The sequence below is a fragment of the Mauremys reevesii genome, linkage group 2 (assembly GCF_016161935.1).
Source record: "Mauremys reevesii isolate NIE-2019 linkage group 2, ASM1616193v1, whole genome shotgun sequence".
Lineage (NCBI taxonomy): Eukaryota > Metazoa > Chordata > Testudines > Geoemydidae > Mauremys > Mauremys reevesii.
The window spans coordinates 125,680,097-125,824,275 of NC_052624.1; the positions used below are offsets into that span (position 1 = coordinate 125,680,097).

At 45.4% G+C, this 144,179-nt stretch overlaps 2 protein-coding genes across 5 annotated transcripts; one reads left to right on the forward strand and one right to left on the reverse strand.

Moving 5' to 3' along the window:
• Positions 1–20,320: 20,320 nt before the first annotated feature.
• On the reverse strand, positions 20,321–72,394 carry NSUN2 (NOP2/Sun RNA methyltransferase 2). 3 transcript variants are annotated; one of them, XM_039522565.1, is made up of 19 exons: positions 72,219–72,394; positions 71,524–71,681; positions 70,606–70,710; positions 66,875–66,980; positions 64,896–64,967; positions 61,881–61,965; positions 60,732–60,924; positions 54,933–55,007; positions 52,993–53,123; positions 51,326–51,399; positions 45,493–45,623; positions 44,682–44,778; positions 41,486–41,661; positions 40,145–40,237; positions 39,518–39,653; positions 26,588–26,668; positions 25,142–25,280; positions 23,639–23,678; positions 20,321–20,887 (listed from the first exon to the last, which is right to left on the reverse strand). In XM_039522565.1, exons 2-19 carry the CDS (start codon positions 71,577–71,579, stop codon positions 20,503–20,505), a joined length of 2,175 nt encoding a protein of 724 aa, XP_039378499.1. In that variant the 5' UTR covers positions 71,580–71,681; positions 72,219–72,394; the 3' UTR covers positions 20,321–20,502. The 3 variants fall into 3 exon arrangements, with proteins under 3 accessions (XP_039378499.1, XP_039378498.1, XP_039378497.1); XM_039522564.1 differs by lacking the exon at positions 72,219–72,394 and adding an exon at positions 71,938–72,130 and having other exon boundaries at positions 66,893–66,980; XM_039522563.1 differs by lacking the exon at positions 72,219–72,394 and adding an exon at positions 71,938–72,129.
• Positions 72,395–72,474: 80 nt separating this feature from the next.
• Positions 72,475–119,054, forward strand: SRD5A1 (steroid 5 alpha-reductase 1). 2 transcript variants are annotated; one of them, XM_039522567.1, is made up of 6 exons: positions 72,475–73,145; positions 82,124–82,216; positions 88,439–88,605; positions 105,456–105,557; positions 114,077–114,227; positions 118,733–119,054. In XM_039522567.1, exons 1-6 carry the CDS (start codon positions 72,832–72,834, stop codon positions 118,797–118,799), a joined length of 894 nt encoding a protein of 297 aa, XP_039378501.1. In that variant the 5' UTR covers positions 72,475–72,831; the 3' UTR covers positions 118,800–119,054. The 2 variants fall into 2 exon arrangements, with proteins under 2 accessions (XP_039378501.1, XP_039378500.1); XM_039522566.1 differs by lacking the exon at positions 82,124–82,216.
• Positions 119,055–144,179: the final 25,125 nt, after the last annotated feature.

Consider the following 144,179-nt stretch of genomic DNA (forward strand, 5'->3'; position numbering starts at 1 on the left):
CCCCACACCTGCAGAATATCTGACCCAGAGAAGGAGAAGAAAAGATCCTGTAAGCCCGTGCTGCATCGGTCCATGAACAGAGGGCCTGGAGGATGAACAGTTGAGATAGCCTAGAGAAAGAAAGCGGAGTGGAGAACAGTGCAGGAAAAAGAGAGGAAGATGCACCAAGACATAATGGGGCTTCTCAGGCAGCAAACACATATGCTGCAGGCTTTGGGGGATTTGCAGTTTCAACTACCCCAGGTTCGCCTCCTTCTGCAGCTCATTGAGAACTCAAATATTGAGACCTCCCTATAGCCCCTCCCCTCAACATTCCATGTGGTATCCGGTGCTGCTGCACTGCACCTACCACTCCATCCCAGAGGACATTAAAAACAATCACAACTTTGCCTACACTGACCTGTGAAAAGCACGGTTGGTGCAGGTGTAGCTGAAATAGACATGAATGTTCTTTCCCTTCATAAGTTCTGGTTCCCTTAATTTATTAAGTTACAGTAAGTTTCAAATATATTTGTTTTAAAGTTTCACACATTTTTGCACTGAATTCTGTTACAAAATAAGTGTCTATTATTTAAAACTTAATTCATCTTTAATAGTTTGCAACATCTGCTACCAAGTGCTTAGCAAGTCTGAAAGGAATCAATTACTTGTTACCAGTAGTGTGACAACTCATAGGCTAAACCACAAACAAAATAATATTTGTATTGACAATGGGATATTCCTACATGTGCAGCAATCACCACGCAATTCCCAACAGGCCACAAAAGAGCTGGGCCAGGTAGAGCATACAATACCACCACGCACTTCTCTGGTTGAGAGCTAGTAGTTGAATCATTCCTTGGTGCTGTCGAGGGGGCCAACATATGGCTTCGTAAATCAGGGTAGGCGGTCACCCGTGACCACTACTGGCATTTCAACATTCCCAGTGCTAATCTGTTGCTCGGGAAAGAAAGTCCCTGCTTGCAACTTTCTGAAAGATGTAAGTGTCGTGGACCTTCCCTGACCAGCCTATGCTGATGTTGGTGAAGCATTCCTGGTGGTCCACCAATGTTTGCATAACCATAGAAAAGTAGCTCTTTCTGTTGATGTACTCTGTGGCAAGGTGCTGCAAAATAGGGATATGCGTGGTATCTATTGCTCCACCCCAGTTCGGGAACCCATTGCTGCAAATCAATCCACTATGTCCTGCACATAGCCAAGAATCACAGTCCTGCATAGCAGGAGGTGATTAATGGATCTGCACTTTTGCATAACCAACCCCTTGTGAGGGGTTCGATCACAGAAACCCCCTTGGGACTGTCACCTGATGTACTGAGACTACCTCTGAGCCCATTTTCTCTGCCAGTTTGGGCCACCAGAACCCTGCCTTGTTGAACCAGACATGCCAGTCTGCTCCAACACAGACCTGGGGTCTGAACCACGCACCCCAAAGCTGCAGATTTAACTGAAAACAGCTTAAGAAGTGCTCCTATCTCCAGCACCCTGACACCCAGCTCCCAATGGGATACAAACCTCAAATGAATCCGTTTTAATCTACATAAAGCTTATACGAGGTGTCGAAGAAAAACTCAGTTCTCACTTTTTGTTTGGGTGCAGCAAAATCAAATTCTTTATTATTTCTCCAGTAATTACCATGGAGGGAGAGAGTGCCATAGGACACAGGGTCCTGGACAGGTCTCTCAACCGGTAAACAATCACAGCAAGCTTTTATACCTTTTACAGACAATTTCTAACAATAATACAGACAGTAAAAAGCAACAACTACATTTTGTTTATACATAGCAAAAAGGCTTATCTTATTTGTCTCAATCCTAAGAAAAGCAAGCCTGCATTTTGGTTAGTGATTGCAAGGTCATAATAACTTTGTACACAGTTCCTGTCCTGTCGCCTCGCACTATCTTTGCTCCTACAAGTCTTACGTCATTAAGGTTACAGTATGGCCTGACTCTTGCTAACTAACATTCATTAAGATCTCTTCAAATCCTTGTTAATTATTTACTGGCTTCCACACTCCCCCCTTTTGTACTTCCAGTACAACAAACAATTTCAAATCTCAATTCGCATGAAACCATGGACTTCAGATTCTACAGCAAACATGTCAACCGTCATGGGACATAATGACAATGCATGATTAGCATGAACATGAAAGGTATTGCTATTCTTACGTTATTTACAACAACAACAACAATATAATCCTAAATTAACTAACAACACTACAAACAATAACAATCCCATAGAAATAATATAATGGGGCTGTTGTACAATTGCGAACACAAAGCACAAAACATCATAGCTAGTACATAAAGTAAACACTCTATAAGCTGTATGAAAGGCATTCCTTCCAGCTTGATATATATTCTAAAGCATGGGAATTTGCCCTTGCAATTCAGAGATTCTTTGAACCTTTGGTAACAATGAAAGCAAATTTTGAAACCAATCAGGCACTACTCTAGTTCAAGGAAAAATATACCTGAAATCTAAAAGCTACTGACAACATTCTATCTGCAGGCCAGGAAATGATAGGATTGCCTGCAGCAGTGGTAAAATCAATATGTATATCTTGTAAAGTGGTGGCATTAACGCACACACAGCTATCATTAGCTGAAAAAAAATGGGTGTCCCGTCAGGGTAGTTCCTTGACCTCAACAAATATTGTCATAAACAGTGACAACTTCCCCTAGCTTCAGTTTATAGATACACTGAGCTGTGGTGGTTCTAACGGCCAAAATGTCCATTGACTGTCTATTCTTATCCAAAATGTCAGGTGTCATTCTAGGGGTACTGTCTAGAAATCAGTTGGAGATACCAGGTGGTCTAATTTCCCCAGATGTCTCGGTAAACAATTACAGTCCCACAGGACTACAGTCCCTACAGTCCTCCCCATGGACCCAACAGGATTCGGTATGTGGGAGCCCACACCCACCCTAACCGGTCCATATGCTTGGAAGGAGCACTGTGAATGTCCACACTTCCATCCAGAAAGTGTCCAAGTATGTCTTCATGACCACAGATCAGATGGTACTCCTGACGTGTCTGGAAGGGCAGTGGGCCAAGTCTAGTCCAGATCTCACTGCAATGCCTTCCCAGCCTCAGTGATATTCAATACCATCTCTGTCAGCAACTTCTGGGTCATAGAACTAAGGGTGGAAATGACATGTAACTCACCAACTCCAGCCTGTACTGAAGATAGCTGAATTTCAAGAACAAGGCTAGTAGCCTTTTCTAGTTGGCCCAATTTCTTATCATGTTCCTGGCTTGTAAGAATAGTCCAAATGGCTACTACACTATTGGCTCCAGCCCACAGGGATCTGGTCAATTCCCTTTTGTCCAGAGGAAATAACCCAGGCCTTTTGTTGTGCTAATCTAATGGTAGCCCCCTGTGAGCAATCTGGGTATGTAGAAAACTGGATAAGGGCAATGTCAGGTAAAATCCAATTAGGGAGGGCAATACATACTGAAGGATTTATCCAGAACACAGGGCGCAGCCTGTAGAATAAACCCCAAAATCCAATTAATACCACAGTCCCAAGCATGGGTCCCACAAATTTCTTCCTGCCAGTATGTAATTCTTTGTTTCTTCACCAGGGTCAGTTCTCAGTGTCCTTTTCAGTCAGGAATTCCTGGACTTTGGCAATGTCAGTGGAATGAGTGTTTCTTCTTCTTTCCCAAAACAATCAAGGTTTAGCATCCTACAGGGGAGAGGTTTCCAGCACATATCACCCTGTAATAGCTGTGCTTTTTCTAGAAAAGTCTAAAGGCACAGTTGGTCTGTCAGTGGACAAGGGAGCTTTTTCCCTGCTGTCCAGAAGCACAGTAGAACTAGAAGAAAGAATAGGCTAATCATCAATAGGAAAATTCTTCTGATGTGGAGGGGTCTTTTTGCAGTGAGAATCCTGGGTCCAAGCAGTCAGTCTGTGGCACTTCACAGCGGTGTCGGTAGTCAGCAGGACTTGGAAAGGGCCTTTCCAGCATGGAGCCAAGGCAGTCTTTCGCTGATGGATCTTTATGTAGACCCAGGCTCCTGGTTCCAACGAGTGGCAAGGTTGCACAGGATCCTTTGGTAGTGCTTCCATCACCTGTGTATAAAAAGACTTAACACATTTCATTAGTGCCTGACAATATTTAAGCATTATGTTATCCAGCAAATGAATGTCCATCTGAGCTGGGGTTAGTGGGGGTGCAGTTGGTAGTCAGCATTGGGTGTTCTGTCAAATTTCATGAGGGCTGAGTCCAGTCGTTCGATTGGGAATGGTTCTCATACACATCAGTGTCAAAGGAAGGGCATCTGGTCACTTTAAGTGTGTCTCAGCACAAATCCTGGCCAGTTTATTTTTTTAAGTCCCGTTCTGGCGTTCCACTGTCCCAGCAGATTCTGGGTGGTGAGGGCAGTGAGTTGCACATAACTCCTTTACAACCTGTCCAGTAAAGTGAGTTCCATGACCACTGTTGATAGTCACAGGGATGCCAAAACGTGGTACAAAATCTGTAAGCAAAATGTCACAACAGTCCTGACACCTGCTTTCCTGCAGGGAAAAGCTTCAACCCAAGTGGTAAATACATCAACTAAAACTAATACATATCCATAACCACAACATGTAGACATTTAAATAAAATCAATCTGAATATTTACAAAAGGTCCCCAAGGAGGAGAGTGGGCTGGCCGCTGCACACCAATCTCGTGTAACTGCAGTAACCATTCCCCCCCCCCTTCCCTTGGTAAGCAGCCAAGCGGTGTCCTTGACTGGGGCCAGCGCATGTTAGCCATTCTCTGGTTGTTTTTTCCATTTAACCTACAAAGGAAACTTTTACTCTTCAATTATACACCTTTTTCATACCATGAACACATAAACAGTACTGTTATACAGTACAGAAGTATTATCATTCAATGTATGCCACATATACCCTTTCACTAAAATAACCTTATTACAGAACTTTGGAAGAACAAGCCAGGACAAGCACACCCACTTTGAGAAGTTCACTTAATATAACTTCTAGTCCAATAGCTATCCACCATCCCCAGCCCTCTGGCTAAAAGTCTGAGGTAGCCAGAAGGATCCCTCGTACAATATGGGGAGTGGGTTAACTTTTCATGTCCTTGCTTCCAAAGACTGTCAGTATGATTTTAACAACAATTCTCAATTAAAAGATTTGGCCAATGTAGTTTCTTTCCCTTACTTAAGAAAATGTATTAGACTTTAGTATATCACATTTTCTGATGTAACCAAACACTTTGTATTCTAAATTGAACAAAACAAGTATCTGCATTGCAATGCAACATTTTCGCTTGATGTCAAATCAGACCATCTCATGAAAATATTAAACACAACAATTTTTTTTTGCACGAGCCAAAACACCACAAAACAGAACATAGAACACACAACATAATTTTTTACTGTGCCAGTAAATCAAGGTACGTTGAATGCTGTGCAGCTGGCATTAATGTTCTTTGATTATCTGAAAGACAAAAACAGAGTCCACGTTAAATACTTAAAATATACAAATACTCTTGTTGATTCTAGGCAAAACAGAGGAATTACCCCATATTTTCTCGTATGTGCTTCTTAGACAGCCTTGGTTTCAGCGGCCTTTACCTTATCAGTTAGTTAATTTGCATTAACACAGATGCTCTCCGGCTTGCTTTTTTTTTTTTTTACTGTTAACTCCTGCTTTTAAACACTGAAAGAATACCATCCCCACGTATAGTGCCTGTAGGGCCTAATAAAATTTCATTACATAGCACTGTATACATTCTTCAACTGATTTAACAAAATTGTTCATAGCCAAATGAGTGCAATCTAATAATTTCTTTGCCTGAATTCATTCACAAACATGTCAAAGACACCAAAAACTGTTCTCTTTAGCATCTTCACAAAGTTCAACTGCTATTCCCCCCAGCAAACACAGAGTCAATTTTTCATTTTCCCTTAAAAATCAATTGCTTTTCCTTCCAACAGCCACTTTACCAATGCAAATCACCATTCCAAATATCCTCTTGAGTATGTGAAATCCTCATGCTTATTTTCACTTACTCCTTCTTTCCACTACACCCTCAAAAATTTCCAACCTGTTTTCCAATCTCTCTGTCTGTTGCCCTCCCGCTTGGGCCCAATCCTTTTTTCCTCACTGAATCGTCCCGTCCATGGACACTAGCTTGTTCCACAACCAGTTCTTAGCTAGGAGGGTGGGCTACTCAACTAGCCCCCACCCTTCTGGTCTTGTCCCCAAAACATTTCTACTCACAAGACTACCTGAGTTCTCCCTAGTAAGGCTTGCCACCTGGGCAAAAATACATGGCCATTCACTTAACACATAATCCAAACCCCTTTGGGGTCTACCCAGAGACCCACCCATTTGTCTGCTGACACTTAAACAGAAAAGAAAATTACACAAAGAGCAAAGAAAATTACAGTCTAAGCCAAACTTTTTCTACTTCTATTACATTGTCCGCTACGGGGGGGGGCAGGACTGTAAAATCTCAGGACAACCTCAGAGCTTCATCGCACACATGGCTTCCACCCTGAGGAATTACGAACGAGAAGTTCAGTTCTGCTCACACACCCAACGCCCAAATGAACAGAGCAGAAAAACATCAGTAACCAGTTAAACAAAACAGAGCCAAAGCTAAATAGTGCACCAAAACCAAATAGTGTTTCCTTATTCTATTAGAGCCCACCTTTAATCATGCAATCCTTATCATATAACACCAACAATACCAAACAAAGCAAACACAAAATAACAAGGGTAAAACAGATAGATGGTGTAAATTCTGCAGGGTTCCCCCATTCATAATTGCTCACCAAACTGTGACAAATTTCTGTTACCAATTTTTCCCTCGTGTCAGGTGATCAAACTGACAGAGCATATAATCAAATTTTAAAGCTTCATTAAAAATAATAAAACAACAATGGAGAGTATTGGGAACACTCCCACATCACTCAGGAAAAATATGAATGCCCCAAGCCTTAAACCACTTTAATACTCACACATGTCTCACTGGGAAGTTAAGCTTTGCAAATATAATTCCAATTCTGTAACTCCTGCTGTTGTTTGCCTCAGTTTCTATTTTCCACAAGCAGCTGGGGCTGAAAGCAGTTTTTCTTTGCACTTAGCATAGTCCGCACTAATTCATGACCTTGAAGACAAAACAACTTCTCCTTTATCTCAGGGCTAAGCCGAATTTCAAATTAACCCGTTCCTAGACAAATTGCTCACACTGTGACAGAGGTTTTTCTTTGTGATTAAAGCTCCACTGAGATATATGATCTTATCTAGATTGAAGGTACCTTCTAATGGGCATTGTTTAAATGAATTTTCACGCGTGTACAGATTCCAATCATTTAAATACCTGCAGGTTTTAGGACCATAATGTACGTACATGTAATATGCTGGGGCACCCTTAGGGGGTGAGGTGGAATATTTAGACAGTCCCTTACCCATTTTCCACTCACACAGGAGAGAGTCACAAGGAAAGGGAGGGAAGATGGGTTCACACACTCCTAGACCCAGGCAGCTTCCTCGCCGACTATGCCAGGCTGAGTCAGCCCACCGTGGGTCGGATCTCCTAAAGATCCACTAGTTACCGGGCTAGCCCGTAACAGCCACTCACACTGGTGTACACACACACACACCAAGGCCTCTTTTTCTTCCTTAACCCTTTTTATCTCTCTTTTTTTTTTTTAACCATGATGCATCTTTACCTGGTCGGACCAATACCATGAGGCGGTATGACAACCCCTCTTGAGGCGGTAAAACCCCTCAGCACCGGTGCATTCTAATGCATTTACCTATGCATTACCTTATGCATTACCTTATGCATTTCAACTCAGCAGTTCCCAGTACTGCTATAAACTAACCTTATTGGGGCCTCTCCCCAATACCACTTTGCATCTGATCCTGCTGCACCGACAATAAGTTCAGATGGCGTGAGCCCAACAGAGAGACAGACGTCCTCAGGGACAGTCCTCCTCCGATACCCCCATAGAGATTTCAAAGGTCTCATACCTCTCATGTGGCGCCATGGGGTTCAAAGGAATGATCCGTAGTAGTTGTCTGTGGGTCCGTCCCAAATTGTCGAAGAAAAACTCAGTTCTCACTTTTTGTTTGGGTGCAGCAAAATCAAATTCTTTATTATTTCTCCAGTAATTACCATGGAGGGAGAGAGTGCCATAGGACACAGGGTCCTGGACAGGTCTCTCAACCGGTAAACAATCACAGCAAGCCTTTATACCTTTTACAGACAATTTCTAACAATAATACAGACAGTAAAAAGCAACAACTACATTTTGTTTATACATAGCAAAAAGGCTTATCTTATTTGTCTCAATCCTAAGAAAAGCAAGCCTGCATTTTGGTTAGTGATTGCAAGGTCATAATAACTTTGTACACAGTTCCTGTCCTGTCGCCTCGCACTATCTTTGCTCCTACAAGTCTTACGTCATTAAGGTTACAGTATGGCCTGACTCTTGCTAACTAACATTCATTAAGATCTCTTCAAATCCTTGTTAATTATTTACTGGCTTCCACAGAGGTAAACTCAAATTGTCCACCCTCTATAACAATGATAGAGAGATATGCACAGCTGTTTGCTCCCCCAGGTATTACTTATTTACTCTGGGTTAATTATTAAGCAAAAGTGATTTTATTAAGTATAAAACGTAGGATTTAAATGGTTCCAAGTAATAACTGACAGAACAAAGTAAGTTATCAAGCAAAATAAAACAAAACACGCAAGTCTACACCTAATACATTAAGAAACTGATTACAGATAAAATCTCACCCTCAGAGACGTTCCAATAAGCTTCTTTCACAGACTGGACGCCTTCCTAGTCTGGGCCCAATCCTTTCCCTGGTACAGTTCTTGTTAGTTCCAGTTCAGGTGGTAACTAGGGGATTTCTCATGCCTGGAACCTCCTTTGTTCTGTTCCACCCCCTTATATAGTTTTGGCACGAGGCCAGGGCCGGTGGAAGGATGTTTCGCACCCTAGGCGAAACTTCCACCTTGTGCCCCCCCCCCGTCCCTGCCCTGAGGTGCCCCCCTTGCGGCAGCTCCCCACCGCCCCTCCGCCCTGAGGCACCCGCCCCGCCCCAGCTCACCCCTGCTCCGCGCACGAGCACCCTGTCGCTGCTTCACTTCTCCCGCCTCCCAGGCTTGCGGCGCCTAAGCTGATTGGCGCTGCAAGCCTGGGAGGCAGGAGAAGTGAAGCAGCCACAGCGTGCTCGGGGAGGAGGCGGGGCAGGGGTGAGCTGGGGCGGGGAGTTCCCCTGCGTGCTGCCCCCCCCTACTTGGTGCAGGCGGCCCTCCCCACGCCCCCCTGCCCCAGCTCCCTCCGCCTAAATGCCGGCGGTGACCGGGTCGGCCAAAGATCCAGCCGCTGCGGTCGCTGCCAAAGAAAATGGCGCCCCCTAAATCCTAGTGCCCTAGGTGACTGCCTAGGTCACCTAAATGGTTGCACTGGCCCTGCACAAGGCAGGAATCTTTTGTCTCTCTGGATCCACACTCCTTCTAAATGGAAAAGCACCAGATTTAAGATGGATTCCAGTACCAGGTGACAGGGTCACATGTCCTGTGAGACAGCAAATCTTAATTCTTCCTGGCCTGACTCACAGGAAGGCTTGCAAGTAAACGGAGCCATTTACAACCACTTTTCCTAATTGATGGGAGCCATCAAGATTCCAAACCACCATTAATGGACCACAGTTTGTATAATTACAATAGGACCTCAGAGTTATATTTCATATTTATAGTTTCAGATACAAGAATGATACATTTATACAAATAGGATGACCACACTCAGTAGATTATAAGCTTTGTAATGCAAGAGACCTTTTGCATGAAGCATATTCCAGTTACATCACATTCACACTCATTAGCATATTTTCATAAAATCATATGGAGTGCAATGTCACACTCCCCATGGTGGATTTCCCCAACTCCAAATTGATTTGTGACTGACTGGTAGGAATGTGGTGTTGCAAGTTTCCATAATGCAATCATCACTCGCTTTTCCACGGTCAATGCATCTCTCATTTTGGTGTCCCTGGACTGGAGGGCTGGGACTAGCTCAGCGCACAGATCAAAGACTGTGGCCTTGTGCATCTGAAAGTTCTTCAGCACTGCTCATCATCCCAAGGCTGCATTACGAACCAATCCCATCAGTCAGTGCTTGTTTCTCAGGCCCAGAAGTGGCACTGAACTGCCTGCAGCTGCTCTATGAATACCACCACCAACTTTGAATTGGTTCTCGCTGTGCCCCACAGCAATCTGTCTTCCAAGGAATCTTCATGTTCCCTACTAATTTGGTTCTTTTTATGGCTTTTCAGAATTGTGCGCCCTGTGCTTGACAATAGTGCAGAGCTGTGCAGGCTCCATGCTTCTGTCAGAGATGGTGGACAGCCCATTTACTTGTTTCAGACCTGTTCTAAACTACGAAGTTAGGTCAACCTACATGTGCACACACAAATTTGTCTCCGGCCAACATAGACACCCTGTTATGGTGATGCAGTAACACCATCTCCCCAAAAGGTGTTGAGTTATGGTTGACCTACTGATGTCAATACAGTGTAAGTGTAGACACTGCCTGACTTATGGCAACCCTGACATTCACCCAGCAGCTGTCCCACAATGCACAACGGTGACCATTCTGCAGGGGTTACACAAACCAGAAGCCACCCGTTCCCCCATTTAAAGCACTAGTGTATTTTTGAAATGTCTTTTCCTTATTGCCCAGCTTGGTGAACACACCTAGCCCCTCTCCTTTATTTGGTGAAACTGCCCAACATACTGGTTCCCCACATTAGATGCACTCCTGCCTGGAGTAGACAGGAGGCATTGGATCTCCTGGGCCTGTGGGGAGAAAGTGCTGTGCATATACCACTACAGCTCAGTCATAGAAACATGGACATGTATGAACAGTTTTCACAGTGGAGGCAGGTAAAAGGATATGATAGGGATCAGCAGCTGCATCATGTGAAAGTGAAGGAACTGCAGCAGGCATCCCACAAGGCCACAGAGGCAATCAATCAAGCTGGCGCCAACTCTCAGTCCTGCTAGTTTTACAACGAGCTGCATGCCATCATTTGTGGAGACCTCACCAGCATCCCATTGACTGCCATGGATACTTCCAAGGAGCCCAAGACAGATACCCCTGCTGTGAACAATGAAGAGGAGGAGGAACACAGAGCAGGAGAGTCCAGCTATGCCAATAGGCAGGATCTTTTCGAGACTCCAATGCAGTCTAGCTAGTCATGCCAGCTGAACACAGATGAGCCCAATCCAAGAAAAGGCACCTCAGCTAAATGTGGATGCCTTTTTCCTTACAATGTTTAAATGTAAAGATGGCACCCAGCCCAACTCCAAGTTAGCAAAAGTCAGGTATCAACTTTTCGTTGTTTTAGAGTATGGAGAGGCACAACAAACAAAAGGTAGAGTTATTTGCTTTTCATTCCCATGTAAGGTTAAGGTGGGGAGGGGAGAAAGGTGTATGAGCAGTTTATGTACATTGGGATGTCCCTTGTATCCTTCTGAGAGATCCCAATGAAACTTTCATGAAGGCATTCTGCAATCCTCTCCTGAAAGTTTCTAGGGATGGCAGCTTTTTTTCCTTCCACAGTCGGACACTCCCATGCCACTCTGCAATGACTTCGGCAGGTACCTTACAATAAACTGGCTAGTGCCATCTGAATCCAGGCACCTTCAGGATGCAAGCAGCAGTTGTGGTGGTGTCTCTGCCTTTATTACCCTCTGGAGTGAGATATCAGCCAAAATCACAACTTGTGGAAAATAGTTCCAGTGTTCCATGCTACTGCCCTGTACTCATAGTCATAGAAAAAGGGGCCAAAACGTTATTGTTTCATGCAACCGAACAATTCCCCCTTTACTTTGCCCACCCCCACCTAGCCCTGATGGGCCATACTCATGTAGATTGCCACGTACATGCAGGGGCGAAGGAAAATGCAGGCCTGTTATTTACCAGGCTGCACATGGCAATAGACTATATTGTTAAGGGATGCAAGGAGAATATGGGTCACAATGCAAACTGCAGACACACACACACACAACTAAAGTTAATCAATTTAAAGTTTTATTGGGGATAATTACAAGGGGTAAGGGAGCAGCGTATGATTAGCTAATAGAGTTAATGAAACTTAAAACACACTGACTAAAATATCTACTAACAATATTTATAAACAAAGATGCAGCATTTAGTAATAACTGATACTTACAAATACAAACCAACGCATAACGACCGGCAAATGTAGAAACTGTTTGAAACACGTGAGCTGAGAGAGAGGCTTCGAGGTGATCAGGCTCGGTTACGGGTGTACACAGGATACACAGGATTCGTTTTTCTTTCTCCTCTCCCTGCCTGCACATGGCAGGCAGGCCTAAAGTACCAACTATGACATCATAGAAGTGTCATAGGGGATGGGGCCCAAAACCTGTTTGTGTTCATTTCTGATTGGCACAAGCGAAGTTAACACCAAGTAGGGGAGCAGGTGCCTTAAAGTCTGGCTTCGCCCCCAAAAGGTGAGGAAATGCATATTGTTTTAGAATGCGTTCAACACTGAATGACAAAAGAAGAGGTCAGGGCAAGTTTTACAGGATGCAGACAGTGCAGTGCAGAGGCACTCCATAGCTGAAGTGTCAATAAGCATGTCATTTATAACTTCTATAGAAATAAGGGAATGAGTTCTGAAACTTACTTCTCACTTTCCATTGTGACTGTAAATACAGTGATACACCCATCTGTTTTATCTGTAGCTGCTACCATTCAGGCCTTGAGGGGCACTCCCTCCACACCTGTGGAATGCCTGATATTCATGAGGAGAAAAAGAAAGAAAATGACTAGGGAGGACATGTTCAGTGAGATTCTACAAGTCAGTGTACCATCACCCTGTGAACAGAGGGCCTGGAGGGTGGATATGGCAGACAGCATAAAGGAAAGAGTGGAGAAAGGCCCAGGAAAAGGAGAGGGAGATACAGCAAGACATAATGGGTATGCTCAGGCAGCAAAACACAAATGCTACAGATGCTCGTTGACCTGCAGAACCAACATTCAGGGCCTGTTTCCCTATGCAGTCACTGGAGAACTCCATTTCAGCACCTCCCTATACACCCCAACGTTCCACGTGGCATCATAGGGCAGCCCCGGAATCTGAAGCAAATACTCACCAGCAACTACACACCACACCACAGAAACACTAACCCAGGAATCAATCCTTGTAGCAAACCTTGTTGCCTACTCTGTCCCCATATCTACTCTAGTGACACCATCAGAGGACCCAGCCACATCAGCCACACCATCAGGGGCTCATTCACTTGTACATCTACTAATGTTATATATGCCATCATGTGCCACCTTCCCTGAGTCCCCTCATATGCCCTGCACCCCTCCTCTGCCCCAATCCCCTTCCTGCACACCATGCCCCCTCCCACACCCCACTCCCTCCTGCACCCCAACACCCTGCATACAATTTCCCCACCCAGATGTGGCCCTTGCCCAAAAAGTTTGCCCACCCCTGCTATAGGATGTCCAGGAGTTTGTGCTGAGGTCCACCTGGGCCTCTTCCAAGTGGATTTAGAGCTCTTCTATTCTCCAAAGTAGTTCTTGGAACTGTCTGTCATCCAGAGGAGATAGCAAGGATGGAGCAATAACCTCTTTGGGTGAAGAAAAGGAAATCTCTCTGCACAGGTGGATCCAGTTTGTCTTCCTCCTCCTCCATAGGCTCAAGAGGATCTGGGTGACCTGTTAGAGGGTTGCGGGTGATCCCTATTGGATTGCATGATGCTGGATGCCATGTGTAGGTATCCTATGGCCCCCAGTAAGGCCAATATGGTCAAAAGTAGGTTGTGGTGGAGGGGAGGATGGTTCCACCAGTACATCATATCCTCCTGATGAAGTCTGGTCTGGTCCCATCGGTAGCACAATCAGTACCAATGTTGGGAAGCCATAGCTAGTGGATGGAATGTGAGATGGGGTTCCTCCTGGTGCTAGAATCAACCTGATGCGGACAAGTCCCAACTACAGGAGAGATTGCAGGTTCAGGAGGATGAAGATATCCTGTTGAGCAGTGTAGGATACCTAATCCTTAGTAGTCTGTGTCTTCTTGTGTCACACTGCCGGACATAGGCACCAACTCCGTGGGTGCTCCGGTGCTAGAGCACCCACAGGGAAAAAGTGGTGTGTTAAGCACTCACTGGCAGGCCCCATCAGTACTTCCTCCTCCCCCAGTGCCTCCCACCCATGGGGAGAGGGGGGAAAGAGTGAGGACCTAGCATGGTCAGGCGAGGGGGCGGAACTGGATGGGAAGAGGCCAGGCAGGGATGAAATGGGGCAGGAAAAGAGAGGGTAGGGGTGAGGTCTTGGGGGAAGGGGTGGAGTGGAGGCAGGGACTGGGGCAGAGCCGGGGGGGGGGGCTGACCACACCCCCGACACTTTGGAAAGTCGGCACCTGTGCTACCAGATTCAGTGTAAGTGGACTCTTCGTAATCGGTGGTTCCTCATGTCCCCGACACAGAACATGAGAAAAGCAAGGGAGCAGGTGTGGACCAAAAGATACTACTTGCTAGAATTCGCCAATCTGAGGTGCATGCAGCACATGCGTATCCCACAGTGAAATAAAAGCAGGAATCAGTACTTGAATTACTACATTATATCCAAAAACAATACAGTGTATAGTCAGCTCAGCTGTGGTATCCTATCTTCTTTTGTCAGATTTACCAATTCCTATACATTTATCCTATCCAATAAAAATTGCTGAACATTTGATGTTTAAGTAATAATTACAGATCTTGCAATATGAGTGATACATATAGATCAATTAGATCTATTCTACTGTTCTATTTTGAAGAAAGATTCAATATTTACATTCTTTATTACACCACAGGTGACAAGTGTTCGGAACACAAACAAATGATTTATAAAACAATTATGGGCGACTAAATTAGATAGACTACATATGGTCATCTTAAATGTAATTTGAAGGAAAAAGTACACTGAACTTGGATGTGGATTTTTATTTTCTTCTAGTTACAGCAGAAGTGGATACATTAATAAAAGAAATGGACATAGAACTGTAGATCTGCAAAGCCTAAAAATGGGCTAAACTGCAAGATCAAAATTCACCAAGCAGAAGTAATCTTCAGAAATTTTCTTTAAAAAAACCACTGCATGACTTAACCATAATCTAATTACAGTCTTGGTACCAAGGATTAACATAGGCATTTCAAATTAACTTGAACCTAAACAGGCCCAAACACTTAAAATACCCAGAAATAAATGCAGAACATTCCATTTGTTCATAACTTTGCGCTGCCCCCTGCTGTGCCCAGTGTTTCTCTGCACTTAAGCAGTGGGATCCTTTGATAACTGCAACATTAGAAAGCGACAGAGTCCTGTGGCATCTTATAGACTAACAGAAGTACCGGTATTAGAGCATAAGCTTTTGTGGGTGAATACTCACTTCGTCGGACGCATGACACTAGAGTGGATCTACTTCGGAGGGGGCGGGGGGGAGAAAGAGGCAATCACCTCATTTTGGAAACAAACATTTGGCAGTGTAAGATGCAGAAGACATCTCACAGATGTGTAGTGGGATTTTGCAGGTATCCCTCTGCAACTTGTGTAAATGCAGCAATGAATGCCACTACTTTACGTACCTTTTAAGGTACATTTAAGTCAACGCTAACAACTACACCACCTTTAGGATTTTCCTTCTTTGACTTTTATACATTGATTACATTGTACATTATGATTAACCACATACACCAATTGTTTTTAGGAGAACAAGGATTTAATTTGGAGACCACTCTTTTTTAACTGAATTTCATCTATTAGTAGTAGATTCATGCTTACACTGAGTAAGTTGTGCTCTGGAAAAAAATCAAGCGTACAAATTGGTTACAATATACTACTGAGACTAACACATTTATTTGGGCATAAGCTTTCGTGGGCTAAAACCCACTTCATCCATTTCCAGTCTTTATTCAGGCCTAATTTGATGGTGTCCGGTTCTAGATCCTTGATGATGCACTGGAGAGGTTTTACTTGGGGGCTGAAGGTGATGGCTAGTGGCGTTCTGTTACTTTCTTTGTTCGCCTGTCTTGTAGTAGGTGACTCCTGGGTACCCTTCTGGCTCTGTCATTCTATTTCACCTGCACATCTACAAATGTGATATATGCCATCATGTGCCAGCAATGCCCCTCTGTCATGTACATTGGCCAAACCGGACAGTCACAAAGGAATAAATGGACACAAATCAGATGTCAAGAATTGTAACATTCAAAATCCAGTCGGAGAACACTTCAATCTCCCTGGACACTCAATAACAGACTTAAAAGTCGCAATTCTTCAAAAAAAAAACCTTCAAAAAACAGACTCCAATGAGAAACTGCAGAACTGGAATTAATTTGCAAACTGGACACTGTCAAATTAGGCCTGAATAAAGACTGGGAGTGGATGGGGCACTACAAAAACTAATTTTCCCCTACCATTACTCACACCTTCTTGTCAACTGTTTGAAATGGGCCACCCTGATTACACTGGCCTCATTACCACTACAAGAGTGATTTTCCCTCCCTTGTTATTCTACTGCTGAGAATAGCCCACTTCCCACTTTAACTGAATTATCTCATTAGCACTGACCCCCCACTTGGTAAGGCAACTCCCGTCTTTTCATGTACTGTATATACTTGCTTACTGTGTTTTCCACTCCATGCATCTGATGAAGTGTGTTTTAGCCCACAAAAGCTATAAATTTGTTAGTCTCTAAGGTGCCACAAGTACTCCTCGTTGTTTGTGGGTAAACAGTGCAAGTGGGTCAGATTACTAGAACATCTCCTTGGTTCCTTCACCACAAGCCTTTCTCCTTATCAGAGAACACGAGTAGCTGTGTTAGTCTGTATCCACAAACACAGTGAGGAGTCCAGTGGCACCTTAAAGACTAACAGATTTATTTGGGCATAAGCTTTCATAGGTAAAAGACCACTTCTTCAGATGCATGGTTTTTTACCCATGAAAGCTTATGCCCAAATAAATCTGTTAGTCTTTAAGATGCCACCAGATTCCACGTTCTTTCTCCTTACGGTATTCTCTCCCCCACGCCCCCTTCAACCTGTCTTTCAATCTCTTCAGACGGAGACAATTATATCTCAAGTTAAAGAATTAAAGCATGAGGTTCCTCTCGAACCACAGATCACACTCCTAGATCTCCTGGCAAGTCAGTCACAGTACAAAGCTTATAGGAATTGATATTTGCACTTTCAAGTGGAAGCTAGATGAGTCAAGTCACCTAGTTCTGGAGTAAAAGATCCCCAAGTATGGAATATTGTCCATAGACTAAGTCTTCTTGCAAAACAAGCAAACTTCTGCTACCATCTATCACACATTTATATTCCTTTTGTGTTTACTGAACATTGATTAATTGCAGGAAATCTCCACAAGTCTAAAAGGGCTTTTCATCCACTGCATTTCCAGAGGCTTTGGAAACATTTCCAACAGTATTATAATTGCTTAGTCTCTCTGATGCCCTCTTTTGTCTCGTTTTCTGCAGTGTGTAACTTCAGGGATACATGAAGCCAATGCTCAATACAAAAAGTTGACAAACATGTCTCAGCCATTTGAACATTAGGCTATGTAACATGTTATTGCAGAATACATTTCAGGAAAAATACACAATTCCAAGCCTGGAGCATAATGGAGATGCCATTTTGAACAAGTAGTTCAAGTAGAACAAGTAGTTCTATACAGACCAGTAAGAGTTGCTATCTTAGCAACTCAACCAATGGTAAATTAAGAGATGCAATACCACCAGTATTGATGGAACATGATTATTCCACTCAATCCCACAAAAATCTTATAGAAAACAGTGAGTGGGAAAATAAATAGATGGCATATATGGAAAGGAGATAGCCTGGAAAGACAGGACTGATTCACCCACTGCTCTGGGCCAGACGTGTTAATTATCCATTCTTTTCAAGAATGGAGTCAGGACAAGAACATCATCTCTGTCACCGCATCTGTGGGGTGAAGCAAGAGTCAGAAGCAGCATCACAGTGTATTAATAATCCTTGATTGACAAATTTCCTGGAGAATGAAATAGTAATTTTAGCCCCTTGTCACTGAAAAGTCTGGACTGACTACTGCAGAACTGAGTAACTGTTTTCCACCTTTGCTCTTGTGGTGGTGATTCCTGTTGCTGCAGGAAGGAGGGGGTACATCACGGAGCCCTCCCCCAATCCATCTGTCCCCAACCAACACTACTGTTCCCTCCACCACCCTTGCCTATCATCTGCCTCCACACTCTCTGCTTTGCCCACTGCAGCAGTTTGGCCCCTCCCTCTTCCCCTTGCTGCCCATAAAAAAAATTTAGAATGAATTTTGCATTAGCATTTAGCAAGAGAAATCTCCAAGTGCCAAGCAATGGTAGATATTAAGTATTCTTTGGTTTACATTATCTTTAGAACCACACACAAAAAACCAAAACCAATCTTTTATTGATGTAAACAGGAAAAAAATGCTGATGCGAACTTGTTGACAAAGTCAGTCAATCCTAACAGCTCATGCAACCTGCTCATGGGTGTCTTTTCGTTAGATAGCAACATAATGGCAGGCATCATTAAAATAAAAAAACATACTGACAAATGAGAATTTGAGCGGGTGAATTTCTACACTGTGTTCTAACAGCTTTGATCAACAGTATTGACTGGATAAGAGTTACTATATTACAGGGAGAGGACATTGCAGGACTTGTACATGAGACCTTAAGGTTCAAAAATACAACAAATATTTCACCCCTGCCTTCCACTCAAATCAAATGCTTAATTCTCAAATGCAGATGAGCAAATATGAACTGACTGGATGCCAATATTAAAACAACATGAAATCCAAGTCAACCTAAAAGAGAGAATTACAGAGAGTTAGGAAATTATTTGGCAGTTCTTGGCATACAAACATCTCTCAAGGGAAAGCTCTGCTAAGTCATTTTCCAGTTTATAAAGCTGCCCAAAAGTAGCATAGCCAATTTCAAGTTGATTTGATCAAACAATAGAGGAAAGAATCCTAACTTTCATTTAAAATATATTTAGCAGGCTTTTCATTTCCAAAATGGACTCATCTTTAACAAATGAAATATGAGTTTTGAGAATAGTTTTCTTAACTTTTTTTCATACATTCTTAAGAGAAAAGTTTGTTACTACACGAGACTTTAAAAAAATGAACAAAAAAACCCACACTTGAGTACCTTTCCCAGACCTGAAGAGCAGCCCTGTATAGCTCAAAAGCTTGTCTGTCTCACCAACAGAAGTTGGTCCAATAAAAGGCATTATCTCACCCACTTTGTTTTTTCTTTTCTATTCTTTAACACGTCAGAAGATGGGACATTCTTTATGAAATTGTACAAAACTGAAATAGAGACTGTTAGTCTGATAATGTCGTTGAGATTACGGATCAGTTCGTCATAGCTGTGGGCTATCATTGAATTCGTAAAAGTGGCTCTGAGCCATTTAGTACTTTATGTATCAAACCCAACACTTTAAATTCCACCCATAATTACCCAGTAAGGCAACCAACACAGATTTTGGAACACTGGTGTCATGTGCTCCAGCTAGGAAGCACTGCTTACCTAGGGTTGCCTTCTGTGGCAGCTTGTTTCCAGGTACACATAAGGTATAGTGCCCAGGTAGAGTGCAATGCAGCAGTCTAGTCTTGAAGTGACAGAGGCATGGATTACAAAAGCATGGTAGGCATCAGGAAGAGATGGCTGCAGTTTCCCAGCCAGGCACATGACCAATAGTGTTCCTGGACATTGCTACAGTATGTTCACCCAACAAGAGCTGGAAATGTTACACAGACACTAACTGGCTCTCAAACTTGGGAAACTGCCTTTCCATCCAGGACTTTAGCACATACAGAACATATATATTTGTACAATGAGTATTTCCTATTTGGAGGGTTGTGTCTTGTTTATAACTTTGAATTTACTCAGTAACAAGAGTAATTTTTCTGGTAACTGTACTAGTTGGTACATCGGCTCAATATGTTTTATACTTTACAACAGCCTATTTACATCATTTACTATAGAGGAAAATTACTTCTCTTGTAATTATGTTTCCCTGAAAACCTCATGCATTTTGCATGAAAACCTATTGATCTTCTTTCAAAAATGATCCTATCAAGACAAACTCAGACAGGATTTACAGATTAAATAAACAATTCATATTTGAAAAATCAATCTCTATACACTGGTGCATAGTCCATCGCCGGCAACAGACATACCACATTACCAATGCTATGGAGTTAAATGAGAAGAATAAGATAGACTCTTAGGGGAAGATTTTTTTTTATTTAAAAAATAAAACAGGAAGGACCTTCTGTAAAAAGAATACCTCATGCCAACATTTCAACCTCCCCCAAGAAACTGAAACAGTTTTAAAAGTGTATTTACATACTGAAGACAAAAGTCTAGATTACATCTCATAAAAGTAACACCAAAATGACAGACAACTCAAGCTTTCACACTACTAAGGTCAGCAATGTCTCTATTTTCAGCATTTTCACTGGAAGGCTGGACATTTTCCATTTTATTCTCTGGTTCTATAACACTGCTTTCCATAAGCTCATGAATAGGTTCTTCGTCCACTTCTGCCTCCATTTTTGTGGCTAATTCATTGTGTTCCATATCCATCTCTTCCTCCATGTGCTTTGTGCTGTCCTGATCTCCTTCCTCTGTTTTACTTCCAAAATTCTCCTCTTTCCTCTTTGCTTTAAACACTTCAACTCCCATCATCCTCAGGTAATGAAGTCTCTCATTCTTGGGCACAAAGGCACGAAGTGAGGTCTTTCCATGCCAGCCACACAGAACAATAGGGCACTGAAGGGTATCAGGTTTGCTATTAAAAAATTAGTGTTTGGTAAAGATTGAGTAAATTAATATTTAAAATATTTCTGTAGAAATGAATTCTCATTAAATAGCTATACACGATTTCAATAGAGCAAGGCAACAGTATTATGCATCTCTAACAGCAATTTTACTTTTAATGCAATACCTAATCCAGCACTATTTAAACACTGATAAGGACAAGTCAATATTATAGATTGTGAGAGGAACATACAGGCACGTAGAGCAATAGCTATATAAATTCATATATCATAGATTCATGGAGTTTGATCAAATAGGAGAATAGACTAAGGCCAAAAGGCACTATTTGTCACAGGCCACTACATTTCACCTAATTACCCTGTACTGAGCCTAAAGCATGCCTTCCAGAAAGGCATCCACTCGTGATCCGAAAACATGGAGTTGGAGAATCTCTCACTAGCCATTGGAACAAACTGCCAAGGAAAATCACCCTGTTTAAAAAAAGGGTGCTTTTTCTCTAATTTTCATTTGTCTGGCTTCAGCTTCCAAAAACTGGTTCTTGTTACATCTTCTCCCCTAGATTTAAAAGCCCTGAGAACCCAGTATTCTCTTCCCACAAAGGCACCTATGCCCTGCAGTCAAGTGACCTCTCAATCTTCTTTTTGATATCCTAAACAGATTGAACTCCGTAAAGCATTTTCTTCAGCACCTGAATAATTTTTGTGGCTATTTTCTGAACACTTTCCAATTTTTCAACACACTTTTCCATTTCCTTACACAGTAGCGAGGAAGTGAAGAGTTTTTAAATCCCAGGATTCTTTCCATATATGGAAAAGACAGAGAATCCATTGATCAAAACTGAACCAGATGTATAGAAGTTTGAAAACAAATATACTCATCCAACTTGCCATTAGCAAACAGAAAATGTTCCTACTAAGCCATCCATTTCTGCATCATTTAAGCATTCCTTTAAAATAAAACTGTCTGGTCCTTACAATTTCAAAAGGTAATTTTCTCAATGTGAGCTGTTACCTTTGTGAGTTGAATGACAACTCCAATGCCTCTGCTACTGCTCTGCGTTTTACAAAGTAAAGACAGACAAGACAATAGTCATTTTCACTTTTTCTATTCCAAACCCTGCAGGCAGCAGTGAAACTGGTAAAGAACCATGTTAATTTCACTGTAGAGCTGTGCTCTGCAAAGCTATTAGCAGCAACAGAGGTAAGCACTGGAGTTGTTAATGGGGAAGGAGGAGCCAAAAAACCCAAGACCATAAGGAGGAATACAGAGTATGTGTTGGATATGTCTCCCCTGCCAGGTATTGCTCTTGACCTTAGTGGTGGGCTTCCATTCACATTTTTCTTTATTTACTTGAGGCTAGTTGGCTTAGTCTTTGAGTTAACAAGTATTTCAAGCTTTGTATTTACATTCAGAGTTCTGACAATAGTGAAGGTGAAGTGCAAAGCCTGCTTAACCTCTAAGGGCTTGGCTACACTTGCAGCTGTAGAGTGCTTTGGGTTAAACCAGCCTTCGGAGAGCGCACTATGGAAAGCGCTCCAGTCTGTCCACACTGACAGCTGCAAGGGCACTGGTGTGGCCACATCTGCGGCATTTGCAGCGCATTGGGAGCGGTGCATTATGGGAAGCTATTCCAGTGTTCAAGTGGCTGCAACATGCTTTTCATTTGGGGGGGTGGGCTGGAGTGTGTTGTTTGTATGTGGGGGGGAGAGAGAAAGAGAGGGTTTTTGGAGTGCTGAGAATATGTCAGCACGCTATCTTGTAAGTTCAGATCCCCCTAACCCCCCTGCCTCTCACTCACTCAGTAAATGTTTGTTTTGCCCCGTTGCAGATAAGCAGCTGCTGTCTGAACCGGAGCTCTGAAAAGGCACTTCCGCATTCCTCAGCCGATTTCACAACAAAGAGAAGAGAGGCCACTTGACTTAAGGGGATTATGGGACATTTCTGGAGGTCAATCAGAGCACTGTAACTTAACTCCCGTTTACACTGGCCCTGGGGCATCTCAGCCAATATGCAACAGCCGTTATCCCTCTCATGGAGGTGGAGTACAAGGAGCGCTCTATCCAGGGAGTCAGAGCGCTCTATGTGCCTTGCCAGTGTGAACGGGAAGTAAGGTAGAGTGCTCTGGGAGGCTTTACTGCAGTATAAAGTCCCAGTGTAGCCAAGCCCTAATCTGCCATGACTTTTTAGAAATGCAAGTTTACAAAAATAGCCTCCACAACTGCACCCGTTTAGAATCCTAACTGCCTAATCACATTTACAAATCATGTTGGCATGTAAATTAGAAGCACCAAGCTGCACCTAGAATGCTGAAGGACAAGTTCAGGACCAAACAAAAATAGGGGCCCTAACATCCATGGCTGAAAGATTTAAAAAAACAACAACATTTCTTGACCAAATTTAAGGAGAATCAATATTAGCTTTTTTTAAAATGCATGACATGCTAATGCCACATTTATGAATAATTTTCATGCTCCGACACTGCCTATGATGGAGTGAAGTACCACTTGGCTGTTGCTAGGCATAACCACTAAACTAACGGAAGCCTATTTTTCTAATCAGCAAATACAGTGAAAATTAATTCACAGCAAATATTTTCATTTAAAAAAGATGCTCGAATGCTTTAAACTGACACTGAAATTCAAGATAAAGACCCATTGTAATGAGTTTCGTGATTCTGTTTCTATATTCACATGTATTTCTCTTACACATTTTCTGAGTGGGGATAAGTGAAAAAATATATATTAGTAAAGCATCTATTTACCTGGGATCTGGTTCATACTTCAGGACAATGCTCCCCATTGCTAGAAAAGAAAGATTAGGTAAATTTACTTGGAAACATATTAAAAATACGTGATTCCAAAATGTTCTAACAGCAAAATGTGTATTGTTGTACAGCAATCAGAACAGTCTTATCGCAAAACAAACAAAAAACACCTGCACAGAAACAAATATATGCCTGAATTCTAGAACAATAAAAATTTCTCTCTATAAATCTGGTTATGGGGTCCATATGAAGTATTGAAAAACAAATCAGAAGTCACAGAATGTTGGCCAAAAGATTAGGTTAGAGTTTTGGAAGAGTACTTTTGTCTCTACATTTTATCTTAAAGGGACAGCATCAGGCATGCAGATACCATTGTGATGAGTATAGATGCAAGATGATATAGAACCCTGGCATGAAAGAACTAAAATCAAACTTCTGTCTGAATTTTTACAAGTAATACTTAAGACTACTATGGCTGAAAGAATTTAACAATTGTTTTTTACTCTTTTGCTTTACTGTGTACATTTGACAGAACTATGCTTAGAGTCATTTTTACTGTTTCTCCTGTATAGTCAGTGCCCTGTTTGTAAAAGGATTTTTCACATAACAGGGAGAGGAAAAAAAGCTCAGAGTGGGCATCTTTTCCTACTTGTTTAGATAAAATATTAGTATATTTAATCTAGAGATGGCCAATGCCATCCTTAAAACATACAATGAATAAAGACACCTGCAGGGGTTAGGAACAGCTTCAACTAAAGTACATGCAGAAACAAAAATAGGCAGAGTTAAGAAATGTGGCTAGTCAGAAGTGCTTGCTGAATTTATGCTTTGTGGGAATCCCAGAGCCGGTGACTCTTCTGGTTCCATGAAGATCACGTTCTATGCAAGAGTCCAGGCTCTCTGGGTCCTGCAGGGTTTACAAACCTTAGTCTAGTAAGCTTCCAGGGTTGGGGCCAGATGGAGCCACAGCCTCTGGAAAGGCTCTTGTCTCCAGCAACATTAGAATGTCTATATCAGGGGTAGGCAACCTATGGCACACGTGCCAAAGGCAGCAGGCGAGCTGATTTTCAGTGGCACTCACACTGCCTGGGTCCTGACCACTAGTCCGGGGGGCTCTGCATTTTAATTTAAATTTTAAATTAAGCTTCTTAAACATTTTTAAAACCTTATTTGCTTACATACAACAATAGTTTAGTTATATATTATACTTATAGAAAGAGACCTTCTAAAAAGGTTAAAATGTATTACTGGCACGCGAAACCTTAAATTAGAGTGAATAAATGAAGACTCGGCACACCGCTTCTGAAAGGTTCCGACCCCTGGTCTATATTAACTATTGCACTATAGATGGCTAGAAGTCATGGCTAAGACTAATATATTAAAGTAGCTGGATGTTGGATTTTCCATTAATTTGAATGGATAACTCATTGCAAAGAGTCTGCAAGTTTTACAGATGCAAAATAGTGCTCTATTTCGCCATAATAAAAACAGAAAGCTTACCCAAGTCTTTGACCCGTTTGTGTGTTTCACTGCTAAATTTACTTAAGAATGGATTCTCTTGAGTTAACAGCACTTTAACATCTTCTATGCACACATTTATAATCCTTGCATTAATGAATGGGTACAGTGTATATATTCCCTGGTGGTAAAAAATACAATTAGTTTCAAAATGCAATCTCTGCTTGTGATGCTATATAAAAGATGGGTAGCTATTTATCACATTATAATTATATAACTGCAATAAATCTTATACAAGTCATCTAAAGTATCTTTAGAAAAGTTATGATTTGCTAATTGATAATCCTGTTTATTTGCATGTATCATCTTTGCATCTGAAGTTATGAATATCTGCTATATATTTGTATCTCAAACTTGTGCTTTTGTGTTCCTAGGAGACAGCCCCAGACAACTTTGCATCAGCACTAGCTATATCTGTGCTGATGGCCCATCCATGAGTTAATACGCCATTGAAGGGACTCAATTCGCCCTGCTGTTCTTCTTGAGGATGCCTCAGACAGCCTGGAGCCACTGATGCCCTATGATTCAGCAGAGCATGTAAGGAGATGTGGTAAGGGCATATGACCCTGGACTCCATTTCTGATAGTAAATTTCCATGTACCTGTGCTGTGAACTATAAACTGCAGCTATGACATCACTGCATCATTTTCATTCTTGCTTCATTCCTCTGAACTGTAACTTTCTATGGAAGTTTTGAACAAAGGACTGAATGACCCTGAAGCTTTCGGGCGTGATCCAGAAAGCAACTTTTGCAAGCCAGCAGAATCATCATCTCTGCTATGAACCTGATCTACAACTCTAATCACTTGTAATGTATACGATTCCTTTGACGATTTAACAACTCTTTTTTTTTTAAATAATAAAACCTTTAGACTAAAGGAATTGGCTTCAGTGTGATATCTGGGTATGGTCTAAGTCTATATAATGACCTGGGGAGTGACCAATCCTTTGGGATAGGAAGAACTTCATATGTGATGAATCAGGTTTTCAGTAACCTCTCATCATAAAGCCCAGATGTCTGTGTGGCGATACGGGCTGGTTGCTTAAGGGGACTGTGTTGTTAGCTTCTTGTTAACCAGTGTAGTGGTACAGCAGCTCATTCTATTACTGGTATGGTGAAACTAAAGTTAGAATAACCACCAGTTTTGGGTGTGTCTGTCCTATTTTTATCAGTCTGTCCTGAGTTTGGCATTCTCAGCTGTATCCCACACCAACCACGATCACACTGCTTTCTGAAGATCAAATTAAAGAAAAGCTCTGAATGAACAGTAACATCAGAACACAATCCATTTGTTTAATGCAGGTTAAAACGCCAAGTTTGGAGGCTGCATTTCATAATATGTAACATTCATATTGAGGATACAGCAGGCATTATGGGGAACATGAATAGAGATCCCACGATATGAAAGCATAGTGCTTTGCAATTACCTCTTGTGCTAGTCTGAAGGCACAGCCGAACTGTTCACCATCGCTGTTGCGAGACCAGACTTTTATCCCAGTGTTAATAACCTGTCAAAGTAAAAAAGTACCAATAAAGTTTTTAAGGAAAACCTAGTTTAAGAGTTACGTAACTCATCTTGAAACTGCTTAACTAGCAATCACAGGGAAGAGTAACTCTGCAATACAGAGGTCTTCATTTCTGTTGGAGACTGAATTAAACTCAAAAGTCAGAATCAAAATTTAGACCAGCTTACATTATTAGTGCTGTTCAAGTTATAGTGTTTTGGGAGAAAAGGATGAATAAAAGTTCCCAACTCTGAAGATACAGTTATACATCTTGGGGCATCTTCTTGCTAACCACTTCCTTGTTGAAAATTGATCACTTATCTCTATGGGGAGAAGAGGTGGTCTTGCGATTAAGGCACTAAAATGCTTCTAAGAAATAGGTTCAGTTTCCAGCTCTGTTTAGGACTTCCTCTGTGACCTTTGAAAAGTCACTTAAGGCCAACATTAAAACAATATATACTGTGGCAAGGCACCTCCTTCATTTCACCAGACTTAGCACTTCCCTCTCTGGTGATGGTGGGTCTGGGATAAATAAGTCCCACTCTGGGCAGTGTTTGCCTCCCTGCTTCTGTGCTCCTTTGGCGGTGTTTCCAGGGTAGGCCCCACAGTTGACCTAATGGGTGATCCTTCATCAAAGAAAAAGGGAACAGTCTCTTAAACCCCAAAACAAAAGGGAATACCTTTCCTTGCCTCCTCACTGGGGCACGGTGTCATCCTGTTGCTTGCCCTGAGATGTCAGTCCTTCCCCTAGCAGGCACTCAGGTTTGGCTGTTCCCCTATGAGAAGGAGCACAGCCTCTCAGCCCGGAAAAGCTTGTTTTCCAGCTGCCACTAGCCTGGCAGTAGCTCGTCTCTCTCCCCACTCGCCTAGAGAAGAGTTTTTTAAAGGCCTCAGGCAGCCCTTAATTGGATTCAGGTGTCCCTAATTGACCTGAGGTAACCCCTCTCAGCTTGTAGGAAAAAAGGCCTTTAACATTCTAGGGCTAACATATCGGTCTTCCAAGACCCTCTTGCAACCATCTGGCCTGACTTTGTCACTAATACACACACGTGTTTTTAATCTTGGCCTTAAGTGACTTTTCCATATATGTATGTGTGTGTGCACATGTATTTTTTTATATATATGCTGTATTAAAATTCCTATTTAATTAGACTGAGTACCCTCCACCTTTAAAATTATACTGCTTGGGAGTCACCAGACATGGACATGCATAGAAAAGCATGCAAAGAAGAAGGATGTTACTTGTTCAGTAACTAGAGTGCTTTGAGGCGTGTTGTCTTTGTGTTCCACAACACATTCTCCTTTCTCAGCTTCTGCTGAGACTAATACTTCAAACTGAATAGGAGTGAAGGAACAGAGGGTCAGTTTGTTTTTCCACCCTGCTTTATATACTCAAAGTGGTGAAGGTCCTGAGGCTGTGCAGGGAGTGGGGACACTGCAGGCTAAAGTGTTATGATCTCCAGTGCATGGAGTACTTGCTCATCAGACATGGAACACACACAGATGACACATCTTGAAGAACTCCACTTATTGAATCAGTAAATAACTTCCCTTTTTTCTGCAAATGTAGTGGTTACTCTCAGAATAGTCATTAAGGTCTGATTCACATCAGGGACTTGAATCTGAGTCTCCCACGTGCCAAGCGAGTGCCCAGACCATTGCCTTTTGGCTATTCTGGGGTGTTCTGCCAAATTGAGAATGTGCACATGATACTTCCACAACAGAGTAATGTTTTGTGAAGGTACATACATCACTCCTGGTAGCAGCCCTACAAATATCAACTATAGAAACATATCTAAATGAGGTTGCGGAGGCTGCCTGTGCCCTGGTTGAATGTGCCCTAATGTTCCCAGGGAGCTGTAAAATGGCCATCTTGTAACTCTATATAACCTAATACACACCTAGAAATTATCTGGGTTGAAACTCCCTCAGCCTTAGTTGTTGTAGCCATGTTGGTCCCAGTATTAAAAACAGAAGGTAGGCGAGGTAATATTTATTCTTTGAGATGTGTTGCTCCTATCCATTCCAGTTAGGTGTGCGCGCCGCGCGTGCACGGCTCTCCGGAACATTTTTACCCTACCAACTCCGGCGGGCCAGCTGGGCGCCCCCTGGAGTGGAGCCGGCCCGTCCGCTCCTCAGTTCCTTCTTGCCGGCTACTCCGACAGTGGGGAAGGAGGGCGGGTCTGGAATGGATAGGAGCAACACATCTCGAAGAACAACAGTTACTACGGTGAGTAACTGCCTTACCTAGGCAGTGGGGTCGGAGTGAGACGTGGCAGAGTGTAAGACTGCGGAGCCGAAGGCTGCATCGTCTCTTGATTGCTGCACCAACGCGTAATGGGAGGCGAAGGTGTGGACAGAAGACCAGGTGGCCGCTCTATAGATGGATGGGAACATGGGCCAGGAAGGCGGCCGACGAGGCGTACGCTCTCGTTGAGTGAGCAGTGAGGCGGCATGGTGGCACGCGAGCAAGCTCGTAGCATGTCCGAATACATGCCGTTACCCAGGAGGAAATCCACTGGGAGGAGACCGGCTCACCCTTCATGCGGTCGGCGACTGCCACAAACAGCTGGGTCGAACGCCGGAAGGGCTTCGTCCGCTCGATGTAAAAGGCAAGGGCCCTGCGGACGTCCAGGGTGTGAAGCCGTTGTTCCCGAGGGGAGGCGTGCGGCTTCGGGAAGAAGACTGGGAGGAAGATCTCCTGGTTGAGGTGGAAGGCCGACACCACCTTGGGGAGGAAGGCCGGGTGTGGTCGAAGCTGCACCTTGTCCCCGTGGAAGACGGTGTATGGTGGTCCAACCGGTAGAGCACGGAGCTCAGAGACTCGTCTCGCTGATGTAATTGCGACGAGGAAGGCCGTCTTCCAGGAGAGGTAGAGCAGAGAGCACGTGGCTAGAGGCTCGAAGGGCGGTCCCATAAGCTTGGCCAGAACGAGGTTCAAATCCCAGGTCGGGGCAGGATGCCGCACCGGCGGGTACAACCGGTCGAGGCCCTTAAGGAAGCGGGAAACCATCGGGTTAGAGAAGATGGACCGACCTCCCATAGATGGACGAAAGGCGGACACTGCTGCCAGGTGTACTCTCAAGAAGGAGACCGCAAGACCTTGCTCCTTAAGGTACCAAAGGTAGTCGAGGATGGTAGGGACCGGGACTACGAATGGATTGAGTCCTCGTTGATCACACCAGAGTGCGAATCGCTTCCATTTCGCAAGGTAAGTGGAGCGAGTGGAAGGCTTTCTGCTCTCTAGCAGGACTTGCTGTACTGCCGAACAGTCCCTCTCTGCGTGGGTCAACCACTCAGGTACCAAGCTGTAAGATGGAGGGACTGCAGGTTCGGATGGCGGAGTCTGCCGAAGTCCTGGGTGATGAGGTCCGGCCATAACGGAAGGGGGATGGGATCCCGAACGGAGAGCTCGAGCAGCAGGGTGTACCAGCGCTGCCTCGGCCAGGCCGGAGCTACGAGTATGACGCGGGCTCTGTCCCTCCGAAGCTTCAGTAGCACTCGGTGCACTAGCGGGAACGGAGGGAAGGCGTAGAGGAGACAATCCGTCCAGGGGTAAAGGAAGGCGTCCGACAGGGAGCCTGGCGAGCGACCCTGGTACGAGCAAAACAGGTGGCACTTCCTGTTCTCTCTGGTCTATCTGGGGAATAGGTCTATCTGGGGAAACCCCCACCTCCGGAAGATTGTGTGGACAACATCTGGATGGAGGGACCACTCGTGGGAGAGGAACAACCTGCTGATATGGTCGGCCAGCGTGTTCTGCACTCCCGGAAGAAAGGATGCTTCCAGGTGAATTGAGTGGGTCACGCAGAAGTCCCACAGGAGCATCGCTTCCTTGCAGAGCGGGGAGGAGCGGGCTCCGCCTTGTTTGTTCACATAAAACATCGCTGTCGTGTTGTCCGTGAACACCGCTACGCACTGGCCTCGCAGACGGGCGTGGAAGGCGTGGCACGCCAAGCAAATTGCCCGCAGCTCCCTGACGTTGATGTGGAGGGAGAGCTCCTGGGGCGACCAGAGGCCCTGGGTGTGTAGGTCGCCCAGGTGTGCTCCCCATCCCAACGCCGAGGCATCTGTTGTCAGTGTCACGGACGGACGAGGAGGGCGGAACGGGACTCCTGCACATACGACCTCTGGGTTCAGCCACCAACTGAGCAAAGCGAGGGTAGGCTTCGTGACCGTGACTACTCTGTCCATCGAGTCGCGGTGTGGGCGGTACACCGACGCCAGCCAAGATTGAAATGGGCGAAGGTGCAGTCTCGCATAGGTGGTGACGAACGTGCACGACGCCATGTGGCCCAGGAGGCGTAGGCAGGACCGAACCGTCGTAGTGGCAAAAGCGTGCAGGTCTCGGATGATGGAGACCATCGTCTGGTGCCGGGCGCGAGGGAGACAGACCCTGGCCACCGTGGAGTCGAGGACCGCTCCAATAAACTCCACCCTCTGAGATGAAGTCAGTGAGGACTTCTCCACATTGACGAGAAGACCCAGTGCCCGAAATAGGGAGAGTATCTCGGCAACTTGGTCTGTTACCAATTGGCGGGATGGCCTGCGAACCAGCCAGTCGTCGAGATAAGGGTAGACGTGAACTCGACGACGGCGGAGGTCTGCAGCAACCACTGCCATGCATTTGGTGAAGACCCTCGGAGCGGTGGATAGGCCGAAGGGTAGCACCGCAAACTGGTAGTGCGCACCGTTGACCACAAAACGCAGGTAGCGTCGATGGGGAGGGTAAATAGCAATATGGAAGTATGCGTCCTTCATGTTGAGGGCGGCAAACCAGTCTCCCGGATCCAGGGAGGGAATGATGGTCCCCAAGGTCACCATGCAAAATTTGAGCTTGATCATGTACTTGTTGAGCTCCCGGAGGTCCAGTATGGGTCTGAGGCCTCCTTTCGCCTTGGGGATGAGAAAATAACGGGAATAGAATCCCCTGCCCCGCCTGTCTTGCGGCACCTCCTCCATGGCACCCAACCTCAACAGAGTCTCTACCTCTTGCAAGAGGCATTGCTCGTGAGAGGGGTCCCTGAAGAGGGACGGGGAAGGTGGGTGGGAAGGAGGGGGCGAAATAAACTGAAGGTGGTAACCATACTGGATAGTACGGAGTACCCAGCTGTCCGATGTGATTTGGGACCACGCCAGGAGGAAGTGGGAAAGGCGGTTGCAAAATAAAGGGGTTGGATCCTGGGAATAGACTGATGAGCCGTCCTCGGGCGTCCCATCAAAATTGCTGTTTGGGCCCCTGTGGGCCCTTGGACAACGCCTGGGCCTGGTTGCGCCTGCTGCCTGAAGGTCGACGGCGGTTGAGGCCGTTGCGCCGACTATTATAAGGCCTTGACCTGGCCTGGGTAAAAGGCCGGAAGGGTTGCTGTTGGCGGAAGGAGCGCCTCTGGGTAGCTGGCGTGTGCATACCCAGAGTGCGGATAGCTACACGACCGTCCTTCAGGGTCTGTATCCTCGAGTCTGTTTTCTCTGAGAACAGGCCGTGAGTCTCAAAGGGCAGGTCCTGGAGGGTATACTGCACCTCCGGCGGCAAGGTGGAGGACTGCAGCCAGGAGATGCGCCGCATAGTTATTCCAGAGGCCAGGGTTCTGGCCCCTGAGTCCGCCGAATCCAGAGCAGCCTGGATGGAAGAGCGGGAGGCTGTCCTGCTCTCTTCGACCAGAGCCGAAAACTCTCGTCGGGAATCCGTCGGGATCAGTTCCATGTATTTCGTGAGGGACACGAAAATGTCGAAGGCGTACCGGGCTAAGAGGGCCAGCTGGTTTGCAATGCGCAGCTGAAGACCCCCCGCCGAATACACCTTGCGGCCCAACAAGTCCATGCGCCTGGCGTCCTTCGACTTCGGTGCTGGGGCTGGCTGTCCATGCCGCTCACGGTCGTTAACGGACTGGACGACCAGTGAGTCCGGAGCGGGGTGAGTGTACAGATACTCGTATCCCGCGGGGGGGACCGAGTATTTACGTTCCACGCCCCTTGCCGTAGGGGGGACGGACGCCGGCGACTGCCAGATGGTCGTGGCATTTTTCTGGATTGTTTTAATAAAAGGCAGGGCCACCCGCGTCGGGGCCTCCGCGCCGATGACGTTGGTCACCGGGTCTTCATCTTCCGGGACCTCCGCCACCGGAAGGTCAATGGCCTTTGCCACCCTGCGGAGAAGGTCCTGGTGGGCCCGCAGGTCGATCGGGGAAGGGTCCACCGTAGCGGCGCCCGCCACTGCCTCATCCGGAGAGGAGGATGAAGACAGAGTCTGTACCACCACTTCTGCCGGAGGCTGCTCAGGGGCTTGTGAGGTTGACGGAAGCCCTGCGGGGTCCGACGATGGTAGGGTATCCCCCAGTGGTGTTGGGGGAGGGCGGCTCACCATGGCTTCTGGTATGCTGCGTACAGCACCCACTGGGCGCTGGGACAAGGGGAGCCCTTGGGACTCATAGCCGGACCAGGGGACCCAGAAACCCCACTGCTGGTGTCCAAGATGTTGGCTCTGGGTGGGAGCCCGGAGATCTGTCTCGCTGTCCGCCTGGGAGACGACCGATGGCTGACGCGAAAGCCACGGGGGTGCCGAGGCGCTGATGGAGTGCGCCGCTGAATGAGGCAGCTTATCCCCGGACGGTGCCGAGGAGCGGTGCCGGCCGTCATGGTGCCAGGACGGTCATTTGGACCGTCGGTCACTTCGGTACCGGGAGCCAGAGCGTGACCTTGATCGCCGGTGGCGAGAGCGGCTGCGGGAGTCGCGACGTCGAGATCGGTACCGGGAACTGGATCTCCAACGGTACGTCGGTCCGGTGACCAGGACCGTGAGCAGTGCCGGGACTGCGACCGGTGCCGGGACGGGGTGCGGTACCGAGACTGTGATCGGTGCCGGGATCGGGACCGGCGTGACGGCGACCGTTGCCTGGACCGGGACCGGGTCCGAGGCTTGGAGCGTCGCCCCTCTCTTCCGTCAGGGGTCTGGGGCCGCATCATTGCAGGCTTGCCCAACGATTGAACAGCCCGCACCGGTGGTGCCGGGGGCCGGAGGCTCGGTGCCTCTACGAGCTGAATAAGCTCTCTCGCCGTCACAAACGTTTCAGGGGTGGACGGGAGATGCAGCTCTACCGCGGCCGGCGCCGGGGAGCAGGGAGGTACCGGACTCGATGGCTCTTGTGGTGCTGGAGTCAGCGGAACCGTGCACGGCTTGTGCACTACCACAGCCGGTGCCGGAGGTGGCTGGGTAAACTGTCCCGAAGCTGCAGGTTTTGGAGCCGGGTGCGCCGTCTTCCGCTTCCTCTGGGGGGAGAGGGAACGGTGCCGGGACTTCGGTGCTGTCTGCGTGCCTTTAGGAGCCTCGGTACCGGGACGGCTCGGTGCCGCTGGTGCGCTGCGCGCCGAGGATGGTTTAGGCGGTGCCGGGGGGCTGAAGTGCCGCCTCCGTAAGGAGCTGTTTAAGTCGCGAGTCCCGCTCCTTTCTTGTGCGCGGCTTGAATGCCGTGCAAATCGGGCACTTATCAGTCCTGTGCGATTCCCCGAGGCAGCGCAGGCAGGAATCGTGCGGGTCGCCGATGGGCATAGGCCACTGACAAGCCGCACAGGGCTTAAAGCATGAGCCCGCACCGGTTGTGGAAGAAGAGGGGCTAACCCCACTAATTCCCTACTATCACAACTATAACAACTATACAACTAACTTATTCAACTAATCTTAACTATTAAACTAAGTGAAACAACTATATACACTATAGATACGGAGAAACCGTAGGGCTGTGGAGGTGAGATAGCACTCCACTGTTCCAACTGGCCATCACGGGCGGTAAGAAGGAACTGAGGAGCGGACGGGCCGGCTGGGGTATATAACAGGCGCCATAGCGGCGCCACTCCAGGGGGCGCCCAGCCAGCCCGCTGGAGTTGCTAGGGTAAAAATGTTCTGGAGAGCCGTGCACGCACGGCGCGCACACCTAACTGGAATGCATAGGAGCAATCACTCGAAGAAGAACTTGTATTTGTGGAAAATTGTGCATGGCAGCCCTGCCATAAGTGCTTGCAACTTGCTCACCCAACGTGCTGATGTAATGGCCATAAGGAAAGTTGTCTTCATGGACAAATGCAGCAAAGTACTGGAGCTCAGTGGTTCAAAAGGATGACCCATAAGCCCTGTAAGTACAATCTTAAGATCCCATGAAGGAGAAAGCTGTCACACAGGTGAAAAATTGTAACAACTTCTTTCAAAAATATTTTAACTGAAAGATGAGAAGAAAACACAGGATAATTCTGAAATGAAGGATAAGCTAAAATAGCAGCCAAATGGACATGCAGAGAACTAACTGAAAACTTCAGGTTTTTCAAAGATAAAAAGGTAATCAAGATTATCAACAGTCATCATTTCCATTGGAGAAAGATTGCTTCGTGTCAACCAAATAGAAAAACATTTCCATTTTGCTGTGTTAATACTCACAGAAGTTTTCCTACTTTCAATCAATACCTTTTGAATATCAACAGAACAAGTTTTCTCCAAATCTGTCAACCAAATTCTTTCCATGCAGAGAGCTGAAAGATGCCACGACTGGGTGAAAAGTGGTCCTATTGTTCTGGCTGACCAAGTCAGCACACAGTGGAAGAGAAAGCAACTGTTTCCTGAGTTCTGCAAACCAGTGTTGTCTGTGCCATACTGGAGCTACCAGAATAACCAGGGCTCCATTTTGTTTGATTTTCCTCAACACAAGGGATTAAGGGAACAGGGGGGTAAGCATAAAGCAGACCCTGAGTCCATGGGATCAGAAACATATCCTCTAAAGAACTCAGGTTCTGTCCCCACTTTCAGCAGAAAAACATGTATTTCTTGTGGTTGGTGGGAATAAATCTATTTGGGGTATGCCCCATTGACCAAACACAGACTTAATGACAGAGTCCTTTACAGTCCTCTTGCGGTTCATCAAAAAAATTCCTGCTTAGACAGTCTACCAATAAACTGAAAAGACGTCAGATGAACAGCAGATATTGTTAAGTTGTGCCAAGTAATATATAAGTTCCATAAAAGGACTGCTTCCCTAGCTCTTCCCTACTTATTCACATGAAATACTGCTGCAGTATTGTCAATCATATTTCAATATGTTGACCTACAACATGAGAGAGAAAGGATCTGCATGCAAGCCGTATTGCCTGGAGATCCAGAACAATAGGATGCCAGGTAATGCAATGAGACCACTGACACTGAAATGAGACATCTCTAAAATAACACTGATCCATCTGTGACAATCAACCTTGCAGGAAGTGATGGAGAGAAAGGAATGCCTTTGCAAACTTGCTGCTGATCCTTCCACCAACTGAGGGAATCTGCAGCTTCACATCCATACTCTGAGGCGATAAACAGTTTTTAGCCACTCCTGAAGATGCAGCCTTGCAAATGGACTTACCAGAGTGCATGGGGTCATATGACCCAACAGGCAAAAAGGCTTGTTCTGTCTGAGGGCTGTTCTGTAGCTGACTGATCAGTTCCAACATGTTGTTGAACCTGGTCTGAGACAGAAACAACTCTGCAACCGTGCAGCCTATGAGGGTCCCAATAAATTCTATTCTTTGAGACAGCCACGTGAGACAGGCCCTTGTTTATTCTCATGTACTGAATGCTGTCTGATACTTGTCAAGGAGAAGAAACCTGAACTAACCAGTCATTGATATACAGGTAAACCAAGATATTCCTTCAACTTAAATGCACTACAATTACAGCCAGGCATTTCATAAAAGTCCCTGGGGCCATCAGCAAGAGAAAGGCAGCCCCCTGCATTGGTACTGCCCACTACAAAACACACGTATTTCTAATGTGTTAGGTGAATCGAGAGCTGCAAACCAATCAAGAGGATCCAGGATGGGCAGAAAGGAAGGGAAGGCTACCATCTGAAACTTGAACTGACGCACAAAGGAATTTAGATTTCTCAAGTCTAATGTCAAACGCGAGCCTCCCGATTTCTTGGGAATCGGAAAATATTGGGCATAGAAGCCTTTTGCCCAATGCTCACCAGGGAACGTCCTTGACAGGCCCTAGAGTCAGAAGCAACTGAACCCCTTGCTAAAGTAGACTCTTCAGGGAGAGGGACAAGGAAGGAGGTTGTGACTACTGGACAGACTAACTTTTAAAAATTATTTCCAGCATCTAAAATGGAAAATATTCAAACTCAACTGAAGGAACCAATACCATTTTTTCACCTTTTTACAAGTTGCAGGCAGTGATGCTGGTGTCTGCCATTATAACTGTGACAATCTTGTTTATGGGAAAAGCAAGCCCCTCAGATTAGGACATACATAAAATGTCCAATTTATGTCCCTTATCTTGGATAGGCTGAAATGGCATTCCAAGTATCATTGCCATTTACCAAAGTTTAATTTATAATTCTAGTAAAGTCAAAGGTGATGAATCAGCTTTATCTGGTAATGAAGGGGATGTGTATGTGAAGATATTATCAATAGCGTTATGCTAAGTAACATCATTAGTGAGAAGCCAATGCAGCTAAAAAGCAGAGACCCCAAACTGCTGACATAATTACTGATACTGAAACACAGAGCCCGAGGTGAAGGCAACCTGTCCCTGGAAGCAGATGTTGAAGAGTGTCTGATGGTGGGTTGATAGGACTACAGGGGCCAATAAGATCAAGAACTTTGACCACATAGATGAAAAATATGTGGCTGGGGTTAGATATCAGACAGAGGGAACTGGCTTAACTTACTTTAGTTTGCCTTTAACCCTAGTCTGTATCCTCACCTTATATGGATCATAGCACGGCAACCTTGATGAAGGTGAGGCATCCTCACTATCAGAAGAAGACGACAGCACAGCTTCATCTTGCTGTTGAGGGGCAGATCCTACAGGACTCCCAAGCAATAACCCCAATAGTCCTGACTTGGACAGCAATGGAGGCTCAAAGGGCAGTCACAGTCAGATCCACTCATGCTGTGTACATCAGCACTTTGCTGCTCTGCTGGGGACAGATCCAATACCAAGGTTTTAGACCTAGATACAGCTGGTACAGATGGCAGCAGCAACCTTGGCACCTTAAAGCACTGCCATGAATGAGTTGGCCCTAAAGCTAACAGCTCTGACTGTGTTGGAGCTGAAGGAAGCAGAGCCGAGGAGCGCAGTACCACTGCTAAGAGAAGCAGGCGTCAGCAGCCCCAAGTTCTTAGAGGCTCTCTCTTTGAGACCTGAAGGGACTTGAGGTAATTTTAGAAGCAATCTGTGAAGAGCAAGGAAGAGTAATCTCTCCTTTCTTTTTCGGAGCAGTTTTAGTAGAGGACTGAGCTTTACACTACTTCTGGTAATAGGGTTTTTCTGCTATCTGCCCCAGCAGAGGCTGAGGTAACAGTGACCCTCTGAGGCTCAGGCCATGGCAGGAACACTTTCAGTTGAGAATTGTTAAAGACTGGGAAGATCCTATCTCCCTTCAGGGTCTGAAATAGGTTACACTGATTATTCTAACAGAGGAAGTTTTAGCCTGTTCTTTGAATTTAGCAGACCTTTTCATAAGGGACTTACAATCCCTACATTTTCCCCTAACAAGTCCATCAGCCAGGCAGTAAAGACAATTAGAGTAGAGTACTGTCATTAAGGGGCACAGCAGCCTCATATGACAAACACAATTTAAAACCTGGGGAGTTTTGAGCAGACATGAGGAAATTTCCCCACTGGGAAAAACAAAGAATAAAAAAACCCCTAATAAACTAAAAACCTATCAGATTACAATATAACCTAACTACCAATAGCTAACTATTTACAGGTAAACTAATATCCGAGCAGACGAGATGGGACACTATCAACTGGTTCTAACAGTCAAGGACAGTGAAAGGAAATGATGGTTGGTTGGTTGCTCTGCCCTCTTTTATCCCCCCCAGGTAGGGTTGCCAACTGTCTAATCACACAGACCCAAACACCCTTGCCCTGCCCCTTCCCCAAGGCCCTGCCCCACTCACTTCATCCCTCCTCCCTCCGTCGCTCACTTTCCCCTACCCTCACTCACTTTCACTGGGCAGAGGGTTAGGGTGCAGGCTCTGGACTGGGGCCAAGGGGTTCAGAGTGTGGGAGGGGGCTCCAGGCTGAGCCTGGGGCAGAGCTGCAAGAAGGGGTTCAAGCTCTAGGAGGGAGTTTGGGTGCTGGAAGGGGCTCTGAGCTGGGGTGCAGGCTCTAGGAGGGAGCTCAGGGCTGGGATGTGGAGGGAGTGCGGGGTGTGGGCTCCAGCCAGGCAGTGCAGCAGAGCTAAGGCAGGGTCCCTGCCTGCCCTGACCCTGTGTCGCTCCCGGAAGTGGCCAGCATGTCCCTGTGGCCCCAGGCTTTGCAGGGTGCAGGTACGAACAACAGACACTGCTGACCAAAGTGTTCCAATCTTTGGCACATAGAGCACATGTGTACTTGATGTGGAACACACACAGACAAGCACTCACAGTAGTAGTTTTGGCTTCAAAGGATCATTTTTTTTCCAACAAAAGAAGTTTTGTCTGAGAAGTTCCCAACCAGCTCTACTCCACTGTTACAAATCCCAGGTCATAAGAATAAAATGTATCTATACAAATTCTATTGTATGGTCCTCTCCGCTTATTTTATTCTCATTGTGCAGGGTGGCACCATCTCCACTTTAAAGAATTCCCTTCCTCCATCTTGTAGAAGTAATATTACTTCCAGTCTTGGAGGAGACTGGGTACCAAAAATTCAGACAGACAGTCACTTCCTTGACAATAAGGCAAGAGGAAACAAAACACACCCATTTAGACTAAAAGTCCCAGCAGCAGATAGCTTCTGTAGACACACATTAGGTTCTTGAGGGATACACAAACAATATCCATACACTGACTGCCTATGGGCCCCTTGCTGAAAATCTAAAAAAATAAGAGTCATACCTTCATTCTCTCACTGTTGTTCAGCAATACATTCCTTAGCTCCTTAGAAACCATGTATAGCTGCCTCTTTTTTCCTTCTTGAGTTCGCGTTAGTAAATTCATCTTGGGGAATGAAGGATCCAATGCATAAAACTTCCTGTGGTCATAATATTTATGTTTTGTTTGCCCAAGTTCAAGATTGAGTAAATGACAATTTATTGACTAACCTATTCCTCACAACCCCCTCCCGACTCAGCCACTCAATAGATGGTTTGGCTTCAGAATACATGAAGTTAATCCAGGCACGCCATAGAATCAAAACATTTTAGAAAATTCACAGAGAAAAAAAATATATTTTAAAAATAAAGTTCAGTTGAAAATTTGCATGCTGAATGCTTTACCTACATTCTGAAAATATTTCTAAGCTTAACTCAATTTTCATTCTTACTTGGCTATTTCCATTTAAAAGGAAGAGTTATAGTTTTGAGTATGTTCACGTCATCTTAAAATTAAGGAAGCTTGCTTTATGTATGAGCAATAATCTAGATTCCTCCCAAGAATTATACTAGACCTATTCACCTGTGGAACTGATCATGAATTACTTTTGAAATCTTTATTACAGAATAAAAGGACAGAATTTCTCCTTACTGGATGGGTGGAAACAATGGATCATCTTCAGACAGGAACACAAATGGATCTTCTTTAAATCCAAACAGCTTCATTTTCTTAGATGGTGGTGGTCTAGAAGTAAATTCATGTAAATACTTTGTTAAACACTGCAGATTTACTCATTAGTCAATGCTTGTTCTGCAAATAGTAACAAACGTACAAAACCAGGCATTGACATTTTCACATACTTCAACTAGCATTCAATACTATTCTACAATTTTAACCACTGAAAACTCAGACAGAGATGGCAGAAGAGAAATATACGGCAGCTGGAAGATGAGCAGAGGCTTATGGAGGGAGCAATTGTGAAGCATGCTAAAAAGTTCTCTCAGACACAAATGGGAAGGCAGGTGGGAGATAAGGCAAAGAGAAGAGGGTCAGGAGCAGCAACAGCTCAACTCTTGAAAGTAGTACTGCCCTCCTCAGTAGGGAAGGGAGAAATAATGGACTCTGGAGGAGCCAGAAGAGGCAACTGTTTCCATACTGCTATGACAGGAGATTGATGTAAAAAGCAGACAGTGCAGATAGAAGGTTGATGTAGTGCGAGTGAAAAATCAAGCACTGAAGTGTGTTAGATGTGATGTAAACCTTTGCTTGCACAGCTGGCACATTGAAATGAAGGGTTTAAAATACCCATGAAATGTTTTTGAAGGTATAAACAAAATCTATGAGTCCATAAAACACTGGTACCTTAATATAGACAACACAGAGTTGGGTGCTCTCATTTTTTACCTATCCATAGTCAGTCTCATCACTTCACTACTGAAACCCTTTTCTCCTCCTCACTCTTTTATGCTTTTTTCCATGGTGCCTTCTATGCCTGAAACGCCATTCCTATCCCAGTGTACCACAGACCTACTCCCTTAAGTTCCTCTTTTAAACTCATTTCTAAAAAAGCTCACAAAAACCGAGCCATGTCTCCAAAAAGCATCATCACTCCACTATTAAAAAGGCATCCTAAGTCAGCACCCTTCCCTCTGGGCTGCCCAGTTGTTCAGACCAGTTCTTTGAGTATTCAGAGAGTAAGATAATCAAGACTGGAACTGTACAAGAACCGAGTCTTGTACAGCAAACACACACTGTCAGCAATGTATTTGCAAGCTCTTTAAATGTCTTTAGCACCAATCTAAGAAAAGGGCAAGGGAAAAGGGCAAAATTAAAGCAAACAATCATGTTATGGAAAGTGCAGTGTGTATTCTATTAGGTCCACTTTTTAAAATTAGACATACAATTTAAGAACTGAACAGAACTGGAGTTCTCCACCAAGCATGGGACTCTTGTGTTAGACACTCAGGAAGCCAGGACAGGACAGATGCTTACCCACATACTCCATCTTTCTTGCTTTGCTCACTCTCTGCATTCAGCAAGTGTTGAGTTTCCTTAGTCTCTTCATCCTCAGCATCTGGTGGTTCTTCAATAATCTCTACAGAGCCATCTTCTGCAGCAGCTGCACTCACTGAAACGTCTCCTGTTCTCTGTGATAACTTGCGCTGAAGCTGTTCCAGATTATTATGAAGAAAAAGTTAGATACAATTGTTATAACAAAATACCTACATTATCCCTAAAACGAACATATGCTCAGCTCTCACTAACATTCACATAAAAGTTAATTGTATACACCATGGATAAAGTAGCTCCCCAAAGGTCACATTACCATCCATTCAAAGATACATGTACTGTATTTGGTCTCTATGCACCCCATTACAGCAGAGTGAGAACTCTGCTATAGTTAAGGTTAAGATCAGCTTTCCATTGAAACCTCAACTTTTCTAAGTCCTCTAAAGTCTACCCAATTGTTCAGGCCATTTATTAAGTTGTTGGGGTGTGTGTCTGTTTTGAGAAATGTAATCTGAGTACAGAAGGCACTGAAATTTTTTCCTGGAAAACATTTTTTCCCCCGAGAATGCTTAGGGGGAGAGGAATGGCAACTAGGGGTGCAAGAGTAGGTGGCAATAGGGGAAGAGGGCTTTGGTCTCCATTAAGGGATGGGGGGAGGGGACCTCTGGTAAAGTGGAGGGGGTAGAAATTAAGGAAAGTGGAAAGGGAGAACACAGGAATGGTTGGAAAGTATCAGGAATAGCAAAACTGGGACGTAGGCATGTCAGTCCTCAATTCTCCCCGTTGGTGTGCATGCTAGGATATATGGAAGCCCTACCCCTCGGCAGGGGGCTGAGCCCCTTACTTTCTCACTGTGTTTGGGGATCTAGGAAGTGGGAATGAAGGTAACAAATTTAAAGACATGAAATCCAGAAAATGAATAGTTAAAATATTCCCTGTGTGGAGGCTGGTCAATCTGTGGGGAAGTGGTACAGTTTGGAGGAGGGGCAGGCTGGGTGCAGCTGGAGACTGGCGGCTGGAAAAGCCTGGCTGAAGCAGATGCAGCAGTCGCAGCTGGAGGTTGGTAGTAGGACTGAGGGGCCAGCTCAGCATGCAGCTCAGATTATATAACCAAGGTAGTGTGCAGCCCTCGAAACTGCTGCTGCTAGGCCTGTGATATGTGTATGCAGCAGCATAGGTCATGAGACAGCGAGGCGCAACTTCTTACATATTAATGGTTTCTATAGTGCCAACTAATGGCTTAATGGGATAGGAAGGGGTGCTGGACATTTTGATGGGGGAGGGGCAGAGGTGAAAGTAAGCCGGTATGGGCCAGTACGCCAGACTGGACTGGCTTCCGCGGCGGTGATTTAAAGGGCCCAGGGCTCCAGCTGCTGCAGGGAGCCCCGGTTCCTTTAAAGCACCGCTGGAGCTCTGGCAGCCGGGCTCGGGCGGGGATTTAAAGGGCCCGGTGCTCCTGCCGCTGCAGGGAAGCCTGGGCCCTTTAAATCCCCACCGGAGCTTTGGCAGTCGGGCTCCCGCGGTGATTTAAAGGGCCCGGAACTCCGTGGCAGCCGGAGCCCCAGGCCTTTTAATTCGCCCTGGAGGTCCCAGCCGCCTCTGCAGCTGGTAGCTCCGGGGTTATTTAAAGGCCCTGGGGCTCCCAGCCACAGCCGGAGCCTCAGGGCCTTTAAATCCTGAAAGGCCCTGCCTCTTCCGGTTGAGGCCACGCCCCCGCTCAGGACTCCGGCATATTGGTAAGTCCTTTAAGTTACTTTCACTCCTGGGGAGGGGGTACATGTTGAAGGGAATGGTGAGGTGGAAGGCAGAAGGAGAGAGGAAGACACACCTGTCTTCTCTCACACACTGAAAATTATAAAACAATATAATAAAACTGTCAAGCTTTTGAGACAGACCATAGATGAAATTTCTCTCCCCAGCCCTGTTAGCAACTACACATTGCAAACATTTCAAAGTACGACCATTATCTCCATTCCATTGTAACAACATGTACAGAAGGGGGGACTGAACACTGAGGAATCACATAGCGGCCTAGTGAAGAAACCACTGGACTGAAACTATTTCTAGCTCTGCTACTGGCCTGCTGGGCAAGTCACTTCACCTCATCGTTCCAAGTGATTCCCATGAGGAATATTCCCCTCTAAAGAGATGCAATGTTTTAAGTTAAAGGGACACCAACTTGAAATCTTGTCAGTTTAAAAAAAAAGTTCTTTCAGTACAGTATCTGCCGTTCTATTTTACTGGGGTTTCACAATCTCATTTTCCTACTTCTAAAAGGGATTTACAAACTATGGGACCCTAAATACCTTAGGTCAGTGGTTCTCAAACTTTTGTACTGGTGACTCCTTTCACATAGCAAGCCTCTGAGTGCAACACCCCCTCACCCCCCATAAATTAAAAAGGCTTTTAAATATATTTAACACCATTATAAATGCTGGAGGCAAAGCAGGGTTTGGGGGTAGAGGCGGACAGCTCGCGACCCCCCCATGTAGTAACCTTGCGACCCCTTGAGGGGTCCTGACCCCTAGTTTATGAATCCCTGCCATAGGTGCTTTTGAAAACCTGCTTCTAAAATGTTTTCCTTTACCTTCTTGCTGTGTGAAAGGCCCACACAAACAAAAGGGAATTGACAAGCTAGCTGACTGACTACACAAAATAAACAGAAAAATAATTTTAATTTCTTTCAGTTATAGCAATCTTAGGTATTATTTTTTACAAAGATTCAGATATAAATGATTTTTCAGTTGACGATATACCTTTAATATATCACATTCCCAATATGACACCTATATTTATTTATTTTACAATAATCCTATAAAGCAGAATGTTTATCAGTATGAAAAGTATTTATAAATCTTAGAAAGGTCATTCTAGCATTGAATCAAGTTCTGGAGTTTTCATAGAATGTTTTTGCAAATAAGTTTCACACTAGAAGGGCCACCACATGCGTTTAATATACAACTAGAAAAAGTTAAGATTTTATATAAATCCATACTTTGTTTCCATAAAATAAAAAAATTGAACTTTTGCAGTGTTTAAAAAAAATACTTCACGGATGGGCATGAAAGACAACTACCTTTATTAACTGTGGTTTTTCCAATAATACTCTAAATAGTTTATGAAAGCTTCCAAAACATAATATATGCTGTCATCACTGCTCTTTAAAAAGGAACATTACCTTAGATTGGCGTTTATTCCATGGCATTGGCGATTTCTTTATTAATACAGCTACAAAGAAACCTCCAGTATTCTGGTGATGTGGCAATATTCTAATGCTGGAGAGGGAAAAAAGTACTTCATGGTCAATACTAGCAATCAGGTTTTTATGAAATACTGAAAGAAACATGCTCACATTTACTTTAGTGTAAATTACGTATCTGTTAAAATTAGGAAGATGAAATCATCAAGTTAGAAACAGAGTCTAAATGAAATATTCTAGCTTCCTATAGTGAATTGCATCAGTTGTAAAATATCCTTAGTTTTAAATGTGACTAAACTTTAGTGTTGATAAAATGAGAATTTTAAATGCTTGATTTTTATTTATTTATTTTAATTATTCACTATGAAAGGCTTTTCAATTTGCACACAACTGGTTGTTTAACTGCACTACTATTTTAATCAAGAGATCTAACAGTAATACCTAGCTGTTACATAGCACTTTTCATGCCCTGTATACGCTTGTGGTAATTCTGCCAGATTGTAAATGAAGCCCAGAATTTGTTCTTATGTTGTCACCAAGTAGTACAATCTTCCTCGAAATCAACCTGTAATTCTCTCTTAATGCCATATGTATTTTTAGGGTTCTAATCATAGTATCCAGATACCAATGCTTATAATGAACACCGCATTCTAGCCACATAAAAGTTTGGTTCTAGCTCACAATTCATTCCTAAAACTAAACTGCCACTTACCGCAAGGTGTCTTCCCATCGCCATAAAAGCTAAACCTCAAAATTCTCTATCACTTTAAACCACTCTAGGAAAACTTACCAACGCTCCAGGTTCATTACTTTCAGTTTTTCTTCATCTTTTATTGGGAACATGGTGGGCCGAATTTGGGTCTGCCTGTTAGAAGGCACGTCCTTCCAGGCTTCAAACCACTGTCCATCTTTTAGCATTACCTGCATGGGAAAATGGGACAATGTCGTTTCAGCCTGCAATTTTGCATCCTGTAACAATATGGTGACCGGTGTCCAGTTTTGGAACGGAACACCCGGTCAAAAAGAGATCGTGGCAGCTCCAGTCAGCACCACTGACCGTGCCATTGACTGTCCAGTTGGCGGCGCCGCCACGCCGCATAGTGGGGCTGGCAGACTCCCTGCTAGCCACCGTGCCATGCGGCTCCTGGGTTGGGAAGCAGCCAGCATGTCCAGCTCCTAGCCCTAGGGGCAGCCAGCGAGGTCCACGTGCTTCCCCGCCTGCAGCTCCTACTGTCTGGGTTACGGCAGGGGAGGAACTAGTGCAAGTGTGACTTGCGAGCGCTCAGCATGCGGCTGTTGAGGGGTCACATGGCATGTCCATCTCCCACTGCTGCCCAGTTCCCTTCTCCTTGCATGCCTTGTGTGACTGGGCTTGAGCTGCGGTGTGGGCACTGTGACAAATCACGGTCTGTCTGTTTCCCTATTGCTGGCACCCAGGAGTTTGAGGTGTGTGTATCCCTATCTCTGAGTGCTGGGCTGCACTCCCATCCACCTTCACTGCATCCCTCCCCATTCTAACCCTCCTGCGCCGCCATTCCCAGTCATTTCATCCCTCCCCATCCCAGTCTCCACACACCTCCATCACCCCGTCATTGCATCCCAACCCCCTCCCCCCTCACTGCATCCCTCCCCATTCCGTCCTGCCACCCACACCTACCCATTCCAGCCCTGTAACCCTTACAGCACACTCCAACCCATCCTCTCCAGCTCCCAGAGCCGCCACCCCTATGCCCTTCACTCTCCACGGCTCTATACACCATTCACCTCCATACACTGCTGCACTCCCATTATTTCCCTATACACCCTTGTGCCCCCCATATCCTCATGCACCTATAGCCTTCTGCTTCCCCCTGCATCCCTATCCACCCCACATACCCCCCACACCTCCTCCTCTCTCCTCCAGTGCCCCCTTTCAGCCTTACCCTGCTCTTGTCCTTAACCTCTTTCCCTTCCAATCCTCTCTCCTCCATCCCCACCCCACCCCCATCTTTTCCCCTCCAGCCCACTCTCTTCCCTTCCCAGCTGGGTGATTTAGGCAGCCCCTGGAAAAGTGTATGAAAAAGTATATCTGTAAGTCAGTGTGTGCATGCATGCATTGCATGTGTGTAAGAGACTGTCTCTTTTTGTACGGAGCTGCGTGTATTGCCACATGTATATACCTGTGTGAATAAAATTTGCAGCTTAACTCTGACTTTTATTCCTTTTACTGGCTTGTGCAAAAAAACTGATGACATAATTCATTTCATAACAAATTTTTAAAAGAAGGGAACTCTAAAAGAAATGTATTATTTCTTAAAAATCAATGTTGTTGACTAGTAACTGCAGAAGAGCCAATATATCATACATTTCTCTCTACCTTTATTATAAACTCTTTGTTGCAGACTATCACTTTTTACGTGTATGGCCACCATCTACCACTCTGGAGCCCTCAACTTAGCTGGGGGTTTCTAGGACTAAGCAACAACTGTAATAATTAAATAATGTGGAAGTATATGTTTTAATGCATGCTAGATGTGTACACATGAATACACGTGTGTATCTGCATGTAGGTGTGGGAGTCAGTTTCTACAGATTTATTTATATAGGTATCTGGACAGGTGTGTATTTCTGTTGTTGTGCTCTATGGATTTGTATTTAGGCTTCAGGCCTTTAATGGACCCACTGTAGCTATGATAATATGTGGTCCTAATTCCATACATAAAATTAAAATAACTTTAGTGAACTAAAAACATGGAGCTGGTTATGAAAAATGGGAAGAGGGGAGGGAAAGAATCATGACCATCTTTGTGAAATTTCATTTTTTTTTAAATTACTCTTTTTGACTTATTTGGCTGCCAGCTCTAGCATCCTGTAACAAATAAAACCTGAACTTAATACATCTGTCAAAACAATAAATATGACTGTTTGGGTCTTGCAGTGAAAATGCGCAAGAGAGGGTGAGGAAGATCAAGCAACAGAGGGAGGGGCGGGGCAAGGGTGTTCAGTTTTCTGGAATTAGAAAGTTGGCAACCCTGTGTAACAACTAAAAATGGCTGTATCAAGATTACCAGTGCCAGTTGTTCATTTAGGAATAAAATTCGATGTTAATTTACCTGTTAACAAATACAGAAGGAACACACACACAAAAAAAATAACGCAGGTTGAAAAACTAACCACATCAAAAAAGGTGGGAAATTTAAAAATCCTGTAGGAACCTTAACTTGGTATTATTAGTCTGAGTATATTTATACGGGATACATTTACCAAGAAAAAAAATCATCATATATGTGCAAGGATATCAAGTCAATATTTCTGTCAGAATGGTAACATTTTCCTGACTTGTATGATTAATTTAAATCTCTTATCACATTAATATATGTTTAAGACAAAAAAGGAGTAGTTCTATTCTGCTGAATTAACTGCATACTTCCACATTTGGACAATATCAAAAGTACACAGTTGTGGAACTCCAATGAAGCAACAGCATGAAACCACAACTGCTCACACAATACTTATGGTTTTATGTTACTCTTGTTATCACATACAACATAATAATGAAGGGTTTTTGTACTAAATTTCAGTCACTTATACTTTGAATTGTCTAGACTAGCACATGAAGTTGCAACTTCTAAAATTCAGCCATTTTTGAATTAGCCTTGTACACAACCTGTTTTTCTTGAAAATGTACTTTATACAAATTACTGAACTCAATGCAGGGGTAATCTGGTGAAATTCTATAGAGTGTTATGCAAGTAGTCAGACTGGACTGATCTATTGGTCCGTTCCAGTCTTAAAATCTATGAAAACATACACCACAGGTTCTCATTCTCTGGTCCACATCCCATGGACATGATGGGGTCTCCTTCAGCATGATGTTCTGACATACAGTTAGAAAGGAAACAGCCATGGAAGTACCAAGGAAAGCCTATATACCTCAGCAGAAAAAGCATAAGGTGACCTCTGCTGAATCTCACAACTTTGACCTGAGAGAGTTCCATCCATATTGGTGTGTTGGAATTGTAATGGGCATCTTTGAATAAGATATGTTCTCCTCCCCCACAACATGATCAGCTAACTTAAAAGCCACCATAAAGACTGTAGTTTTAAAGGAAGCTAGTTACACCTTTGGACAAACCTGAGCATTAAAAGTTTCAGCGGTGAAGATTTATTTCAGAAAATTATGTGCAATGAAAACCAGGAATTTAAAATGAGTCTTTACTGCTGTTTGCACCATCCACAAATGCACTAAAATAAGGCTTAACGTACATTCGCAAGTAGAAGACATGAGTTCGAGACAAGTAAATCTGCCAGTATTTCTCTGCATAGTGTTTGTGCATTATTTTGAATATACATCTTAACGTTATGGAGAAGATTTCTATCCTGAGATCAATTTTTAGTATAAACATTCACAGAAATGCAGTACACATCAATTAACATTCTTTCTGGATATTTTGCGTCTTGACTGAAGCAGTCAACCCTATCTTTTTGCTTATTTAAAAAGTAAAGTATGAATCCCACTCAACGAAAAGCAAAATCTTGTCACTTTGTGCTTTGCTATTTGCATACAACTATGGATGCTACTTGAACCCCTTTTCATTTATGGTCAAGCTGGAGATGCAACTTAAAACAACTGGAATCACGCTCTCAAACCAGCATTCTATCCATAAATACATTTCATCTGCTAGGATCCTCTAAGGTAAATACTAAAGCAAGATTTGTTTGTTTTATAAATTTGGCATCCCATGTCACCCGTTTTCCTTTCTTTTAGCTTCACCTCTACTTGCAGGTAGGTCTATTTTGCAAATGACTCTGCAGACAGATTCTATTTCATGGCGAAGCTTCGAAAAGTGTGTACTTACATTGTAAATGCAAAAACACAAGATTCCAAATTGCATATGCCATTACCCATTTTGCATTTACTACACAGGTACACATTTTAAGGCTCAGCCTTCCGTGTCAGAAAGGTCAGGAAACTTAAAGCAACCTTCTAAGTTTGCTTTCTGATGAAAGAATACAGGCAATCCTTGGATCTAAGAAACAATTGGCTCCTGAAAATTGCATCATAAGTAGAAAGTCGTAGCTCGGAACCGCAATCCACTCTATTGCGGGACCAAGCATCATAAAGTCGAAACCAATTGTTGTAAGTCAGATCAGGGTGTCAATTCAGAAACGTTTTAAGTGCCGTTCGTTGTAAGTCAAACATCGTAAAGTCGAGGACTACCTGTATTTCAATAAGTCTGAAGGACCTGTCCACTTCTTGACCCTTTTTCCCAAGCATCCAGCTCAGCTACAGAGCCTCAGGGACGGATGACTGGCTGGAGCATCCCAGCTACTAAAAAAGGATGAGAAAGAAGCCAGGTGGCTTCCTCTTGTGACAGATTTACCTTTAGGCATGAAAAGTTACAGAGACAATTTAAAGTGGATCTGACAGGATTATCAACAAAATGGGAGATAGAACTGCCTGAAATGATGAAGTAAAAGCAAAATTAAGAAACATGATGGTGATTTTTCCCCCCGGGAGACTGCATTAGTGGAGCCTCAAAGATTTGTAGAGTGTACTAGCTGGGGAGAATTAAAAACCTTGGTGGCATATTTATTGCTATCATTTAACTTCTTCCAGTTTTATTAGCTTAGGCTAATACCTCAATTTTAGAACTCTGAGTTCCTGCCTGATTTTACACTCAAAGCTGTAAGGTCTGACGCCTTTTTCTGCAGTAAAAGCAGCAGCAAGAGTGAGAAACAGCAAACATGAGCTAAGATGCAGAGAGTCATATTCTCCCATTCCACCTAAATTGCATCAAAACAACGTAATACTAGGCTGTTAGGCAGGCACTCTTGTCCTAATAGTGCTCACCATCTCCAGATAAAGAAACAGAGTGTAAGATGTTTAAAGAAAACTTTGTTTGATATTCTGTCTGGCAAGGAACCACTTAACAGTTGTGACTGTGAAATCTATACTTCCCTATCGTTTGCCCTTTATGGTCCCTACTTCTCTACTGTTTAATCTGTATGGTCTCTGTCTGATTCTTTGTTGCATAACTAATTTCACAAGATTTAAATAAACTAAGATGGTGGGGTCTAACTGGTTAAAGAATTGTTTCGTAATCTGCTAGGATTGGTTAAAGAATGGTTTCATAATGTGAAAAACACTGTTTTGTAGTACTTTAGTTTAAAATTACTGGTTAAGGTATAGGTAGGTAGGACCTATACAGTGGGGTCCAAAGGGAAGTTCTTTGGAACCTAACTCCAGGACACAGCCCAAGATCAGAGCTGTCAGACCTCAACGACCTGACATGCAGAAACAAGAGCCCCAGACAATCTAATCTTGACTGGCCACCACCAAAAGTTCATCTGCTGTATTGGGAGTGGTGAACATTGTATGCTTAGCATGTGTATTGTTTTGGTAATTGTAATAAATAGGATATTACTGTGTAAGACTCTTTCACTGTTAAAAGGCCCCGCAGAGTCCTGAGTCCACTGAGGAGTAGAGCCCAGAGCCCACAGAGGGGTAAAGTTGGGTTCCTTACTTCCTAAGTACCCAAAAAGAGGGTAGGAGGCTGAGAGCCCTAAATTGTGCAGGTAACAAAGCATGCATCAAGACTGGGACTATGGTATATATCGTTACAGAAATATCTTCTGAATACCTTCCATTGTGTAATCCCTGGCATCCACTTCAAGCCTGGCAACTCAGAAGAGACATCAGCAAGTTCTAAGGCACCTAGAAAGCCAAATATGCAAAAGCAAATAAGTGTTCTTGAAAATATAAACTTCAGGGCAATTGATTAGAGGTGTACTTCTATGTAACCTTTCAAAACATGGTTTTCTATAAAATTATAGAAACACCATGTTGGGTAAGATAGAGATACTTATTTTGTAATACATTTTGTACTTCAAGGTAACAAAGATGATATGAAATTACACATCATTATGAACAGATTGTTAAAAGTCCAATAAGAACTTTAATGAAGTTTGACATCAGATGAAAGTGAAGGATAAAAAGACAATGCTACCAACACTGGCTGTTGAAAATGACTTTATAATTAAATACAATGCCCATTTTCAACCTGATAGATTTAAACTCTGATGCCTCATAGCCTAACAGTCCCTCAACAAAAGACTATTTCCAGTACTTAACTCATTACTTGGTAAAATGCTTCAAGATGCCCTGAACATGAACAAAATTACATTTTCTATTATTCCTTTAAGTATACTTGAATCATTACCCATTTAAAAAAAACCCTCACACTGTTTTTATTATTATTGAATTGCTATAACTCAGGATTGCTATAAATGAAAGAGCAGAGAGAGGTCTTTTTCTTTACTGCTTTTCAGTTTACTTGCTTTGTGCATTTTATAGTACTTTTGTCAGTTTACTCCCCTTTGTCAAGCAGTCACCTCTCTTATTTGCACAGGTATTCCACACGATAATAAAAAGGTAAAAATCTTAAAATAGAAAAACATAATTGTAAACTCCCCAGATTGGCATGAGGTGTCATTTTTCGAAGCTGACTCATAACTCTCAGTCCCCAGGCAGAAGCCACTAGAACACAGTTGTCCATGAGCTAGTGTCATTCCCTAATATTTGGTAACATCCCTCAAACAGGCCTAGGCTACTTACTACCAACTACAGCTGCATCTGATCCTCCTCCCACCCTGGTGGTGGTGGAAAATATAGGGTGAAAATTACTTTCCCTACAACTCTGCTGTTTAAGCAAGCTACTGCCCCAATTCTGCTCTCTTTCACAGCAGTCTGAGACACTGCTGCCAACTGTGCTCCCTCCTGCCGAGCTTAACTTGGCCACAAGACAATATTGGGTCCATCCACCAAAAGCAGAGAGTGGCATCCAACTTTAAGGTGGGGCTCTATTTGGAGACTTGGTTATGTTAAAATGGCACATTCTTACTCAACAGTTGTGCTCCATGTATGCTTGCTACAGTGACAAAAATAAATGTTTACTACTTTTTAAACTCCTGTTGATGCTACCGAGGCAGCACAGCTGAGTCTGAATGGGTCTTTGGTACATCATTTACAGAACTGTTTTAAGATCCAACAGCTACAGCTATAAAATCTACCAATTCTGATAGGGTGTCGCAGGAGACCTCATTTGATCTAGAGAACTTTTATTACAGCTGTTGATATAAGAGGAGAAAATAAGGCCGCTTCCCTCCCATTCACCCACTGGGAGTTTCTCATCTATACTGCACTCATCCCTGGAATTCTAATCTGCACATCTCCCCCCATTATTGTGAACCAATAAGATTTTAATATATTGTTCAGTAAATATTTAGCCAAGGTATCTCATTTTCTCACCTTCACTTTTTTCCAGCAGGGATGCAATCACAGCTTCATTTTCAACAGGATTCAGTGAACATGTTGAATAGACCATCCTACCTCCTTCTGCCAATTGTTCTACACCACGGGTTGCAATCCTTAATTGCAATCTAAAAGAAAAGTGTTTGTCTAAACCATTCAGGGACCAGCAAGACTCCCATTATCCCTTGTACAAAACACCCTGTTACAGGTGAAGCTTTACTTTAAACCTCAGGGAAAACTTCATTACAGACATTCTAGCTATATTAAATCAGACATTAAAACAGGACACACAACGTTTAAACACAGAGCTTAATTTCCTCATGCCTCTATTACCAAAGTATCTGAATACAGGCAATTTATCTTGGCCACTATCCCTCTCTGGCCCAGGAATTCTAGCATTAAAATAAATAGTAAGAGAAGCACTGCCAGCAGAACACAGTTTGGTTAGTGTTGTACTAGAAAGACATATCATACAATACAATAACCTGGACGGTGATGTGTATCCACAATACAACTCTGCCCTTAAAATAAACCCCGTAAACTAATTTATTTCAACTAATAGAATACTACTGTTTCAAATACACTTTCTTAGGTATACTAAACACTGTTAAATTGTAAAGAACTTAGTCAATTAAGCTATTTTCCCAAAAACCTCACCAAAAAATTTCTATGGATTGCAACAATTTGCAGTGTGGAAAAGCAGCATATATAAATCTGTACAAGAAAAAGGTAGTACAATGTTTACATATCAAACCATATCTAAATTGAGAGGTTTAGTAAAATTAAATAATTTTAGGTTTTAAAATAAGATTTTAGAAATCTTATTTTTCTTAAAAAAAAATCAATTTACAAAAATGTGATTAACTTAATTCCAGAATTCACATAAACTCTCTACCACCAAACTACAGTGTTAAACTAACAGCCATGTTTGATGCATTACAATAGCCAAGAACCCAAGTTGTTTATTTGTAAAACAAGGTCAGGGCCAACCTTTTATTCATATTCAGAGATAACAATACAGGGATTTCATCAATATTCATATTTTATTTTACATTAGACTTTTGGTGTACAAAGTGGACACTGCCATTTTAGGCTATCACGGTCTTCCCTGAAGCTCCTGCCACCCGCCTACTATCCAACTAGTTGGCTCACTACCATTACTGTGCCCTCACAGCTAGCAACCCCCTCCCAATGGATTCCCTGCCTTTGCATTAGTTATTTGTAGGGCCCTAACAATTCATTTTGGTCAATTTCACAGGTATACCATTTTTAAAAGTCAATTTCAGTTTCAGATATTTACATCTGAAATTTCATGGTGTTGTAAATGTGGGGGTCACGACCCAAAAGGGGAGTGTAGGGCATTGCAAAGCTAGTGTGTGTGTGGTGGTGGTGGGCGGGAGGGAGGGAATCGTCGCAGGATTGCCACCATTACTTCTGTGTTGCTACTGGCAGGGACACTGCCTTCAGGGTCCAGCACAGCCATGGAAGTTCCTGGGGGTTTGACCCAGCCCCAGAGTGGCATGGGAAGAAGTCTCATCCCTCCCTAGCCCCACCAGGACTAGCAGCTGCAGTACAGTGCACAGTAGGAATCCCCTGCTGGGGCATCCACAGTCCTGCCCCTCCCTTATAATAGCCAGATATCACAGGGGAGATCAGATTTCACAGTTCACTATGTGTTTTTCATGGTTGTGAATTTGCAAGGGCTCTAGTTATTTTGGTATTCATAAAAACCAAAAATAATAGGGATGCTACCCTAGTCTTAATGTAGACTGATCCCATATTTGGATGATTATTCTCCTCTCAGAAGAAAGTACAAGGAAATTAGCTGTTTGTGGGGGAAGGGAAAGGTGGCAACACTTCATAATTTCTATTTGTAAACTGTTACGCTGATGACATTTTCTGCAAACATATATAGGAATTATAATATGCCCTTTTACCCATGTAGCTGTAAGCTATTTTGTGTTGTCCATTTTTTCCACACATCAATGTTTTTTCTCATGGTTCCATCTCCACTGTAATAGAAGTTTACATGTTAATTCACAAATAAAAGATTTTTATGATCTACATTTAACTCTATGCTGAAAAATAAGTAAATCCAAAAATGGTGTTTTAACTCATGAGGAGACAACCCATTTTGATACTAACCACAGGGGATTCATCTTAAGAGGATGCTAAACCCCCCAGCAGATCTTGTCTCAGCCTCTAATACCAGCCAACTGTGAGACAAGGGAGCAATAATCTGTCTCAATTATCACCCAAAATTCCCACTAAAAACTGGAACAGTGTCTGGTAGCAATCAAGTTAGACAGATTTCTCCCTTTTCTAATTATTTCTTTAGGGATTAAAGGCAGTCAGAAGATAAGAAAATTGTGGAATAACTATTTACTGCAAAAAAATCATTTTTTAAAAAACAAATTAAGTTTTCAAAGTTAATAATAAAAACACAATACAACAAAGAAACCACCACCACATCACTAAACAAGTACTTTCTTCACTATTATTGCAATAGTGCCCAGTCAGGATTACAAACCCATTTTTGCTAGGCACTGAACACAGGAATTCCAATCCTGAACTGAAAAATTTACCATCTAATTTGATTCATATGCTGCTAGATATCATCTTACCCCAGTTACTCACTTCAACACATTCCTTGCAAGCTACCAGACCAAAGAGCAGCACTCTGACTCCGATCTCTAAGTTAGGATAAACTGGATCTTCCATCTTGATCCAACTATTTAGCTCCAAAGTCTCAGAGATGATACAACCCATCTCTAATCTGAGTGGATTTCCAGCACCAGACTAGTTTTACCAGTTGAGAATCAATCAATCAAGAGATGCTTCCTGAAAGCCCAATAGGCGACAAAACCTTGTAATGCACCCACTGAAATTAATTTCACAGACCTAACGTGTAAAATCCCAGCCCCAAGTAAGTAAATTAAAAAACTCCCTTGACTTCAATGATGCTAGGACTTCACTCCTTATTTTAATATAAAATAAAAAGTGAGAGGTATTCAAAGAGTTAATTAATATTTTTTGCTTAAATTAACTTATTTCAGATGTGACATTTACAAGAGTTGGAACTTCATATTGCTATATCATTAGGCTCAAGTAAATTCCTGACAAATGCTTCTTCACGACAAGTACTCTCTTCACTAAAAGAACTCCATTTTGAAGATGTATAACAAAGTTTAAAGTTAAAGAGAAAGTAAAGTTAGTACATGAAAGAGACTTGGTTTACTCAGACAAAATGGCTACCATACAATTCTGGAAGCTAGTAATGTCAAACACTGCACTGGAAATGAGGTGTACATTTTTCACAGTGAGGGTAATTAACCACTGGAACAGTTTATCAAGAGTCATGGTAGGTTGCTTGTAACCAAAAGTGAGAACAAATCACACAGCAGATGGTGATGTGAAAATAGTAGTCTCCATCCCAGTTCCAGTGGACAATAATCCACACAATAAGAAACAATATCTCATGTTATTTTTGTTGATACTCTCAATAGAAACATCTAAACCACTACATACAGAGTCTATACCACCCAGCCTCCTCCCCTCCCAGCTTTTTACAACAGAACCAAAGCACACAAGTTGCTTTAAAAGCTTTAAGATGCTGCTGTTCATACTAAAGGACTTCTTTCCAGACTAAATTAAAAGAAAACAAAAAAAAACACTTTTTTTTTTTTAAAAGATGCACATTCATAAATATGTGAATGTTCATTAACATATGATACAGGGTAAGGGCACATAAAAAGCTGCTTTTTGTAGTGACACTGATTTTTTTCAAGTTCATTTTTAGGTGAGGAGAGCTTTAAATTGAAGCTGCTCCTGCAATTTTTCTCCTTCCCAAGCAGTCAATTAGAGTCAGCGCTACACAGGAAGGCTCTAAGCTATGGCCAGTTAGACCCGGACACTAATTGGATAAAGAACTGCACTGATATCCTGTTCAACAGGCCGGACTTTTCTTCTATACCCCTCTCTCACACAGCGCTGAAGGTGTTGGGGCTTAAAGCCACTCATCTGTCTCAGGCCTGGTCTACACTACGCGTTTAAACCGATTTTAGCAGTGTAAAGCCGATTTAACGCTGCACCCGTCCACACAACGAGGCCCTTTATATCGATATAAAGGGCTCTTTAAACCGGTTTCTGTACTCCTCCCCGACGAGAGGAGTAGCGCTAAATCGGTATTACCATATCGGATTAGGGTTAGTGTGGCCGCAAATCGACGGTATTGGCCTCCGGGCGGTATCCCACAGTGCACCATTGTGATCGCTCTGGACAGCAATCTGAACTCGGATGCACTGGCCAGGTAGACAGGAAAAGCCCCGTGAACTTTTGAATTTCATTTCCTGTTTGCCCAGCGTGGAGCTCTGATCAGCACAGGTGGCGATGCAGTCCCAAATCCAAAAAGAGCTCCAGCATGGACCGTACGGGAGATACTGGATCTGATCGCTGTATGGGGAGGCAAATCTGTTCTATCACAGCTCCGTTACAGAAGACGAAATGACAAAGCACTTGAAAAAATCTCCAGAGGCCACAGCAGGGACTCAGCACAGTGCTGTGAGAGACGCGTAACGGAAAGCCAAAGAATCAAATGGACGCTCATGGAGGGAGGGAGGGGGTACTGAGGACTCCAGCTATCCCTCAGTCCCCGCAGTCTCCGAAAAGCATTTGCATTCTTGGCTGGGCTCCAAGTGCCTGAAGGGTCAAAAACATTTTCCCGGGTGTTTCAGGGTGTATGTCGTCAATTTACACGCTTCACCCCCCCCCCCCCCCCCGAAAGAAAAGGGAAAAAAATCATTTCTCGCCTTTTTTCAATGTCACCCTATGTCTACTGCATGCTGCTGGTAGACGGGGTTCTTGAGAGCTAAACAGCAGCATCCTCTCCCCTCTCCCCGGCGGCAGACGGTACAGTACAGTAGGACTGGTATCTGTTCTCGTCATCAGCCCGTGAGTGCTCCTGGCTGGCCTCAGGTGAGGCTGGCCAGAGGCGCCTGGGTAAAAATAGGAATGATTCCCGGTCATTCCCAGTAGATGGTACAGAACGGCTGGTAACTGTCCTCATCATAGCAACTCAAGGCTGAGCTTCATCAGCCCCCTCCCTTTCATGTGTAAAGAAAAGCTTCTGTACTGCCTGGACTAGCAGCAGGATGCTAGGCTCCTCTCCTCCGCACCGCTTAATGTCCTGCCTGGACTATCATAGCAGCTGGAGGCTGCCTTCCCCTCATTTTATCTCACTAACAAGTCACTGTTTCTTATTCCTGCATTCTTTATTACTTCATGACACAAATGGGGGGGGGACACTGCCACGGTAGCCCAGGAAGGTTGGGGAAGGAGGGAAGCAACGGGTGGGGTTGTTGCAGGGGCACCCCCCGTGAATGGCATGCAGCTCATCATTTCTGCGGGGTCTGACACGGAGCAGCTGTGCTCTCTGGTTCTCTGATACACTGGTTCTCTAGTACACTAGCCCCATATTCTAGGCAGGACTGATTCTATTTTTAGATACCATAAAGGAGGGATTGACTGGGGAAGTCATTTCCATTTTTGTCTTTGCGCCCCCGGCCGACCTCATTTACAATGGCAGCAGATGGTACAGAACGACTGATAACCATCTCTGCTATCATGCAAAAGCAAATGAATGCTGCTGTGTAGCGCTGCTGTATCGCCTCTGTCAGCGGCATACAGTACACATACGGTGACAGTGACAAAAGGCAAAACAGGCTCCATGGTTGCCATGCTATGGCATCTGCCAGGACAATCCAGAGAAAAAGGGCGCGAAATGATTGTCTGCCGTTGCTTTCCCGGAGGAAGGAATGATTGACGACATTTACCCAGAGCCACCTGCGACAATGATTTTTGCCCCATCAGGCACTGGGATCTCAACCCAGAATTCCATGGGGGGGGGGACTGCGGGAACTATGGGATAGCTATGGAATAGCTACCCACAGTGCAACGCTCCAGAAATCGATGCTAGCCTCGGACCATGGACGCACACCGCTGAATTAATGTGCTTAGTGTGGCCGCGTGCCCTCGACTTTATACAATCTGTTTTACAAAACCGGTTTATGTAAAATCGGAATAATCCCGTAGCGTAGACGTACCCTCATTCTCCATTCACTAAGCGGGATGAGCAGTATACCCGCCCACCACCCTTAACGAGCACAAACGAATCCTTACTCTACAACGTGCATCATCAGCAAAATTAAGAGAATGAACATAACTTGAAAGGAAAAGTGGCTTGAGTGCCAGCTATGAGGACACCAGAGAGAAGACAAAAGGGGAAGGGAGCAAGAGGAAGAGAGGATCAAAGGGGAGTAACAGGGACAATAAAATTCCAAAAAACAGGGAACTAAGAAAAAATACATACAGAAGATTGTTCAGTCACAGAATAGGAATCCTCCTTCAGTGTTTAGCTTCCAATCCAATTAGCTATCAATTGACGTAATAATACAAAAGTAGCTAAACAGCAGCAGCTCATCTTTCCCTCTGACCAAGCTATTGGAATCTTTCAGTGAGAGAGGGTGCTGACATAGCAGGAGTGATCCTACTCAGAGATGATTTAAAAAAAAAAAAAATCTGTGAAAACAGCACCTTCTAACTCAAAGTATTCAGAGTCATATCTGTTCACATTACTTATTAAATGATTTTTTTACTTTTAAATACAATTTACTCTTCAAGCACCAACCCAACTCTGAGAGAAGCTTGGAATCTGAACAAGGCAAGCTTTTAGAAAATCTACATAAAAATAAAAATGTTTCCAGATTGTTTGTCTTAAAAACATTTCCTTGCAGTACTTGAAAGAAACACTGCAGTGCTAGGAACCTTAAATTAGTGATCATAAAACAAAAGAAAGTGATTTTACTGATTTTCATTATCCAAGAAATGCAAAAAGTAAAGAAGGGCAACTACCCTGAATTATTAAAAATGTTTCCTTTTAGTAGGCAAAGATGATAGCAATATAGGGAAAATAATGTATGTATTTTTACTGACTGCATCCTTTTGAATTCCATTTACGTTTCCCTTAACTTTTTTTTCGTGGTGATGCATGAACTAGGAAGAATTCTGACTTTCAGATTCCAAGCTAAATTTTCAGACAGTTTTGGGGGCAAGTTTTACTTATAAATTGGGTAGATTTGATATAGAAGTGATTGAGACAATAACTAGGAATCCTGCACTGACATTTTTGGAGAGAGTTGCTTTTCAGAACAGAACTGCACTTTTAAGCCCTGAAAGAAATAAAGACAACTATGCTTGTACAACTTGTTTCAAATAAAAGAAATTAAGATTGATGCAGCATTTAGTAATGCCTCCTCTGCCATAGGTATTTAGACTGGGTATCTCATTTTGGATGCAGTATTAGTGTATAAGATTGTATTTGCTATTATTATGAATTTTGTTTCTATTAATTCCTGCAGTTTTGGAATTCAACAAAAACTAGAAGGTGTTAGATCACATAGATATGCTCCATATATACCCTGCCATTCCTGATGTAAAGGTTTAGAAGACAAACTTAGTCCATTTGCTAATGGAAGTTAAGGATAGGCTGAAGTGAGGCAAAAAGATCACTTATCTTAAGCTAGAATTCTTAATCTAATCTGATGTGAAAGGAGAAACAGCCTGTTTTGGAAATCACAGTGAACCCTGACTTTCTTCGCAGAAAGGCAGAGGGACAACAAAAAAGATTACATTAAAAGTAACACAGTGAACATGTGTATTAAGAAGTAAATGCAATATACCTGCAGGGAACATCACATAAAATCCTATCATAGAAGAGGACCTCTTTTCTTCCATTATTGTCTATTTGTAGAGCAGGGATGCTGGAAGCGTCATGATTTACCACCATGATGCAAGGACTGTTTAACCTCTTAGCCTGATGAACCAGCAAATAGCAGCGCTTGTTATCAACATCATTAGCAATTACAAACCCCTCTGGGAACAAAATAAAATTTACAGGTTAACACGAAGCATCTATGTTTTGCATTCATATAGTAGCCAGCAAATATTCTGCAAAAATATATATCACAGTACCCAAATATTGGCTTTACTATTCAATTATATATGTAAAATATAGTTTTCTTTTCATATTGCATAAATTGTTTGGAAATGAGCATTTTATAGTCATAATTTTTAAGCCTTGTTTCAAATATTTGGAACATGGAGGGCTCTGTTTAAATTAGAAGTGACCAATTTGGCACTATGCAACTGCAACAAAATACAGTTCTTCCACATCTCATCCCAGAGTTAGCAGAGCTTTTTTGCAGAGATGATATGCACTGATGCCTAAAAAGGACAAAGCTGATCTGCTGAATACAACACGTGGTATTTTTGCAGCCATTTTATAGAAAGTAAAAATAATTCTGAAGTTAAAGAATGACTGTAAACAAACCATTCTTATAATGGAGAACTAACACAACCTAACGTAATATCTAAGGAGAGTGCTAGAACAAAAATTCCTAAGGTACAGTCTATTGAATTCACACTCGCTTAATTACATGGAAAAATTAAGCTCTGACCACATTTAATGTTACCTCAACTCTCCGCAAATATATAATCCACATAGCTCATCTTTTGAGTCACAGTGAAGCAAAAAGTTTTAAAGACAACCTGCATATAATTTGAGAAGCCAACTGTTGGCTATGGAGAGCTGTGATGACTCATGAAGTGGAAGCTGACAATATAATAAAATAGGACCTTTAAAAATACAAGTTTAAAATCTATTACATGCTGAACACCTCTCCAACCTAACCATACAATTTGGGGAATTCAGCACATAATTAAAGTTTTGTTATACATGTTTGTAAAACTTGCAAATGGTCTTTTATAATAAAAATCTTTAAAAATCAAAAGCTTCAGAAGCCCGAAGTAAGTAGTCCTGACAGACTTACCTGGAAAAGGAACATTCATGTCTGCATGCAACATTTCAATGAGCTGCGCAGTCTTAGACCCTGGTGCAGCACACATATCTAGAATCTACCAATAAAAAGTTTGAACAGTAAAATATTTCAAGATTTCTCAAACATGTTCAGCAGTTTAGATTTTAAACTGTAATTTCTTGCAAAAAAATAAAAGATGTTTTAAGGCATAAAATAGAAAATTCAGAAGTATGACATCAAACAGTCCATTCTAGCTATTTCTCAGATGAGTTACCCTTGTTCTGAGCACATATACACATCAGCTAAGGCTATATCTACACTACCACCTCTGTTGGCAAAACTTATGTCGTTCAGGGGTGTGAAAATACACCCCTGAGCAACATAAGTTACACCAACATAACACCAGTGTGGACAGTGGAAGCTCTCCTGCTAACATAGCTACTGCTGCATGTTGAGGGTGGTTTAATTATGTTGATTGGAGAGCTCTCTCCTTTCAGCATAGAATGATTACGCGAGAGATCTTACAGCAGCGCAGCTGTATTGGTACAGCTGTGCCACTGTAAGCTCTCTAGGGTAGACAAAGCCTGAGACAGGCGTTCTAGTTCAGTCTCCATGCACATGAGCAACTGTCATTAGAGTTAATGAGAACTATGCATACAGATTAAGGGTACATTTCAACGACATTTTTTTTTTTACTTTGTATTAATTACCTTTGGTTAACTGAAAATTAACACATTTGTAAAGGCTAGTCTGGACACTCTCCAGGAGTTTGTGGTTTACCTTAGGGGACAATTTAAAGTAAGCTACAAATTTTCATATAAGAACTGGGTCACACCAATGTTTAGTATCCGGTCTTCCAACAGTGGCCAATGTCAGGTGCTTCAGAGGGAATGAACAGACTAGGTAATCATCAAGTGACCTTCCTCTGTCACCAAATTCCCAGCTTCTGGCAAAGAGAGGCTACAGACACTTCAGAGCAGGGTTTTGCATCCCTGCCCATCCTGGCTAACAGCCATTGATGGATCTATCCTCCATGAACTTATATAGTTCTTTTTTGAACCCTGTGAGTCTTAGCCTTCACAACATCCCAGGCAAAGAGTTCCCCAGGTTGACTGTGCATTGTGGGAAGAAATACTTCCTTTTAAACCTGACCCCCTAGTTCTTGTGTTATGAGGAGTAAATAACACTTATTTACTTTCTCCATACCAGTCATGATTTTATAGACCTCTATCACATCCCCCCCTTAGTCATCTCTTTTTCAAGCTGAAAAGTCCAAATCCAATTAATCTTTCCTGATATGGAAGCTGTTCAATAGCCCTAATCATTTTTGTTGCCCTTTTCTGAAGCTTTTCCAATTCCGATATATCTTTTTTGAGATAGGATGACCACATCTGCACACAGTATTCAAGATGTGGGCGTACCATGGATTTATACAGGCGCAATATGATTATGGTTGCAAATCTGTCACAAAGTCATGGATTCTGCTGTGGCCAATGCGACTGGCCCGGGAGCTGCTGCTGGGGCAGTCTCGGGCCATCGCACCCTCCCTCCACCCAGCAGCAGCAGGAGTTTGGGTGTGGGAGAGTGCTCAGAACTGGGGCTGGGGGTTGGGGTGTGGGAGAGGATTAGGGCTCCAGGCGGTGCTTACCTCAGGAGGCTCTCCAGAAGCGGCGACATGCTAGGTTGAGGTGAGGCCAGACAGCTCCATGTGCTGCCTCCACCTGCAGGCGTTGACCCCACAGCTCCCATTGGCCGCAGTTCCCGGCCCTAGGAGCCGAGGGACATGACACCGCTTCCGGGGAGCCACAAGGAGCCTGCCAGACCCGCCAAGCCCCCACCCACCCCAAGCAGCCGTGATGGTCCTGGGCTGCGCCCCGTGCGTTCACCCCCCTGCCCCTCGAAGCACCCAAGATTTAGTCAGGGGTATATAGTACAAGTCATGGACAAGTCACGGGCCATGAATTTTTGTTTGCTGTCCAGAACCTGTCCATTACTTTTACTAAAAATACCCATGACTAAAATGTAGCCTTAAATATATTTCCTGTCTTATCATCTATCCCTTTCTTAATGATTCCCAATATTCTCGTAGCTTTTTTTGACTGCCGCTGTACATTGCATGCATGTTTTCAGAGAACTATCCACAATGACTCCAAGATCTCTTTCTTGAGTAGTAACAGATAATTTAGACTCCACCATTTTGTATGTATAGTTGGGATTACATTTTCCAATGTGCATTGCTTTGCATGAATTTCATCTGTCCAGTCACCCAGTTTTGTGAGATCCCTTTGTAACTCTAGGTCCGAAGCAGACTGAGAAACTATCTTGAGTGGTTTTGTATCATCTGCAATTTTTGCCACCTCACCATTTACCCTTTTTTCCAGCTCTTTTATGAATATGTTGAACAGCACTGGTCCCAGTACAGACACCTGTGGGGACACCACTATTTACTCCTCTCCACTCTGAAAACTGACCATTTATTTCAACCCTTTGTTCCCCGCATGGGACAAACATATGGGAAGTGCCTAATTAACCTTTACAAACATATCAACTACCTTGAGTTAATTGGTAACCATCTTGAAATATAACCACCACCACCCTGGATTGATTCACACATCTTGTGGTGTTGATAGCACTCCAAGCCAAACAAAACAATGCTCCTAAATCGCTTTTGCTCAAAATGAAAAAATGAGCCACAGTGGAGAGCTTAAAAAAGGTGACAATATTATAAACAGAGAAAGCCACAGAAAAGGAAGGGGGGAATATACATGAATACAGTTAAATTTCCAAGATAAAATATTTTTTGAAGGATGGAGGCAATGGATTCAAAAACTTAAACATACAGAGTTAAAAAAAATCAGTTTTTATTTTTCAATATACATGAACTAGAGCCTACAGTCATTGCTATCTCTGTATGCAGAACACATGGCCTGTCCTAACAAATAAAGCATCAACACAAATACTATGGGGTTTGTAATTGTCTTATTTTTCCTATAAGGCTTCCAGTTCTCACATGACTTTAAAGATTACCTTATGGTGAGGATTAACGTTAAGCAGCAGAGGAGGGATCATACTGACAGCTTCTTGACGACTAATGTTTCCCTAAAATAAAATGAACATGTGTGCAGTATCCATTAGATCTTATGCAAATGTGATTTACTTCATAATAAAATAGTAATAGTGCTGTATAAATGAACGTGCACTGAAAAAATCAGTACTACAAAACCCCATGCAACTTTCCCCCGTCCCCCTCCCACAACTTTTTCCTTCTTCCCTGTCACAAATGCAGAAAGTTTCTCCTTTGCTCTCCTACTTTAACCACTCCACTTGCTCCAATGACCCCATCCCAACTTCTGATCTCTCACACTCATTCCTCTAATTCCTCTTTTCCTTAACTTTCCCCCGACTCCTTTTCACAATATAAACATGTCTCAGTCTCTCCCATCTTAAAAAAATCCACCCTTCACCGCACTTGTCTCTCCAACAACTGTGCCATCTCCCTTCTACTACTAAATTTCCAGAACTATAATCTACAGTCCACAATCCCTGTCTAGAGCTCCTTTCCTTCAATTTCATCCTAGACCTTCTCCAATCTGGCCCCTTTCGCTCCACTGAAACGCCTCTTGCCAAAATTTCTAATAATCTCTTTTCAGACAAAATTCAGAACCAGTAATACATCCTCATCCTCCTTGAAGTCAGCCAACTTTGACACCAGCAATCACACTTGTCTTGAAATCTTGTCCTCCTTTGGCTTCTAACTGCTTCTTCAACATGTCCTTTGGAGAATCCTCCTCATCTCCCATTCCAACTTTCTGGGGGGATTCTACAGGGCTCTGCCCTGAGTCTGCCCTTCTCTTGCCCCTTTTCTCTGGTTAATCTCATCTGCAATCATAAATTCAATTACCATCTCTTTGCCAATGATTCACAGATCTCTCTTTCTCCCCTCCTCCAGACATAAATCCTTCTGTCCAAACTTAAAATCTCAGCATGTCTCTCTGACCTCTCCCTCATGGATGCCTAGCTCAAGCACAACATGGCTAACACAGATGTCTTAATTTTCCCCAAAAAAACCTTTCCTCAATGCCACCATGTTGCCTGTCACTCAGGCCTATAATCAGGGCATCATCACAGTTTCAGATCTTTCTCTAGGCCCTCGCGTCTAGGCTGTCTAAACCTCACAAATTCTTTCGTATCCATTCACACAACTAAATCTCTCAGCCAGGTGCTCATCTCAATTACTACAACATCTTTTTCTCTGGCCTTAAATACAGTCTTGCCTGGCTCATATCCATTCACAATAGTGTGCTATTCCATGACTAAGGCTCTTAAGTACTATGGTAACAAATAATAATCATCATTCTGACATTACACTCATTCATTCTAAATTTCATTACAAATTTAAATATCAGGGTCACACAAAACTGACAAATATGAGTCAAACAAACAACAATATTACTTTATCCTGTTCAAACTTCTTCTTTCCCTTACGATTAGAGATGTATTTGATACTCAAGAGCAAGCAACTACAGAAAGTGGCTCCAGTCAAGCATAAACAAATCCAAAAAATCAAATTAAAACCCACAAGAACAGAAGCCCTAATTATAGACTAAGCGATCACTATCATGGATTGTCTACTTAGTGTGCAGAGTACACCACAGGGTGATTTGTAAGCACGCTAACATGTGCCACTCTAACTGCCCCAGATAGACCCTGCTGGCACACTCTAAAAAGTACCTAGTTCATATTAACTGTCCCACGTAGATCCTGCTAGCATTAACCTGAATTAGGGACCTGTTAAGAGTGCATCAGCACTTCCTACATGGGGCAGTTAGGAGTGGAGCACGTTAGGGCTTTGCAAATCACACCCTCTAGAGCTCTTCATCAGTAATACATAGACAAGCCTTCACTTCCCAATAAAAAGTGTTCCAGTTCTAAAAAGAAAATTCAGCTTTGGACACAATTCATTTATTCGTTTGTTACATTTTATTTTTTAAAAAAAAACACCTTACACATTCTGTCTCGCTAACCAGAAACTGATGAAACTTTTCCAGCTGTGGTGACTTCCGCAAGATTTTTCTGCTCAAGTTAGTGTGCCATGCTAGCTCTTCCGGATACCTGTAAAACAAAGACAGACACCCAGTGCAAACTCACCGCAAACTAATGCAACCTCAAAAATCTTTCTAAATGAAAATATACAGCCACTTTTCTTTAGGCGATTTATAAACTGTCCAAATTATTTACATTCAAGTTGTCTGAAGTGTGCCGAATACAGTACAAAATTAAAATACTTAAGATGGTCAAATCAGAGAAATATTAGACATTTAAGATACCAGTCTTTAAACAATTCTGCTACAACTGTAACTATGACTCTTTCATTGTAACACTTAGCTGAATCCACACCACAGATACCCAGGCCAAAATCTGTCACGGGACCATCTGATCTCAGTAAGAAAATGAGTGAACTCAACAGAACAGGACATTATCAAATAATATTCCTGCTCCTAGCTATGATGTCAGTACTGGATACACTTTCTGAGGCGGCTATTAATCTTTACACTAAAGCAACATCACAGCGAACAACGGATATGCCTGTAATTCATAGCAGACTATCAGAAAGATCACACAAACCACTGCCTCAAAAACTTCCACTGGACTATACTTTGCTTGTGCTGTGGCAGGTGGTCAGCACACAGCGAAGTAAAACCACAACAGTATTCCCTCTAATTTTTCACACACGTGTGTGGAATGAATTTTGTTACAACAATATGGAGACAAAATTCATGTGGTGGGGAAGAGATTGAGGGGAGGTGTGGGAGAGGAATGTGGGGGTGGGCTCTGGAGTGGGGCCAGGAATGAGGGGTTTGGGGTGCAGGCTGCCCCAGGGCTACAGCAGGGAGAGAGGACTCCCCCAGCTTTCTCTCCCTCCAGCAGCACCTGGGGTGGGGGGGGGAAAGAGGCCCCTCTCCCTGCAGCTGAAGCTTTGGGGCCAGAGCCGCAAAATAGGCACATCTTCCCCTTCTGGAGGAGCTAAGAGAGGCAGAGAGGTATGTTAAAATAAAGCTGGCTGTATTTTAAAGAATCCTTATTGAGGTTGCAGGAACAAACCATCCCGATGTGTAGGAAGAAAAGTAAATATGGCAGGCGACCAGCTTGGCTTAACAGTGAAATCCTTGCTCGTCTTAAACACAAAAAAAACAGCTTACAAGAAGTGGAAGATTGGACAAATAACCAGGGAGGAGTATAAAAGTATTGCTCAGGCATGCAGGAGTGAAATTAGGAAGGCCAAATCACACTTGGAGTTACTCCTAACATCTCCGGCTAGCTGCAACAAGAAGGGTTTCTTCAGGTATGTTAGCAACAAGAAGAAAGTCAAGGAAAGTGTGGGCCCTTTGCTCAATGAGGGAGGGAACCTAGTGACAGAGGATGTGGAGAAAGCTAGTGTACTCAGTGCTTTTTTTACCTCTGTCTTCACAGACAAGGTCAGCTCCCAGACAGCTGCACTCTGCAGCACGGTATGGGGAGGAGGTGACCAGCTCTCTGTGGAGAAAGAAGTAATTCGGGACTATTTAGAAAAGCTGGACGAGCACAAGTCCATGGGGCCGGATGCACTGCATCCGAGGGTGCTAAAGGAGTTGGCCGATGAGGTTGCAGAGCCATTGGCCATTATCTTTGAAAAATCATGGTGATCGGGGGAGGTCCCGGATGGCTGGAAAAAAGCTAATATAGTGCCCCATCTTTAAAAAAGGGAAGAAGGAAGATCCAGGGAACTACAGGCCAGTCAGTCTCACCTCAGTCCCTGGAAAAATCATGGAACAGGTCCTCAAGGAATCAATTCTGAACCACTTAAAGGAGGGGAAAGTGATCAGGAACAGTCAGCATGGATTCACCAAGGGCAAGTCATGCCTGATTAACCTAATTGCTTTCTATGATGAGATAACCACCTCTGTGGATGAGGGGAAAGCAGTGGATGTGTTATTTCTGGACTTTGGCAAAGCCTTTGATACAGTCTCCCACAGTATTCTTGCCAGCAAGTTAAAAAAGTATGAGCTGGATGAATGGACGGTAAGGTCGATAGAAAACTGGCTAGATGGTCGGGCTCAACGGGTAGTGATCAATGGTTCCATGTCTAGTTGGCAGCCGGTATCAAGTGGAGTGCCCCAAACGTCGGTGCTGAGGCCGGTTTTGTTCAATATCTTCATTAACGATCTGGAGGATGGTGTGGACTGCACCCTTAGCAAGTTTGCAGATGACACTAAACTGGGAGGAGTGGTTGATACGCTGGAAGGTAGGGATAGGATACAGAGGGACCTAGACAAATTAGAGGATTGGGCCAAAAGAAATTTGATGAGGTTCAACAAGGACAAGTGCAGAGTCCTGCACTTAGGACGGAAGAATCCCATGCACTGCTACAGACTAGGGACCGAATGGCTGGGCAGCAGTTCTGCAGGAAAGGACCTAAGGGTTACAGTGGACGAAAAGCTGAATATGAGTCAACAGTGTGCCCCAGTTGCCAAGAAGGCTAATGGCATTTTGGGTTGTATAAGTAGGGGCATTTCCAGCAGATTGAGGGACGTGATCATTCCCCTCTATTCAGCACTGGTGAGGCCTCATTTGGAGTACTGTGTCCAGTTTTGGGCCCCACACTACAAGAAAGATGTGGATAAATTGGAGAGAGTCCAGCGGAGAGCAACAAAAACGATTAGGGGGATGGAGCACATGACTTATGAAGAGAGGCTGCTTTCAACTACCTGAAAGGGGGTTCCAAAGAGGATGGATCTAGACTGTTCTCAGTGGTAGAAGATGACAGAACAAGAAGTAATGGTCTCAAGTTGCAGAGGGGGAGGTTTAGGTTGGACATTAGGAAAAACTTTTTCACTAGTAGGGTGGTGAAGCACTGGTTTGGGTTACCTAGGGAGGTGGTGGAATCTCCTTCCTTAGAGGTTTTTAAGGTCAGGCTTGACAAAGCCCTGGCTGGGATGATTTAGTTGGGTTTGGTCCTGCTTTGAGCAGGGGGTTGGACTAGATGACCTCCTGAGGTCCCTTCCAACCCTGAGATTCCATGCCTCTTCCCTGTCTGCGGCAGGTCTGGGCCAGGTTGAGGCATCTCTCCTGTGGCCAAGGCAGGTCCGGGGGAGAAGCCATAGCCCTGAGCACCTGCACGATGGTTAATATGCTGCTGCATGGCTGCACAGCTTAGAGGGAACTTAGCTCCACAATCAGACAAATTAAGACTGATTCTGAAAAATGAACTGAAAAATAGAGATTCTCCCCTCCCTCAGATCTTTTTCTATTCAGTTATAATAATCCTTGGTGATCACTCGTAACTTTTCAAATAACTATGTGGCGTCTTCCTTTTACTAAAAAAAATATGATGTAAAAAAAATTAATTCTACAAGAAACTTCATTTTGGGTATTAAAATGTGATGGAGAAATATTTGCCAAAACAGTACTATTGAGCACCTTAAATCCATTTTGAGTAGCACCAAGAAAGTTATAATATTTATAAAAATTATGTCTAATGCTAAAAGGGTGATTAGTTATATGCATTAAGATTTGATTAGCCAGTGGGTATCTTTCAAGAAAAAAATATTAGCCAAATCCAGGGTTCAACTTTAAGATCAGTGAATTCCACTACTAATTGTATATATGTTAATTATGAGATAAGGTAAAAAAGGAAGAGAGCAAGCTGAATTCTTGAAACAATATATCCTGAGTTTACAAAGTGTCTTAGTTTTCTTACCACTTTAGTGGTTGTGGCACTTCAATTTTTTGCCCATCAACTACCAGGTCCTGCAACTCCTTGAAATACTTGTTCTTCAAGCAGTGCAGAATTTCTTTTGCATGGCTAAAGAAAGAACAAAATGTTTTTGATTAAAAAAAAGTTGATTGATTTGAAGAGTGCAATGAAACAAAACTGTTCTGAGTATAACACTTCAATCTGGGGCTGAGTGCACCAACTTCATAGTGTTCTGAACCCCTCATGGCCCAGAAAGCAAGTAACCAATATTGACCCCAAAATTATGTACATTACCAATGAACAAGTAGTACAGATCATATCACTCTGCTTTATCGTCAATTTTCTCCCATTTCTCCCAGATTTTCCCCTTCCTACTTTAAGAAGCAAGATCACACTTTTGTTGATGGCCCTGCATACACCATCTGCCCAGCAGCTCCAGCAACAACACAGCGAGGCTGACGCCAGTTTCACTTTGCTACTCCTGTTGGGTGAAGTGCTATGTGTAGTAGTGCAATTCCGTGCTGCTGCTCCTGTTGCTGGGGGCACTGGTCAGGGGATGTGCAAACAGTAAATAGAGGAATGAAGAACTAATTATAGAGCCATAAACCCCTCTCACCTGGGGCAGCTTTTTCCCACCATTGCCATCTCTACCCTACAGATGAAAGTAGTTACAGATTGCCCCGAAGAAAGAAAATACCCCCACGACAACCCCCCTCCCCGCACCGGACCGGACCCACCCCCTGGCAGGAGTAACAGCGGGGGGCGGATGCCGAACCACAGGGGCTGACACCGCTGCCCTGTACCGCGCCATCGGCGCCCCCTAGCGGGCGCGTTCAGCTCCCCCCACCCTCCGCAGCAGCGGCCTTTTGCTGGGCGCTTCCTGCGCCCCGCGACCGGCCCCTCCCCGCGGGCCGCGCTCACCTCTTGTAGCCGGTGATGCGCAGGGTGGCGGGGAGCGGCTCCCTCAGCGCCGCCATGAACGGCTCCCACTCGCCCTCGGGCACGATCCGCAGCTCCCGGTAGTAGCGCTCGAACAGCGCGTTCTCCTTGACGATATCGGGGTAGCCGCCTTCCCAGCCCTGCAAGAGGCGGCGACGAGCGGGTCAGACACGGCGCGGGGCAGGGGCGCAGCTCGTCCCCCGGGCGCGGCTCCCGGGTTGGGGAGAGGGCGCTCCGGGGGGTCTCAGGGACCCTTCGCGCGCCCCGGGCCCGAGCAGCCGCTGCGTGCGCGGGACGCGGGGGCTCGGCCACGGGGCCTTCGCGGCGTCAGTGAATCGGCTACAGCTTAGCGCCACCCCGCCCCGCCCCGCCCGGCCCGGCCGGGCCGCTGCTCACCGCCTGCTCCCGGCCCTGCCCGTCCCCGCCGCCTCCCCGCTCGCGGCGCTGCTGCTGCCTTTGGCGGTTGCGCTGCCTGCGGCCCATCGCGCCCGCGCGCCGCACGAAACCGGCTGCTACCGCGCGCCACAGAGCGATTTTCCCGCAGCCGAAGAGCAGCCGTCACCCGATGCTGTCACGTGGCACATGCGGTGGCCTGCGCGGGGTCCTTGCCAGCTGACCGCCCTGCATGGAAAGCCCCCAAGGGCTGTCCGCGAATTCGCCTGCAACATAAACTCAACTGTGCTAATTTTCTCCCTCGTTGAGCCAGCCGCCAGCGGGAAGCGCCTTTATTTTAATGAACCAGGGTCTGCCTGGCGGGGGGACATCTCTGCGTCACTTGCGCGGATTCATGGTTTCATATTTTTGGACTAGGGCTTATCAGGGACAGCCCATGGGCGTGCTGTCCTTCGGCGCCTGTGTGCCGCCTACATGAGGCAATAAGGGCAGGGGCGTTGCCCGATGTCTCACTTTTGTATTGGCTAATCTACATGATTGACAGACCCGCTTCTCCAATCAATGTTTGCACAGATCGGGCACCTGACTCCTGCCGTCCTATGTGGATGAAAAGCTGCGTCAGAACCCGCCCAAGGACACGCCCCCAAATAGCGCCTCTCCGCACGTGGCGTCTGTGTGGCGCGATCGCTGCCCAGGGCGAGGGCAGGTCGCTGGGTGGGGCTCTGGCTCTGCGCCGCTGTCCCTACCGCGACGAGCCACCCTGCTGCCGGCCCCGGTGCTAGCACAGCGCCGTGGCCACATAGTTGTCTGGTTGGTGCCGCGTGGCCAAACCCCGCCGTTGCTCCCCGCGCGCGCGGCGCTGCGGCAGCGGCCGGTTGGGGCGGAGCGCGCGCGGCCATGGAGGCGGCGGGCGGGTTGTGGCAGCGGCGGGCGGGGCCGGAGGAGCGGCGGCTGCTGGTCAGCCTGTCCTACGGGATGGTGGGCATGGGGGCGCTCTCCGCCCTGCTGCTGCGCTTCGTGTGGATGCCGTACGGGCGCTACTCCACGCGCCGCCTCGGCTGCCTTGTGCCCGCCCGCCTGGCCTGGCTTCTGCAGGAGCTGCCGGCGCTGCTGGTCCCGCTGGGGCTGAGCCTCTTCAGCGGCGCGGCCCGCGTCTCCGAGTGGCCGAACCGGGTCCTGCTGGCGCTCTTCATCGGGCACTACGCACACAGGTACCAGCGCGGCTCCCGCGGCTTGTCCCTCGGGCGGAGCGGGGAGGGGAAGCCCCAGCTTCTGCCGGGAGTAGGGTGACCAGATGTCCCGATTCTATAGGGACAGTCCTAATTTTGGGGTATTTTTCTTATATAGGCTCCTCTTACACACACACAAACACACCCCGTATCCTGTCCCGATTTTTCACATTTGCTGTTTGGTCATCCTAGCTGGGAGGCTCAGCCTAGCCTGCGAGTTTGTCCAGGTTTGGCCCTGAGACAAAAAAGGGACAAGATTTGCCAGGCATTGGTGTGGAAGGTGGTGATGTCATCTCGAAGAGCCCCTTGCTCTTGTGACTTCGCTCTAGGGCAGTGGTTTTCCATTTTTTTTTTCTGTCGACCCAGTTGAAGAAAATTTGTTGATGCCCGTGATCCAACAGACCTGGGGAGGAGGGGTTTGGGTTGTGGGAGGGGCGCAGGGTGTGGGGGTGAGGGTTGTGGGGTGGGACTAGGAATGAGGGATGCAGGGGGTAGGGGAGGGGGTCAGGATGCTGGGCTGGGGGTGGGGCCAGGGATGAGGGGGTTGGGGTGTAGGAGAGGGCTGGAGCAGGGGGCTGGGTTATGAGAGGGAGTCAGGGCCCTGGGCTGGGGGTGTAGGCTCTGGTGTGGGGCCAGGGATGAGGGAGTTGGAGTGCAGGAAGGGGCTCAGGGCTGGGGCAGGGGATTGGGGCATGGACTTACCTCAAGTGGTTCCCTGTCAGCGGTGCAGCGGGGATGCTAAGGCAGACTTCCTGCTGTCTTGGCACCGCAGACCATGTTGTGCCGCAGAAGCGGCCAGCAGCAGGTCAGCCTCCTAAGCAACGGCGCGCAAGCAGCTCTGTGCGGCTCTTGTCTGCAGGCACCATCCCCAACCAGCTCCAATTGGTGAGGAACTGGTGCTCAGGGCGAGGGCAGCACGCAGAGACCATGTCATTGTTCCACCAACGAGACTTTTAATGGCCAGGTCGGCGGTGCTGATGAGAGCCGCTGCGATACAGTGCCTTTCATTCCATTTGAAAACCACTGTCCTAGGATGACCAGGTGTCCTGATTTTATAGGGACAGGCCCAGTATTCAAGGCTTTTCCGTATATAGGTACCTATTACTTCTCAGCCCTGTTAAAATTTTTCACATTTGATATCTGGTCACTACCTCACCCTGGGTATGTCTACACTACGAAATTAGGTCGATTTAATGGAAGTCGATTTTTTTTTTAGAAATCGATTTGATACAGTCGATTGTGTGTGTCCCCACTAAGTGCACTAAGTTGGCGGACTGCGTCCACAGTACCGAGGCTAGCGTCGACTTTAGGAGCATTGCACTCTGGGTAGCTATCCCACAGTTCCCGCAGTCTCTGCCGCCCATGGGAACTCAACCCAGAATTCCAAGTGCCCGATGGGGCAAAAACATTGTCACGGGTGGTTCTGGGTACATGTCGTCAGGCCCCCCTCCCTCCATCCCTCTGTGAAAGCAACAGCAAACAATCATTTCTTGCTTTTTTTCCTGGGTTACCCGTGCAGACTGCATACCACAGCAAGCATGGAGCCCACTCAGCTCAGTGACACTGTACATCTCCTGGGTGCTGCTGGTAGACGTGGTACTGCAGTGCTACACAGCAGCATCTCGTTGCCTTGCCTTGCCGGCGGCAGTTGGTGCGATACAACTGTTAACGTTGTTGTCTCATGGGTACTCCTGGCCGACCTCGGTGACATCGGTTGGGGGCGCCTGGACATAAATGGGAGTGACTCCAGGTCATTCTGTTCTTTAAGTTTTGTCTAATGGTGATTCAGTCATGCCTGGAATATCATGCGAGCTGGAGGTTTTTGCCTCAGGCTGCTCTCCCAGTCGCAGCACCACACGATCGCACCTCCCCTCACTCATGAAGCCTGGACAGTAGTAAGGAGCAGTTCAACTATAGGCTGAGTAAGTGCAGAACGGTGGTAGAATGTGCCTTTGGACATTTAAAAGCTCGCTGGCGCTGTTTGCTGACTAGGATGTTTGCGCTTAAAAGAGCACAGCAAGACGCACTGCACATCACAAAGGCTTTGAAAAACAGTTTCATGACTGGCCAGGCTTTGGTGTGACAGTTGTGTGTGTGTTTCTCCTTGATGAAATCCCGCCCCCTTTGTTGATTTTAATTCCCTATAAGCTAACCCTGTAAGCCATGTCGTCAGTTGCCCCCCCCTCCGTGAGAGCAATGGCAGACAATAGTTTAGTGCCTTTTTTTCCGCGCAGACGCCATACCACAGCAAGCATGATCACCGCTCAGATCACTGCAGCAGTTATGAGCACTGTAAATACCATGCTCATTATCCTGCAGTATATGCAGCACTGGAAACTTCAACAGCAGATGAGGAGGTGACGGCAGCGTGGTGACGAGAGCGATGAGGACATGGACACAGACTTCTCTCAAAGCACAGGCCCTGGCAATTTGGACATCATGGTGGTAATGGGGCAGGTTCATGCCGTGGAACGCCAATTCTGGGCCCAGGAAACAGGCACAGACTGGTGGGACCGCATAGTGTTGCAGGTCTGGGATGCTTCCCAGTGGCTGCGAAACTTTCGCGTGCGTAAGGGCACTTTCATGGGACTTTGTGACTTGCTTTCCTCTGCCCTGAAGCGCAAAAATACCAAGATGAGAGCAGCCCTCACAGTTCACAAGCGGGTGATGATAGCCCTATGGAAGCTTGTGTGACGAAATGGGAATGTTCTTGATCTGTTATGTGAATGCTGAGTGGGGAATATTGACCTGGGAAGGTTGCAGGGGAGTTGTGCTGGGACGGCCTGCCTTGGGGAAGGGAGCATACCTGAGCATGTAATCTAAGACCCCAGGAGGGGGGTTGAAGGCCAGATGACACCTCTGTTATTACTGCTTGCTGTGCACTTCACTATCTGTGAGAGTAAGGGGGAGATGCTTATGGCAAGGTGGGAGGTTGAGACAGATCGCCTGGCCGCTGGTTAAGCACAGCCGGACACCAGGGCGGTTAGAAGACCACAGCAGGGCGCGCTGCGCATTAGAGAAGCTTTGAAAACCAGTTTCATGACTCTAATAAAATGTCATGCTCTAATAAAAATATAACATTAGGGATCTATTATCAACCACCTGACCAGGACAGTAATAGTGATGATGAAATGCTAAGGGAAATTAGAGAGGCTATCAAAATTAAGAACCCAATAATAGTGGGGGATTTGTTATCCCCATATTGACTGGGAACATTTCACTTCAGCACGAAATGCAAATTTCTCGATACTTTAAATGACTGCTTCATAGAGCAGCTGGTATGGGAGCCCCCAAGGGGAGAGGCAACTCTAGATTTAATCCTGAGTGGAGTGCAGGAGCTGGTCCAAGAAGTAACTATAGCAGGACCGCTTGGAAATATTGACCATAATACAATAGCATTCAACATCCCTGTGGTGGGAAGAACATCTCAACAGCCCAGCACTGTGGCATTTAATTTCAAAAGGGGGAACTATACAAAAATGAGGGTGTTAGTTAAACAAAAGTTAAAAGGTACAGTGACTAAAGTGAAATCCCTGCAAGCTGCATGGGCGCTTTTTAAAGACACCATAATAGAGGCTCAACTTCAATGTATACCCCAAATTAAGAAACAGTAAAAGAACTAAAAAAGAGCCACCATGGTTTTACTTAACAACCATGTAAAAGAAGCAGTGAGAGATAAAAAGACTTCCTTTAAAAAGTGGAAGTCAAATCCTAGTGAGGCAAATAGAAAGGAGCATAAACACTGCCAACTTAAGTGCAAGAGTGTAATAAGAAAAGCCAAAGAGGAATTTGAAGAACGGCTTGCCAAAAACTCCAAAGGTAATAACAAAATGTTTTTTAAGTACATCAGAAGCAGGAAGCCTGCTAAACAACCAGTGGGGCCCCTTGACGATCAAAATACAAAAGGAGCGCTTAAAGACGATAAAGTCATTGCAGAGAAACTAAATGGATTCTTTGCTTCAGTCTTCACGGCTGAGGATGTTAGGGAGATTCCCAAACCTGAGCTGGCTTTTGTAGGTGACAAATCTGAGGAATTGTCACAGATTGAAGTGTCACTAGAGGAGGTTTCAGAATTAATTGATAAACTCAACATTAACAAGTCACCAGGACCAGATGACATTTACCCAAGAGTTCTGAAAGAACTCAAATGTGAAGTTGCGGGACTATTCACTAAGGTTTGTAACCTGTCCTTTAAATCGGCTTCGGTACCCAATGATTGGAAGTTAGCTAATGTAATGCCAATATTTAAAAAGGGCTCTAGAGGTGATCCCGGCAATTACAGACCGGTAAGTCTAACGTCGGTACCTGGCAAATTAGTCGAAACAATAGTTAAGAATAAAATTGTCAGACACATAGAAAAACAAACTGTTGAGCAATAGTCAACATGGTTTCTGTAAAGGGAAATCGTGTCTTACTAATCTATTAGAGTTCTTTGAAAGGGGTCAGCAAACATGTGGACAAGGGGGATCCAGTGGACTTAGTGTACTTAGATTTCCAGAAAGCCTTTGACAAGGTCCCTCACCAAAATTAAGCTGTAAATTATGTAAATTTAGCTGTCATGGGATAAAAGGGAAGGTCCTTTCATGGATTGAGAACTGGTTAAAAGACAGGGAACAAAGGGTAGGAATTAATGGTAAATACTCAGAATGGAGAGGGGTAACTAGTGGTGTTCCCCAAGGGTCAGTCCTAGGACCAATCCTATTAAATTTATTCATAAATGATCTGGAGAAAGGGGTAAACAGTGATGTGGCAAAGTTTGCAGATGATACTAAACTACTCAAGATAGTTAAGACCAAAGCAGATTGTGAAGAACTTCAAAAAGATCTCACAAAACTAAGTGATTGGGCAACATAATGGCAAATGAAATTTAATGTGGATAGATGTAAAGTAATGCACATTGGAAAAAATAATCCCAACTATACATACAATATGATGGGGGTAATTTAGCTACAACGAGTCAGGAAAAAGATCTTGGAGTCATCGTGGATAGTTCTCTGAAGATGTCCACGCAGTGTGCAGAGGCGGTCAAAAAAGCAAACAGGATGTTAGGAATCATTAAAAAGGGGATAGAGAATAAGACTGAGAATATATTATTGCCCTTATATAAATCCATGGTACGCCCACATCTCGAATACTGTGTACAGATGTGGTCTCCTCACCTCAAAAAAGATATTCTAGCACTAGAAAAGGTTCAGAAAAGGGCAACTAAAATGATTAGGGGTTTGGAGAGGGTCCCCATATGAGGAATGATTTAAGAGGCTAGGACTCTTCAGCTTGGAAAAGAGGAGACTAAGGGGGGTATGATAGAGGTATATAAAATCATGAGTGATGTGGAGAAAGTAGATGAGGAAAAGTTATTTACTTATTCCCATAATACAAGAACTAGGGGTCACCAAATGAAATTAATAGGCAGCAGGTTTAAAACAAATAAAAGAAAGTTCTTCACGCAGCGCGCAGTCAACTTGTGGAACTCCTTACCTGAGGAGGTTGTGAAGGCTAGGACTATAACAGTTTTAAAAGAGAACTGGATAAATTCATGGTGGTTAAGTCCATAAATGGCTATTAGCCAGGATAGGTAAGGAATGGTGTCCCTCGCCTCTGTTCAGCAGAGGATGCAGATGGATGGCAGGAGAGAGATCACTTGATCATTGCCTGTTAGGTTCACTCCTTCTGGGGCACCTGGCATTGGCCACTGTCGGTAGACAGACACTGGGCTAGATGGACCTTTGGTCTGACCCGGTACGGCCGTTCTTATGTTCTTATGTCAGTGTGTGGCGGCCAGGATCCCCACTGACATCAGCTCTGGGTGTGCCACAGCCAGACTAGAGTCAGCTCCCCCCAGGCTACTTCCGACCTCCCCCTCTATCAATACCTGCATCTGGTCGGCGTCTTCTACGGCCTCGAGCACCATGGGCTCCTGGGGGTACTCTGTGAGCGGTAAGCTGGGCAGCTCCTCTGAGTCTCTTCTCTCTGGTAGGCTTACTGGCTCCTCCAGCGTCTGGTCGGCGTCCGGCCTCAACGGGTATGGCCAGTCCTCGGGGCGGTCACAGGCAGCAGGAGTCTCTCCAGCGGGAGTTAAGGCACCAGTGTCCGGCCTCTCCGGCGGCCAGGCAGCTTCTGAGCCCTGGAGTTGGGCTTTTATACTTCCGGTCCTTGACCTCTGGGGGGCAGGCGCAGGCTCCAGTGGCTCCGCCCACTTTGGCATCCGGAGAGGCTCGTCCCTCTCTGGGGCGGCTGGGAGCCAGGCCACCTCACTACAGCTAGTAACATGTCTGGCACTTTTTCTGGTGTGCACGTTCAGGTAATTGCAATCAGTGAGAAAGCAGTGTACATCCAATGAATGATGTGAGTGTGTACACCCGAGTCTACATCCAATTCATGACCTATGTGGTGTTGCTGACAGAGTCGTGCACTGATGCAATCAGTTTTTAGATTTGTCCAAAAACTACATGCGCTTTTTCACAGGATCAACTTATTACTAGGGCCTCTTGTGAGATTCTATGAATGAGGAGCTATCTGAGGCCAGTAAGAGAGCTCAAACAGATGCACTTTGCAGTTTATCATGCAACTACAAAAGCTACAAATCTGTACTTCAGGCTGTTGGCGCAGACACTGCAGAAGAGTGACACACAAGCAGGGGCAAACTCATTTGTTGAAACCATGGATTGTTTGGAGACAGCATTTATGACAACATTTTGGAGTAGTATCTGTACAAGAATAAACAAAACAGGTCAACTTCCACAGTCTGAAACAATAGACTTAGGCACAGCTGTGACACTGCTGAACTCGCTAGCTGAGTTTGTGGCAGCACGATGGAAAATTTTTGAAGAATACCATGAATCTGCAACATCTTTAAGTTCTACAGCTAACTTTTAGTTAAAATGGCAACATCATCCAAAGTGTATGGCTGATGAGAGTGAAGAACCTGCTGTTTTGCTGAATAGTGAAGAGAAGTTTAAAGTTGAATAATTCTAGGTGACTCACTTGTCAGCCATCTCAACAAAAAAATTCATGCATATTCAAAAAAAACAACCGTTTCTGTTTTTTAAAAGGTAACCTTGACAGTACTGTTGTTAGTCTCTCAGAAGTTTAATTGAATTCTATTCAGAGAACCTCAATAAAGAGATATTTGAAGAATGGGTACAATAGTGCTCACTTATAAAGCAGTTTGCCTCCAAGCTGTTATCACAAGCTCTGTCTACACTGCAAATGCTGATCATAATCAACATGTATACTTTGCAAACAACGTTTCCAAATGTCTTTATTGCACAATGCATTTACCTGACACTACCAGTCTCAAAGTGCAGTGGTGAAAGGTCTTTTTTCACATTTAAAAAGTGCTTTATGTGTTACAACAGTTCAAGAAAGACTTAACAGTCTCAGGCCTGGTCTGCACTACACAGTTTGGTTGCCAAACACTGGATGTGTACACACTGCAATGCTGCTTCTGCCGACAAAACTCTCCTGCTTTGCCACCAAAGTAAAACCACCTCAGTGAGAGGTATGGAGCTTTTTGTTACAAATTTATATTGACAGAGTGTGAGTGTAGACACCACGCTTCGTTATGTCACTGTAAATGGCCTTCAGGAGGTGTTCCACAATGCCCATCCTGACCGCTCTGAGTCAGTGGTTTGAACTCTGCTGACCTGCACCAAGGCACACAGGCAGCAGCCCCTCCCCCTTGAAATCACTGGGAATTTTTAAAATTCCACTGTTTGCTTGGCGTGGACATCGTATCTTCCCAGCCAACCATGGTGGCTCCATGAAGCTCCCACTTGGAGCACACCAAAGCTGTTGGATCTGCTGAGTATGGGGAGAGGAGGCTGCACAGTCTCCTCTGATACCTTCAATACCTACAGACAGTTTCTCATTGCTTGTTGGAAAATGGCTATGAACAGAACATGCACCAGTGCCATGCAGAGATAAAGGAGCTGAGACAGGTGTACCAGAAGGCAAGGGAGGCAGACCATCGCTCTGGTCCTGCACTGAAGACCTGCTGCTTCTACAAGGAGCTGGATGCCGTCCTTGGCAGCGAACCAACCTCCACCGCCACAAACCCTGTGGATACTTCGGCGGGGCTGGAGGCAGTTAACAGTGGACTTAACACCAAGGACAAAGTCATGGATCAGGAGGTTGAGTTGGAGGATGATGTGGAACACACAGTAGGGTTGTCTGGTGGCGCTGCAAGTCGGGAACCATTTACCACACCAGAGGGGTCAAGCCAGTCCCAGCAGTCCATCTCTGACATGCGTAATGCAGGAGAGGAGAACCCTGGTAAGTGATCTTTTTGAGGTGATGATGCTCGGTTATATGAGGTAAAGCTCTCCTTTGCTCTGTATATTCTAGAAGTGGGTGAAGGGATGGAAATATACAGAACTACTTGTGTTTGAGTGTGTTCTACATTCCCCGGTGCAGCTAAGCAGCGTGGTGGAACGGTGTGTTAATGCACACCAGAATTTCATGGAATCTTCCAAAGAGATCTCTAGGAAACTTTCCTGGACGTACTTGCCCATTCTCTGCCAAAGATTCCATGGCAGAGCTGCTTTGTTCCTTCCCTTATTGTAGGAAACTTTCCCATGCCACTCAGCACACAGGTGAGCAGCATAGAGACTGGATCTGTGGCCACACATATGCAGGAGATGCATCCTTGCTTACCTTCAGGGTGAGATAATGGTTATAATGACCTCCCGCCTGTGGAAAATGGTGGTGGAATTTTACAATATTCTCCCTAGTCGACTGCACTGATCCCCTTAAAAAAACACCTAGTCCCTTAGCCCCATCTTGAACGCCCAACCCCCACCCAGGCCACACTCATCATGTTCAGGGCATTCGCTGAGATATGTGCTTGCAAGAGGACAGTGATAAAGTGATTTGTATGTTAAGAGGTGTATTGATTCAATTCTGTGCATGAACTAACAATCATGCTTCTGTATATTGTTTCTTGTGCTTCTGCAGATTAGATTTCACCTTCAGGGCAACCCTTTACACACTGCCTTGTGGACATTCCAGATAAAGAAGCAACCAAGGCGAAGCAGTGAGGATATTTCAGAGAGGTGCTCCAATCTTCAGAGGCCGGGGGGAAAAAAAAATCAAGGAAGTGGAGAGAGACCCTCAAGGAAAAATTTAAAATAGAAAGACAGGACAGAAAGGAGAGTGAGCATCAAATTTTAAAGGACCAGGAGTAGATGATTAAAGTGTTGGAGGTGCAAACAGAGATGTTGAAGTCGCTAATCATGCTCCAGGCTGAACACATGCATGCTCGCATCCCCCCTCTCCTCTACCACAGCTGATCCAGAATGGCTTTCCATGCCCTCCCCAATCTTCTCCCACACATTCCTTGCAACTTACCGGAACGTCTCAGTACCCCGTTCACTTCACACCTTCATACAGCTTCCAAAATGATAGCTGGACTTACACATAACATTGCAGGGCAGTGTAGGCTCTCATAGTGATCTCCTTTCCCACCATGCCTTTTGTGGGTATTGTTAATTGGTATTTAATCAAAACAACATTGACAGATAAGCTATCTTCATTTATCTCCTACACATGGTGATTGATGCTTGTAGTAATGCAGAGTGGCAGTTTGATCATTTGCTAACTACAAATCCCGGCCAGGAATCATCACGATTTTCATGCAAGGGGGCGAGTTTACAAAGCATTGCAGAGTGCTATATGTAAAGATACATTACTGGTGCTCATTATCAAAATGTTGCCTCAAAGCCTTCCTGATTTGAATAGAGCCCCTTTTATAGCCCTGGTATCTGGCTGCAAAAATTCAGCAGTCAGGTGCTCCACCTCTGTGCTCCACCCTGGGGGAAACTTTTCACTCTTAGCCTTACAAATATTATGGAGTGTGTAGTAGGCTGCTATGACCATGGGAATGCTGACATAAAGGCAGTGTCAGCATGCTTTTCATCTGCCAAATGCACATTCCATGGTCATTCTGCACCTACTCAGCCTATTGTTGAAGTACTTGTTGCTGCTGTTCAGGTTTCCCAAGTAAGTCTTTATGAGACAAGGGAACAAGGGGTATGCTGGATTTCCCAGGATGACTATGGGCATTTCAATATCCCCCACTGGAATATTCTGGTCTAGAAAGAAAGTCCTGGGTTGAATCTTTCTGCACAGGCCAGTGTTCCTGAAGATGTATATGTCATGCACCTTCCTTGACCATCCCACGCTGATGTCAGTGAAACACCCGTGGTGATGCATAAGCGCTTGCAATACCATAGAGAATTACTCTTTTCTATTGATGTACTCCGTCACAAGATGGTCCAGGGCCAAAATTGGAATAGGCGTGCCATCTATCGCCCCTCTGCAGTTAGGGAATCCCATTGCTGCAGAGCAGTGCTATTTCACGCACATTGCCAAGAGTCACAATCCTTTGCATCAGAATGTGGTTAATAATCCTGCACACTTGTGTTAACACAACCCCAACAGTTGACTTCCTAACTTAAAACTGATTCGCTACCAACCAGTAGCAGGCTGGAGTCGCCAATTTCTACACAGTGATTGCCCTTTGCTTCTCCATGGATAGAGCAGCTCATTTTGGTGTCCTTGCACCACAGTGCTGAGGTAAGCTCTGTGCACACAGTTCCAGGAAGGTGGCTTTCTGCATCTGAAAGTTTTTCATCCCAGATCTGCATAATGATGCGATCCCACTACTCAGTGCTTGTTTACGAGCCCAAAATCCACTGTGTTCATCTGCTCCGTGAATGCCCAAAGTAATCTGGTGCTGTTTCTTTTTTTGGCACTCAGCAGGTAAGGCAACTCTGATTCCTGTTCAGATTGGGATAACCCCCCACGCCCAGACCACCCTGCCGAGCCCCAGCCACCTTCAGCTGGAGCCCCTGCAGAGTCCCCTTGCTCCTCCACCAGAACCCCCCCTCAACTGTGTCAAGGTCAGATGCAGCCTCACTGCCTAGTCCCTGTACCAGGGGAGGTGGGCACTTCAGGATGATCTCTCACTCTAATGCAGCCCGTGGCCTGTGCTCCCCACTACCATGCTGAAGCCACATTTATTTATTGACAAAATTTTCAGAATTGTGCAGATTTTTAAAATGTGTGCAGAATTCCCTCAGGAGTAGTTATACCTGTGCAATTCATTGTCATTGGTGATTGTTGCACAGGTGCAATTGAGGGCAACGCTAAAAATTATGAGGTTGCACAGATAGCTGCACAGTTGGAAATTAGACAGCTTTGTTCCGGGATGTGCAATCCAGAAAAATGGGGCAAATAAATAATTTTGCATACCTCTGGAATGTCTTCCATTATGTTTCACAGTATGCAGGACATTAAAGGGTTATCTCAATTACAGTTCCACCTGAACAGCTGTGATTTTATATAGGAAATAAACTTCCTGCCTGTTGGTCTTTAGATGAGATCTGTGGCTGCTATGCTTAAGATGCTTAGTATCCATTAGACTAATGCTAGTAGTTAGCTCTCTTTCTGCAAAAGTATTGGGGTCAAATACACAGCTGTTGTAAGTGGACAAACATCTTACTGAAACAAATTCAGGTAGTCCTGATTCAAATCACTGTATTTTATAGCACAAGCAAGGGGGCATCAGTTCCTCTTTTCTATATCAGGAACCCCTGCATCTGGGGTAGTGGGCACTGTCCCATAAGACATTCAGTTTCTGAAATGGTGCTAAACATTTTGTTTGCTCACACTTGCCACTCAACTTTATTCACCTGCGCGCACTGTAAATTTCCATCATCTTCAGAAATAGCTATGTAGTCAATAAATGTTTCAATGTTGTGATTAAAGAATAGGCAGGGCCAAAACCATTTTGATTTACCTACATTAAGAAACAGCAGATTTGTAATAAACAGCTCATAGTGGCAGTAGTGGAAACTGTACTGCAGACAGATCTCAGGCATATGTTTTTCCCCCTAAATCATGTCTCATAATCTTACTCTCAAGCCTTGCCTACGCTAAGGAATTCGCAAAAGTTTCCCAGTGCAAGTTTCCCAGTGTCTTGACATGACAGGTTTCAGAGTAGCAGCCATGTTAGACTTATCCGCAAAAAGAACAGGAGTACTTGTGGCACCTTAGAGACTAACAAATTTATTTCAGCATAAGCTTTTGTGGACTACTGCATGAGAAGAAGAAGAACTGGAGATATACCAATCTCCTAGAACTGGAAGGGACCTTGAAAGGTCATCAAGTCCAGCCCCCTGCCTTCACTAGCAGGACCAAGTACTGATTTTTGTCCCAGATCCCTAAGCGGCACCCTCAAGGATTGAACTCACAGGCCAATGCTCAAACCACTGAGCTATCCCTCCCCCCTTCCCTTCATGCATCCGATGAAGTGGGCTGTAGCCCACAAAAGCTTATGATCAAATAAATTTGTTAGTCTGTAAGGTGCCACAAGTACTCCTTGTCTTGACATGAGTAATTTAACATGGGTGAGGGCTTATTTCTTGGGGAAACAGGTTAAGGTAGGTAAATGAATCAGCAGGCTGGATTCAGAATGTCTATAGTAGTTAAGATAAGGTTGAACATCCAGGGACTATGGACAGCAGACAAGATAATGGACAAAATAAGCCTGAATTGTAAAATGAGGTAAAGAGTATGTGCCTGGAAAGTGCATGCTGTACAGGGACTTGGTTCTACAAAGTGATCAAGCCAATCCCAAAATGTATGACACAGCATATAGTTAATGCAATGTAATGTGTAAATGTATATAAAGGAAGAGGTTTGCTGTGTAACTTTGGATGTGAGGCACACCCTATATCCCACCCCATAAGCTTGAGTTTGATCAATTTAGCATAGCTTTGATGTATGCCAAATAAAAGAACCTGAGTGACAAGACTGTAGTCAAACTATGTTCTTGGGTAACCTAGTGGAAGAGATTTTGGGAATGCCAACATGCAGCTTTACTATTGGTAGCAACATTGGGACTGTTGGGATAAACAAGATTGCCATGACAACTGTTACATTGTTTAGGACTCCTCTGGGCAGAGTGGTAAAAAACACGGGTGGCTGCAGATTTATCTATGCTAATATTCCTGCCATTGCTAGTATCAGTGATGTTAGCAATGGTGAGAAACATTTGTCAAAAAAAAATCTTGTAGACAGCATCTGAGAGTAGAATTATATGACAAGATCGTAAAAAAGCTTGAGTCTGCAGTACCACTTCCACTGTTAGTACCACAGGTGAATTTGCATTGGCAGTGAATTATAGGTCAGACTTTTGCCCGTATCGACATTGCACCTAGAATCAGAAGTCTACGTACTACTTTGTTTAAACACAATTTAACAATTCTGATAAGTGACAAGTATCAGTGTCAGCAGATTTTGTTTTCCTCAAGTATAACCATGTTGTACAATCTTGCTATAGACTGCCACACTTCCCCATATGAGTGATTAGAGAAATCATGCCAGAACGCTTTTAGGAAAAGATGTTTAAACAGCTGTAACTACGACATGTTGTATGGTAATTTGGCAAAAAATGGTTGCATACTGTGATGGGGCAAGGCCAGATGGCTACAGTAAAGTACTGAGGAACAGGTATGTTAGCCCCAGGCTAAACAAATTCCTAATACCGTGGTAACCAAATTGCAGTTGCTCCAGGTTAATCAAGGCACCCGGGGCCAATTAAGATCTTTCTAGAAGGCAGTGGAGATAAGCTACATTGATTAGAACACCTGCAGCCAATCAAGGCAGGCTAATCAGGGCACCTGGTTTAAAAAGGAGCTCACTCCAGTCAGGAGAGGAGGAGCCAGAGGAGAGAAGTGTGTGTGAGAAGCTAGGAGCAAGAGGCACAAGGAGCTGAGACTGAAAGGGTGTGCTACTGGAGGATTGAGGAATTATCATACAATCAAGCATTATCAGACACCAGCAGGAAGGTCCTGTGGTGAGGATAAAGAAGGTGTTTGGAGGAGGCCATAGGGAAGTAGCCCAGGGAGTTGTAGCTGTCACAGGAGGCACTATAGACAGCTGCAATTCACAGGGCGCTGGGCTGGAACCCGGAGCAGAGGGCAGGCCCGGGTTCCCCCCAAACCTCGCAACTCCTAATCAGACACAGGAGGAGTTGACCTAGACTGTGGGTTCCACCAGAGGGGAAGATCACTGAGGTGAGCAAATCCGCCAATAAGTGCAGGACCCACCAAGGTAGAGGAGGAACTTTGTCACAATACCTATACTGTAACTATTGTTCTTCAAGATGTGGTTACACATGTGTATCCCACTCAGATGGAGGGAAAGAGGGAGGAAAGATGTATTTTGGTGGTAATTTTATCCATTTCAAAGATTTGTTACTACTGGATAACTGCAGCACTGTTAAAGCATATTCAGCTTTTACATGATGTTTTCATTTGAATTGCATGTAAATACTATGACTCATTTGAATAATAAAATTAATATTTCTGTGATCAGAACTTGGCTGAATGAACATGACATATCATCAAGACCACATGATACTCCATGGTTTTTTCTGGAATGTTATCTGAGCAATTTTCCACATTTTCACAGATGAATGCCAGTTGGGGATTTGCCACATCCTTAATTAATTCCTATAAAACCTGCTAGAGATTGAGGCCAAGTAGTCACTTCAAAATGACTGATTTTGTGTTCATTTGGGAGGGGGGGTTGCTCAGTTAAAGACCTTAAAGGGAACTGATTTTTCAGAGGGTGAGTACTTTATGAGAAGACAGTGACAAAAACAAAACAGGGAATTGGAAGATGCATTTGCTAGATTAGCTTCCCAGAAGGGTCCCTTCCTGTTGGGGTTCCTTAGGGGTAAAAGCAGCAGCCTCTCTCAGGTTGCTTCCCCCATCCTTAGTTTCAGCAGGAATTATGAGGTCATGTTTGCATTAAAAGGAGATGCTTGGCAGCACCACCATGAAGGCTTTGGACAAAATAAGGCTCAAATTATGTGCTACATTACACGCCAGCTGCATGTTGTCCTTTTGCAAGCAAGTAGCTATCGAAGGTGCTTTACTCAATACAACAAATTTACCATAAAATTAAAATATATTGAATATTAGTATTTATCTGCAGTAAAGACCTTACTAAAATAAGATTTGGTAAAGACTCAACTAGCCTCTTGGGACCTGATCATGCAGTCCAAACATAGTAAATGGGAATATTCACGTTTGTTCTGGATATGCTTTGGCACTTCGTTGAATTGGGATCATAGGCAAAACTGAGAGTTTTGCAAGTATAAGGATTGCAGATTTGGGCCCTTAACATGCATTCCTACCTACTGTTATATATTGCAATAACAATAACTCGGTAATTTAAAATGTTTCTTTTCGTATTTGTTCTAGGGCACTCATCTTTCCTTTCTTGATTCGTGGAGGAAAACCAACACCATTCATTACTTTCACACTAGCACTCATATTCTGTGTCTATAATGGATACTTGCAAGGTCGGAGCTTAAGTAATTATGCAGAATATCCTTCTGGTTGGCTGAAAGGTCCTTGTTTCATTGTAGGTGAGTTGAATAAAAGCATGCTGTTTTATGAGAACCAAAAGCAAAAATGATTATTGTAAGTATTTATAAAAAATGAACATAAAATTATAGTTCTCATAAATGGGGATCCAGTGGTCTAGACTTTTTTTTGTTGTTGTTAGACCTGCTTATTATGATACAATGGAGGTCATTTAATCTTTATTATTCTCTCCTTACTTCCACCTTTGAATTTTGATTCCCTCTTCTGATGTGCTGTCTGAGCAACTGTATATCTATCAGCCTGACATTGGTCCTGGGGAAAAAAATGGAATGGCTGAAATGGGTCTGGATTAATATAGAATTAAAGGAAATCAATAAAATTGTCAGTCAGCATGGGTGTATGGAAAACTGACTAATCTGATGCCCTTTTTTGATGAGTTTACAAGTTTGGTTGATAAAGATAAGTGTTGATGTAATATCCTTAGACTTCTGTAATGCAGTTTACATGGGTCCACATGACATTTTAATTAAGAAGCTAGAAGAAAATGAACATGGAATACATTAAATGGATTAAAGTCTGATTAAATTACAGGCTTCAATGTAAATGTGGGCTCATTCATTCAGTGTTTTCTAGTGCGGTCCCACGGGGATCAGTTTTTGGCTCTGTGCTCGTCAATGTTTTTATCAGTGATCTGGAAGAAAATATAAAATTGTTATTGATAATATTTGTAGATGGGGAAGTGATAAGTAATGAAGAGGACAGATCACTGATACAGAGCTATCTGGATTGTGTGGTAAACTGGGAGCAAGCAAACAATATATGTTTCAATACAGCAAAATGTATGGTCCTAAATCTAGGAACAAAGAATGTAGGCCATACTTACAGGATGGGGGATTCTATCCAGGGAAGCAAGGACTCTGAAAAAGATTTGGGGGTCATGGTAGATAATGAATGAACATGAGTTGCCGGTGTAACATTGTGGTCTTGAATGTAAAACCAAGGAATATTGGGTTGGAGTAGGAAGATCGCATTACCTCTGTATTTGGCACTATTGTGACTGCTATTAAAATACAATGTCCAGATCTGGTGTCCTCAATTCAAGAAGGAGAGGGTTGGAGAAGATTCAGAGGAGATCCAGGAGAATAAGTAAAAGATTGGGAAATGCTTTACAGTGAAAGACGCAAAGAGCAGAATCTATGTAATTTAACAAAGACTTTTAAGGAGTCACTTGGTTACCGTCTATAAATACTTACATGGAGAACAGAAATTTGATATTAGAGGGCTTTTCAGTCTAGCAGACACATATCCAATGGTTGGAAGTTGAAGATTCAGATTTGAAATAAGGCTCACATTTTTAACACTGAGGGTAATTCACTATTGGAATAATTTTCCAAAGGTGGTGGATTGTCCGTCACTGGCAATTTTAAAATCAGAATTGGCTGTTTTCTCTAAAAGATATTCTCTAGTACAAACAGGAATTAATTCAGGGAAATGCTGTAGTCTTTATTATGCAGGAGGTCAGACAAGGAGCAGGTCTACACTTAAAATGCTGCAGCAGCACAGTTGCATCTGTATGTATTTACACTAGCCAGTGTAATTAATCCACCTCCAGCAGAGGCAATAGCTATGTTAACGGGAGAAGCTTTCCCGTCGACATAGTGCTGTCTACACCAGAGGTTAGGTTGGTATTAGATGTGTGGATTTTTCACACCCCTGAGCATCATACTTATACCAATGTAAGTTTATAGTGTGGCCGTGGCCTAAATGATCACAATAGTTCCTTCTGGCCTTGTAATCTATGAATCAGTGAAGGAGGTTTTGGAACAAATTGATAAACTAAACAGGAATAACAACAAGGAGGTGCTACAAGGACTCCTCATTGTTTTTGTTGATACAGACTAACATGGCTACCACTCTGTAAACAAGAATAAGTCCCCAGAATCAGATGGTATTCACCCAAGAGTTCTGAAGGAACGCAAATGTGAAATTGCAAAACTACTAACTGTAATGTGTCGTTTAAATCAGCTTCTGTACCAAAATGACTGGAGAATAGCTAATGTGACGCCAAATTTTTTAAAAGGGCTCCACAGGTGATCCCAGCAATTACAGCCGGTAAGCCTGACTTCAGTACCAAGCAAACTGGTAGAAACTATAATAAAGAACAAAATTGTCAGACATAGATGAACATAATTTGTTAGGGAAGAGTCAACATGGTTTTTGTAAAGGGAAATAATGCCTCACCAATCTACTAGAATTCTTTGAGGGGGGGGTCAACAAGGTCCCTCACCAAAAGCTCTTAAGCAAAGTAAGCTGTCATGGGATAAGAGAGAAACTCCTCTTATGGATTGGTAACTGGTTAAAAGATAGGCAACAAAGGATAGGAATAAATGGTCAGTTTTCAGAATGGAGAGAGGTAAATAGTGTGTCCCCCAAGGGTCTGTACGAGCCCCAGTCCTATTCAATATATTCATAAATGATCTGGAAAAAGAGGTAAACAGTGAGGTGGTAAAATTTTCAGATGATACAAAATTGTTCAAGTTAGTTAAGTCCCAAGCAGATTGTGGAGAGCTACCAAATGATCTCTCAAAACTGGGTGACTGGGCAACAAAATGGCAGATGAATTTCAAATTTGATAAATGCAAAGTAATACACATTGGAAAACCTAATCCCAACTATACATAGCCAATTTAGACCCCATAATTTTCCACTCAAGAAAGAGATCTGAGTCATTGTGGATAATTCTCTGAAAACATCCACTCAATGTGCAGTGGCAGTCAAAAAAGTAAATAGAATGTTGGGAATCATTAAGAAAAGGACAGATAATGAGACAGAAAATATCATATTGTCTCTATATAAATCTATGGTACACCCACATCTTGAATACTGCATGCAGATGTGGTCGCCCCATCTCAAAAAAGATATATTGGAATTGGAAAAGGTTCAGAAAAGGGCAACAAAAATGATTAGGGGTATGGAATGGCTGCCATATGAGGAGAGATTAATAAGACTAGGACTTTTCAGCTTGGAAAAGATGACTAAAGGGGGATTTGATAGAGGTCTATAAAATCATGACTGGTGTGGCGAAAGTAAACAAGGAAGTGTTATTTATGCCTTCTCATAACACAAGAACAAGGAATCACCAATAGGCAGCAGATTTAAAACAAAAAAAGTGTTTTTTTCCACACAATGCACAGTCAACCTGTGGAACTCCTTGCCAGAGGATATTGTGAAGGCCAAGCCTATAACAAGGTTCAAAAAAGATCTAGATAAGTTCATGGAGGATGGATCCATCCATGGCTATTAGCCAGAATGGGCAGGGATGGTGTTCCTAGCCTCTGTTTGCCAGAATCTGGGAATGGGAAATGGGATCAATCACTTGATTACCTGTTCTGTTCATTCCCTTTGGGGCACCTGGCATTAGCCACTATTGGAAGACAGGATACTGGGCTAGATGGACCTTTGGTCTGACCCAGTATCACCGTTCTTATGTTCTTATGGAAAAATTCTCGTTTGGAAATTATCTGCTGGGCTAGAGTCACAAAGAAACATAGGTGTGGCAGTGCTCAGTGTCATCACACTTAACTTTGAGGCACCTAGAAAATCACTGGGATTCACAAAGCCTGGGTTAGGTGCCTAGGCTTCCTATACAATGAATAGGGAGAAATAGTTGCCTCTCAATGGGATTCACAAGAGTCAGCATTCTAGGCAGTTCCTCACCTAAGCTAGCAAATGGGAGCTGCCAAAAAAGAAGGGATATGTGTTAAGCCCTGCCACTCTCATAGAGATAAGCACCTAAGCCTGGGCTGCAGGGAGTCATTGGAGCCAGGGGACTGGATCCTGGGTCTTCCACCTCCCAGGTGAGTGCTCTAACACCAGTCTAGATAGTCCATTCTCAGGCTTCTGTGCTTTCACTTTCTTTGTCTGGCCCAATTACTTTTTTAAATTATTTATCTACAGTGGAATAGCTTCAACAAGAGAGACTGAGGGAACTCCACATCAGAATATCCTATAGTCTAGGGGTTAGAGAACTAACTAACAGAAGTGGCAGATCCCTGTCCTAATCCCTTCGTCCCCTGAGGTGGAAAGGGGGATGTGACTCAAGGACATCTTGATGCCAACTGAGAGAGGGCACTGTGGTACATAACAGTTACAGAGATCCCTTCGGTAAGGCATCTGTCTTCAGTGATCTTAAACTCAAAAAGGAGGCTTACAAGAAGTGGACATTTGGACAGATGATTAGGGAGGAGTATAAAAATATTGCTAGAGCATGCAGGGGTGTAATCAGGAAGGCCAAGGCACAATTGCAGTTGTAGCTAGCAAGGGATGTGAAGCGTAACAAGAAGGGTTTCTACAGGTATGTTAGTAACAAGAAGAAGGTCAGGGAAGGTGTGGAACCCTTACTGAATGGGGGAAGCAACAGAGTGACAGATGTGGAAAAAGCTGAAGTACTAATTTTTTTTTTTTTACCTCGGTCTTCACAGACAAGGTCAGCTCCTAGATTGCTGCACTGGGCAACACAGCATGGGGAGGAGGTGAGCAGCCCTCAGTGGTGAAAGAACAGGTTAAGGACTATTTAGAAAAGCTGGACTTGTGCATGTCCAGCTTTTCTAAATAGTCCTTAACCATGGGTCCAGATCTAATGCGTCCAAAGGGGCTGAGGGAGTTGGCTGATGTGATTGCAGAGCCATTGGCCATTATCTTTGAAAACTCATTGTGATTGGGGGAGATTCCAGATGATTGGAAAAAGGCAAATATAGTGCCCATCTTTAAAAAAGGGAAGAAAGAGAACCTGGCAAAATCATGGAGCAGGTCCTCCAGGAATCCATTTTGAAGCACTTGGAGGAGAGGAAGGTGATCAGGAACAGTCAACATGGATTCACCAAGGACAAGTCATGCCTGACCAACTTGATTGCCTTCTATGATGAGATAACTGGCTCTGTGGATATGGGGAAAGCCGTGGATGTGATATATCTTGACTTTAGCAAAGCTTTTGATACGGTCTCCCACAGTATTCTTGCCAACAAGTTAAAAAAGTATGGATTGGATGAATGGACTATAAGGTGGATAGAAAGCTGGGTAGATTGTCGGGCTCAACGGGTAGTGATCAACGGCTCCACGTCTTGTGGGCAGCTGGTATCAAGCAGAGTGCCCTAGGGGTCAGTCCTGGGGCCAGTTTTGTTCAACACCTTTATTAATGATCTCGATGCTTTGTTCCAGCTGGGCCTGACTGTTATAAAAAGGCAGTCAGCTGCGAACCAGCTGAGCAGCGAACAGCAGAGAGGCAAACAGAATGAGTTTGCCTGGAGAGAGCCTACTGAGGCTCCCCTCTCGCAGGTTTCTCTGAATAGCGTCTGCTACAAGTAAGGAAGCTCTTAGAAGGAAGAGACTATGGATGCTGAGCGAGCCGCGGTTGTGACCCGCACAGGATGCACATGTTTGTCTTCCTTCCACAGGATAGAAGCGACTTTGTCTGTACAAAGTGCAAGCTGATCTCCATATTGGAAGAGAAGATTCAAGGTCTGGAGAAACAAATATCAACCCTGCGTTCCATAAAAGAAAATGAGGATTTCTTGGATAGACGTCAGGATCAGCTTCAGCGGGCACAATGTTCTGAAGATTCAGAGCAGGCTACACAGCGGGGACAGAAGGCCAGTGAGGATAACTGGCGGCATGTGACTTCCAGAAGAGGAAAGAGTACCAGAAACATCCATGTACCAGTAATACAGATGCAGGTGAGCAACCGTTTTCATGTTCTCTCTGCAGGTACTAGTGCAGAGAGTGGAGTGGATGATACATCTGAGGGAACAGAGCAGAAGGAGACTCCACTGATTGGAAGGCATGAGATGCACCATCCTAGGGATGGGGGTTCCACGACCACCACTCCCAGGAGGAGGGTGGTGGTGGTCGAGGACTCTCTCCTCAGGGGGACTGAGTCATCTATCTGCCACCCTGACCGGGAAAACCGAGAGGTGTGCTGCTTGCCAGGGGCTAGGATTCATGATGTGACGGAGACTCATCAAGCCCTCAGATCGCTACCCCTTCCTGCTCCACATGGGCACCAATGATACTGCCAAGAATGACCTTGAGCGTATCACTGCAGACTACGTGGCTCTGGGAAGAGGGATAAAGGAGTTTGAGGCACAAGTAGTGTTCTCGTCTATCCTCCCTGTGGCAGGAAAAGGCCAGGGTAGAGACCGTTGAATCGTGGAAATCAACGAATGGCTACGCAGATGGTGTCGGAGAGAAGGGTTTGGATTCTTTGACCATGGGATGGTCTTCCAGAAGGAGTGCTAGGCAGAGACGGGCTCCACCTCACGAAGAGAGGGAAGAGCATCTTTGCGAGCAGGCTGGCTAACCTAGTGAGGAGGGCTTTAAACTAGGTTCACGGGGGGAAGGAGACCAAAGCCCCGAGGTAAGTGGGGAAGTGGGATATCGGGAGAAAGCACAAGTAGGTGAGTGCAAGAGGGGAAGTCTCCTGCCCCATACTGGAACAGCAGGATGATCAGTGAGTTATCTTACATGCCTATACACAAATGCAAGAAGCCTGGGGAACAAGCAGGGAGAACTAGAAGTCCTGGCACAGTCATGGAATTATGATGTAATTGGAATAACAGAGACTTGGTGGGATAACTCACATGATTGGAGTACTGTCATGGATAGTTATAAACTGTTCAGGAAGGATAGGCAGGGCAGAAAAGGTGGGGGAGTTGTGTTGTATGTAAGAGAGCAGTATGACTGCTCAGAGCTCCAGTATGAAACTGCAGAAAAACCTGAGAGTCTCTGGATTAAGTTTAGAAGTGTGAGCAACAAGGGTGATGTCTGGTGGGAATCTGCTTCAGTCCACCAGACCAGGGGGATGAGATGGACGAGGCTTTCTTCCAGCAACTAACAGAAGTTGCTAGATCACAGGCCCTGGTTCTCATGGGTGACTTTAATCACCCTGATATCTGCTGGGAGAGCAATACAGCAGTCCACAGACAATCCAGGAAGTTTCTGGAAAGTGTAGGGGACAATTTCCTGGTGCAAGTGCTGCAGGAACCAACTAGGGGAAAAGCTCTTCTTGACCTGCTGCTCACAAACAGGGAAGAAATAGTAGAGGAATCAATAGTGGATGGGAACCTGGGAGGCAGTGACCATGAGATGGTCAAGTTCAGGATCCTGACACAAGGAAGAAAGGAAAGCAGTAGAACAGAGACCCTGGACTTCAGAAAAGCAGATTTCGACTCCCTCAGGGAACTGATGGGCAAGGTCCCCTGGGAGAATAACATGATGGGGAAAGGAGTCGAGGAAAGCTGGCTGTATTTTAAAGAATCCTTATTGAGGTTGCAGGAACAAACCATCCCGATGTGTAGGAAGAAAAGTAAATATGGCAGGCGACCAGCTTGGCTTAACAGTGAAATCCTTGCTGATCTGAAACACAAAAAAAGAAGCTAACAAGAAGTGGAAGATTGGACAGATAACCAGGGAGGAGTATAAAAGTATTGCTCAGGCATGCAGGAGTGAAATTAGGAAGGCCAAATCACACTTGGAGTTGCAGCTAGCCGGAGATGTTAGGAGTAACAAGAAGGGTTTCTTTAGGTATGTTAGCAACAAGAAGAAAGTCAAGGAAAGTGTGGGCCCCTTGCTGAATGAGGGAGGGAACCTAGTGACAGAGGATGTGGAGAAAGCTAGTGTACTCAATGCTTTTTTTTGCCTCTGTCTTCACAGACAAGGTCAGCTCCCAGACAGCTGCACTCTGCAGTACGGTATGGGGAGGAGGTGACCAGCTCTCTGTGGAGAAAGTAGTAGTTCGGGACTATTTAGAAAAGCTGGACGAGCACAAGTCCATGGGGCCGGATGCACTGCATCCGAGGGTGCTAAAGGAGTTGGCCAATGAGATTGCAGAGCCATTGGCCATTATCTTTGAAAAATCATGGTGATCGGGGGAGGTCCCGGACGACTGGAAAAAAGCTAATGTAGTGCCCATCTTTAAAAAAGGGAAGAAGGAAGATCCAGGGAACTACAGACCAGTCAGTCTCACCTCAGTCCCTGGAAAAATCATGGAACAGGTCCTCAAGGAATCAATTCTGAACCACTTAAAGGAGGGGAAAGTGATCAGGAACAGTCAGCATGGATTCACCAAGGGCAAGTCATGCCTGACTAACGTAATTGCCTTCTATGATGAGATAACCGGCTCTGAGGATGAGGGGAAAGCAGTGGATGTGCTATTTCTGGACTTCAGCAAAGCCTTTGATACAGTCTCCCACAGTGTTCTTGCCAGCAAGTTAATAAAGTATGGGCTGGATGAATGGACGGTAAGGTGGATAGAAAACTGGCTAGATGGTCAGGGTCAACGGGTAGTGATCAATGGCTCCATGTCTAGTTGGCAGCCGGTATCAAGTGGAGCGCCCCAAGGGTCGGTGCTGGGGCCGGTTTTGTTCAGTATCTTCATTAACGATCTGGAGGATGGTGTGGACTGCACCCTTAGCAAGTTTGCAGATGACACTAAACTGGGAGGAGTGGTTGATATGCTGGAGGGTAGGGATAGGATACAGAGGGACCTAGACAAATTAGAGGATTGGGCCAAAAGAAATATGATGAGGTTCAACAAGGACAAGTGCAGAGTCCTGCACTTAGGACGGAAGAATCCCATGCACTGCTACAGACTAGGGACCGAATGGCTGGGCAGCAGTTCTGCAGAAAAGAACCTAGGGGTTACGGTGGACGAAAAGCTGAATATGAGTCAACAGTGTGCCCTTGTTGCCAAGAAGGCTAATGGCATTTTGGGTTGTATAAGTAGGGGCATTTCCAGCAGATCGAGGGACGTGATCATTCCCCTCTATTCAGCACTGGTGAGGCCTCATTTGGAGTACTGTGTCCAGTTTTGGGCCCCACACTACAAGAAGGATGTGGATAAATTGGAGAAAGTCCAGCGGAGGGCAACAAAAATGATTAGGGGGCTGGAGCACATGACTTATGAGGAGAGGCTGAGGGAACTGAGATTGTTTAGCCTGCAGAAGAGAAGAATGAGGAGGGATTTGATAGCTGCTTTCAACTACCTGAAAGGGGGTTCCAAAGAGGATGGATCTAGACTGTTCAGTGGTAGAAGATGACAGAACAAGGAGTAATGGTCTCAAGTTGCAGAGGGGGAGGTTTAGGTTGGATATTAGGAAAAACTTTTTCACTAGTAGGGTGGTGAAGAACTGGAATGGGTTACCTAGGGAGGTGGTGGAATCTCCTTCCTTAGAGGTTTTTAAGGTCAGGCTTGAGAAAGCCCTGGCTGGGATGATTTAGTTGGGTTTGGTCCTGCTTTGAGCAGGGGGTTGGACTAGATGACTTCCTGAGGTCCCTTCCAACCCTGAGATTCTATGGAATAAATTGCACCCTCAGCAAGTTCGCAGATGACACTAAGCTGTGGGGAGAGGTAGATACAATGGAAGGTAGGGATAGGGTTCAGAGTGATCTAGACAAATTGGAAGATTGGGCCAAATGAAATCTGATGAGGTTCATCAAGGACAAGTGCAGAGTTTTGCACTTAGGAAGGAAGAATCCCTTGCACCTCTACAGGGTGGGGACCGACTAGCTAAGTGGCGGTTCTGCAGAAAAGGACCTAGGGATTACAGATGATAAGATGGATATGAGTCAGCAGTGTGCCCTTGTTGCCAAGAAGGCCAATGGCATATTAGTATTAATAGGAGTATTGCCAGCAGATCGAAGGAAGCACTGGATGGAAGCACTAGGGAGGTGGTGGAATCTCCATCCTTAGAGGTTTTTAAGGCCCAGCTTGACAAAGCCTTGGCTGGGATTATTTAGTGGTGTTGGTTCTGCTCTGAGCACGGGATTGGACTAGATGACCTCCTGAGGTCTCTTCCAACCCTAATATTCTCTGATTCTATCTACTAATCCACCAAAGAGTACCATGTAAGGACTCTAATAAAAGCCTGTATCACACTGGTTATCATAATCATTTTGAGATGCATGTATGGGTAATATGTGTAGTTATGTATATGCACTAAAATTCATGTTCTTTACATGTGAGTTAAGGCAGGTCACTGATTAAGTATTCTATGGTTCACCATGGATGGCCCTTCACAGTCTGAGCAAAATGCTAACTGATTGTGGAGGTTGTGTGGGGAAAGAGAAACAGCATGGGTTATCATGTTAAAGGGTATGACAATGAACTTTTGAAACTATATCTGGGGTGCAGATGAATCTCCAATTATTCCTTCAGTGTGTGAGGACAAGCCGCCAGTGAGCTTGAATGTCTGAGGCATCTCAGCCAAACTGGGTAAAAATACTTGAGGTAAGCTATTTTGTAGGAGATCGGTGAATGCCTCATTAGTTAAGTTTAGGCTCTAGAAAGGATATTATGATTGGTTACATATAAAACATTTGTTTCTAATTTTCTTATTTTCTATCACTTGAATGTCTAGTCTTTGCTATTAAATAAGCTCTCTTATAGTGGCCCAATCTGATAGGCAAGCTTTGAGCTCACTTACTGGATAGGCAAGTTAGGTGGAGAAACCCCTATTTTCCACTGGTTCATACATTGATCTGGAGCTTCAGCATCTGGATGCTTGGTGTGGGGCTGCAGTGTTTTTGTTCAGAGGCAGAAACATATGCTCCTAGGGGACTTTTACTGAAAGAATTTAGTCGCTGAGAGAATTTAGGCATCTACAGGATTTGGGGTTAGCTGAGCAGGGGTTTTATGAATTCCAGTTGGGCCTAATTCTGATTTTTAGGCACCTAAGATCTTTTGTGAATCTGGCCTCTAGATCGATGTAGGGCTGCAGTGCTCCAGAAGAAGGAGTCCGACTTTAAACAAGGAAAAGAAAGGGGTAGGGGAACACTGAACTGTATTCATTTGGTGGAATGAGGAGGTCCGAGTAGAGCACCCATAGGGACACTATTATAAGCATAAGAGAAGGTTAGTCATCCTGTGCAGTAACTGAGATTTTTCAAGATGTATCCCCCTATGGGTGCTCCACTACTCGCCTTCCTCCCCTCTGCTTCAGAGTTCAAGCATAGACTCTGAGGCAGAGAAGGAACTGAGGGCAGATAGACAGCACAGCGCTATATAGATGCCTCTCATGGCATGAGATAGGGAGGAGGATATGTGCAGGCAGCAGGCATTGCTACCGAAGTTCTCCAATTCCATCTACCATGGAACACCCCCAGGGGGACACATCTGAAAGAACCTCAGTTACAGTACTGGGTGAGTAGTGAGCAGTGTCCACATAGGGCAGTTAGCATGCATCATTTTAGATTACCTGTTACATCTTAAATCAGGTCTGTCTCTCAACTCATTGAGAGTCCACTTAGCGATCTCAGCGTTTCATCTCCCAATCCAAGGGAAGTCAGTATTTTCCAACTCCTGGTAGTTAGATTTTTGAAAGGTATTGTCAGTGTCTTTCCATGTGTAAAAGAAGTGGTTCCCCTATCAGACCTTAACATGTGCTTGCTGCCCTTGTGGGACCTTCATTTGAGTCCCTAGCATCACATTTTCTTTCCCTCCTTTGCCAAAAGACAGCCTTTCTTATTGCTATAATGTCAGCTAGAGGGAATTTAGGAAGGCTGGTGTGAGTGCTGGAAGCTCCCCCAGCACCCAGACCTTGACCCTGCCCCCACTCGGCCTCCTCCCCCAAGGTCTCACCATCACTGCTCGCTCCTCTCCTCAATGGAGGAGAGGAGAGCGGCGGCAGCAGTTGTGGGGGGCCTTGGTGAAGGGGGATTGGAGGAGAGGAGCAACTTGGTGAGTGATGGGGGCCTTAGGGGAAGGGGTGGAACGGGGACAGAAAGGGGCCAACCAAGGGCAAGCTTTGGGGGAAAGAGACAGGGCTGGAAGAGGAGAGTGTGGACAGGGCCATGGGGGAAGAGCGGAGCGGGGCCTTGAGGCGGAATGCAGGCAAGGCTACAGCCCAGGCGTCCGCACTCTCAAATGTGGTGGGTCATCAAGATGCCTCCAAAGGGAGGTGCGCCACATCCTGATTGGGAAGGCATAGCATGCCCTGGCCTATTAAACCCACCACCCATGGCCGCACTGCCCCTAATTAGTCTCAGGAGGGACCACAACTAGGTGCAGGATACTATAGAATTCTCTGACTTCAATGCACTGGGTGTGCACACCTGAGTGGAATACACATCTGCACCTACATCTTGAAGAACAACAGTTATAGTATAGGTAAGTAACCATTTTTTCTGCTCACTCAGAGCTCATTCTAGATTGGTGCCTAATTATACACACAGGCCTGGATCCACACAGGCATTTAGTTGTTGCAATGCTGAATATCATGGCAGCTAATTTTTAGCTGCCTAGGAAATCACAGGAATACAAAATCTGAATTATGTGTCTAGGCTCATTATACAATGAATGCGGGGGAGGGAGAGGTGCCTTACGACATGATCCACAAAAGACAGAACAATAGGTGGGGAGCTGCCCAAGCTAGCCAAGAGGAGATGCTGATGAGAGGGGTGTGCTAAACTATGACCTCTGAGATAGGCATCTATCTCTGTTTAGCAATCCATGAAAGGGAACCTGCCACCTTGAATTAGGTGCCTAAGTCATTTCTTGTGTGAATGAGTTACCTGCCTGCCTCACTCCATGTTCACCTTATAACTTTTAGCCCGGTGGTTAGAGCACTCATCTAGGGTTTGGACAACACCCCACTTGAGGGGAAGAAAGGATTTGAATATGGGTCTCCCACTTTTTAGGAGGGTGTTCTTGCCACTGAGCTATGGGATAGTCTGATGTGGGTACTTGCTAAAACTGTTCCACTGTGCATAAATACTTATAAGTCATATATAGAAAGAGAATGACTGGAGTCCAGTAATTAGGGCATTCATGTGAGCTGTGAGAGACCCATGGTCTAGTCTCCAGTCCTGCTGCTCTTATCACTCTTTCATTATTTAGCCACAGCTTCAACAGGAGATACTGAGGGAGTCCCACATTAGACTGGCGGTTAGAGGACTCTCTTGGGAGACCCATGTTCATATCCTTTCCCCCTCTGTGGCAGAGGGAGGAATTTAACCCAGGTGAGTGCTCTAACCCCTGGGGTAAAGGTTTTAAGGTGGGCACGACCATATCCTCCAGTTGGATTCCTAAAGGGACCTGTTCTGGTAATGGTGCTCAGAGGTCACCTACCAGATTGGGCCCTGCATGCAACTGAGGTGGCTGCATGCTTATTTCCCTCTCCCCCTCCCCAGCTTGTGAGTTGCTCTGGGGCTTAGTCAGGAGATAAATGTCTGGATGCCTAGGGAGTGGCACTTGCCCAGAAATGTAGATGCCTAGGAACTTTTACTCTGAAAACTTAGACACTTTAGGCAACACTTAGAGTTTAGGCAACTACAGGGTTCAGTGGGAGTTTTGTGAATTGGAGTGGAGCCTAAAGTGGGACTCAAGGTGCGTACATCCCCAGTTTAAGCACCTAAGTCTGGGATTTAGGTATGTAAGTGGGTTTGGGCCAAAGTGCTGTCAATACACAAACCTAAGCAAGCTGGAAACAGGAAAATATTCTTAATTTTGTCAGTTATAGTGATCATAGATATTTCTTGTAATGATAGGAGGCGTGTTTTCAGACTGATTTTTTTTAAGTTGGCATTGTCCTTTAAAGTATGATGGTGTAATCAAGCAGACTCACCCCTGCGGTGCCTCCTGCTGGTGACTTCCAGGAATTAGCTCAATTTCCAGCATGGAGCGCCCTCTGCAGGCCAGTGATCCACCTGTCCTCTGGCCCCGAGTCCCTCCCTGAACCCCAGTGCCTCTGTTAACTAGGTCTCCCCGTCCCTGGGGACCCCCCAACCCACTATCCCCACTTTGCCTCAGTTTGGCTACTGCCCAGTCTCCATCTAGCCCCCGTTCACTGGGGCAGACTGCAGTATCAGCCACTCATCATAGGCAAAGGGGTTTAGACCTGCTGCCTTTGCCTACCCCTGGGCTGCCCCCTGCAACCTCCAGTACCTCTTGGCCTAATGCTAGGCCGCAGCCTGGGGCTTTCCAGGCAGGAGCTCCCCAGCTCCTCTGCCTTTCCTCAGCCCTGTTCCACTCTAGGTACCTTGTTTAGCTCCTTGCAGCCAGGCCCTTCTCCCTCTACCAACAGAGGAAGAGTGTTTGTTCTTGGCTTCCCTGGCCTTTTTATACAGGCCAGCTGTGGCCTGATTAGGGTGTAGCCCAGCTGAGGCCGCTTCCCCAGTCAGGCCAGCTTTTAGAGCTGCAGCTTTCAAGCCCTCGCAGGCCACTTTTTAAACCCCTCAGGGCAGGAGCAGGTAACCAACCTGCTATAGATGGAAATGGACTTTCTTCAACAATGATTCCCAAAGACAGCAAATGGGAGCACCAGTCATCTAGTTTTCTCCAGATATCATCTCTCTCTTTTTGCTCTAGTTTATATTCTTTCCTGGGGGTAAGGAGACTTCATAAGATCCTGCTGATCCACCAGTCTTCATTAGTTGATTGCATGCAGACTTTTTGACTGATGGCTCCATTCTCCTGCAACACAGGGTGTTAGGGGTATGGTTGTAATCCCCTCACTGCAAGATCCTTTGTACATTCAATCCTCACTTTTTCCTCATCCCTGAGTGTTAAAGGTATATTTGTTGGAAGCTTAAGGCTTGTCTTCACTACTGGGGTAAGTCGACCTAAGTTATGCTACTCGGAGTCAACATAGTTTAGGTCAATTTACTCTGTCTTCACAGCACTGAGTCGATGGGAAATGCTCGCCAGTTGACTTCCCTTACTCTTTTTTGAGAGCTGGAGTACCACTAGATCCGCTAAATGGATTGCAGCAGCGTCAATCTCCCCATAGTGGAGACCAGCCCTTAGTTTCCACTTACCACATACACTCATATATACACACACACACCCCTTTTGGAAAGAAGGTCAGCATTTGCATTCAATTTCTTGGCTTAATATTGCAAGCAAGAGGAGGAGGTTTGTGGGAACAGGTAGTGAGTGAGTCTGGAATGTTTAATCTTTATTTTCCATTGTTTCAGCAAGTTAATATGAAGTCTCCTCATCTCTGATCTGCTATCAGCTGGGCTGATAAACCTACTGAAGGAACAATAATCCACACTGTGTAGAGTCAAGCACAGGAGTCTATTACGCACAGCGCTGGTGGAGTGTAACTTTGCTTATTAGGCTCAAAGACACTGCAAAACAATTAGTTACAATAGATTATATATGGTGCTCATTGGGTGGAGAGAAGCGACAGGGATGGGTTTTCCTAAACCCCTGGATAGGTTCTAACAGCAAGACAAGAAAGGCACAATAAGCCAATGGTCTAAAAGATTACATAATGGTTCCGCCCATGACCCAAATTAACATATTGCTGACACAGGTAATTACCCCCAAACTATGTCTATTAAAGTGTATAGGTTAAATCCTAATTTTTGGGTCCAGGGGAATGAGGTGGTAGCTCTCTCGGTTGACCAACAGGTACATTCTTAGAGATTTAAAGCGAAAAAGCAGTAATTAGTACTTAACAATTTCACAAGTTTACCCTTGCATTTCTGTGGGCTAGGACTGGCATACATCTGCATGGGGAGGGTGGCATAACTCAAGTTAATCATATTAGGCCTCTTCCCGAACTTTGTCTAGGATCTGAGGGGTATTGTACCACTGTCTCCTCCCCGCATTAGGGAGTAGCTGTAGGGTGACCAGACAGCAAGTGTAAAAAAATCAGGACAGGGGGTGGGGGAGTAATAAGAAAAAGTCCCTAAAATCGGGACTGTCCCTATAAAATCGGGACATCTGGTCACCCTAAGTAGCCGTGAGGCCTTTCTCAGCGCGTCATGTGTCTGTAACTCACGATAAGGATGCCCAATTACATTCGGAGTTATGCTGACTCCGCTCACTGACTTGAAACACACAAGGTTATCTGTTTACCCCGGCTTGCTCTGAGCTATGTATTGTTCTCTATTAGCCAGCCCCCATAGCCCAAGCCAAGCTCTGGACTCCGGGCCTATATTGAAAAGTTCTTAGCAGAAACTGTAGTTAAGATCTTACAACCATAGCTAATGGATTCTGACCCTTCACCTACTAATCTAGAGTACACTGCCTCCATATGGGCTCATGGAGCCTTTGCAGTTTACTCAAAAGCTTGCTATCCAAGCTGGACAGCAGTCTCAGCACTCAATCTCTGTAGCAGAATTTTTAGAAGTAGGTGTTCCTGTTTTAGGCCCGGATTCTGCAAACCTGCACATGCTTAAGTTTACTCATATGAGAGGTCTCACTGAAGTCAAGAAAATGTGGGGAAAATGGGAATGTCTAATATTAACAAAGTACAAGCTGTATCTGTTGAAAATACTGAGACAACCTGATGCAGGCACAGTATAGACATGGGGGGCTATTCACATGCACAAATTTAGAAGTGCATAAATATTTCCAGAATTAGGGGCCTTATGGATGTACATTTCTGTGCTGGGGCTGCATCAGGATCTGCAGTGCTTACTCCTATGTAACAACTAAAATGATGTATCTGCTGTGGAAAATTCAGGAACACATCCAATAAAAGAGAAGGTTAAAGCATGCTTTTTTGACAGTGATCAATGTGGATTAATTTCTTTAATATCTTTTTGAATGTTAGTTTATTTGAGCAGTTCAGTTTATCAGTATGGGTGTGAGAACATATGCATATATTAAAAGTATAATTTAAATCTGGGGTAGTGATAAGAATAAAGCCTTCTGTCCTTGTTTTCATAGCCCCCAATCCTGCAACTGGTTCTTTATAGGATTGGGGCCATAATTTACAATGTCACCAGAACTGCTTGATGGAATTGCAAGTTCATGTAGAGGTAGAGGTACATTACTGCTTATATTTTAGGGTTATTTGTTTGTATAAACCATCGTTTGTTCTATTAAAACAGGTGTTTTCAGTCCAGTATTTTAATATTATTACTTTGACTCTTTTTTCTTTAGGTTTTGCAGGGTGGCTGAGTGGCATGATAATTAATATCTATTCTGATCACATTCTCAGAAATCTGAGAAAACCAGGGGAAACGGGCTACAAAATACCAAGAGGTGAGTAAAAAGTTAAGGAATTTAAAATTCCAAAGGAATGTCTCAAAACTTGGTTCTGTTGTATTTAAAGGACATAAATTGCTCAGGGACATAACAAATATCAAGACCAGGAAACCAATGGCAAGAGGATTTTCAAGTGTATTTCCTGAAACAAGAAATTGGCTTTATTACTCTAAACGAAGGGAAACTGTCTGACTATGCTGCAAACACCCTGCCTATCTCTATGTAATTGCCTGAGAGCAGAAGGCTGCTTTTGTAGAGTCTAGTGACTAGTCATGACCCAAGGCCTGTTAATATATGTTGCTCTGCAGTTTTTTTGAGATACTCCACTTCTGCACTGCTTTCTCATGGTTCTTGTTAATATGTTTATTCACTCTCCTGAGAATTAACACGCCTTTCCACTGAATTTTGCAACCATTTTTTGCAATCTTTCCTTGGGCAGTCGTCATTCTTATTTTAATTTTGAGATTGTCCTCTAACATTGACAGTTGTGAATAAAAGCACCCACCCAGGACTTGATTGCAGGCTTGCTATGAAACGATCAACATATAAAGGTTTTGCAAAAGAAGCGAGAGGTTAATTGCTGCACAGGTAGGAGGATGCTGTTTTAAAAAATATATTTACCTAAATAAAATCAGCGACTTTAAACCAAAATGTGATGTAAGAATTTTCATGTCAGATGTGTAAGTACTGTGCTTGGCATCCACTGTACTTTTCTGATACCTGTTTCATTTTTATTACTTAAAGAAAACAGTTTTAAAACTTTGTCCCTGATTTTTGCCTCCCTTAAATTGAATAGCATTTGTTCATCTGAGTACTCTTACTGATTACAATAGAACTATCTGAGTCAGTGCTCTCCTAAATGAATACGGGTGTTAAAATCCTTTTATTTTACTTATAATTCCCAGTAGTGAAGAGTTGACTTTAGTTCATCCAAACTGTATTTCACAGCTGTGACTCTTTAATACCTTGTCTCTTTCACTAGGTGCCAGAGTTAAAACAGTAAAATTGACTATTCTCCTGAGACTCTTTTGTTCCTGTTTCCTAGTGAGGTGTTTTATTTTTAACCAAACTTTAATTAAACAAATTCTGTGGTTTAAGTGGGTAAAATACTTAGGACTAAAATGTCATTCAGAAGAGTAAAATTGTGGAGAGTTTGGCACTAACTTAATTTATAAGAAAAACAACAAGGAGTCCGGTGGTACCTTAAAGACTAACAGATTTTTTGGGGCATAAGCTTTTGTGGGTAAAAAACCTCACTTCGTCAGCTACATCTGACTACATTGTGGATACAGACTAACATGACTACTCCTGATACTTAATTTCTAAGGTGCCCCACTAGGTTATGGAAATTAAGCATTGTATTAATCTGACTAAATGACCCTTTGAAAACAGTATGGTATCATTCAAAAGGCTGTCATTTATAAATAGAAATATCACACTTCTGAGTTCTCATAAATTCTAGCTGTCACATATTTCAAAACTTGGAAGCAGTTAGTTGAATATGTACTTGTGGGACTCTATGACCAGATTGGCCACTGCTTTACAGGCATTTGTTGAGGATTTCTAGTAGGCTTTGTGCCAAATTTTCAAGTATAGGTACTAGCAACATGAGAGAATGACATCTGCATGTGAATAAAGGTGTACTGTTAAGTGAATTGTATATGCAAACATTGGAAACCTTACACATTTTGCTACTCTTTTTTCTAATGACTATACATTGTAACAAGCTGCCAAGACCCAGCAAACCCTCTCTCTACTTAAGGGCTAATCACAGAAGCCAAATACCCTCCTGTAGTACCATCTTCAGTCCAGGGAGCACCTGGTTCCATCCCAGCTAGGTCTGATAACTAAACTAACAAGTGTCCTAAATGGGACAGTCCACTCTGTTAAGGCCTCTTTACATAAAAGTCACTGTCAGCTGGGGAAAAAATTATTTCCCATTGTGAAATAATTCCTCCATAATACACTAGTAACTCTGCTATTAAACAGCTGCAAGAATAGTAAAAGGAAAACTGCATTTTGTAGTAGAATTTATGGTTTTTATATAATCAGCAAAGCTTTGTATAGTCTTTATAGCTATTAGGATAGCAGTGGAATAGCTCATCAAAGATCTACAACCTATCCTGAAAGATGATCCCTCGCTCTCACATATCTTGGGAGACAGACCTGTCCTCGCTTACAGACAACCCCCAAACCTGAAGCAAATACTCACCAACAACCACACACCACTGAACAAAAACACTGACCCAGGAACTTGTCTTTGCAACAAAGCCCGATGCCAACTCTGTCCACCTATCTATTCAAGTGACATCACCTAATTGTATCAGCCATCAGGGGCTCGTTCACCTGCACATCTCCCAATGTGATATATGCCATCATGTGCCAGCAATGCCCCTCTGCCATGTACATTGGCCAAATTGGACAGTCTCTACGCAAAAGAATAAATGGACACAAATCTGACATCAGGAATCATAACATTCAAAAAACAGTAGGAGAACACTTTAACCTGTCTGGTCACTCAATAACAGACCTGAGGGTGGCAATTTTGCAACAGAAAAGCTTCAAAAACAGACTCCAACGAGAAACTGCTGAACTTGAATTGATGTGCAAACTAGTTACAGTCAGCTTAGGCTTGAATAGAGACTGGGAATGGCTGAGCCATTACAAACATTGAATCTATCTCCCCATGTAAGTATTCTCACACTTCTTATCAAAGTGTCTGTACTGGGCTATTTTGATTATCACTTCAAAAGTTTTTTCTCTTAATTAATTGGCCTCTCAGAGTTGGTAAGACAACTCCCACCTTTTCATGCTCTCTGTATGTGTATATATATCTCCTCAATATATGTTCCATTCTATGCATCCGAAGAGGTGGGCTGTAGCCCACGAAAGCTTATGCTCAAATAAATTTGTTAGGCCTGGTCTACACTAGGACCTTAAATCGAATTTAGCAGCGTTAATTCGAACTAATCGCTCAACCGTCCACACCAGGAAGCCATTTAATTCGAACTAGGGGACTCCTTAGTTCGAATTTGGTACTCCACCCCGACAGGTGGAGTAACGCTAAATTCGCACTTGCTAGCTCGAATTAGGCTAGGTGTGGATGCAAATCGAACTTAGTAGCTCCGGGAGCTATCCCACACTGCACCACTCTGACGCTCTGGACAGCAGTCCGAGCTTGGATTCTCTGAGCAGCCACACAGGAAATGACCCGGGAAAATTTGAATTCCTTTTCCTGTCTGGACAGTTAGAATCTCATTTCTTGCTTTGACATCAGGGCGAGCTCCGCGGCACCTGCAACGATGCAGAGCTCTCCAGCAGAGGAGTCAGCCCAATGGAAGAATAGAAAGAGATCCCCAGCATGGACAGACCGGGAAGTCCAGGATCTGATCGCTGTTTGGGGCGAGGAGTCTGTGCTGTCGGAGCTGTGCTCCAACAAGTGTAATGCAAAGACCTTCGAGAAGGTCTCCCAAGCCATGACACAGAAAGGATACAGCCGGGATGCAATGCAGTGCCGCGTGAAAGTCAAGGACCTGAGGCAAGGCTATCAAAAAGTCAGAGCGGCAAACGGACGCTCCGGAGCACAGCCCCAGACATGCCGCTTCTACGAGGCACTGCATGCCATTCTCGGTGGGTCTGCCACCACTGTCCCACCAGTGACCGTGGACTCAGTGGATGGCATAGTGAACCAGGACAGTTCCTACTCGATGTTCGCTGATGGGGAAGACGACGAAGGGTCCGTGGAGGAAGGCGCAGGCGACAGCGAACACAATGCCGCTTTCCCTGACAGCCAGGATCTCTTCCTCACCCTCACAGAGATCCCCTACCAACCCTCCCCGGCCGTTAACCCGGACTCAGAGTCAGGGGAAGGATCAGGCGGTAAGTCGTATAAACAAGAAAACATTTATTTGTACGAAAACATGTATACAAAAAATAGAAATTCTATATCTAAATACTATATCTAAAAGTTTTTAACGGGAAACTATACGAATAGTAGGTCCACACAGATTGGGATGGAACAATAGTCCTCCAGGGACAATTCCACAAATGCGTCAAAAAGTTGCTCAAATACCCTCCGCAGGAGGTCTCTAGGAAGAGGTGCCTTATTTGGTCCTCCGGTGAAGCACACTCTTCCACACCACGACATCCGTAGATACAGGGGAACCATCGCCTCAACCAGCATGGCCGCATAGGGTCCTGGTCGGTGAAGTGCTTCCCTTAACATCCTGTCTTTCTGTACTTGAGAGACCCGCCTCAGGGTAATCTCGTTCATGAAGTGCTGCATCTAATTAGGGCAATTAGCGAATAGTTACTTTTCTTAATGGTTTACTTATACTTTGCATAACAAAGCCCCTCACTTAGCAGCCACGTGCTGTAGGCCACAGAGGAAAAGCATACATTGATCTTTCCCCTGCAGTGTCGGGAGTGGCTGGAAAAGGGTCATAGTATCTGATTTCCAGATTGCCTTTAGCAGGAGGGCACAGCTATCCGTTAACTGATAAGCATAATCTACTGTAAGGCTTACCAGGACTGTCTGCTAGACGGATTCAGCTATCTCTCCCGACTTGTCCGCTCTCTTGTGCAATGCCGCAGCCAATCAGAGCGTAGCCCAAAATGTCATGCTTGTCTTGAGACCACGTGAGACTTGTTGCCCGGTACGGTCTTGTTCATAGAAATTGACTAGACGGTGTTCACTGTTCGCAAAAATGTATCTGTTCAAGGAAATCACTAACTTTCCCCATCACACAGCTTCGGCTCTTTCCCGGACTGCCCCGGCATCCCCCTCGCAGAGACTGGCAATGATTAGACGGCGAAAGAAGAAGACTAGGGACGAGATGTTCGCTGAACTGATGGCCTGCTCCCGAGCAGAGGCTGCAGAGCAGAAACACTGGAGGGAGACCCTATGTGAGCAGCATCGCACACTCATGGAACGTGAGGATAGGTGGCGGCAGGAAGACCAGCAGACCACCCAAACGCTGCTTGGTCTCATGAAGGAACAAACGGACACGCTTCGTCGCCTTGTTGATGTCCTGCAGGACCGCAGGCTGGAGGACAGGGCCCCCCTGCAGTGTCTCTGCAATCGCCCTCCCCCGCCAAGAAGTCCTGCCCCCCCCTCACCCAAAAGTACAAGACGGAGGGGCGGTAGGGGCCGTGAGAACTGTCACTGAACCAGAACAGAGCGACCATGTACCCCGCACTTCTCACGTTAGAAATTTGTAGAAGTGCTTCCCTTATAGGCTCAGCCAGTCCCAAATCCAAGTTTCATCCCCCCACTGTTTATTAGATTAATAAAAGAGGTTTGCTGTTAATCACTGTTTCGGTCATGTCTTTCCTGTCAGAGGATTTTTCGGTGTATGGGGTGGACAGGGGTTTCATACTTGCATGGTATAGCCTACAGTACCAGGGTACAGACTTGGGGAAAGGATCAACTGCAGGGCACACACACACTGCAGTCAGTAGGCACCAGGGTCATTCTGTGTTGTGTATGCTGCCCCTGGTCATTCCGTAATGTGTATGCTTGTCCAGGGTCCTAGCGCCTGCCACGCCATTAATGTAAAGGCAGGCTGCCCTTTCCATGCACTTCCAATGGATCAACGAGCCTATCCGCTGCCCTGAGCCCCAACAAGAGCCCTCATCCACAGACAGATACTCACCTTCTCCCACACCCATCACCCCTTCCTACGCACAAACCCGCAGCCCACTGCCGTCATCCAAACCCCTATGCAAAGAAGGCACCACTCGCCCCTTCCTGCAAACCCTCCCCTTCATGCAGAACCACTTTCAGCCGTCCCCCACCCCAGAGACCTATGTAGGAGCAGGAGGATGTCAGTCCTCTATGGAGGAAGCGGTCTGTACGTCAGTGCACACCGTGCCCAGCACAGTATGCGTCCATGTTTCAACACCAGAACAGAAATGCAAAGTAAAACAAAGATTTATTAATAATGAGTGTAACAATTACTTTGCTTTAAAACGTGCTTTGGAAGTGGGGGAAACTTGGAGAACACGGCATGTAGCCGCAGATCGAAATCGACACAAACAGACACAGGCCCAGGGTCAGTTTCTCTTGAAAGCAAGTGGAGAGTCATAGGTTACCCTGATCTCCGAAGAAATTTGCTTTCAAAGCCTCCCGGATACACAGCACTTCCCGCTGGGATATTCTCTCGGCACGGGTGTCTGGCTGAGCGTAAACTGCAGCCAGGCGATTTGCCTCAACCTCCCATCCGGACAAAAAGGCCTCGCCCTTGCTCTCACACAGATTGTGCAGCACACAGCAAGCAGCAAGCAGCAATAACTACGGGGATATTCTTTTCGCTGATGTCCGAGCGAGTCAGTAAGGTCCGCCATCTCCCCTTGAGACGTCCGAAAGCACACTCCACCACCATTCTGCACTTGCTCAGCCGGTAGTTGAAGAGTTCCTTCTCTCTGTCCAGGGCGCCTGTATAGGGCTTCATGAGCCAGGGCATTAGCGGGTAGGCTGGGTCCCCGAGGATCACTGTAGGCATCTGCACATCCCCAACCGTTATTTTGTGGTCCGGGAAGAAAGTATCTGCCTGGAGGAGTCTAAAGAGACCAGAGCTCCTGAACACACGCGCGTCATGAACCTTGCCCGCCCACCCGACGTTGATGTTGGTAAAACGTCCCCTATGGTCCACCAGTCCTTGCAGCACCATGGAAAAGTAGCCCTTTCGGTTAATGTACTCGCTGGCCTGGTGGGCTGGTGCCAGGATAGGGATGTGAGTCCCATCTATAGCCCCACCGCAGTTTGGGAATCCCATCGCGCGGCCGTCTATGATGACCTGAACGTTTCCCAGGTTCACTACCTTTGAGAGCAGTTGCTCAACGATTGCGTGGGCTACTTGAATCACAGCAACCCCCACGGTAGATTTGCCCACGCCAAAGTGGTTCGCTACTGACCGGTAGCTGTCTGGCATGGCAAGTTTCCAGAGGGCTATGGCCACTCGCTTCTGCACACTCAGGGCTGCTCGCATCCGGGTGTCCTGGCGCTTCAGGGCAGGGGCCAGCAAGTCAGAGTTCAAGGAAAGTGCCCTTACGCATCCTGAAGTTTCGCAGCCACTGTGATTCGTCCCAGACCTGCAGCACTATGCGGTCCCACCAGTCCGTGCTTGTTTCCCGGGCCCAGAATTGCCGTTCCACACCATGAACTTGACCCATTGCCACCATGATCTCCACTGCGCGGCATACCCTGCTTTCTGAGAGGTCTGCGCCACTCTCCTCACCGCGCTGCCAGAGCCTCCTCGCCCGATTTCTCAGCAGCTGACTATGGAAGAGGTGGACGATAAGGTGCGAGGAGTTGACAACGGCCATAAGTGCAGCGATGATCGCAGCGGGCTCCATGCTCGCAGTGCTGTGGCGTACGCGCTGAAACTGACAAGACAAGGGCGCGAACAGATTTCCCACCGGCGCTTTCAGGGAGGGAGGGCGGTTGTGAGTGACGGTTGAATGATGACAGTTACCCAAAACCACCCTCGACACATTTTTCCCCCAGCAGGCATTGCGAGCTCTACCCAGCATTCCAATGGGCAGCGGGGACTGTGGGAACTGTGGGATAGGTTCCCACAGTGCCCCGCTTCCAAAGTCGACGCTGGCCCCGTTACTGTGGACTCAGAAATTCGAATTAGTGTATTTACTGTGGATACACAAATTCGACTTCGTAAGGTCAAATCCACAAATTCGACTTAATTGGATTCGAAATAGTCTGGTAGTGTAGACAAGGCCTGAGTCTCTAAGGTGCCACAAGTACTCCTGTTCTTTTTGCGGATACAGACTAACACGGCTGCTACTCTGAAACTTGTCCTACTAGTCACTCATAATATATTTTGTATGGTTGCTTGCAAACTGATATGGTAAATTATTACAGGTGTTTTGAAGTCATTGATCAGTCTTATATCTATAGTCCTAATTTCAGAAATATATGTCAGTAGGCTTTTCATTCACAGTCATAGGAGCCTACTATACCAGCATAATTGATGTCTAGAGTACTCTGTATTATGTGTTGCACCATTATCAATGTAGATATGCTTGTTTACCTTAGAGGGAAAAATTAGGGCCGTTTTCTGCTCTTATTACTACTGGGAGTAGTCTCACTAACTTAAGTGGAAGCAAGACTGGTCCCCTATAGCACACACAAATATGAATAATTCAACCATTTTAGAATTTTGTACATACAAAAAGACTTTTTTGTGGATGAACAGTCAGCTTTTTTCAGTGTAAAATAGTAATGTATGTAGGCACAAAAGTGCCTACTGAAACCAGTTAACTTATTTTGTCCACTTTAGTAATTTAAGAAAATTGTCTGAAAGTTGAGATTTCAGAACTGCTTAGCCCAAAAGAAACTCATTCATAGTATAAACTTTGCAAAGACGTAATTCTTTCACCACAACTGGGATTAATAAAGGAAATCTAGCCAGACCTTCTTGACGGAACTGTTAATACAATTACAGGTACTATTGCAATGTTCCTTGCATAGAGTAATAATAATGTGTTGTGTTCTTTAGGAGGATTGTTCGAATATGTAACTGGAGCCAACTTTTTTGGAGAGATTCTTGAATGGTTTGGATTTGCTCTTGCCAGCTGCACTATTGAAAGTGCTGCTTTTGCCATATGCACATTTTTCATCCTAGGTTCCAGGGCACACCAACATCATCAGTAAGTTTTTGAAATTTTAAAATTTCAAATCTCCTCCTCTTCACTTTTCCTATAAATAATCTGCTATTGAATCACAAAATCTAGGGTATAAAAATATTTCTAGAACATAAAGATGTAAGGGTTTTTTTTATATGTAGCCATACAAAAATGTTGACTCTGAAGTATTTTTTCTTTTGATAACTTTACGTTTGGATTACTTAAAGCATTTTTAAATAAAATTTACACTAATCTCATTGGGCTTTTTAAGAAATGGCAGAGAGGGAGAATATCATGTGTTTAAAAAAAAAAGGGCCATTTTCCTGAGCAGGTGTAAATTGGCATAACTCAGTTGAATTAAGTCAGTAGATGAGGATCCTGCCCAATGTTACTTAGAACACTTTCCTGAAACCTAAGGAATTTTTAAAATCAAATTTGCTTGCAAGTATTTGTTGCTTGCTTACTACTTACATTTCACTCAGCTGAAACAATAAAAACAATTCTAATTTTCATAGATTCCAAGGCCAAATGGGACCATTGTGATCATCTAGTCTGACCTTCTGTAAAACACAGGCCATATAACTTCCCAAAATAATTCCTAGAGCATAGCTTTTAGAAAAACATCCAGTCTTGGTTTTAAAAATGGTCAGTGATGGAGAATCCATCACTAGCCTTGGTAAAATGGATGTACTAACAATTAATATTGGAATACTTGGGATGCAAATACTCCAGAGAAATATCTGTGTTAAACCCCTAAAGTAATTCAGTTAATACTGGGCTTTTAAAAAACAGAGGATCGACTTCATAGTTGTGTTTTGGACTCTTTATGTTGCCTGCTGAATACAAGAGGGCCAGAAAGCAGCCAGATCCTTAACTGATGCATCCAGCCCCTCCACACTCAGTTGTGACACAGGGGACATGGAGAGGAGCATAGCTGGAGCATTCACAGTAGCATACTTGTGGTACTTGCATCAGTATCAGGTGGTACTTGCATCAGGCTCAGGATCTACTCTATCAGTACAGATCTACCCTGAAAATCAGGGAGCCATAACCAGTTCCCTGGCAGACCCACAACATAACAGTTAGACTACTGGGGTGCTGAAATTACAGCCTATCATGCTAACCAAAACTGTTGCACTGATTTCCTTCTTCTCCCCTCTCAATCTCTCTATATCCATCTGTTGTGTCCTGTATTATATTAGTCCCTGCCCCCAAAGAGCTTACAATCAATCTTTTTGTTCTGTTTTTGTATAGCACCTCACATTGGGGTCCTGCTCCATGCCTGGGACTCCTTGGTGCTATGGTAATACAGATAATCAAGATGCTCTCTAGTTGCTAACCAAGAGATAGTGTATCATGATACAAGCCCTAATCATGCAACAACTTTAGAGTAACTTTATGAATGTAGCTATTCCTGCTGAGCTCAATGGAACTGTGCATGTGTAGGTTTGGGGCCATATTTAGAACATGATCATGTAAACCACCAACATTTATGAAGAGTTAAACACTATATCTAGTTGTAACATAAGGTCTGAAAGATTTGTAAAGAATAATTATAAAAAAAAAATTTAAAAAAAATTATAAAAAGCTCCATAGCATAGCCAATTTCACTTTTTCCTTTCTTAACAGAGTGTGTTAATTGTCACTTCTAAGGAACATTAAGTGATTGTTTAAAGCACCCTATAAAGTGAATGAGACATTAGGTAGTTTGTACAAATAACCACTCCAGTCAAACAAGCTATAAAAATGAGACATTAAATAAAGTGATATATTCTGAAAACTTTTCAGATTAGTTTTATATCAGAAAACGAATGTTTGGTTATTTTATTTACCAAAGGTAATTGAAGCAGATATTTATGAAGTCACTGGGAGGTGATCTATCTCCAATTCAACAGGTTAATCATTAATATTTGGAGGATTTTCTTGCCATGCTGTATTAGGAGGAAAACATCACCAGACAGACCTTAAATTGTTTTATTTAACTAAAACAACAATGTTATGTATTCTGGATTTGTTCTTCAACAGCAAACATAGAATATTTTAACAAAACAAGCATTTGAATTTAGTTAAACATTCAAGTTTTTTTAAATCAGGTTTGTTTTTGTTAAAATTTTTAACTAAAGTAGTTAAATGAAATATTTAAAAAACAAAACAAATTAAATCGACTATGTCAGCCAGGTCAACATGAGAAACTTAAAATATTGGCTTCTGCAGGTAACAGTCGTCTTCACCTTCATTTTCCTGTTTGTTCATAATCTGGAAAAGAAAAACAAGCTTTCCTGCTTTTTCAGGACCCAAACAATTTCTCAATTAGTCCAAAGGAAGAAAATATTCTTTCTATGCCGGCAGAAGAAGCTACTGCTGTTAAAAGTGAGATTATCACTTTAACAGTCTCTGAATCCAAGTGCATAAGTGACGTCCACCAGTTCACTGGTGTGACTTTCTTTAAAACATCATCAGCAAACATATATTTCTTGAATGGTTCACCCTTAGCTCTGAAGTTTATAATAATTTGCATTATGGAGCGATGATTGCTGGATGTCCATGTCATAGCAAATCCTCTTCAGCAGTTAAGGTTTGACCCTGGTACCGAGTATTGAGAACACTTACAGGAAAATGAGCTGGAGCTAGTGCTTGTCCCATTCATTTTTTAATGCTTGTAATTTAACTCTGTCATTACATATTTCTCTTTTTAAGATCTCACTCAGTTCCTTCCAAATCTCAACAGCATCAGCAATAAAACTATTTCCCTGCATTTTGTTCAAGGCTACAGAAATAGGCATCAGGGTACTCAGTATGTGTTCAACATTTCTCTTAAGCCCAATGTTGAGAACTTTGGCTGTGACAGGGCCATCTATTTTTTTCATAAATATCTGCTCCAGTTATCTTTGGTAAATGAAATTACCAAACAATCATTCATTTTCTGATATAGATGTAAAACTAATCTGAAAAGTTTTCAAAATAAATCACTTTAAAAATGTATAGTGTGTACCTTCTAAAAATTAAACCATCTCTGAGTTGTGAAGATATGTATTAAGGTTATAACAACCAACAAGAATACACTTTTATGTAGAAATCCATGATTAAATCCAGTCTTCCTGACTAGTGATTTAAATCATGATTTAAATCAAATCTACCCTGCTACCACTGCTCTACACTAGCACTTTCACAAGGTACTAGCACTGTCGAGCTGCAGCAATGTGAGATCAATTGTGGCTAGAGTTTCTAAAGCTCAATATGAACACAATCAGGCATGAATAGTTTGCCAAGGCAAATTGCCTAGGATTTTTCCAGTTTCCTCCTACATCAAGCTTTTGCCAACTCCTTCAAAGAAGAAGAAAACTGAATAATCCTTGCCAGTTCCCTTTTGCAAACTTTTTGCACAGGGAGCCTGGTGAAAGGTAGAAAAGGTTGAGGAGGAGGAAAAAGAGTGTCACAGAAGACAAGGAGGAGGGGGATGTATGGAGGAAAAAACCCCAAATGAAAGAGTGGAGAAAAATGATGCCAAATGATTTATTTTGTGCACTTGACAGTCTTGTGTGTAGTCAGTTTTAATGTTTCCCCGTAATAATTACTTAGACCCTGATCCTGCTGTTGGATCTGGTAATATGAACACCTGCACCTGTGAGGAGACCAGACTAAATCAGATCCCATTTCCCCAGGATGTGTGAGTCTTTCACACAGCAAGAAGGGGCAGAAAAATATTTTTAAAACAGGAAAATGTGTTTGTAAAACAAGGACCCCAGGACAGGTGTAGAACCTCAAAACACTTAACTCATTTTTTAAAATGGTCTTGTTTTGAAGTTGATGGTGTCCCTTTTTGAGGGTGTAGTAACATGAGAGCTGACACATCTTTTACAATCAGGGCTTTGGAGCGGAGCCTGGAGCTGGAGCACGGAGCAGCTCCGGAGTAGTGGAGCTGCAGGTTTTTAGCTGGAGCGGAGCCGGAGCACCAAAATAAGCCTGGGTCTTTTTCCAGGTTTGGAGATGATTAAGCCTCATGATTTGTTTTGTTTCTCACCAGCAATCTGAATTGGTATATCTAAATTCTTATGAGAGTTCATATAGATCTTACCTAGAGGAAGGTACTATTGTTCCAACCTGTCAGTCTTTCCTCATGTTGTTTCTTGTAGCTGCTCTAAAATCTACCCACTTCACTTTCATCATCCCAATGTATCCATCTTGTAATGGAATCTGGGCACTTGCTGTGGTACATTATCTACTTTTTATGATGTTGGGCCACTCACTTGCCCTTGTTCCACAGACACCACTCTCACTAATTTGATTTCGCCATTGTTGGCAACCATTGGTTTGATTTAATTTTTGTAGTCAGCACTCTGATCTCATGAGGATGGGTGTGATAATTTTAAAATAGGAGTTCTGCACATGAAGTGAAGCCTGGAGATGTTCCTTTGTAGATAATCCACTTATATTGCTATAAATGTTTCTCTGGCAGTTTCCTACAATAATTTAGTCTCTTTTGTAGTATTTTGATGATGAATACTAATTCAAGTGGCTTGTTTTTTCAGATGGTATCTTGAGAAATTTGAAGATTACCCAAAGGCCAGGAAGATATTGATTCCATTTGTGCTCTGAGGTGTGCATCATGGAGTTGGCTGACTTTGAATGATGATGGTTGCTATTCTGAAAATATTCAGTTCACAAACAGCTCCCAACAAGTTAGGCTAAAGGTTTTCTTTTAACATTTTCAGTGTCACTTATGTTGGTTTCCTAACATATAAAATCCAACTGATGGATGAGGTCATAGTGACAGAAGAGTCAGCCATCTTGTTCCTATTTGAAGCATAGTGTAATAACTGCCTTAATAAGATAATATCTTCATCATTAGAACTACAGTGGTGCCTGTATTGCTTCTTATCCTGCCTCTGCCTGTTGCTATTTCTGCCTCAGCCGGGCACAATACCTCCAAGATCTCATATATTGCACCATATCAGTGGGTGCTTGTGCACTCTCTACCCCCCCCACAAATACAGGATTGACTTGCCTCACCCCGCCCCCAGCCCTGGATAATCTAGTGCTAGTGGTGTCACTAAATGTAGTCTTTGTACTCAGTATTATGCCTAGCCACTGAGCAAGGAGTAGTGGTGAGAGCTACCCTCAGCCCCTGCACATCTGTGCAGGCACAAACAATAGAACACTGTTAACACTACATGCACTACTTATGACAGAAGCAATAACTTTGGCAAATAATGGATTAAGATTTACTTCTTCTTCCAGATTGATAACTCTCTCAGGTACTTTTCAGTGGCTGGCGTCTCGCTCACTTCCATGACATGTTCTACTTTCCTTATTTTTTCCATTCTACTTGTTCTGCTTTTTATTTTTCATATGAGTAATATTAGTGTTACTGGTAAAAGATTTGCCTTAATTTTTTACCAGTCCCTGCCGACATGCCCCTCTGCCATATACATTGGCCAAACCGGACAATCTCTACGCAAAAGAATAAATGGACACAAATCTGACATCAGGAATCATAACATTCAAAAACCAGTGGGAGAACACTTCAACCTCTCTAACCACTCAGTGACAGACTTGAAGGTGGCAATTTTGCAACAAAAAAACTTCAAAAACAGACTCCAAAGAGAGACCACTGAACTTGAATTAATATGCAAATTAGATACAATTAACTTAGGTTTAAACAGAGACTGGGAATGGTTGGATCATTACACTAATTGAATCTTTTTCCCATGTTAAGTTCTCCTCACACCTTCTATGGGTCATCTCGATTATCACTTCAAAGGTTTTTTTTCTCCTGCTGATGATAGCGCATCTCAGCTGATTGGCCTCTTACAGTTGGTATGAGGACTTGGGAGGAGTGGGTGGGTAAGATTCTGTGGCCTGCATTGTGCAGGAGGTCAGACTAGATGATCATAATGGTCCCTTCTGACCTTAAAGTCTGAGTCTATGTTCTCTGTATGTATAAATATCTCCTGTCTGTGTGTTCCATTCTATGCATCCGAAGAAGTGGGCTGTAGCCCACGAAAGCTTATGCTCAAATTAATTTGTTAGTCTCTAAGGTGCCACAAGTACTCCTGTTCTTTTTGACATTCTAATGACTTTTAAAGTTTACTTTTGGTATCTATTTCTGTTTTAGGAAGGTTAGGGTCTTTAACTGACACGTTTAGCAGTTTTGGATAGCACTGTTTTCTGGCTTGCCTAAAATAACAAACCTCACCACCTAAGAACTATAGAGAATTTTTCAAAAATGTTTTTACTTCTTTATGATAAGTGCATGGATGACATCTGTTTTCCAAAGAGAACTGGATTTTTGAATACTTGTTTTTACCTTAATGTCATGTCTGTTCTCCTTTCCTAGGGCTGGTCTACACTAGGGGGGGGCAATCAATCTAAGATACGCAACTTCAGCTACGTGAATAGCATAGCTGAAGTCGAAGTACCTTAGATCGAATTACCTACCGTCCTCACGGCGCGGGATCAACGTCCGCGGCTCCCCTTGTCGACTCCGCTACCGCCATTCACGTTGCTGGAGTTCTGAAGTTGACAGGAGCGCGTTCAGGGATCGATATATCGTGTCTAGATGAGACATGATATATCGATCCCCAAGAAATTGATTGCTACCCGCTGATACGGCTGGTAGTGAAGACGTATCCCTAGATTTGCTGAAGGACCTCTGTGAACTCACAGTAAACATTCATGAGAGTTCCAGTACCTTAACTGAAAGAGTGGGGCTGTTGAATCTTAAACAGAGACTTAGTTGCTGGGTTTTAAATAGGGACTAAAACTAGATGGAGTTTTAAATAGTGATTTAAAAATCCCTTCTCTTCCCAATTGCTCAGCTTTCAGTCTCCTTTCTCTTGTGATATTCCTACTTCTCCAGTCTCCATAGTCTTTTACAGTAGATAAGTCCTGAATCTTTAATGTAAAAAACAAGCAGAAAGTGTTAACAATTTTTTTTCTTTATATAAATCCTAAGGAAAGGCACAAGCCCAGTTTCTCTTCTTTGGGTGGGGTCAGGGGAGGAGGGTTGTTTTTTGTTTTCTTTGGAAGTTACCTTTTAAATATTCTCAATATGCCTGGACACTTTTTGGATCTTAAGTGCTGCTTTGAAGACAAACAAAGCTTAGCTGTATTGCCTTCTTTAAAACCTTATCTTAATTCCAACATCATTTGAGGCTACCTGCCTCCCATTTCGACCAACAAGGCAGCCTTTGCCTATTTGTCTATTGGATCTTCTGGGGCTGTGTTTTCTTCGTTAGGTCTGTCAGGGAGGTGGCCAGTGTCGAAAAATTAGGGACAAAGTGCCAATAATAACCCGCCAGCCCTTAGAACTGCTGTTCTGGTTTAGGGGTGGAGAAATCCCTTAAAGCCTGTACCTTATCTGTCATAGGGCGTAATTTCCCCTGCCCTACCGTACAGCCTAGATAAGTCACTTCTCATTGCCCTGAATGGCACTTGGCTGGATTTGCCGTGTGGCCTGCGTCTAGGGCCTGTGGTACTTGGGTTAGATGCCATATGTGGTCTTCCCAGCTGCGCTATAGTCGATATCAATGTATGCTGCAGGATATGAATTGTGGGGGCTCAGTACCTGGTTCATGAGCCACTGGAATGTAGCCGCAGCCCCATGTAAACCGAAAAGCATCACTGTAAATTGAAAGAAGCTGAATGGCATGGGAAAGGCTGTCTTTGCTCGTGAGGTAGGTGTCAGGGGGATCTGCCAGTACCCCTTGGTCAGGTCCAGGGTGGAGATAAATTCTGCGTGGCTTAGTCTTCCCAGTAACTCACCCACCCGTGGCATGGGGTAGGCATCAACGTGGGAGATGGCAAAAACTGACCAAGCCATCCGGCTTGGGGACCAGCACTATGGGACGCTGCCACTTGCGCTTAGATTCTTCCACTACCCCCAGGGCTAGCATTGATTCCAACTCCTTCAGCATGGTCTCCCACATCTTCTTGGGGAGCAGGCGGTAGTTCTCCCTCACCATTTGGCTGGGGACAGTGGCGATGTGGTGACTGGTCACCGTGGTCTTTCCTGGTTGGGTGGATAATATCATGGGGAAAAGCTGCCACCACCTGCTGCACCTGTTCCTGCTGGGTAGAGTTGAGTTCCTGGCCAATGGCTATGGACCCCAGCTCTTCACACTTACTGGCCAATGACCCTAGTTTGGATTCCAAGGGGCATGGGGCAATCAGGAATCTCTCTCGGTCCTTCCACACTTTAAGAAGGTTTATGTGGTACACATGGGTGTCCCTTTGTTGTCCAGACATCGGGATCTCATAATCGATGGGACCCACCTCGTACGGCCCCTGCCATTTGACCAATAGTTTAGACTCAGAGGAAGGCAGTAACAGCAGGACTCGGTCCCAAGGCTCAAAGTTCCTCATCTTCATTCCCCGGTTGTACTGGGCCTCTTGGCTGTGCTGTGCCTGCAACAGGTTCTCCCTGGCCAGGGTGCCGAATTCCCGAAGCCGGTCCCTCAAATGAAGGGCATACTAGACCGAGCCTCTGACCCTGGTCTCCTGCTCCTCCCAGGTTTCTCTCAAGAGGTCTGAGATTCCCCGGGGTTGCCTCCCATAGAGGAGCTCGAATGGGGAGAACCTGGTGGAAGCTTGTGGCACTTCCCATATGGTGAAGAGGATTGCTGGAAGTAACTTGTCCCCCTGGTGGGGGTCGTCCACCATGAATTTCCATAACATCGCCTTCAATGTCCCGTTAAAACGTTCCGCCAGCCTGTCCATCTGGGGATGGTAGACCAAGGTCTTGAGGCAACGAATGTTCAACAATCGGCAGAGTTCTGCCATCAACCTGGAGGTCACATTAGTCCCTTGATTCATTAATCTCTCTCGTGGCAACCCCACTCGGGAAAATATCTGCAAGAGCTTGTTGGCGATGGCTGGGGCTGTTTGTAATGGTCATGCTTCAGGGTACTGAGTTGCATAGTTGACCATGACCAGGATGTATCTATGGCCCGAGCTGCTCTTTTCCAGAGGTCCCACCACTTTGAGGCCAATCTGCTTGAAAGTAATGCCAATCACTGGTAAGGTACCAGGGGGGCCCTTGGTATCCCCTTCACACTGGACTTCTGGCACTCAGGACAAGAGGCACAGTAATCCCGGACCTCTTGATGTATGCCTGGCCAGAAGAACCACTGGGCCACGCTTAGTAGGGTCTTTTCTCCCCACAAATGTCCTGCCCAAGGGACTGCATGCACCAGGCAGAGTAGTCCTCTTCGAACCTTCGCAAGGCCAACAGTTGGTGGAACTTGGCTCTCATCTCCAGCTCCTGAACCACCTGATAAAGCAAGTTCTTGTAGATCTCAAAATGGGGGCCTTGGGGCCAGTGTTGCAGAGGGTGGCCCTCTCCAGCCCAGTTTGCCACTTGCTCACAGGCTTGGCTAAGGCTGGGGGTCTCCTCTCTGTTCATCCAGGAAATCTCCATCAATATCCAGACATCCTGGCTTTTCCACTGTTGGCCAGGGCTTGACTTTCCTCGGCTACTTCAGAGCCTCTCAATGTCCCCTGCAAGGGGTCCTGGGGCCTGGTTTGGCCTAATAAACCCTGCCTCCCATGGCGTACTCTCCCCTTTTTCTCGAGCTGTCCGCTCCACCCCCTTATAAGGTAAGCAAAACACAGACACTCGCACCCCAGAATCACTGGGTAGGCTAACCTGGGGGCGACCCCAACTAGGCAACACAATTCCTGTTGAGCAGCCTCCAGTCACATCCAGATGGTGGGTTAAAATTAAGCGTATCGGTGCCCCAGTGGGGTGGGAATGCTCTACCGGTCCCGTCTGGATGACAGTCTGGCTACACCCCAAGTTCACCAATGCGACAGTTGGAGTTACCTCCACTTGCACCAGGATCACGATCTCCGGTGGCCCGTCCTTCCAGGCTCATCAGTCCACCACCAGGACTTGCCCATAATTACTGTCCATGTAGGGCCACACTCTCCTGAAGTGTCCTGTTTGTCCACACTGGCATCAGTCCCAGTTCCCCTCCTTGGGTGGGGTGCTTTGCGGTAGGCTTGCTTCCCCCGATGATTCCTCCTGGCCCTGAGACAGGCATGCCCCTGCAGGACCCCATGTCCTGAGGGTCATCGGGGACCCCATCTGCCTGGTGTGCAACCAGGGACTTCCCCCTCCTGTCTTATGCATTGCTCTCTCTGGGGGTCGGACTCCCCATCCTGAACTCCTTGTCGGGGGGTGTGATAGCTCTGTGGTTTGAGCAGTGGCCTGCTAAACCCAGGGTTGTGAGTTCAATCCTTGAGGGGGCCATTTAGGGATCTGAGGCAAAAATCTGTCTGGGGATTGGTCCTGCTTTGAGCAGGGGGTTGGACTAGATGACCTCCTGAGGTCCCTTCCAACCCTGATATTCTATTATAAGTTCTGCATGCTCCTCCTGCTTGGCCGCCATGTAGTCCTCAGCAAGGGACATAGCCTCCACGAGGGTCTTTGGCCAGTGTCAATGTACCTACTCCTTCCCCCCGGTGGGCAGGATCTGAAGGAACTGCTCCAGTGTCACAGCCTCGGCAACTTGGCAGCTGGTGTGGCGCTCTGGCTCTAGCCACCTCCAACAGAGGTTGGGGACCCTCTGGGCTACTGCCCCTGGTGGATATTTCTCTCGGCGGAGCCTCTGCTGGTATGTCTTTAGGTTGATGCCCATCTGGTCTAGGATGGCAGCCTTAATCTTCTCATATTGCAGTGCCTCCTGCGAGTCAAAATTGTGATAAGGCCTGAGCCCCTTAAATACAGGGCTAGAATAGTGGTCTAGTATTTGGGGGGGGGGGGCAATGAGTGACAGTAGGTAGCCATTCAAAAGTCACTAAGAAGGCCTCGGAGTCATCCCCAGGCCCCCATCTTTGTAAGACACACCAGTAGTCCCCCAAGGCCATCATCCAGCTGGGGTGTGAGAAGGACTCAACAAGGACTCAACCGGTTGGAAGAGATGGTCTTGATTTACTTGCTGCTGGGCGGCCAACTCCTGAATTAGCTGTTGCTGTGATTCTTGTTGCTGTGCCGCCTGCAGTTGCTGTTGGGTAGCCAGTTGCTGTAGCAGCTGCGACTGCTGTTGCTGCTGTTGTGCAGCCATTTCAGGCTGAAATGGTTTTCCAGCAGCCATTTCAGGAGCATCTCAGTCTCCATCCTGTAAGTGTGCGTCCTTCTATCAGGCCCTAGTCAGTGCCCACATTCTCCACCACATGAGAGTTTTGTACCTCAGTGCCCCCTTAAGTTGGGCGGGGGAAGATAACCCCGCCACTCTATGCCTACATCTGTTTTTACCCCCACACACACAGTAGTCAGCACAGTGTGGCCCAATGGCCAGGGTCCATATACTGCCTCTCCCCGAGTGGGGTAATTTTGTCTAGCGGCCTGAGTCCATGCTGCCCCCTTTGGAGGCAAAACAGGGGATCAGGTAACTGGGGGCCGTCGCAAGGGGCGACAGCCCCAGCCCCCCAACTCCACCGGGGCCCAACTCAGGGCCCTGCAAGTGGTGGAGCAGTCTGCCACGGGGTCAGCATGGAATCCTCCTGAAACATGCTGACCTCATCATGGTGGGAGGTACCACTCCTCTACCTTTCGAGGTCACTTCCTACCAGTTCTCCAGCAGCAGTAGTCCATATGGCATTGGGGTCTCCAGGTTCCCCAGCACCAGACACTCCCTGGGGTTCCGATAGCTGCAGGTCTCTGATCCAGGTTTCTGGCTCTTCAGCCCTTGTAGATAAGGGCTGTAGTAGCTCCTGGACTGTAGCCTCTGCCAAGTGTCCTTTCTCCTCGGCAGCTAGCCCTGACTGAGCAGCTCTGCAGGCTTTTATACCTGACTTCCAATTGGAGCATGCCCAGCAGAGCCTCAGTGGCGGGACTTCTGCTAGGAGGGAAGGATTAACCCCCTCAGTACCAGTGCGGGGCTGATCTGCCCCATCACAGCCTCCCATTAAATTTATGTATTTGTTTATTGTTTGATCCAGGTAAAATGGTTCAGCCATTTCCAAGGAGATGATTTGGGGAAAATACATTGTTTTGCGAAGGTTAAAATAATTCATATAATTATTTCATGGAGAAGCTCTAGCACTTCTGTGCTTTGGAGCAGGGATTTGAAATTTAGCAGCAGGGTTGCACTGTGTCGGATATGCCTTAGTTGCTCATATGAACAACTGACAAATATGGTTAAATTGCAAAATTCAAAGGAAAAAAAATTCAGTTCATTCATGCTCAGTAGAGACTTGTTAGAATTTGCCTGTTAAATCCCCTGAAAATTCTGTGCACACACAGCATGCTCCAGCCCTTCATAGTTCCCATCGGCTGACTGAACTGAGTATGTGCCACCCTCTCAGAGCAACTGAGGAAGCACCATCCTAGAGCTGCAGGGGCTAAGGAGGACTTTCCTTGCAATAGCTCCTGCTGGCAGCCATGGCTGCTGTGGCCCAGGTACAGGAACTGAGAGTAGGGAGACCATATCTTCTATGCTCCCAATGTTCTCCCTGCTGGCACCCAGACAGCAAAGAGGAGGAGGAATTAGCTATAATGGAATGTAGCGAGGTGAGGAACTAGAGTTGGTAGGAGCAGAGGTTTGTAGGAGCCACGGGGTGGGGAAGCAGAGAAGGAGGGGGAAAAGCAGAGATTGCTGGACTTGAAGACAGGGTGGGACAAGGAGGAGAGTGGGCAGAAAAAGCCTAGGGGCAAAGAGGCAGAAGGTTCTATGACCAGTAGACTACATTCCCCTAGAGAATCTGGAATTCAACCCAGGAATCCTCAGTCTCTACATTCCTTTACTGTCAGCAAATAGCTGTGAAAATTACTGGCAAAGTGCCTCTTTCTTCCTTGTTCTTGTGATTGGTCCACAAGGTGAATAACAGGTACCTACTGTAGTTCTGGGAGATGGCAGGCCTAAATCTGTCCATTGCTAAAGTCCTTCCCCCCGTGCAGCTGACAGACAACACATGAAAAAACAGGGATGTGAGTGAAGATCACAGGGCAAAAATCAGGTAAACAGCTGGAGAAACTGAGCAGAGAGGCCCCAACAGCACCCAGTGCTCCTCAAAGGCTTCTAGAGAGTCAGTGGACACTGCCCAGAGGAGCTCTAGTAAAAGGTGTGATTGGACAAGAAAACAGAAATAGACCCCACAGTCACAGAACCAACTTCCTCCTCCTGGTGTGATGGATAGCTGTCTTGGCCAGCACCAGGAGGAGGTTGATGGGGATGTCCCATGACTTGATTGGACCATGGATGGGGTGTGCCAGGATGAGGAGCTGCAGGGAAAAGTGAAGCCAGAATGTCAGTAAGAGATTCTGGAGGAACTGGAAGAGGGGCTGCAACCTGATGCACTCTATGTATATCTGCACCAGGGTCTCCCTCTCTCTGCAAAAGGGACAAGTATCGGGTGAGTTTGTGAACTGTCCCAGGTACATGCCTGTGCTCATGGCTTTATGAAGGAGCTGCCAGCTGATATCCTCTGCAGCTCATGGGACCAGAGTGGAGTACAAGCTGTCCCACTGGGGATCCTCTTCCAACTCAGGTTGCAGCAGGTCCTGCCACTTGGTGCTGGGGTGGGACACAAGGCTGAGGAAATGAATAGAATGAAGCGTGAGTTTGTACAGATGTTTCCTGGGTGCAGTTCAGAGGTGGACCATCTAGATGACATTCAGTCAACTTAGGTTGTGTGTTGGGGAGGCTCAAGGGGCAGGAACCCAATGACAAATTCCCAGAAGGCCTCAGTGGGTAGGGAACACCCTCACGCAGGAACTCCCAAACTCGAGGAAAGCAAGAGAGGAAGGAGGCAAGGTTGCCCTCAACTTCTGGGGCACATAATTGGGGATGTGCAAGGTGGGCAGCCCCATGCACTGGCTAATTGCCATGGGATCCACCCAGTCCCTCTGACCATAGTGCAGGAGGTCTCCAACTCTGGTGGTACCAGCCCTCACCAACCTCCAGCACATGGGGGTTACTCTTCCACCCCCACAAGTAGAGGGGGGTTAGGTAGCTGGGGTTCTGCAAGGAGGTCCTCTCCCTCAGCAGCTGCTATGGACCTGGTCTCTGAGACTAGCTTCCAGGGCCCGAGGAAGTCCTGGTGGAAGACTAGTTGCTTAGGAGAGACCTCTCAGGTAGAGATAAAAGAGCTGCTGGTTGTATTTAGCCCTTGGAGATGGTGGAGGAAGGTGTGTGCTAGCACACTCAACACTAGACTACCTGCACTGTGAAGGAAGGAGTCACTGAAGGGCCTGAAGGCAGAAGGCTTGGACCTGGCTGTGGATGCAACCATGCCCTGTTTGCCCTTCCACCCAGAGGGAGGATCAGGAACTCCACAGAGAATCAGTGCATTCCTGGCCAGAAAAACTCCAGGATTTTCATAGAATCCCAGGGTTGGAAGGGACCTCAGGAGGTCATCTAGTCTAACCACCTGCTCAAAGCAGGGCCAATCCCCAGACAGATTGTTGCCCCAGATCCCTCAATGGCCCCCTCAAGGATTGAACTCACAACCCTGGGTTTAGCAGGCTAATGCTCAAACCACTCATCTATCCCTCCCCCGTTTCTATCCTCTATTTTCTTATGGAGACTGTCCAGAGTTCCCGGGGGTGGGCTCAGGGTGTTGGATAGGTACCAGAGCATGGACAGAACCAGCTGGGAAAGGCACTGAAGCAGCCCTGTCCTCCTTCGCAACCAGTCAGCCACCCTGGCCTCGAGATCACTCCAGTTCTCCAGCCAGGAAGGGTTGGTGACAGAAAAGTAGATGCCCAGATAGAGCAATGGACCTGCACCCAACTGGATGGCCTGGTGCAGGTGGGAGGGAGCCCACCTGCCACCCGTCCCCAACCATGAGGCCAGAGCTTTTGACCAGTTGACCCAGGTGGAGGAGACCACCAAACAGACCTCCACCCATACCAGGTCTCCTGGGCCACGAGGAGCACACTGTCAGCATACGCCAACAGGACCACCCACAAGTCCAGTTCTCAAAGCATCAAACACATCATCCTCTTACAATGGAGATAGAGAAAGGGCTCCCTGGTTATGGTATAGAGCTGGCCAGACAGCAGGCAGCCCTGATGCACCCCTGGACCAAAAGTGACGTATTCGCTCAAGGCCCAGTTGAGCTTGACCAGACACAGAGGCATACAGAACCTGGAGAAAGCCCACGAAACAGGGCCTGAAGCCAAAGACCTGCAGAGTGCCCATGAGATGCCCATGATCCATCCTGTCAAACCATCTTCTTCTGGTCCAGAGAGAGGAGGGTGAGCAACAGGCCATCCCCACATGCTAGGTGGAGTAGGTACTGGACTGGACAGAGATTATCAAAAATGGTCTGACCTGGGACGGTGTGGGTCTGGATGGGGTAGATGACGTCTGCCAGTACAGACCCCAGATGCTGTGAGATGGCTTTCACTATGATGTAGTCCATGCTGAGAGGCAAGACTGGGTGCCAGTTCCTTAGGTCACAGAGGTCCCCCTTCTTAGGCAGCAGAGCAAGCACAGCTCCACAACTTCTTAAGGACTCGGCCCTGTACATGGCAAGGTACAGACTGAGGATGTTCCATAATATGCCGTAGAACTCCATGGTCAGCCCATCGATGCCCAGGGATTTATTGGTGGGCATCATACAGAAGTCTTCCAAGAACTTGGCCAGAATGAGAGATTCCTCTAGCTGGTCCCGGTTGCCCATGGGAGTTCATCCCACAGGGTCCCACAGGTGTTGGTTGGATCCAGGGAGAAGAAGCTGTCATAGAAGGCATTGGCCTTCCCTGTATCTCCACTGGATCCATGTGGGGCGGGGGGCACATCCTCCAATAGGTGATGTGCTTTTTGGACCTGTAGCGGGGTGGCCACCCCGCTCCTGCCTGGAGGGGTTAAAACAGCCCTGGAGAGGGCCACAGCAGGGAAAAGAGAGGCTGATTGGGAAAGCAGCCACAGGTCAGGCCACAGCTAGCCCTATAAGAGGGCTGGGGGCCAGAGGCTGAAGACAAACACTCTCTCTAGCTTCATTGAGGGAGAAGGACCTGGCTGCCTGGGAAGTTAAGAAAGGTATCTAGGGTGGAGCAGTGCTGGGGAAGGCCAGAGGGAGCTGGGGAGCTCCAGCCTAGCAAAGCCCCAGGCTGCAGGCTGAGTTAAGGGCCCACAAGGGTACTAGGACTGCAGAAGGGTGTCTCTGGAATAGGCAGAGGCAGCTGGTCCAGCCCTCCCTTGCCGATGCTGAGTGGTTTCCCAACTGCAGTCTGCCCCAGGGAGCAGGGGCTAGATGATGACTGGCAGTAGCCACTGAGGCAAGGTGGGGATAGGGGGCTGGGGGTTCCCCTGGGAGGGGAGACCCAGACTGAGTGAGTACTGTGGTGGGCAGAACCCCTGGACAAAGAGCACCGGGGTCTGGGAAGGACACAGGGCCAGCGGCAGGCGAGACATCAGCCGGCAGAGGGCGCTCTGGAGCTGGAAAAGAGCTAATTCCCTGGATGACCAGCAGGTGGCACTGCGCCAGTGAGTTGTCACCCTGCCACAGGACCCCATCTTTTTCTTTGGAGCATAGAAGAAGCAGGACCTGCAGTCCATCTCCTGAAAGATTGGGCACCCTGGGCCTGATGATCATGAGGGGCCCAGAGCTCATCCCACTTCCCCTGATGCTCTCTGCAGAGGGATGGATCCCAGGGTGAGGGACTGGCTCCAAAATCTCCCATTGCAGCTGCTCTATCACCATGTCCCTCCTTCAGCTACCCTGCCCCCTACCCCCCACCACCCTGGGTGTAGTCGTTGTAGAAGAGCCAGGCCCATAGTTGCCCCATATCCCATCACTCCCTCACTGAAAGAAAGGCACACCTCCACCTCTGCCAGGCCACCCAGACTACTTGGAAGGATGCCACAAAACCCCCATCCTCCAACAGGCTGTTACTGAAATGCCAGTAGGCCTGCCCCAGCCTCTAGGGTGTCAGCAAGGTCATCATAGTCTCATAGACTCATAGACTTTAAGGTCAGAAGGGACCATTATGATCATCTAGTCTGACCTCCTGCACAATGCAGGCCACAGAATCCCACCCATCCACTTCTATAACAAACCCCTAGCCTATGTCTGAGTTATCGAAGTCCCCAAATTGCGGTTTGAAGACCTCAAGCTGCAGAGAATCCACCAGAAAGTGACCCGTGCCCCATGCTGCAGAGGAAGGCAAAAAACCTCCAGGGCCTCTGCCAATCTGCCCTGGAGGAAAATTCCTTCCCGACCCCAAATATGGTGATCAGTTAAACCCTGAGCATGTGGGCAAGAGTCACCAGCCAGCACCCAGGAAAGAATTCTCTGTAGTAACTCAGATCCCAACCCATCTAACTTCCCATCACAGACCACTGGGCATACTTACCTGCTGATAATCAAAGATCAATTGCCAAATTAATTGCCAAAATTAGGCTATCCCATCATACCATCCTCTCCATAAATTTATCAAGCTTAGTCTTAAAGCCAGATATGTCTTTTGCCCCCACTACTCCCCTTGGAAGGCTGTTCCAGAACTTCACTCCTCTAATGGTTAGAAACCTTCGTTTACTTTCAAGTGTAAACTTCCTAGTGTCCAGTTTATATCCATTTGTTCTTGTGTCCACATTGTTACTAAGCTTAAATAATTCCTCTCCCTCCCTAATATTAATCCCTCTGATATATTTATAAAGAGCAATCATATCCCCCCTCAACCTTCTTTTGGTTAGGCTAAACAAGCCAAGCTCTTTCAGTCTCCTTTCATAAGACAGGTTTTCCATTCCTCGGATCATCCTAGTAGCCCGTCTCTGAACCTGTTCCAGTTTGAATTCATCCTTCTTAAACATGGGAGACCAGAACTGCACACAGTATTCCAGATGAGGTCTCACCAGGGCCTTGTATAATGGTACTAACACCTCCTTATCTTTGCTGGAAATACCTCGCCTGATGCATCCTAAAACCGCATTAGCTTTTTTTACAGCCATATCACATTGGCAGCTCATAGTCATCCTGTGATCAACCAAAACTCCGAGGTCCTTCTCCTCCTCTGTTACTTCCAACTGATGCGTCCCCAATTTATAACTAAAATTCTTGTTATTAATCCCTAAATGCATGACCTTGCACTTTTCACTATTAAATTTCATTCTATTACTATTACTCCAGTTTACAAGGACATCCAGATCTTCCTGTATGATATCCCGGTCCTTCTCTGTGTTAGCAATACCTCCCAGCTTTGTGTCATCCACAAACTTTATTAGCACATTCCCGCTTTTTGTGCCAAGGTCAGTAATAAAAAGGTTAAATAAAATTGGTCCCAAAACTGATCCCTGGGGAACTCCACTAGTAACCTCCTTCCAGCCTGACAGTTCACCTTTCAGTATGACCCGTTGTAGTCTCCCCTTTAACCAGTTCCTTATCCACCTTTCAATTTTCAAGTGCCTTACTGAAATTGAGATAAATTAGATCCACTGCATTTCCTTTGTCTAAAAAATCTGTTACTTTCTCAAAGAAGGAGATCAGGTTGGTTTGGCACGATCTACCTTTTGTGAAACCATGTTGTATTTTGTCCCAATTACCATTGACCTCAATGTCCTTAACTACCCTCTCCTTCAAATTTTTTTCCAAGACCTTACATACTACAGATGTCAAACTGACAGGCCTATAGTTACTCGGATCACTTTTTTTTCCTTTCTTAAAAACAGGAACTATGTTAACAATTCTCCAGTCGTACGGTACAACCCCTGAGTTTACCGATTCATTAAAAATTCTTGCTAATGGGCTTGCAATTTCATGTGCCAGTTCCTTTAATATTCTTGGATGAAGATTATCTGGGCCCTCCGATTTAGTCCCATTAAGCTGTTCGAGTTTGGCTTCTACCTCGGATGTGGTAATATCTACCTTCATATCCTCATTCCCAATTGTCATCCTTCCATTATCCCTAAGCTCCTCATTAGCCTTATTAAAAACCGAGGCAAAGTATTTATTTAGATATTGGGCCATGCCTAGATTATCCTTAACCTCCACTGCATCCTCAGTGTTTAGCGGTCCCACTTCTTCTTTCTTTGTTTTCTTCTTATTTATATGGCTATAGAACCTTTTACTATTGGTTTTAATTCCCTTTGCAAGGTCCAACTCTACATGGCTTTTAGCCTTTCTCACTTCATCCCTACATGTTCTGACCTCAATAAGGTAGCTTTCCTTGCTAATCCCGCCCATCTTCCACTCCCTGTAGGCTTTCTGCTTTTTCTTAATCACCTCTCTGAGATGCTTGCTCATCCAGCTTGGTCTACAACTCCTGCTTATGATTTTTTTCCCCTTTCTTGGGATGCAGGCTTCTGATAGTTTCTGCAACTTTGACTTGAAGTAATTCCAGGCCTCCTCTGCTTTTAGATCCACAAGTTCTTCAGTCCAATCCACTTGCCTAACTAATTTCCTTAATTCTTTAAAGTTAGCCCTTTTGAAATCAAAAACCCTAGTCCCAGATGTATTTTTGTTTATCCTTCCATCTAGTTTGAACTGAATTAACTCATGATCACTCGAACCAAGGTTGTCCCCTACAACCATTTCTTCTATGAGGTCCTCACTACTCACCAAAACCAAATCTAAAATGGCATCCCCCCTTGTTGGCTCTTCAACTACTTGATGAAGAAATCCATCAGCTATCACATCCAGAAAAATCTGAGCCCTATTACTACTACTAGCACTTGTCCTCCAGTCTATATCTGGGAAGTTAAAGTCTCCCATGATCACACAATTCCCATTAGTGTTTACTTCATTAAAAACATTAAAGAGGTCTCTATCCATCTCCAAATCAGATCCTGGCGGTCTGTAGCACACCCCAAGCACTATCTCAGGGGAGGCTCTATTAGCTTTCTTTCCCAATGTGATTTTTGCCCAGACAGACTCTGTCTTATCCATTCCATCCCTTCTTATTTCTTTACAGTTAACCTCATCATTGACATACAATGCTACTCCACCACCTTTGCCTTTATTTCTGTCTTTCCTAAACAGCACATACCTGTACTCCAGTCATGACTACTATTCCACCATGTTTCTGTTATCCCTATAATATCCGGTTTCACTTCCTGCTAGCTCTAGTTCCTCCATTTTGTTTCCTAGGTGCCTTGCATTAGTGTACAGACAGCTTAATTTTTGCCGTTTGGCTTCACTGACATTCTTTATCTGGTTAGGCACAGACATTCTACCACCAGTATCACCTATTAGACTGGTATCTACACTACCTTTCCTCCTTATGTCCATTCTTCTGCTCATGGCTGTATCCTCTCTTACTTTGTTTTCTTCCCTCTCGGTGTTAAATTCCGGCGTGGAGATTACCTGGACATCTCCCAACCATCTCCCCCAAATTCCTAGTTTAAAGCTCTCTTAATTAGTTGGGTGAACCTCCATCCTAGAAGTCTATTTCCCTCCTTACTCAGGTGAAGTCCATCCCGAGAGAACAGTCCTCTGTCCATGAATGCTTCCCAGTGGCCGTACATCCCAAAGCCCTCCTTATAGCACCACTGCCTGAGCCATCTGTTGATCGCCATAATCTTGTCACACCTTTGTTGTCCTTCTCTAGGAACCAGATAGTGGTCTGAGAAGTTACTCACCTTGTGCAGCAGTGATGGTTCTTCGAGATGTGCGTCCCTATGGGTGATCCACTGTAAGTGTGCTTGCGTCCTTGCACTGCTGATTGGAGAACTTTGGTAGCAGTGTCCATTGAGCACATGCGCTGTCTCTTGTGCTCTGCCATGAGGCTAACCAGTGTGTGTGGGCTAACCCACTTCAGTTCCTTCTGTACCACAGAGGCAATGACAAGGACTCCTAAAGTAGAGGGGAGGAGGATGGGTTTTGGAGCACCCATAGGGACACACATCTCAAAGAACCATTGTTATTGCACAAGGTGATGTCTTTTTCTTTGAGTAGTGTCCCTTTGGGTGCTCCAGTGTAGGTGACTCCCAAGCAGTATCCCCCACTAGAGGGCTGGGGCTTTTGAGTCGAGTCAGTTACAGATGACAGCACCATGGAGCTGAAGATGGCATCGGAGGTGGAGTCCACAGTAATTGCACAGTGTTTGCAAAGGTATGGACTAACACCCAGGTCACCTTTGTACAGATCTCTGAGACAGGGACATTCTTGAGGAAGGCGATAGATGAGATCAATCCTGTGGTATTCGTACACACTCCATCTGGAGGTGTCATGTTACGAAACTGATAACATTGTCTAATGCAGTTTGAGACCCACTTGGAGAATCTCTGGTCTCATATTGCTTAGGGGACGTCTTAAAAGCCTTTCTCCTGTCTAGATAAAAGGCTAGGGCTCTCCTAATTTCTAATGTGTGTAGTATAGCCTCCCTGTTATCATGGTGAGGCTTGGGATAAAAGGTCAGAAGACATATCAGCTGGTTCATGTGAAAGAGGAGGTCACCTATGGGGTGAATTTCACGTGTAGCCTGAATGTGATTTTTGTCCTGAAAGAATAGTGTGTAGGACTTATGGTGCCATCATAGCTGCTATTTTCCCTTTTCTCCTGCCCGAAGTGATCACCACCAGGAAGGCTGTTTTCATTGACAATTATGTAAGAACAGGGTTCAAAGGGAGGTCTAGTCAGAGTTTACAGCACCAGGTTAGGTCCTATGTAGGGATGGGAAGTTAGGGTTGTGGGAAAAGGTTTACTATACCCCTTAAGAATCATTTTGTAATTGGGAGTGATAGCACTGGGTATCCCTCTACTGATTGTTGAAGGCTATTATAGCTACTTAGTGGACCCTAAGTAAATTGAGAGACTGTTCTGACTCTTAAAAAATCAGGTGTGATAGACCCAGGCCAGTTGGGAACAGCAGAGTAGTCCTGTTGGTATCAAGGAACCTCCCCCCAGCCTAAGGGGAGGATCCAAAGGTCTGTGATACCAAATAAATATGGGGGCCAACTAATGAAAAAAACAGGATTGGGAGTGAGGTCATAGGGCTACATGAAGGGAACCTGATGGGGACACCGAGCAGAGAACCCCGGACAGCACCTACTGCTCCTTGAAGGCGTCAAGGGAGCCAGCAGATGCCGCCCAGAGGAACTCTGCCTGGATGCGTGAACGGATGGAGGAACGGAAATAGGCCCCACAGTCGCAGGAAATCCCGTCAGCCAACCTCCTCTCCCTGGTTTTGTAGATGGCTAGTTTGGCCAGGGCTAAGAGGAGATTGATAAGGAGATCCCGCGACTTTGTGGGGCCACGGATGGGGAGTGCATAGATGAACAGGTGAGGGGAAAAGTGCAACCAAAAATGTAAGAAGAGATTTAAGAGGAGCCAGAAAAGGGGATGCAACCTGGGGCACTCTAGATAAATGTGTGCCAGGGTTTCCTTCATGCTGCAAAATGGGCAGGTGTTTGGGAGAGGGGTAAACTGTGCCAAGTACATGCCCGTGCTCACGACCCTGTGAAGGAGCCGCCAACTGATATCCCTGGCGGGCTTTGGAATCAGGGTGGAGTACAAGCTAACCCACCGGGGCGTCTCACCCTGAGAGGTGGCAGAAAGTCCCGCCACTTTGTGTCAGGGCGGGACGCGAGGGTGAGGAAATGAAGAGTGTGGAGCACGAGCGTGTACAGATGTTTCCTTCGCGTGGTTTGGAACAGAACCAGCTGCAGGTCGTGCAGCCGGCTCACAGTGAAAGGGAGGCCGATTGGGTCCACGGGGCAGAGGCCCGATGAAAAGGTCCACAGGGCTTGTGATGGAGGGTGGGTGGGGCGTGCCCTCTCGCAGGACCCCGTCAAGGTAGGCCCGAGCAGCGGGCGGTAAAGTGGCCTTCACCTCCTGAAGTACGCACTGGGGAGTGCAAGGTCTGGAGAGCCCCATGCGCCGAGCAAGTGTCAGGGGATCCAGCCAGTCTCCCCGGTCGTAGTCCAGGAGATCTCCGACCCTGGTGACTTCTGCCAAGGCCAGCCTCTGGCGCACCGCGAGGGACTCCACCACCTGCACATGGAGCTGGGTGCTGTGTAGCAGGGGCTCCGCGAGGAGATCAGCCCCCACGGTGGCCGCCACAGTGACCTGGTCGTTGAAAACAGCTTCCAAGTCTGGAGGAGGTCTTGGTAGAAGAATGGCAGCCCAGAGAGGTCTCGTGGAAGACCTCTTGGATGGAGATAAAGGAGCTGCCAGTCGTATCGGAGCCCTCGGAAGCGGTGCAGGAAGGTGTGTGCCAGTATGCTCCACGCCGGACTACCTGCACCATACAGGAGCCTCTGCAGGGCCTGTAGGCAGAAGACATGGACCTGAGTGCGCAGGCACTTCAGGCCCTGCCCTCCCTCCTCCAGGGGCAGGTGGAGAACCCCTGCAGAGACCCAGTGCGTTCCTGGCCAAAAGAACTCCAGAATCGCCGTCTGGAGGTTGGCCAGGAAATCCAGGGCTGGGACCAGGGTGTTGAGCTGGTACCAGAGCATGGGCAGGACTACTTGATTGAGCATCAGTGCCCTCCCTCGGAGAGAGAGGCACCGGAGTAGTCCTGTCCATTTCCGGAGCCGCTCCGTCACCCTGCCCTCTAAACCGTGCCAGTTCTCCGGCAGAGACAGATGCATGGCAGAAAGGTAAACGCTGAGATAGAGCAGCGGATCCGCGCTCCACTGGATGGCCTGAAGTGCGGGTGGGAGGGAGCTCGCCTGCCACCTGTCCCTGACCACCAGGCTAGAGCTCTTGACCCAGTTGACCCGGGCAGAGGAGGCTGCCGAGTAGATGGCCTGGCAAGCCTCCACCCGCGCCAAGTCACCCGGGTCCTGGGCCACGAGGAGCACATCGTTGGCATATGCCAACAGGACCAGCCGCAGCTCCGGCTCTCGAAGCACCAACCCCGTCAGCCTCCGACGGAGGAGACAGAGGAAAGGCTCGATCGCCAGAGCATACAGCTGACCCGAGAGGGGACACCCCTGCTGCACTCCTCGCCCGAAGCTGACCGGCTCAGTCAGGGTCCAGTTGAGCCTGACCAGACACTCTGTAGAAGTGTACAGCACCTGGAGAAAACCCAGAAACCGGGGTCCAAAAAGGGCGAACAACAGACCATCCCTACACCGTAGTTCCAGGAGGTCCCGGACCAGATACCAGTTATCAAATATTGTGCGGCCCGGGATGGTGTAGGTCTGATCTGGATGGACCACGTCTGCCAGCACGGACTCTAGCCGCATTGAGATGGCCTTCGCCACAATTTTGTAGTCCATGCTGAGGAGCGAGACGGGACGCCAATTCCGTAAGTTGCGAGGACCCAAGGAGCCGAGGAAGGCGCACACCTTCTGATAAAAACGCAACCTCTCCGGGCCCGATGTTGGGGAATAAACATTGATGAGATTGACCACAAGCCCCTCCATGCGGACCCGAAGGTGCCTCGGCGACCCCCAGCACCTCGGGCTGTAGGTCGGGGAAGAACAGGGTCGCCACTCCAGCTGTGCGAACCGAGAGGTGGCTAAAGTAGACCCCGTCCCCCCACTCCAGCCACCAGCTAGCTTCAATGGCCAGATCCGTATGGGTCTCCTGCAGTAAAACCACAGAGTACCCCCACTCCCGAAGAAAGGAGAGCACCTGGCTCCTGCGGAGACCCATCCTACAGCCCTGGGTGTTTAATGTTGCAAAGATGATCGGTGCCATGAGGAGGGCTGTGGGGGATCTTCACCAGCAGACACACCCACGGCCTCCATCAGGCCGCGCAGCAATCTGTGACCTACCCCATAGGTGAGTAAAGAGTGATGGAAGGGGCGGACCCGCTGGTAGGCCGCGGTGGCCTGCTTCCCGGTCCTCTTGCCCTCCTCCATGAGGGCTCTCGCGGCCCAGAGGATCTGATGGAAATCCCCCCACTGCTGCAGCGCAAGCTGGACCTTGTTACGGGAGCCACGGACGTCCTCAAGGAACTCCCGCAGCTCCTCTCTCAGCGTATGGGGGGGCGGGCTGTCCCCCAGCGGGGCCCCTGTCACAGCCCCGTGGCCCACCGAGGTGGGCAGGCAGGGGGCAGACCCATAATGTGGCGTCCAATGGGCTGACACCACGCGGCCTGCCCCGCTCCCTGATTCAACGGGGGCGGCAGAGGGAAAACAGCAGCCTCTGGTGGGTCGGGACAGGGAAATACAAAGGCCGCTCCCTGGGGGGTATCTTGGGGGATGTGGAAGGAGTCGGCCCCAGGGGCGGCAATGGCATTACTGGAGGTGGAGGGGATAAAGACGGGGCTGGCATCTGGGACAGGGCAGGGGTCAGGAGTAGGGTCAGGGCAGGGATCAGGAACAGAATTGGGGAGGGGGGCAGAAGCTGTAGCAATGAATGAAGCCAAGTCAGTCAGTCTGTTCCGGTGGAGTGCCGTGGAGCCGCCCCCAACGGGGCTGTCCATGTCTATTTATTATAAGTGGTTACATAAATCATGCTATTATGTGCATGTGCTAACATAATCCAACTACTTTGCCCCCTCCCCTGATTGGTGCCTTATACATTGTGTACTCCCAAAGTATGCACCTGGTCAGCGCTTTATCTGTGTGCATGGGTGGCAAGTTTGTAAAAATTTTGGTGGGGCCCAGAACCCGCCCCCAACTCCGCCCCCCCAACTCCGCCCCCACCTGCCTAAGGCTCTGGGAGGGGGCTCAGCGGGGGAGGTCTGGGGTGCAGATCCTGGGCTGGGGATTAGGGTGCAGGAAGGGTGCTGGGTGCAGGCTCTGGGCTGGGGCAGGGGGTGGGTGTGCAGGAGGGGGTGAAGGGTGCAGGCTTTGGGATGGAGTTTGGGGTTGGGAAGGGGTGTGTGGGAAGGAGGAGGGAGTTTGGGGATAGGAGGGAGTGCAGGGTGAGGACTGTGGGGCTGAGGATGAGGGGTACATGATGCAGGAGGGGGCTCAGGGCTAGGGCAGAGGTTTGGAGCGTGGGGTGAGGGCTGTGGATGAGGGGTTCATGATGTGGGCATGCTCAGGGCTGGGGCAGCGGCTGAGGGGGCGGGGGGACTCAGGGCTAGGGCTGGGGCTGACGGGTTGGGGGGGGAGAGGCTCCCGGTACGGGCAGCCTGCCTTGCCAGTACTGGCGGAGGGCAGGCACTAGGACCCTGCGGCAGCAGACAGCAAATCTGCTGGGAGCCCTCCGGGCAGCAGGCAGGGGAGAGGCGCGCTGCGTTCTGTCAGGCAGGGACGCAACACAATGCGGCGGAGGGGGGGGGAACACGCGGAGGGGGGGTGGCAGGCGGGGGCTGGGACCTGCTCCAGGCAGGGTCACGGCGGCGGGGGGAGACCTGCGGTGGCCGGGGCCGATCCAGGCAGGACCGGGGGGCGGGAAGAGACCCAGCTCCAACTATTGCTGGAGCAGGGCGCCCAGCCCTGAATATTGCTGGGGCCCGGGCCCCACACAAATATATAACCTGCCGCCCATGTCTGTGTGTCTCCTGATCGGGAGTGTGGGGGTGTGGGAACCACTTCAGCCGCTTGAGAAGTGTAACATTCCTACATCCCCTCCTTTTCTGTTTTGTCGACCCGTGCCTGGTCCGCATGTTTCATGATTCTATGGGCATACATGACGGCTTGGAATGTAGGCAGGGGTTTGCGCCGACAGGGTGTAAAGCACATCCTAATATTATTAGGAATACACTGAGCAAAGCAACAAAAACCAATCAAGCAGGCGATAACAATCAAAGCATATTGCAAAACAGTTCGGACCCATCCCATGGATGGCAGCCACGCCCAGAGGTCATCCCACCATGGTGGGTTCCTGTCCTGCTGAATGTGTTGTGCCGATTCTTGGAGGTTATCTATGTGTGCATGAATCCGTTTAGAATTGTCTGTCAGATTAAAACAATGCATGCCATATACCTCCTCACATCCCACATGGCTAAGCAATAGCAGGTAATCGATTGCCGCTCAATTATCTAATATGACATTTATAAAATTAAACATCCCCGTTGCATGTGCAGCACTGCCCGGCGCCTTACATACTGGGACCAGGCAGGTGCCTAACAGGCCATGCATCTCAGGGGCCTGCTGTAAACAAAAGGAGGATTAATTGGCAATTAATTAATCACAAATCAAGCCCATATATTACAACACATACGGTTATGCAATTCGGGTTTGGCCCTAGCCTGTAACACACAAAAACAACACAACAATATGGTAAAAGAATTAGCAATCAAACAAGCAAAGATAGCAGCAGTAAAATTCTCGGGGGTAGGCTTGGCCTTGTTATTCTCCAGCGTTTGCTGAGCCTGCTGCGCCAGTCGTTTCACCTGTCCCCAGGTAACCTTTGGTGCCTTCTTTGTGGCTCGGCACACTGGAAAGGTCTCTGTTAGGGTCAGATTGAAATTGGGTATCGGATTCTTGAGGCTTTGATGCCACATCATCGTGCCACGGTCGCACATTCTTGGCAGGGACCCACAACGGACCTGTGGGAGTAAGCACAGCGGTATGCCCTCGTCCCCAGATTCTCAATGGAACGGGGCCATACCAATTAGGGTCTGGGCTCTGCCTATATTTGACAGATGGGCATGGGAGCGGGGTTTCCGTCTTAAATGTCATTCAGTGGCTGTAAAATTCTGAAAGATATTTAAAATATTTAGGGTAAACAATACTATCGCTAATTAATTTTGCTTGGCTCCCATGGTTGGCCCATCATCCCCCACTGTTTTATTTTGCTTTTTGTAGGTACTCTTTAAGTGTATGATAGATCCGTTCCACAATGGCTTGACCTGTGGAGTTATACAAAATACCAAAAACGTGGTTAATTTGCCACTGCGTGCAGAAATCTGCAAATCTGTAAAAAATGTAGGTGGGGCCATTATCGGTTTTTAATCTGTCGGGGGGGCGGCCCATTACAGCCACCGCAGCAAAAATATAAGTAATTACATATTTGGCCTATTTGCCCCATTGGGGGATGGCCCAAATGTAATGAAAGTAGGTATCAATGGTAACATGTAAATATTTCCAGGAAGAAAAAAAAAAGGGGAATAAAGCGTGACATCCATTTGCCAAATTTGATTAAATAAAAGGCCGCGGGGGTTAACACCCAGTTCGGGATAACAAAAAAAAACTTGCACAATAATTACAGGTTTAAACAATACATTGGGCCTGAATTAGGGGAATCAGAAAATGCTTCACTAAAAATTCAGCATTTTGATGAAAAAATGCATGACTATCAATGGAATCCGAAAAGAACAGAATGGGTTAACTGAAAAAAGCTAAAAAAACCCAAAACACTGACTCAGTCAAGGACACCCCTTCGCAGAAGGGAGGGCTTGGCAAACAGCCAAGAAAAGGGGGCTTGGCGAATAGCCAAAAAAGGCAGCAATGAAAGCAACAGAACTCAGCCAAACACTAACAAAATATATTAGCCAAAAAGGGAAGGGAAGGATCACCATCTGGGCCCATGAGTCCCCTTGGTGCTGCTATTTTGACATATGAGCCCAAATCTAAACATAAATTTTTTCCACATAATCACTATCTATTACCCTGGGAACTATCTAAATGCCATATTTTCCGGCATGGGAACGAGGAAGGATTAGCCCCATCGTGCCCGGGGGCAGGGATCCAAAAAATTAAATAAAAACCACCACCACCTCCCCGGGGAAAATAAGCTCCCTATCTTTAAAACAAGGAAAAATCATTAAAAAAACAATCTTTAAAACCTATTATCATAAACTAATAATCATATGGGATAAAACTGGGATTTGGGGTTCCACACTGCAGGGGTCCCATGGGTTGAATGCATGCATTAATCGCTCTGAAATCATGGAGCATTCGCCATTTACCAAATCTTTTCTTAATAACAAAAACTGGCGAATTCCAGGGGCTAGTGGATTTTTCCACATTGCCCACCTGGTATTGTTCCTCACATAAGTGACACAATGCAAAAGGCTTCTCCTGGGGCAGTGGCCACTATTCCACCCACACAGGGGTACTGGTTAGCCATACAGGGGGAAGGGCAGTAAACTCAGTCATGGATGGTAAAATGTGAACAGAATGAGTTAACTGAAAAAGGCTGAATCAATCAAAAACACCACTAACTGCTAGAACTTGGCGAACAGCCAAGAGAGAGGGGGGCATAACTACACCCAAACACAAGCGGCAAAACTTGGCCAGGCACTAACAGCACTGGCCTCAATCATAAACAGTAAAATGCAATCCAAATTTGCTTAACAAGTCTCTTCCCCACAGGGATACAGCAATATCCATAATATAGGGCTTAAGGAAAATCTCCTTTCCCCCTTCTCGCGGAGTAAGAGCAATCCATCGGGTGCTTTATTGAGCAGCCTGCAATCCGCCCACTCCCCAAATGGCTGGCACTTTGGATTAGTCCCAGGTGGACGGCCACTGCCAAGCAGAGAGGACTGTAACGTCAGCTCCAGTATCCGCCAGTCCCTCAAGGAGGATACCGATAAGCGAGTTTCCTCATTAATTCCCACTGGGCATCAGGATTATCTGCCTGCTCTCGTATAGCGGCGAACTGTCCTGCTCCATACAATTGCTCGGGAGTATAGCCCCCCCCCCAATGCCTTCTTATGGCGTTCGATTTCTTTCTGCAGCCGCTGTATTTCTTTCTTGTGATGATTAATTTCTTCTAACATGCCTCGGGTAAAGGTGGATTCCAATCCAGACTCAGTAGCCGCTCGTCTCGCCTCTCGCAGAACAGAATAGGGGAGGGCTGTAATGTCCACCTCAACCTCCCCCTCTGCGTTGCCTGGGCGATGTGTCACTGGGAAGGCAGCCAGTAGCTCCCTTATCTCTTCGGAGCTCTGTCCTCCCTCCTCCTTCCCCCCCGTATCATTGCCTGAAAAGGGGACAGCCAAAAATTTGGCCGTGAAGAGCCATCCGTACCCGGACATGCATCATGGCATTCGGGTACCGCCTCAAGCGGCTTGGGGGGCAAGATCCGAGGGTAAGGAGGGGAGGCCGAAGGCGCGGGGGTGAGAAGGATAGCCCTGGATAACGCTCCAACCCTGATTGAATCCAGAGCCTCTGTACATCGCTGCCAAAGCAGAAGCCACTGCACTGCTGCTCTAGGCTCTGCATGCAGTGTCGCCCCTATCTTTATCCAATCATCTACTGACAGTGACCCGTGATCCGGGTACCAAGGACATTG

Excerpts from the sequence above, each read along its gene's own strand:
- SRD5A1 (XM_039522567.1), top strand. The coding sequence starts at position 72,832 with ATGGAGGCGGCGGGCGGGTTGTGGCAGCGGCGGGCGGGGCCGGAGGAG. Across the intron at positions 88,606-105,455 it reads AGGTCCTTGTTTCATTGTAG|GTTTTGCAGGGTGGCTGAGT; the intron begins GTGAGTTGAATA and ends TTTTTTCTTTAG. Across the intron at positions 114,228-118,732 it reads AGGGCACACCAACATCATCA|ATGGTATCTTGAGAAATTTG; the intron begins GTAAGTTTTTGA and ends TTGTTTTTTCAG.
- NSUN2 (XM_039522563.1), bottom strand. The coding sequence starts at position 72,024 with ATGGGCCGCAGGCAGCGCAACCGCCAAAGGCAGCAGCAGCGCCGCGAG. Across the intron at positions 61,966-64,895 it reads ACGTTAATCCTCACCATAAG|ATTCTAGATATGTGTGCTGC; the intron begins GTAATCTTTAAA and ends TTTTATTGGTAG. Across the intron at positions 45,624-51,325 it reads CAGGGATTACACAATGGAAG|GTAATGCTAAAAGATGGACA; the intron begins GTATTCAGAAGA and ends TTTCCCATGCAG.